The sequence below is a fragment of the Peromyscus eremicus genome, chromosome 11 (genome assembly GCF_949786415.1).
Source record: "Peromyscus eremicus chromosome 11, PerEre_H2_v1, whole genome shotgun sequence".
NCBI classification, from domain to species: Eukaryota; Metazoa; Chordata; class Mammalia; order Rodentia; family Cricetidae; genus Peromyscus; species Peromyscus eremicus.
In genome coordinates, this window is record NC_081427.1 from 8,181,320 (window position 1) to 8,324,821 (window position 143,502).

Sequence of the window (143,502 nt, forward strand, 5' to 3'; positions counted from 1 at the left end):
CAGATATCAGGCTGAAAGCTGAAAGATCAGAGAAGCAGAACAGCCAGTCACTAGTTCTTACCTCTACGAAATCCTCAGGAGAATGAGGTCCTCTTTCCTCACACCTTATATACTTTTCTCTGCCCTGCCATACATATTACTTCCTAGTATTAAAGGCATGTGTGCTTCCCAAGCAAAGGCATGAGATCTCAAGTGCTGGGATTAAAGATGTGTGCAGCCACTGCCTGACCTCTATGTCTAATCTAGTGGCTGGCTCTGTCCTCTGATCCTCAGGCAAGTTTATTAGGGTACACAATATATTACCACAGAGACCTTGTCTCAGAAAACAAAAACAAAATCCAATGGAAACCCATGAAAGAAACACTGCCTGACTATGTGTTTCTGTGGTTTTTTTGTTTGTTTTTGGTTTTTTGAGACAGGGTCTCACTATGTAGCTTGGCTGTCCTGGAACTCATGCTGTAGACCAGGCTGGCCTTGAACTCACAGAGCTCTGCCTACCTCTGCCTGCCGAGTGCTGAGATTCAAAGCATGGGCCACTGTGCCTGGCTATGTGTTTCTTTTTCCATAAAGCAGCAAAGTTTATCCTGCAGTATAGACTAGGAAGAAGAGTTTTAATTTAAATTCCTGCAAGAATGTCAAGCTATCAGGGAGGGAGAAGGGGAAAAGGAGAACTGCTCCCCTTAGGGAAACAGCCTTGTCTACCAGTGTGCAGGCAGCTGCTGAGGGGGGAGTGCTCCCACCCGAAAAGAAGAGCAGGAAGGAAGGGTCCAGCTCTCCTAACGCAGAAAGCCAAGATTAAAGAGGGCTCGGCCACACTGCCTGGAGTACAGGTGAGAGCAGAAACGAAGAGCAGGCACGCAGTCCCTTTCGCTGCTTCCTCTCACCCCGTTTTGCTCAGTGATAAAATTCCACATGGCACACATTGTTATATTTGGGGCTGAAAGGTGAATCTGTAGGATTTCTCAGTCACTTCAATGGTGGGAACCTTACTTCATTGTACTGAGAGGTCGGGGAAACATTTTGTTGTTGTTGTTTGAGGGTTTGGTTTTTGGAGCTGGGATCTGCAGATTGGACCCAGGCCTCACACACACCCAACAAGTGCTCTACTACTGAACACTGTCCTAAGTCCATAAGGTCTTCCATGGGCAAAGGACTCCATTGTGGCATCGGCAGGATACCAGTTGTATTAGTCACTTATTGCTGAAGTCCCAGAGTCCTAAAACAACACTATATGGTGTCTGAGGTTTCTGTTCTGTCAGCCATGGGATAGCTCGAGTTGGAGAGTTTTTTTGAGACAGGATTTCTCTATGTAGCTTTGGAGCCTGTGCTGGAACTCACTCTGTAGACCAGGCTATTTTTGTGTGTGTGCATGGGTGTACATAGGTCTGTGTGTGTGTGTGTGTGTGTGTGTGTGTGTGTGCATGTGGAGATCAGAGGACAGCTTTCTGAAGCCAAGACTCTCCTTCCAGCAAGTTGAGGCTTTTCTCCCTTCCGCAGCCCCACCTTTTCCCAGCTGGCTGGCCCCTGCTGGGTCACATGTGCAACAGTATCTGGCTTCTTATCTTGTTTCTGGGGATAAACTCGGACTGAGCCCTCTCCTTAGCCCCACCTCCATTTTTGTTTGGTTGCTGTTTTAGATTGGCGTGGAAAATAACACATTTCCTCACAGCCTTTCACACATTTTCTTTGGGTTTTGTTGACTCCTCCCTCATTCCCCATCTCTGTACCCCCATTCCGTCCCCTTCGTCCCCGTACTTCCTTTTCCATCTTCTGGTCACGTGGTCTGTTACCCTCCCTCCCGGCTCCCTTAAAGCCTTTTTCTTTCCCCCTCTCAGGCTGCTTCCTGCTTTCCTGACATCTGTCCACACTCACTCCCACATAAATACACACATATAATGAGAGCCATACATGAGGGAGCATATTGATGTCTTCCCAAGTTACCCTACCTAACATAATACTTCCAATTATATTCATTTTCCTGCACATTACTTGTTTCTTTACAGCTGAATAAAATTCCATGGTCACTATGCACCACATTTTCATTGGCTGATGGACATCTAAGACTCCCTATTGTAAATGAGGTTTTTTTTTCATCATAACTAATAAAAACTACCACAGAATCCATTCGATACTTTTAAATGTACTATTATTATGTAATTGTGGGTCAACTCTCTTTGGTTTCCTGATATCTAAACATTGCCCAATGTTGTAGAACAAATGAAAGGATCCAATTCCAAGAAGGATGTGGTCAAACTCGAACTTCCTCGTGCGCTGGAGCAGCATGGAGAAAGACCGGCATGATCTTTCCACACTGTGTTCAGACTTATCCTCACACACACCCCTATGCCCTGCCAAGCCTTGCCAAACCAGAGCTCTAGCAATAGGAAGGCATGCTTGGATGGAGACCAGCTCCACACTGACATCCAACTACCTCTGCAGCCTGGGCTCATCCCAAGAAAACCCTGGAAGAGGGTACAGTGCAGAAATGCCACAGTTAGGAAATCAAAGGCCAGACTGTGCAATGCTTCACCCTTGACAACCTCTTCCTTTCAAAGCCTTTGTACTCACAGTTCTCTTTGGCCATGAACTTGGCCCTCAAAAACATTTAATGAAAATCAAGAACATAATCAAGGGTTTGGAATTTTGTACTCTCTGGCCTGCCATTCTATAGCCCAAATTTTAGCCACATCCATCCCATCCATGGGATTTTTTTTTATTATTATTATTATTTTCCCCTCTGACTTTGCATTAGGACTCCACTCTAGAACCCGAATCCTTAGCTGCAGCCCACAGCCTGAATGTTAGAGCAGACATGGTGCCACCCTGAGATGCCAGTCTCTCAGGAGCTTTGGGCAGGTGGAGAGTGGCTGTTTTTTACTGACAAGCAGACAGACAGAGCAAAGGAACATGGAAGAGAAAGGAGGAAAGGAGGAAGAAAAAGACACAGGAGGCACAGGGCTCCTGTCCCCACGGCAGCTGAAGCTGAGGTGCCGTTGGCTGGCTGTGCAGAGCCTGGAGGGGTTGGCAGGTACACTGGTGGGCATGGGGTCGGGGTGAGGGGCAAGTTGTAGAAGGAGCTCTCTTGGGCAGCTCCCAGCAAGGCAGATGGTAAAGGTTCTTCCCCAAATTGAGAAGGTTGTGACGTCCCTCCCAACTCCAAGTCTCCTCCTGAAGCTAACTTCTTGGCGCTCAAACTCACTGATGCTCTTAAAGCTGTATATGCATGACTCCTCCTCACCAACATAAAGTCACCTGACGAAGAAGCAACCTGACGAAGGAAGGGTCTGCTTTGGCTCACAGTCTGGGTCTGGAGTTCTTTACGGAGGGAGGCACAGCAGCAGCCCGACCTGTGGCAGGAGGCACAGACGGTAATCAGGACGAGGGGACAGCAGGCAGAAGCAGGGCACGGTTACACCTCTCAAGGCGTGTAACTTCCTCCCAAAGTTCCCACAACCTCCCAAAAGAGTGCCATCAGCTAGAGACCAAGTTTTCAAACACACAATCCCATGGGGACTTTTTACACTGCAAACGTAACAAGCAGTTAGGGACGACACATGCCCCATGAGCTGAGAATGTCAGACCAAGTTGTTCTTTCTCTGGAAAATGTAAATGAAAGCTTATAGAAGCAATGTGACTCTCCTCACTCACTACCCGCTACTGTTAAGCATTTACCTCCTCCCCTTCACTGTCTCCCAGACAGCAGCCCCGTGAGACTTCCACCCTCAGGCTCCCTGGCTCTCCACCTCCAAGACCACCTGGATATGAGCCGACCACCTGCCCAGGGAAAGTACGTAGTACCAGGGCCTCTAGGTTCCCATCTAAACTTCCTGGTGTGTCACTGACTTAATGCCTCAGTTTATCTTCTCTCTTCTCACTACTGCTATAAGCATAAAATACTCAGACATGACTTAGTTTTAATGCAATCTGGTCTTCCTTCCCAGAAGCCTCTTTTCTGAGTTGCTGCCAACACACAGACTCTTTGGGAGGTAGAGGCAAATATTATCTCAGCTGCTGAGCTCCTCCCCAGACCTGGCAGATCCCCCTGCAGAGCTGGCCTCTCTTGGGCGCCCCTGTGGATTTCCCACTTCTAGCTAAAACATCTGGGATGGGTTACGGCTACAAGGTGGGGTGCCTGTCTCTCTCCTTCCCTGGGGGAGGAGGACGTACTTATTCCCCTGGTGTTCTTCTGCTCCATCCCCTCTTTCCAGAACATCTCTTCTTTCTTGCATTCTGGGATATCCTTAGAGAGGCTCTCCTTAAATCCCCAGTGGGGGAGTGATCAGTGCTGTGCAGTCTGTTGTCTCCTCTTAGGTTACATTTAATTTCATTCTGTGTGTGTGTGTGTGTGTGTGTGTGTGTGTGTGTGTGTGTGTACGTGCATGGCATGGCATGGAAGAACTTGTGGGAGGTAGTTTTCTCTTCCACCTCATGGACCTGGGGATCAAACTTAGGTCATCAGATCTGGCAGCAAGCACTCTTACTGTTGAGTCATCTCCCACCCTTGTTTGCTTTTTAAATTGCTCCTTCTTACCCCAACATCTAATATTAGGTTTGGACAGTCCCTCAAAGTCACTTACCACTTGACCTCAGCAATTTTGCTTCAAAGTGTAAAGTCAAAAGTACATACATCCACACAATATGACTACGATTGTTATGATTATTCGTAACAGCAAAAAAGCAGAAACAATCTGAGTGTTCAGTACCTGAGGATGATACACACAAAACGGGGCATATTAATACAATGGGCTGTGGTAGTACATTGTATACCCTAATAAAATTTTCTTGAAGATCAGAAAACAGAACAAGCCATTAGATTAAACATAGAGGCCAGGCAGTGGTAGCATACACTTTTAATCCTAGCAGTCAGGAGGCAGAGATCCATCTGGATCTCCATGAGTTCAAAGCCACCCTGGATGGCTTTGATGGACTGAATGGACTCAGTCTAGGAGAGAAACAGAGCCAGGCAGTGGTGGCACACACCTTTAATTCCAGCACTTCAGATCTCGTGCCTTTGCTTGGGAGGCATACATACCTTTAATCCCAGCACTAAGAAGGAAGTGATATGGCTGGGCAGAGAAAGGTATATAAGGCTTAAGGAGACAGGAACTGAAGGCTTTTCAGGCTGAGGAATCCTAGAGGTAAGAGGTGGCTGTGGCTTGTTCCTTTGTCTCTCTGATCTTTCAGCATTTATCCCAATATCTGGCTCCGGGTTTTTTATTAAAAAGACCATTTAGGAATTTGCGCAACAATGGGCTATTATGTGGCAATAGAAAAGAATGAAGTGCTGATTCATGCTATACTATGAGTGGGCCTTGGAAGCATGTTACTTAAAGAGGTTAGATATGAAAGATCACACGTTATCTGTCTTAGTTACTTTTCTATTGCTGCGAAGACACCATGATAAAAAAAAAAAAACTTATAGAAGAAAGAGTTTATTGAGGTTTATGGTTTCAGATAGTGAGTCCATGGCCATCATGGCAGGCAGAACAGTAGCAGACAAGCAGGCATGGCACTGGAGCAGTAGCTGAGAGCTTACATCATGAGATATAATCACAAGGCTGACTGAGCTGAGAAAGCTGCGGGCTTTTGAAATCTCCAAGGCCACCTTCTACAACAAGGCCACGCCTCTTAATCCTTCCAAAACAGCTCCAAACTGTGGACCAAGCATTTAATATATGAGCCTATGGAGGCCATTCTCATTCAAACCAGCACACTCTCTGAAACAGTCCATTCTGTAGTCCAAAAGCAGATCAGCAGCTGTCACTGGCTAGAGAGGAGTGAGTGACTGCTAATGGGGACGGCTCTCTTCCTGCAGAGAGGAAAATGGAGAAGATGGATTATGCCAGGGCTGTGTGACTGTTTGAATAAACTAAACCACCAAACTGTATGCTTACAGGGAAAGAGTGAGTCAGACCCAATGGGGCCTTATGAGTGTTTGTAACTTATTGTCTCAGTCAGGAGAGCACCCAAGGAGACAGCTCCAGGCTCTTCCTCCATCACCTCCCCTTTACTCCATGCTGCCCCCTTTGTCTTCTCAGTGGTGGGGCAGCAGGGAGATTAGAGAAGGTTCCGGGACCACTGAAGGTCCTTGGGGTAGGGGGCAAAGCCTGTAGAGACCAGGATCAGCAACTCTGCCATGTTCCCAGGTCCACCGTCTCCAACATTTAAGGAGCTGTTTTCAAATTTTTAGTGCCAGCAAATCAGACTCTGGCACCTGGATTCTATCACTGCAGATCATGGTGGGAGTTCAAGGCTAGCCTGATCTATATATTGAGTTCTAAGCTAGTCAGGGCTACTTAGTGAGACTCTGCTAAAACAACAACAACAAAAAAAAAAACCCAAAAAACAAACAAACAAAAAAAACAAGCTGGTGAAATAGCTTACAGGTAAAGACCCTTGTCCCCAAGGCTGGTAACTAGAGTTTGATCTCGGGGACCTACATGGTGGAAGGAGAGAGAAAACTCCTACAATTGTCCTCTGATCTCCACCTGTGAGCTGTGGCATGGTCCTCCCCACCCACACATTCAAACAAAAGAAATAAAAATATAATAAAAACTATACATACACACACTAGGGGCTGGCTCAGCAGTTAAGTATTACTGTTGCAGAGGACCCAAGTTATGTTTCTAGTACTCACACCGGGCATCTCACAACCACCTATAACTCTAGCTCCAGGGGGACTTACACCTCTGGCCTCTGTACACACCTGCACTCACATGTACAAACCCCCACCACTACATACTTAAAAATAAAGTAATCCTTAAAATACATACACACACACACACACACACACACACACACACACACATGCATTGACATATCTAGGGGTAAGAATGTATATTTATAATCTCTTAAATGGTTTTTTAAATAAATTGATACATTATACAGACAATGAGAGAAACATTGGTAAAGAAAACGGCAAAATAGTAACATTTGGCAACTGTGGGTGAAATGTCTGTGAGAATTCGTACTACAGGCTTCAATGTTCTTGTTAAGCTGGGAATTATTTAGAAGAGGATCAACTACTCAATGGAGCAGTCTTGTTGCTGAGGTGAAGGGAACTGGGCTCAGCAGTGTGTATGTGTGAATACACACACACACACACACACACACACACACACCCCTTACTGCAAGCATATGGGGAATCTCTGTCATAGTGCCCATGAATTAAGTCAGATACAAAAGGTCTACAGTCTCATTCTAGCTACATAAGTTTCATACCAGGTGGAGCAGCAAGGTGTTAATGGAAATCATATCCATGTTGAAGAGGTGGACACTGAGGAAGGTAGGAGGAGCCTCCTTGGGGACCCTGGAGAAACGGAGATGTTCCATTTCTCTATCTGGAGCTGAATGCTGGTTGAAAATTATCAGTATGTGCACTCATGTGTGCACTTTCTCTGTTCTTGCTGTTAACCTTCCTTTGAGAAGGCTGAGACTGCCCTACCCCCATCTTAGCATGGGGCTCTTGGATTCACACCCTCTTGAAAAAATTGAGGTATTCATACACATTCAATGGAGGTTGCATTTATCTTGTTATTTCGTTGCTGAGCAACCATTTAAGCTGCACAACCCAGTGAGGGCAACCATTAAGAACCAATGAGGAGGGTATGCTAAACAAGGCTCTAAGAATGATAGACGTGGAAGATTCCCACTCTCTACCTCCCTTGTATTCTCAGAGGTGGGGGGATGGGTTGGGCACACTGAGCGACACAGACCGTGCAGAAGGCTTGGCCCCTCCTGGCATGGGCTGCCTGTAGCCAGCCACTCTGCAGAGAGCCTGCCTGCCGCATCTATCACCATGGCAACTACCTCCCTAGCACTGGGGCTAAAATGAGGCTCTGTGGGTGTCCAACAGTGATTGGATTCTCCTCTGACACAATGAACAAACTGATGAGTCACTGAAGGGAAGGGCTAATTCTCGGGCACCATCATTCCTGCTGAAATGAGGCAGACTGGAGGCTGGTGAAGAGCCCTTCCGCAGAGAGAGGGGAGGAGAGTATCGGAAGGTCGGGTGGGCAAGATTCCAGCCATAAGACCTCAGTGGTAGCCACTAAAATTAGGTGAAAATAAACAAAGGCTACCCAAATGAGAACAAGCAGAGATGATCTGCAGAAAGGAGTCCATCATTACTATTTGTGTTTGGTAGAGACTAAAGGCATGCAGAAAAGTGAAACCTTTGTAATGAAAAAAAGCAAGGCTGGGTGGGGTGGGTAGGGAGGAGACCTGGCTGGAGGCCAATGGTGTGAATGAGGTGCAGAGGAGCTAGAGTCCGGACATTCCATGTGTCTGGAATGGGAGCCTATTTACCTTTCTCTGGCTGGTCCTGAAATAGAAGCAGTAGTAAACACTTCGGGGTCCGTGCTATAGACTAAACCCTGACCTGGCTGTATCAGGCTCCCTGCTGCAGAGAATGGGACATGGCTCTCTGAACTGGCTCCTGCAGACTGTGGGACAGAGTTCTATTGTTACAAATGGTCTGGCCACCATTTGCTTATTACACAAGCAGTTTCTCCAGAGGTTGGAAAGCTCCAGAGAGGGGTGCTCACAATCCGGTTGACAAAGAAGTGGGGCATGAGGCAGGGTATAGAGAAACTTTGAGGGCTATCGTACTTGGAGACCCAGAGGAAAGCGACAGAAGGGGTGAGGTAGGGAGGAGGAAGGCTTTTCTAATCTTTGACAAGACAGGATGGACATGAACTAAATGTGGCCAGTTGGGCAGGACTTACAGGGCCTGGGTGCTCATGGCTCTGCCTCAAGCTCCTTCCTTTACTGCCCGCATGTTGCTGACAGTGGTGTGACTCTGTAAGAGTGAGAATAGTGTTAAGTATTGTGGTCTGAATGAGATGTCCTCAGAAGTCTCAGGCATCTGGTACTTGGTCCCCAGTTGGTGGCTGTCTGGGGAGGATTAGGAAGTGTGTGTGTGGCCTTGGTAGAGAAAGTATGTCACTGAGGGCAGGCTTTGAGGTTTCAAAGAAAACTGGTGCCATTTTGAGTTAGCTCTCTCTTCTTCCTGTTTGTGGATGGGGATGTGAGCTCTCAACTGCTGCTCCAGTGTCATGGCTGCCAGCCCGCTGCCAAGCTCCCCACCACAGTGGTGATGTGCTCCTATGGAACCCAACTGAACACTTCCTTCTGTTGCCTTGGCCATAGTGTTTTTATCACAGCAACCCCAACTAAGGCAGATAATTCTTAAGAGATTTTCGAGCTTCTGAACTACAAGTTAAAGAATTTAAAAGAGTACATATTGTTAAGATTATAAGCTAAGGAAGCTATCAGAGGTTTAGTCTCAGGGCAGGTAACTATACCAGGTGGTGGGTAACTGAAGAGACCACAGTATCTACTAACACTGTGTGCAGGGAGACATGAAGATTCGGTCTGGGTGAGACTGTGTGCCTCTCCAGGGATGGGAGGGAGGACCGTGGGGGTGATTTCTACTGTCTGTTGTGTGTTATTTCTTACTCTTGTAGTTTATATACATGTGCATGTATACACACACACACACACACACACATACACACACACACACACACACACACACACACACACACACACACACACACAAAATTAGTCCTGGATGGTCTGGAACTCACTGTATAGACCAGGCTGGCCTCAAACTCAGAGATCAGCTTGCCCCTGTCTTCCAAGATGTGTGCCATGATGCTTGAGCCCAAGCTCGTTTCTACCAAACTCATGGCCTGAGATTATTTCATCACCAATGGCTTAGTCTGAGCTGTGGTACATGTCAGGAGTGACGCATGTATTTAATTTTTCAGGAATATTTCTAGCCTTCCCTCTCTCTACATATGCATTTTCTCTATTACTGGGGAATCTGGCCATTTGACTCTTAACGTCTTTAGTTGTTCAGTGTAATAGATTGTCTAGCCACACCAGGCTTCTCTCTTTCCCCAGCATACCCTTCTTGCCCACCTTGCTTTTGGGTCCCATTTCCAGGAAGAGGAACGGGATGAGGAAGACAGAAAGGGAGGGGAGATAGGAACAAAGGGAGGTGAGAAGAGGAAAACAAGGAGAGTAAGCGAAGTGGGAAGGAAGGAGTTTAACACGGCACCATAAATGCCCTCTGATTTGTTACTGTCAATGTTACGGTCGTGGTAAAGCTCTTGGCTTAGTTACCGTACCTCTGTTTCTTCAGGAGAGTTCTGTGCGACTGTTGCAAGGTCACAGGTTGGAGACGCACTTAAGTTCACAGCAAAAAAGAAAGAGTTGAGGACGTAAGGACAGTGAGAAGTTGCTAACGCTAAATCGATGAGGTTTAAAATATGGAGCCCCAGAGTGAAGCAGAGCTGTGCCTTAATGCTGCTTCCTTTTCCCCTTCGTGCTAGTTTCCTGCTGTGAATCTGACAGCTCATCTGTGAAATGGGTGTATTTACTTTGCAGAATTGCTATTGATATTCATGGGACATAATAGGGACTTTGGCTAATTACTGTTATTATTCGTTTGCTATTGTCATAGTTCTTGCTCAAAGAATTATAGTGTGTCCTCCTACATGTCTTCCTGAGTCATTTTCTCATCGCATAACAAAATACCCGACACAAGTTGCTTACAAAGAAAAAGAGGCTCTAGGCTAGCCAAGGCTATACAGTGAGACCATGTCCCAGGGAGAGGCATGGGGAGAGGAAAAAGAGGCTTGCCTTGCTCAGTTTTGTAGGTTCAAGACCATGGTGTCCTTCATAATTTCATGTCTGGTGAGGATCCCATGATGACTGGTGTGTGGGGAGTGAGGAAGCCCTGAGTGAATATGTAAGGAGTGGATGAAGTCCTAAGGGAATGTGTATTATTGACATGAGCACAGCCATGTTAAGGACACCAATTGCCTCAGACCCGTGGGAACTGACAAAGCCTTCCTGTCAGTGAGGCTCAGAGGCATAACAAAGCCTTCTTCTGGTCCAAGTGTTTTTTAACAATTGACCAGTATGTGCAAAAACTAGTAACTGCAGCTTCTTCCTCCAGATGACTGCAAAGCAAGACAGCTCTGCTACGGAGACTCCCATTAAGACTAGCTCACTTGGGGCTGGAGAGATGGCTGTTCTTCCAGGGGACCTGGGTTCAACTCCCAGCACAAACATGGCAGCTCACAACTCTCTTTAACTCCAGTTCCAGGGGATCTGACACCTTCACACAGACATGTATGCAGGCGAAACACCAATGCAAAATAAAAGTAAGACTAGCTCACTCCTCCTCCCTGTGCTGCTCCTAGTAATCACATTGAGGTTCTGGGTTGTGGCCTAGTGATGGCAGTCCATGAGAATGAGCATGGCCCACAGGATCCCAGCTTTTCTGTCTGACACTTGTCCTTTCTTCATTCCCGTTGCCCCAAGCTGTGCAGGATGTGGGAAAGGAGGAAGGGGAAGTGCACACAGGAGTAAGTGATTGCATCTGGAATCAGGAGCAGAAAGCATGGCTGGGCTACACTTAGGCTTTTTTGGTGAAAACTCCCCAAGAACAAACCTACATGGACTATCTTCTTGTGGCACATCCCAGTTACTTAGGCACCTGACGTTAGACCCCCCACCTCCCAAAGTTTCCAGTGTTTTCCAAAAGTGACACTTTCAGGTCAAATTACAACATCCTCTTACACCATCAGTAAAGTACCCTCAGAGCACAGTAAACAGCATATTTCCACACACATGCGGCAGTACCTTGGACATGTTTGTGTCCATGTTGTTACAGGACAGTCATTAGGTTCAGGGATGGGCAATTTGCTGGATGAATTAGTTGCTCTTCCCTGGGAGTGTTAAACTTGGGAATAGAGAGCCTCATGTTCACCCTGTTTAATGGTAAGGCTGGAGCTTTAAAGCCAAGAACTATCAATGGCCTTGTATCCAGCCATATAGAAGAAGCAGGGTGGACAAGATGAACCCAATGTGCACAGAAAGACCAAGCTAGGGATGAGGCAGAGAGACTCGGGTTCTAGTAGCCCTGTGGCCCAGCAAGAGACTCGGGTTCTAGTAGCCCTGTGGCCCAGCAAAGTCCTATCCTTGAAGTTCACGTTAAGAGTGGTTTCCTCCTTTTAGCCTAACCATCGTTAAGTTTCTATCAGAGGCATCTGGGCAGGTCTGAGTGATTTTCACAATTCAACAGGTTGTTGTGCAGACTACCTGACACATAGTAGGGGCTAAAAAAATTGCCTAATTACTTATATTTTATCCAAAGTCTAAACCAGAAAAAGTAAGTAACTGCACAATGTATTGCTCTGTGGAAGGGAGACCTGGTGGAAAGTTCTTTCCCTTGAGTTCCTAAGAGAAAACAGAAAATCAAAAGGAGAAAGCCCTCCACTCCACCGCCCAATATCATCCGTGGCCAAGGTGTTTACATACCTGCCCTGAATAGTATTAATAGTGCTCCCTTCAGCAAAACTTTCTCTCCCAGAATCCTTCCTCCCATGCTGACAGGCTTGAGTTCTGGTTCTGTGTCCCTGGTCTCAGCTGGCTCGAAGTGTGCTGCTATAGACCTTACACTGATTTCTTATTGGAATCATGTGGGAAGGGCAGAGTTGGGGAAAGAGCTGCCTTCGAATATGATTTTGCTTTTTTTTTGAGATAGTCTTTACTCAATGGCAGCTCAATTCTCAAGGCCAGCCTTTGCAAAGTTATTGTTATCACTACCCACTATTATTATTATTATTATCCATTACCGCGGCAGTAAGTTTGCCCGGAGTAATACAGAAGGCACACATCAATGACTTTATTCAAGAGTGGTTGTTGTTGTTGTTGTTTTTGAAGGGCTCCTTTACATTATTTTAAGCCTTACTCAGATGTGGATCGAAAGGAAGGTCTTTCCAATTCCTACTCAGAAAGTTCGGTTTCTTGAATCTATTTTCTGTCACCTGAATATTTAAGCGTCGAGGTTGGAAAGACTTCTTTGCCTCTAACCTATACTATCTTATTTATTTAGAGGAAACTAAGGACTCTGTGAGGGAGGATGGCCAACTGATGCGAGCAGAGCACGGTCTTTCATCATTCTTTCATCAGCAATTTCGCTCTCGCCAGGTAAGCGTCCGTAATTGTGTCGCCATCCGGCCCAATTTCCCTGAGAAGTGGATTCCACGTCGGCTTTCAGCTGTGAAGCGTGCTTTCCAACCAATTGCATAAGCCTCCCCAGGAGAAATTTCGATAACCTGGGTGCTTATCTTTCTACATTTCAGGGATGCTTTTGTACGTCTTTAAACCGAGCGTCAGAGGCACGCTGGCGAGGAAACCGACATGCGCATGCTCGTTCCGGGGCCCAGGCTGAATGCCCGGGGAGTCACGGTCGAGTACCCGCAACGCCGGGGCCTTTGTCCCGCACGCCTGCCCGGCTCGCAGCGCTCGCTCCCGCTGCCCCGCGCTCCTTTGCCCCGGGAACACGCCGCAGCTCCGCGACACGCCGCCTCGGCTTTCTTTTCCGCCCCCATCCCGGGTAGCCTTCGCCCGCGGGGCCGCTCGCCTCCCCTGCGCCGCCCGGGCGGCCGGGCGCCCGGCGCGAGCGGGAGTGCGCGCCGGAAGTGACGCGCGGCGCCCCAGCGCCCCGCCTTTTCCGCCGCGCGCCCCGCCCAGGCCCGTCTCTCGGCCGCGCGCCCCTCCCCCTCCCCGGCGCTCTCTTTCTGTCAGCCGCTGTCCCTCTTCCCCTCTTGGGCCCGCGTCGGTGGCTTCCTCTCGCACCTGAGCGCACGCACCTGCCCGGGCCCGCGCCCTCTCTTCCTGCTCCCCTCTTTCCCTCCCGCCTTTCCCTTCGGGCCCTGAAGGCTCTGCCGGGTGGCGGGCGCCTGGCGGCTGCGTCACCGCCGCCCCCCTAGACAAGATGGACACCGCCGAGGAAGGTGAGGCGGCGGCGGCGGCGGCGCCCGCGCCCGCGCCCGCGCCCTTGCAGCGGCGCCCGCGCTCCCGTCGGGCCGAGGCGCTCGCGGCGGCGCTCCCCCTTACCCACCCCCGCCGCCGGGGGGTCAGTTTGCTCGCCGGGCCGGGAGGGCGCGCGGGTCCGGCGGGTCCTTCCCCCCCCACCCCCCACCCCCGACCGCCGCGGGCTCGGGTCGGAAGGTGACCCCTCTGCGCGCCCCCCGCCGGTTCCCGCGGGCGACGACCCCGCCGAGGCTGGGACCCTGGAGTGCCCGGACTTGGGGGTCCGAGACATGGGGTGGCCGTGACATGGTGGTGTCGGGACGTGGGGCGTCCGAGACGTGGGGCGTCCGAGACGTGGGGGTGCCGGGACGTGGGGTGCCGGGACGTGGGGTGCCCGAGACCCTAGGGTGCCCGCGATGTCGGGGTTGACGGGGCGGAGGACCGCGGTCCGCAGAGGAGGGGGGCGGCGGTGCGAAGGCCGGGGGCGTTTTCCACTCCCCTCCCCCACTCTCCCCCCACCCCCCACCCCGCTCTGTGTTCGAGTCTGTTTGCTGATTGTCCTGCGGGCCCTACCCCTTCGCCGCAAAACTTCTTTGTGGACTTGGAAACTTCGCGGAAAATACACGGTCAGGTGGTGCCTGCCGAGTGGACTGAACTGACCTGACCCCCCTGTTGTAAAACCTTGCCCTCTGCTTACCTTACCCCTAAGTGCGTTGACCTGACCCCGGGAGCGGAGGGCTCCGAGACACTAGTGGAAGGACAAAGGCTAATGTTGACGTTTCTTTTTTTTAAAAAACTTGACACCAGCGAGCGAGAATTGTGTGTTTTGTTTGTGAACGTGTGTTCTGGATGTGGTTGTTGGGAAGAATAGAAGGCAGATGCTTAGCTGATGGTGACGGGGTCTTTTAAAGCAGTTTGATGTTCTTAGAGTCGCTGATTTATTGTGAGTCTGTAGAAGAAGTTATTGATCATATACTTACCGGTGTGGATACTTACACTTCGGATATGTTTTTGTTAGAATGAGTGTCTTCTTCTGCCTAATGGTTTATTTTGGCGACTTTAAATGGCAATTGAATCAAGCACTATATTGAAGTCAGAGTAATAAAAAGTTTTATGTTAATGTGATGAGTTGATTAAACTTGAGTTTTTTGAAGTCTTGATAAAAGCGTATAGTTTACAAAACATGCTCAGGAGCGTCCACTTTAGTTCCGACTGCCCTAGGGGGCTGGTGTGGATGTGTGTGTTAACCATTTAGGCTTATTTTAATAGCTTGTTTAAGGCTCACACAGGTAGTAGGAGACAGTTGACCCTATTCTCATTGCTTGTCGCTGCCAGTTCATTAGGCTACAGTGTGGTTATTATATGCAGTGAGTGAGACTAGTTGCCATTGGAGACCACTTTTGGAAAGACAGTAAAATGAAACTGTTGAAGATTCACAGTCACACAGGTTGATCTTGTAAGTGTCCATCTCTGTAGGTTTCGCATCCTTTTAGTGAGTATTCAGTGTATGTCTTTCTGTATTGTTGGTCTTTTAAGAAAGAGTTTTCTCCCTGTTCGTCTGTTTCAGTTTCTTGCACTACCATGACAGACAGGCTTTGACTCAGATTTTTTGTTTTCTTGTTTTTAATAAGATTTATTTTGTTTTATGTATACAAGTGTTTTGTTCACATGTGTCGATGGTTGTAAGCTGCCATGTAGGTGCTGGGACTCAAACCCTGGTCCTCTGCAAGAACAAGCGCTCTTAACTGCCGAGCTGTCTGTCCTGCTCCTTTTACGTTTTAATGACTACATCTAGTAAGCCATGAGTGTGTTACTTGCTTTGTACTGGCATATTATATGAAATCCTGATTCTTTTCACCTGAGCACTTGGTGCTTGCAGAGACTGATGGTATGACCATAGCTATTAGTAACTCAGGGACTGAGAAACTAAGAGTGTCTGGTGTCATGAGGGAAATGATACTTCTCGTGTTTAAGGATATCTTTTTTAAAATAGCGGGATAAGATATAAATGATTTTTAAAATGGATTTGGATATTATTCTCAAAGTAATAGTAGTTACCAAGGAATTGCTGTGTGATTCCCCTTACTAAACACTTTATATTGCATATCAGTTCTGTTACCATGCTTAGGAAGGCTGCAACCTGCCATTGTACAGGTGAAGAAGGAACTAAAGTTTAGTTTGAGTAATTTTCCCAGGTTCACTCAGGTTGAAAATGGCAGGAGAAAGAGTCACACTCATGTCAGACCCAAACTTGGTTATTTATAAGTGAATATTAAGTGACTTGTTTTTGTCATTTTCTTTCTAGGATGAATCGTTGATGTAAATTAACAAGAACTATATTTTCAGCTGTTCTATGTAACTACTATTTGTGAAAGTGAATTTTGGTATTTTATTTACTTATTTGTATGTATGTGTCGGTCAGAGGACAACCAATAGGAGTCAGTTTTCTCCTTCTACCAAGTGGGTTCCAGGAGTTGAACATCAGGTCACTTTACCTGATGAGCCATCTCTCCAGGATATGAAAGTGAAATTAATAGTTCTAATGTCCACTTTTGTAAAGTTTTGAATTGGAAGTCTTTTTGAAATTTTCACAATTTAAATTTGACTTGAACTAACACTGGGAGGGAGGGATAGTTTCATGATAAATATTGTAAAGTGAAGGTGACAAAAAGCTTGTAAACAACTCTTCTACCTGCTTAGTTACTTCAGGATAGTTCCTTAACAAAAGATTTATTTTTGTGCATATGAATGTTTTGAGTGTATGCATGTATGTATGTGCGCCATGTGCATGCTGTGCCATGGAGGCCAGAGAGAGCATTGGATGGAACTGGAGTTAGGAATGGCTGTAAGCTTCCTTGTGGGTGCTGAGAACTGAACCTAGGTCCTCTGCCAGAACAGCCAAGTACTCTTTACTGAACCATCTGTCCGGTTCCTGTAGATTATTTCCTAAATTAAAGAAACGCAATTAATTTTTTTTATTACAAAGGAAACAAGCATTTGTTGTTGTTTTTTGGTGTGTGTGTGTGTGTGTGTGTGTGTGTGTGTGTGTGTGTGTAGGTAGGTAGGTAGGTGTGCCCATTTCATGGTGTAATTATGGAGGTCAGAGGACGGTTTGTGGGAGCTGGTTCTCTACTTTCAGTCTACTTCAACCATGTGAGTCTTGTGTACCAAACTCAGGTTGTTAGCTTTAGTAACAAGCACCTTTACCTGCTGAGCCAACCCCATGACTTCACAAATTGATATTTTAAGTATCCATTAATAAGATTGCATACTGTATGAATGGAGAGATAGTTCAGTTTTAAGAGTGCCTACTATAGGGCTGGAGAGATGACTCAATAGTTAAGGTCCTAGCTGCTCTTCCAGAGGACCTGAGATCTAGTCCCAGCACCACATGTCAGCTCACAACTGTTTGTAACTTCAGTTCTGGGGAATCCTTTGCTCTCTTCTGACCTCCAAGGGCACCAGGTATGCACATGTGCCACCACCGCCCGGCTTGTATTTAACTGAATATTGAACACCTACTATGTACTTTGAACCTTTGCTAACTAGGTAAATAAATTTCGTTTCTTCCTTCCTCAGACATTGCATAGTGCCTAGAGGCATTGTATTGAGTGGAACACTTTGAAGGTTGTCGCACTTGGTCTGTTTCAGGAATGTCCCTATGGGCTAATGTGTGTGATGGGAGTGCTGTTTGGGAGGGTGGGTCCTCACTGGAGAGAAGTGGGTTATGGGGCACTGGGCCTGGAGGGTCATCCTTTGGGTCTGAGATATAACAAGTCTTACTGCAGGCTGTCACAGAGAGCCCTACCGGCTACACTTCCCTGCCACTTTGGGCTCACTGTTCTCTTTAAACAGTGAGGCAGAATTAGGCTCCCTCCATTTCTTCTGTCAGGTATTCTGGCACTTTGGCAAGAGAAGTAGTCCAAAGGATGCTGGTACAGAGAGATGGTTCTCAGTTTACTCAGAACACTTTATACTCTTCGTGGTTCGTCTGTCTGTTTTGAGACTGGGTCCTTATTTGTCCCTGAACTTCCTGCGTCTCCTAGGCTGGCTTCACACCTGGAGTCCCGTGTCAGTCTGACATGCTGGAGACAGAACTAGCTTTCTTTGCACTCTTAAAATTGAAAAACCCGCCGGGCGGTGGTGGCGCACGCCTTTAATCCCAGCACTCGGGAGGCAGAGCCAGGCAGATCTCTGTGAGTTCGAGGCCAGCCTGGGCTACCAAGTGAGTTCCAGGAAAGGTGCAAAGCTACACAGAGAAACCCTGTCTCGAAAAAACCAAAAAAAAAAAAAAAAAAAAAAAAATTGAAAAACCCAAGCATTTATGTTTCTGTGGGTTGTATATATATAGATACCCTATTAGAAAGGAAAATCAGTCTTGTAAAACTTTGTTTTATGTTTATTCTGTGTTTGTGCACTCAAGGCTTGAGTATAGAGGTCAGAGGACAGTTTAGAGGAGTTAGTTGGTTATTCACTTCTACCATATGGGGTTCTGGTGTAACTCAGGAGTCAAGCTTGGTGGCAAATGCCTCTGCCTGTTGAGCTGTCTCACTAGCCTTGATAAGCAACCTTCAAAAGTTAGGTGTGTTTAAAGGTAACGATGAAGCTGGAGAGAAGGCTCAGCAGTTAGGAGCATGTACTGCTTTGTCAGATGACCCAGGTTCAATTCCCAGCACCCACACACTGCCTCACAACTTCCTGTAACTCCAATTGCAGGGAATCTAATGCCCTCTTCTTACCTACTCAGGTACCAGGCATGGAGGTGATGTACATATATATACATAAAATAAGTAAAATTTAAAAGTAATAAAATCAGTGCATTCTAACAAAAATAACTTTATGATAAATATATTTTCCCAAGGTGAAAATCTTGAATATGAAGTCTAGTATTATTTCACATCTTTAAAGATGTCTTATGTGTGGATTATTAGAAGACAAATATTCACTTGGCATTTGCATTCACTGTTTACATGTTTTAGTAAATGAAAACTTGGAATTGAAAAGGAAGGAGTATTTTCAGATAGTTTTGTGTGTTTGTTACTATGTCAAAACTTAACAAGTGTTAATACATCTGAAAATGTCGGTTTTTAAATTAAAATATTTAATGTTTGGCCTAGCGTTGGAGAGATGGATTAGCGATTAAAAGTACTTGTTCTTGCAGAGGGCCCCGATCATTTCCCAGCACACACATGGTGATGCACAACAATCCATAACTCCAATTCCAGGGGATCTGACTCCTTCTAGCCTCTGAGGGTACCAGACATACATGCAGGAAAACACCCATAAACATAAAGTTAGTAAATCTATTTTTTTTTCTTTTTTTAAGAATCTGTTGGTCTAATGATATGGGATGCTTTCATGTGTTGTAAAATGTACATGGGCAGTTGATTTTTGACAAAAGTGCAAAAGCAATTTCATAAAGTAAGTATAGGTGTTTTTTTTTTGTTTTTTTTTTTTTTGTTTTTTTTTTTTTTTTTTTAGCAAACAGTGTTGGAAAAACTGAATTTCCACAGGAAAATGAACTTGGAGCCATGGCCTTTTCAGTAAACCAAGGTTAATTCAGAAGAATGTTAGACTCAGTTGAGAAGCCCAAAACTAACTGTAGGAGTGTGTTTTGGTGTGTGTGTGTGTGTGTGTGTGTGGTCTTGGACTAGGTTGAAACTTCTGGAAGCTTGATTTCCCAAAGAAGGATGCTGGATGGTAGATGGCTTTGGTAGGTTTTTACCAACGTACTGAATAACCATATGATTCAGGCAGTTCTTTTCCTAAGTATATACCCAGTAGTATTCAAAGTAGATATTTACACAAAAAGTGGATCTTACGGGCAGCTTTAATCATGATAGGCAAACAGTGGAAATAAGAGTGTTATCATTTCGTCGATAAATGTGTCCTGTGTATGAATGGGCATTATTCACTAGCGCTTAGAAACAAGGGACTCCTGGAATGGACTTCATGAACATTATGCTAAGTGAAGAAAACCAGGGGCAGAAGACCATAGCTTACATGATTCAGTTTGTATGGAATATCTATTGTAGACAAATCTCTATAGAGAGAAGTAGATTGGTAGTTGCTTGAAGTGGGGAGGCCTGACAGAACTGCTGTTAGTTACAAGGTTTCTTCTTGGGGTGATGGTTTTCTAAAAGTAGTGATCATGGTGTAGAACTGTAAATAACTCAAACTGTTGACTTGCACACTTTTCCATTGAACTTCATGATAGATAAAGAATGCTATACTTTAAAAAGTTAAATTCTATTTCTGACATTCTAAGTAGGGTGGCTAACGTGATCTGATGAACTGACCAAACCAGATGTTCCCTTTGTGCCTGTAACAGGTCTGAAGTGGGTCAGGTCTTCATCAGTAGGACTATGGGGAAGTGATCATTAAACCACTGACAGCATAGCAGGAGTAAGAAAGCACCCTTCCTCTTACATGCTCGCCAGCACCCTTTACTGACAAAACTGGACTAAAAAAAGACAGAGGTGGTGGAGGAGCTTAAGTGTTGAAGAGGTGTCTTGATGCTGAGAGTAGCTATTGCTTCTGCTGCTGAATCCTTTTCCCCAAGCTGCTGGCAGAATCCCCACCTAACCTCTGATAACAGGTTGGAGCCCTGTACCTGGAAAGTAGTTGTCTCTACCAGTTGTTAGGACCAGACCTGTACAAAGTTTGTTTCTTTCCTTCATCCTGCTTTCTGAAGTGCTCCTTCTAGACAGAATCTTAACACAATTTTAGTCTTTAAGGAGGCCAGAAAATGTAGTTTTCAGGCTTCCAAGAATAACAGTAAAGGTTATTGGTTTGTAATGATAGTAATCTGGAAAGGTAATACATACATGGGGAATCAGAATTTTAATGTTTATTACTGTATGTGAGGTCTATGTATATGAATGTGGAGTCGCATTTGTAGACTAATTTATTGCCCTCCAACTTTATGTGGCTTTGGGGGTTGGACTCAGCTGGTCATGCTTATGCTTCAAATACAAATGCCCTTACCGGCTGAACTGCTTGCAGGCCCAGGGATTGGAATTTTCAACTTCCTTCCCAAATTCACATAAAAAAATAGATAAGATTTTCATGGACAAAGAATTTGGAGATCAGAGCAGGGGTTGAGACAGGATGTCATAGGCTTAGGTTGACCTTGAAGTTTCTATGGGGTTGAGGATGATTGTGGACTGTTGCCTCCACTTCCCAAATGCTAGGAGCACTTAAAGTTTTAAAAGAACTATATTCCATATGGTAAAAGTATACAATTTATATAGCTATGTACCTCTTTTTGCATATGTAGGATAGCTAAAGACATCCAGAGTAATATTTTCAATCATATGTTTTTAATATTTGCCTATTATGATTGAAGCTACTAATTGTAAACATTTTACTGACAGATAAGAAAAACTTATTTCCTCCAGATGAAACTGTTTGAATCATGTTGCTGCTGTATACTCAGAATAGAGTGTGATCAGAGTGGCAGTGTGCCTTTGTAGTCTGCTCCAAACCAGTGAGGAATGAGATAGTTCCAGTAAAGGGCATTGAATAGTAGCTTTTTAAGTCAAGGTCATCCGAACAGGAAAAGTGAGAAACTCCTGGAATCTAAGGAAACCCAAGGAGATAGGACTGCTAAGTGTGTATGGAGTATACAGGAAAGGAACATCGGGTAAAGACTAAGGGATTCTGAATAACAGTGGACTTCAGTGATAATGTATCAGTATTGGGTTATTAAATTTAAGAAGGCATAACAAATCCTAATAAGACATTAACAATAAGAGATACCATGTACTGAATTTTCTGCAATCTCTTCTCATAAGTTTTCTAAGTCTGTTTTATAAAATAGTCTTATTAGTAATAACAGTAAATTCTGAAATTACCACATTTATCATCAACAGAAGAACTGAGGCATCCTCAAATCATCTTACATAGAATAATTTTCAAAGAAAAAAACAGGTCTGGAGATGGCTCAGTAGGTAAAATGCTTGCCATGTACATGTGAGGAGGAGCTGAGTCCAGATCCCCAGAACCCAAGTAAAGCTGGGCACAGTAGCATGTCTAATCTTATTGCTTCTGTGGCAAGACAGGATGTGAGATGGGAGAATACACAGCTAGCCTGGTGTATGCAACATCTCTCCATCTTGAACAAGGTAAATGGACTAATACCTGAGGTATTCCTCTGGCCACTATTCTTGCACACACATACACCTTTTATACTCTTATTAAGACTCCAATAAAAAAGTGAAGCAAAGAATTCAGACATAATTCGCAGAGAATGAGAACTTGGTACAGTATTTGGAAATGTTCAGCTTGGCTATAAGTCTTTTTGATTAGCTACTGTACTATATAGTTATTTTTAAATCTGCATTCAGTAATGTGTTTCACTATAGGAAAATATGCTTTACAAATAAAAGAACATAATAAAGTTGAAGGAATAGATGGTAAAGATACCATTTTAGTATGTTCTGTCAAGTAGGAGTTAAAAGACATGACGGGGCTGAAGAGATGGCTTAGTGGTTAAGAGTGCTGCTGTTCTTTCAGAGGACTAGAGTTTGGTTCCTAGAACCCACTTAGAGTAGTTCACAATCACATGTTACTCCATCTCCAAGGGATACAATGCCCTCCTCTGGTCTCTGAGTACCTTTGCACAAATGTGCACGCATGCACGAACACAAATAGATAATATATAAAAAGGGGTACAAAGTACTCAGGAGGTGGAGGAGGCAGGAGGATCAACAATTCAGAGTCTCAACTAAGTAGTGAATTTGAGGCCAGCCTGGGTTGCATGATACTTTATCTCAAAACAATAGCAGCACTCCCCTGCTCTCCCCGAGAAGATATCTGAGATCGAAAGGCAGTTAATTTCTTAAGAGAGACTTTGAGAATAATAAAACATCTGTTTGGAGTTGTTTTTAGAAGTACTGTGACAAGGCAGTGAGATGACACGGTAGGTGAAGGAAGGCACTTGCGGCCAGAGCTGGGGACCTGCACCCGATTCCTGGGATCCATAAGATGGAGGGAGATGGCCTGTTGCAAGTTGTTCTCTGCCCTCCGCATGGGAGGTCCGTGGCTCATGCACACATGCTTGCATGCACAATAAGTAGATTCTTGAAATGTCTCTTGAACCTTGAGGGGTTTTTGTTTCGTTTTTTTAATACCATGACAGAGGGATTGGAGTGGTTCAGTAGTTAAGAGTACTTCTTGCTCTTCCAGAGGACATGTATTTGGTTCTCAGCACCCACAGGATGCTTACAGTCATCCTTAACTTTGTTCCAGGGGATTGGACTCCTCTGTTCTGATTCCCATGGCACCAGCACACATGTGATGCACATATACATGCAGGTAAAACATGCATAAACATAAAATAAATCTGAGAAAAAAAAAAACACCATGACAGTAGAAATTTAATTCTACTTTCTCCAAAGATCCAATTAAGGATGTGTATCAAACCCCACAATTAAAATTGTTTTTGCCTAGAGGGAGGGGAAACTGCAGTTGGGATGTGTTAAAAACAAACATTTTTTGTTTTCTTTTATCATGTCTCCATAGTATTAATGGAAATGTGATTGTTGAACACTCCTGGTGTGTTCATGTTTCTGTTCTTGTTCACATAGTTCGTAGCCAGTTATAAATTGAATATACACCAGAGGATAAATGGAGCTAGTGGAAAAGTCACTTACTTGGATTAAAGTGTGTATTTTTAGCAATAAAGAATAATGGCTAACTCTTGCATTAGAAGTTTTATACTGAATTATTTAACTGGTAAAGAGTTCTTAATTGCCAGTGGGAAACAGTGATATTTTAGAATCCCTTTACTGTTTTTTCCTGCTTGAGGCCTTGCCTGTCATTGTTTTTATACAATAAAAGTGACTTAAGGAAAGAAATGGGTAGGTTCAATTCTGTGTGTGTGTGTGTGTGTGTGTGTGTGTGTGTGTGTGGACACACATCAGTGTCTCGTGGTGAGGATTGGCCTAGAACTACTTGCTCTTCCTCTTGAGTAACTTGTGTCTAGGTCGAGTCACCCTGCATGTAGTGCTTCTGCACTGTTTCTGCTGCACACGCATTCCTCATTTAGTATCTGAGTTATCAGATCAACTGTGATGCTATCACAACACTCATGTGCAAAGATATCTCACTTTGCTTAACCATTATTGATGCTTGTGAGTCTGTTACCATTTATTAGAATTGCCTACTTATTATTGTTATTTATCCTTTCCTGCTACCTGTGTGTGTGTGTTTCAGTGCACCTACATTTATTTGTGCATGTAAGAAAGGCATAGTATATGTAGGGTTTGACACTGTTCTTAGTTTCAAGCACTCACTGTTTTTTATATTTGTTTCCTGTGGATAAGGAGAGTTTTGTTTGTGAACTTTGTTTACTCTACCTCCCTTCTCTCCCAATGCTCTGTTGACAAAATTGTTATATACTTTGTTATAGTTATTAAGGTCTTTTAAGTATTCTTGCTATTTAGATTGAGAAGTTTTTATTGTCAAAGTTTAAATTCACTATTTTCTCCAGTAAATGTTTTGGTTTTTGCTTATTTAATTCAAAAATTTACACTGGATTCTTCATCTTCTATGTTTCTGAAAACTTGATCTTCAATCTTTCAAATGTGTTTGTCATTGCTCACGGAATCATTTTTATGATGGTTGCGATGTGAACATCTATTGGTTATGGTTTTTCATTTAGGCTGGGGTTTTCCTTATGTTTGGTATGAGTGATTTTTCTGTTGTATTGTGGATATTTTTGCTTTTGTGCAGCCTCTGGTTCACATTAATATGTTTGGGGTTTTGTTTTAAACAGGTCGTTTTTTATGATGTGCAGGTAGAAGAGGCATGGCCTCATTACTACCAGCTGGACGTGAAAGCCCCTTCCTCCCCTTTGGCCCCTTTGATGTTAGTAGTGGGTGCTTTGTCGTTGCTCTTTAGGATTTTCGGATCCCTGGCAGGCCTTTCCTGATACCCACAGAGTGAGAAAAGTGGCTCCTTATTTGTAGAAATTATATTCACAGTAAGCCATTTCTTTCTTTCTTTCTTTCTTTCTTTCTTTCTTTCTTTCTTTCTTTCTTTCTTTCTTTCTTTCTTTTTTAAATCATCTTGGTGGGTTGTATACTTGGTATGTTAGGAGGTTGATGTCTTGTGGGCTTTCATTGGCAGGGGGAGGGCTAGGATCACATTCTTTTCATGTGGCATTTGTTTTGGGTGTAGTGGTAAAAGTTGAATTAGATTGTTGACTTTTGGGAATTTTGTTGAGGCAAATACTATTTAAGTTGTCTCCTTCTTTCTCTGCTGGAACAATTGCCAATACAGTGTATTGTTCATCATGCTAAAAAAAAACCTGAGTCAGTAAGATGAGAAAATTATTAATATGGATTTTCCTATTTTCTTGTATGCATTAAGTTTAGTTACATACTAGAGTCCTCTTTTAGCCTCTGTCCTATAAATTTTTAAATGACCACAAATATTATTTATATTCTGCTTTTTATTGTTTCTATTAACAGTTAGTAATTATGAATAGGATTTCTTTGCGTTTCCTCTTAGAGTGTAGTCTATTAGGGATGTATGAGTGTATTGATGGCTTCATTTTTTTTATTAAGATTTATCTATTTTTATTGTGTGTGTGTGTGTGTGTGTGTGTGTGTGTATGTCTGCTTGTGTATAAATGTACACCCGTGAGTGCCAGTACCCACAGAAGTGTCAGATGCCCTGGAACTGGAGTTAAGAGTTATGAGCTGTCTGATGTGAGTACTGGTAACCAAACCCACGTCCTTTACAAGAGTAGCAAATGCTATTAATGTCTGTGCTCTCTCTCCAGGCCTTGCTGTTTTGTCTGTCTGTCTGTCTTATTTAAACTGCATCTGTTTATTATTGTGTGTATCTGTGGGCATGGTTGTAGTGCACAGTGTATGTGGAGGTCAAAGGGCGACTATGTGGTTTATTCTCTTTCACATTGACATGGGGTACATCCAGCTTACATAGCAAGTACTTGAACTTGCTGAGCCATCTCACAGGCTCCATATTGTTGTCTTAAAGTGTCTTCATTTCTTTTTTGTGGTTAGTCATGACATATGCTTGGGTTTATTAATTTGTGCTTTCATTTAGGAGTTGCTTATTTCCCATTTTGATATAACTTTGTTTTATAATTATAAAAACGATTTCCATGGTTTTGAAACAAGATGAATGAGCAGTCTACAATGACCTTACTTTTTCTTCCATAAAATTGGTCTAAGTGTAGGAGGCCCTTAATAATTCTATGCATATTTGTTTGGAAAGGATCATTACCATCATCTGACACTCCCCACCTTCTTCAAAGATGTATCAGAACAATTACTAATGAACAGTGGTTCTCAAACTTAAAAAAAAAAATGCGTGTTGTTCCCCCCACACACACACACTGCAGTGAATGTGCTGAGGTTAGAGGATGAGTTTCAGTTGATTGTTGCCTTATCAACCTTATTAAAACAGGGTCTCATCTTGTTCCTGCTCTTGTGCTGTGTGCTCCAGGCTAGGTAGTCTGAGCTTTCAGGCAGTTCTCCTGTCTCCACTGCCCATCCTGCTATACAGGTGCTGGAATTGCAGGTGCAGGTGACTGCATGCAGCTTTTTTTCCTGAGTTCCAGAGGTCACATTCCAGTGTTCAGACTTGTGTGAGTCATGCTTTTACCTGCTGAGCTATCTATCCCCTGGCCCTGCCTGGTTCTCAAGCTTTTGAGGTTTTAACACAATGTTTACATTCTTTTTTGGTTTTTCGAGATAGGGTTTCTCTGTGTAGTTTTGCACCTTTCCTGGAACTCACTTGGTAGTCCAGGCTGGCCTCGAACTCACAGAGATCCACCTGGCTCTGCCTCCCGAGTGCTGGGATTAAAGGCGTGCACCACCACCGCCCGGCGATGTTTACATTCTTAAAGACCTGGAAGAATAAAACGGAACCATTTTTAATTTTACTTAAATAGTATATTCACTGTGGTAATATAATACTATTTTTCATAAAATCATATCTTCCAAATCCCCCAAACTGATGAGAAGAGTGGGTATTTTTTTATATTACACTTTTTGTTTTTTGAGATGGTCCCTTTATGTAGCCCTGGTTGTCCTGGAATTTGCTGTGTATGTATATCAGGTTGTCCTCAAATGCAGAGATCTGTCTGCCTCTGCTTCCTGAGTGCTGAGATTAAAGGAGTATGCCACTATTCCTGGTTTATCTTTACAATTGTCTTTAGTGTATAGTTTAATAGAACAACAGTTGGAATTTAAAAAAAAACTGTGGTAACATTCAATATCATGTGCCCTCTATAAACACCACTATAAGCTGGATGTAATGTTTTATGTCTATAATCCAAGCATTTGGAGACTATCACAGGAGAGCACTGAGTTTAAAGTCAACCTGGGCTATGAGATCCCATCTTAAAAGAAAAAAGAAAAGAAAGAAACCTTCTGCAAATTGGCTCAGCAGTGAATAAAAGAGACTCTTCAGGATTGCTAGAAGGTAGTTCTTACTTTCAGTCTCTGAGTAAGAAAGGGACTCTACAGAATTCCAAGGATCCAGCTTCTCTGCTACACATTAGCTCTGGCTTGAGTTGAATTTGGTTGTCTGTGCATGGCATTATGTTGTTGGTTTGTCTCTGAGAAGGATGAGACCTGAAAAATCACTGTCCTTTCCAGGTGTGTTGGGCCCCCTAAGGAGATCTCCCACCTCAGTCCTCCTTGTCCATAGGCTCCTCCTGCACTGGAGCACTCTGGAGTTTACCGCCACCTCGGTCCCAACACAGCTTTCTCAGCTCACAGAGTTGCATTGCCTTGAACCAGTCATCCATGTCCATATGTTTTATCACTTACTCTTGTCCTTGTCTCTTGCCGACTACAGTGTACCAGTAAGTTACATCCTTGCTCTTTCCCAAACCATACTTGGGAGCTGGCCAGTCACCATGTTCCTTCCTGGAGGGTGGGTGATGTGGCAATCCCCATTCACGTGAGCCTGGGTTTGTTACTGCTCTTTTCTTTGCATCATGTTCCCACGGAGCATTCTCAAAGGAGAGCTGTTGATACAGGATCCGTATGTAGTACTGACCCATCTGTATTAACTCACACTATCCTGCCCCCTTGGTTGATCTATAGTAATGAATGCCTGTGTCATTACTCAGTGTGGTGGTGATACGTAGGACCTTGGGCAGCATTCATCTCCTGCCTGGATAACTGGTAATTTTAAAGCTAATCTGCACCCACAGCACTAGTGGCTCTGGTACGTGTAGATAACATAGTTCAGCTATAAGCACCCATGGCCTTGTCACCTTTATGTGTTGGTTGCACTTTATGCTGTGGCAGTGACTAACCTGGAACTGAGGTGATGGGGAATCTTGGTTCCTTTTCACAGAGGGGGCTTGCTAAACTACTGTCTCTCGAAGGAAGGCAGGGGCATGCATATTACTAACTCCCAGCAGGACAGAGCAGTGATAGCAACCTCATTGAACCCTACCACAGAGACTGAGCTGTGAGATAGCTCTTCTGTGGGCAGGGAAGTGTCTTTTCCATATTGGTGAAGAGACTTGTCTGGTTGCTTGGTAACCAGGGAGAGTCGTAATAACCAAATAGGTTTTCCTGAGTGTTTAGTGTCCCTTGGCTTGGATAAGCAGCATTTTGTTACTCAAGAATGAGCAGCCAGGAAGTCTATAATGATCCCAAGTGGCCAGAACTGGTGTGCTGTGGTGCTCAGCTTGTGTGTCTTCTAATCCAAAGGGTACTACAGGCCCTCTAAGTTCATTAGTGAAGCAGAGATCAGAGCTGCAGCTCTTTTACATTGAGTGAGGAATTCCCTGTAGGAGAGGCAGTCAGAAGCAAACGGTATATCTTTGCCCCTTTGAACATTGACAGTTGCCCTTGGGATTATTTGGCACTTGGCTGTGAGGGATGGCTGAGAAGACTTAAGTAATAGCAATAGTGAAATTTCAGTATGTGGTACTGCAGAGGAGCTTTAGGGGAAATGAGCAAGAGAACACAAAAGATCTCCTGAGGTTTTCCTCCATGCTGCTTGCTAGCCACAGCGATGGGAGGGCAGGAGATGTGTGTGCCTAGAGCCCTTTGGTGCTAGGGTAGGGAATGCGCTCCCTGTGCTGACTCTTCAGCCCTGGGCTCCTATAGCTTCTGCTTCCCCTTTCTCTAGTAGGAGTCTGTGAGGTTCTGAGGTACCTTCCTTGGGTCCTGATTGTGTGTGTGCACACTATGTGTGCGTGTGCTCACCTGTTTCTAGTTTCCTTTCTTGTATGTGAGGCAAGGAAAGAGAATCTACTGTACATTCCTCTGCTGTTACTGTCTTAAGTCCTCAGACATGGTTTTTTAGAGGAGAAATTTATTTATTTATTTATTTATTTTGGTTTTTCGAGACAGGGTTTCTCTGTGTAGCTTTGCGCCTTTCCTGGACTCACTTGGTAGCCCAGATTGGCCTCGAACTCACAGAGGTCTGCCTGGCTCTGCCTCCCAAGTGCTGGGATTAAAGGCGTGTGCCACCACCGCCTGAAAATAAAATTTTTTAAAAAATGATTTTTCCTTTAATGTGTATGAGTATTTTATCTGCATGTACCATGCACATGCAGTGACTGCAGAGGCCAGAAGAGGGCGTTAGGTCCTGAAACTAGAGTTGTAGACAGTTGTGAGCCACCAAGTGGATGCTGGAAATCAAGGCGGAGTGAATCCTCTGGAGGAGCAACCAGTTTTTCTTTAACCACAGAGCCATCTCGCCTGCTCCCTGAAAAGTAATGTTAGAAATAATTTTATTTTAAAAATAATTTTGAGGTTGGCATACAAAGTGACGGGCTTCATTGTTGCATTTTCATGTATGTCATTATACATTTTCCCTTTCTTCTCAGATGTTTTTGTGGTGCTTAAACCCTTAGGACTGGATTTAGACTTATAAAAAGTTACACTGTTGCAACACTAATATTTGTGGCCAGGTGACCTGATTCTGCTTATTTGGTTGAGTGTTTGTTATAGGGTACTGCAAGTGTAGATAAATTAAACTGTTTTTGTTATTTTTAGCTTTATTTACAGAACATTCTAAGGAACAACTCACCTTTATGCATTTTGAAGGAACGTACTTAGATTCTGATATACCCTTAATGAAAGTTTCATCACAGTTTTCAGGTCTCCATCCTATTGATTGATATAATAAATTTTACCTTTAGCACAAAATATTTTTGTTTTGTTGGTCTCTTTGTATAAAAGTCATAACCAAAGGTAATTCCATTTTTCTCCTTTGTTATCAGACATATGTAGAGTGTGTCGGTCAGAAGGAACACCCGAGAAACCTCTTTATCATCCTTGTGTATGTACTGGCAGTATTAAGTTTATTCATCAAGAATGGTAAGTCATTTGGAAAATTGTATAATTCTTGAATTCAGTTTTATCATCTCTGTAATAAAATTGATCATTTCAGTGATCTTGACCCATAATTCATTATTTTTAAACTTTTGTTCTAAAAATTTATAACAATATTTAGTTTGACTAAGCAGTGACACATAGTTAATACCAGACATGCTATTTTGGTATATAGTGGATATGCTAACGATAGCCTATTGTTAATTTCTATCACTGAGAAGTTGTTTTGTTCATGGACAGAATTATGTTTTTCTGGTTTTGAGTGGCATAATTATAGCTTATATTTATTAAATATTCTGTGCCAAGAACTATCTTCTGTGCTTTACACATCTTAACTCATTTACTCTTTGCAAGAAAAGTCTGGAACATTATTATATGGATGTATGGATGAAGAAATGGAGCACAGACAGGTTGAAGAACTTGTGCTAAGCACATAACTTGCCAGGGGGAGAGTGGGAATTCAGCCTTGGTTACCAGCTATGAGCATTGAAAGGCTGCTGTGGGCCGCAGGAATATATTATAAGAACTCAGCTGGTTATGGCAAAGCCACTACCTGGAGGAATCAGGGAATTCCTCCAGAGGAAGCCAAATCCCAAAGAGTTTTTGGTGTTACTTGGCTTGTTATATATCAGCTGTATTCTGTTATGAAAGTCATGTGTGCCTTCATAGTTTTCCCAATTGACTTTTCCCTAAGAAGGGCTAATCGTGTGGACTGATCACTCTCTGGACATACACATTCCAGGTATTTGGAGAACAGCCTCAGGAAAGGCTTTTTCTGGAATCAGTTATCTCCCTTAGCCACTTTCAAGGACTAGCAGTAATAACAGTCCACATGCAAGTCTCCTGATTTAAGGTAAATTCCACAAGGAGACACCACCTAGGTCAGGTGGACGTTAAGTAATAGCTTTACACAATTCAGCTCAGACCCTCCTTTCTTACAGCCTTACTAACTTTATAGACTGCTAACTCCTTACCTAACCACTTCTAGGAATATTTGGATAACCTTCTGCGCTGACAGCTATGCTCAGCCAGAACCCCAGTTCAAGCCTCCCTGTAATTATCATCATTGGCAGCATCCGGCCAGGTCCATCCCCAGATGGAGGAAAGTACCTTATCAGAGATACCTCTGTACTCTCTAAGAACAGACTTAACCATCCAGGCTACCTGTTTGAGAAGGCCTGGCGGATGTGCCAATTAAGCCTTACTTCCTCCTTTCCCAAACCTTACCTCCAGTTCCAGATCTCCCTTTAACTATCACCAGAGGCATCCAGCTGTACACAGGTTGCCTATCGACTGAGCACACTTTCCCCCACCCTGCAGAAAAACGGCAGATAGCTTGGACAGATAGGAGCCACAGGAAAAAAGAAGACAGTTTTATTTTCTCCCATTAACCTAGCAACTTACAGATTCTTAACATTTTCTACTAATCACGTTTAAGACTATAGTTGAGCACATAAGAGCCCTCTTCTTAGATATTACCTGAATTCAGCCTTTAGTTAATTCATTTCCCCATTGGTCACTTCCCTTTGGGGTTGCAAATGATAATTAACAGTTATTGCCTCCCTATGTGATTCTTATCACCCTTCCATTTGACCGTGGAAGCCTGGCTTTATATACCAGGACTTCCAGGGCACGGAGGGTCAGAGAAGAGAAAAGAGAATGGAAGAACTAGATGGGTAAGAACTTGAGAGGAACAAACTGAGATGGGGAAGAACTAGATTGAAGGGCTAGAAGAGAGGACTAGAGGAACGAGATGGAAGATGAGGAAAAACAAGTTGAGGAAGAACGAGATGAGGAGAGAGAAGGAGATGGGAGAAAAGATGATATGGGAAGGAACAAGATGGATGAGAACCTAGAAGGGGCAGAACTAAGATGAAGGAATTAAGATAGAACCTAGAGGGGACCGCAGACAAGTGTAGAGAGAAATCAGGCTAGAAATGAGCTAAATACGAGAGCAGAATATAAGCTTGTAACTGACTCAGAAGAATAAAGTGTATGGACTAAGGAGTTTCGTGTACATAGATTCATTTCTTCTCATCAAAGATTAATTATCAGCTGGTTATAGATTCTTCCCGGACCCTGGGAGGGGACTATTGAGGGGCTGGACCCCAATAGACCCCAATAAAAGGCCAGTATCAAAACTGATGCTGACCCCTGGATTATTTACTAGTATTCATTTAGCTCTGAAAAGATTAGAATTTTGGCTAATTAAATCTTTTTATTAATATAATGTATATTGGTTTATATTTATCTGTTTTTAAGTTTTATACTCTTAGAAAGCACATAAAAAATTAAAATAGTCCACATTTGAAATTCTGAAAACTATAAAAGTTCTGTGACACAAAAATTTTAATAAAAAAACACGAGTTTTCAATGAAACCTTAATGCTGCTTTGTTTTAAATGTTGTATTCATGAATGTCTTTGTAATTACAGCTTAGTTCAGTGGTTGAAACACAGTCGAAAAGAATACTGTGAATTATGCAAGCACAGATTTGCTTTCACACCAAGTAAGTTCATTTGACATTTTCACTACAGTTTTCTTTTGTTATTTCTGGCAACAAAAGGTGTTTAGAGTTTGAAAGCAATAATTTTCAACTTCATTGTCTTTGATAGTAATAGAAAAAAACCTGTTCCACTTAGAAGGATATTTTTAAAACTGTCTTCTTTTAATTTAATATACCCATGCATGTTTTGTAGGTGGTTTTCTTTGTGTTTTTGCTTATTTACAGACAAGCTTAAACATACACAGTGGTAGAATGAGTGAAAACCCATCACTTAGTTGTACTTGTTTTTCAACTCACATGGCCTATCTCTCTTTATCTGTGCTCTCATTTCTTACTGTATTCTTTACTTTTTTGGGCTGTTCTTTTTAAAAAATATCCTGTCAGTTTTCATTTTATCTATACATTCTCAGTATGTGTCAACATTCCTTCCTTTTAAGAAACATTATTATCTCTGCCTTGATTTCATCAGAATCTAGTGCTGTTCAGCCTGAACTCCTTTTGAGGTAAAGCTGTGAGAGTGAATAATAACAGTAAAGAGTAAGTCTTAGAGCACTTTTTTCTTTTGGAAACCAACTTTTTAAAATGTCTGTATATGTGTTTGACTGTGTGGGTGCACATGTGTATGTAGGAGGGGTGTGTGTGTGTATGTGTGTGTGTGTACGTGTATGTATGTGTGTACATGAGTGTGTTTGAGTGAGCCAGAGATGGATATGGGGTTTCTTTTTTCTTTTTCTTTTTTTCCTTTTATTAGAGACGGGGTTCCTCTGTATAACAGCCCTGGCTGTCCTGAAACTCACTATGTGGAACATGCTGGGCTCAAACTCACCAAGTTTGGTCTGTTTCTGCCTCCTTAGTGCTAGGATTAAAGGCGTGCACCATCACACCTGGCTGGGAAGTCCTTGATTTTTTTGCCCTCTACCTTATATATTGTCATTTGAATCTTGAACTCCTCACTTCAAAAAGTCTAGCCAGTCAGATTGCCTTGGCATCTCCTGGCCCCACCTTTTAAGCACTGGATACAGGCAGGCCATGGTTCCCATGCTCGCCCAGCATAGCATGGATGTTGGAGGTTGTAACTCTGGTCTTCATGCTTGCATGCTATCTCCCCAGCCCTGGGAAACAAACTTTTAAGCTCATGTGTTGTAAGGCTTCAGTAACTATTTTTCAGATGTCTAAAATTTTAATGATAATACTTGTGTTATATCAAATAGATAGTACTGTACTGGCAAATTATTAAAAACTTGAAGCACAGTTTTTCATGTTGTGATCCTTATACATTGCACCTGATTTTTTGTATTTAACATTTTTTTTAAGACTCTTGTGCTTCTTAGTACAAATACTGTAACTTATCATTAGTTTTGCTTGCTATCTGACAGACATGTATAATTAAAGTTACTGTGTTTTATTTATTCATTGCCAGCAAAATGCCACTTGTGTTCTTTAATAGTCCTTATTTTCTCTGGTGTATAAACTCATTACTACTTGTAAAGATTTATAGCAAACTAGACTAAATGGTTGAATGTCTTCATGAAATTTGACTAATAGAAAATATCCTGTGGACTTTTACTTTGTGTGCTTGCTTTTCTCCTGACATTTGTGCAGTGTTTCCTGTAGACCTTCCTCAGGAAGCTCTCCTGTCCTTTACACCAAGTGTCCTGTTGGCTGGGTGATCTGTGGCATGTACAGACTTGCCATTTGTTAGGGCTTATTACTTATGTTCGTAGACTAGTGGTTTTGTGATACTGCTCTTGAATGTTTTGTTTTTACTATTTTTTGGCTGCTTAGGATTAAACCTACCATGTTATCCATGCTAAGCAAGCACTCTGCATCTGAAGTACTCGCCAGCATTGTCTTTTTGTTTAGTTTTGGTTATTTTTCCCCTCCCCCAGCTCTGTTTTATAGATTTTAGATCATTGATTTTATATAATAATTCCTTGTTTTGGGCCCTTTGGAGAAAGAGGTATTTGAAAGACAATGTGTATTATCTGGAGTAGAGCTTTTTAATAAATAGCAGTTTTTACTGGAACAATTCTTAGGAAGATATTTTCTAAAATGTGGGACTGTTCTTGAACCACATTTGAATTACATTTTGCAAAGATGTCTGAATTTATCATTTGAAAATTAAAGTAAGATGTTAGAATTGGGGGAGGGTTGGCTAAGTGACGTCAGTGGACTGTTGGTTCTTCATGAAATGATGGTCACAGTCTGTTGGGGTGCCATGGCCAATGCCTGCATTTGGGAAGTTCTCTGATAACATGCCTTCAGATTTGCTTTTGCCCTTGTTACCTTTTCTTGATCCTTTATAGTTTGAGAAGCCATGTCATTGTATGGCTTGCATGTTACACATGTAATAAACTGATACTGCTTGAGATTCAAGGCTGTAAGCAGAGGAGGTAGATTTCTTCCTCTCGATGCTTTTTCTCTGCTCTGTGATCTTTTACATATTTTAGTTGTGGTTTCTATAAATAAGAGACTTGTATAAATGTAGTATTATTATAATGATTTGACATTCAGTGGCATATAGGAAAAACACTTAAGCACAATATCTCTATTTTGTATTTATGAATTAAGTTATTTAAAAGTCCTCATGAAATCCTATGTATATTTTTCCTCTTACAGTTTATTCTCCAGATATGCCTTCACGGCTACCAATCCAAGACATATTTGCTGGACTGGTTACAAGTATTGGCACTGCAATACGATACTGGTTTCATTATACACTTGTGGCCTTTGCATGGTTGGGAGTTGTTCCTCTTACAGCATGTGAGTATTTATCCCTCTTCTGGAGTTATTTAATAACTGTTTTTTATTTTATAAATGATTTATATTTTAATTGTGTTGCCTAATACTACAAATGATGTTTAATTAGTTGATTTATGTTATCATATATTAGGAAAGCCTTGTTTAGAAAACGTCTTCACTGAGTTGTTTCTGGAGGAGGGAAGGGTGTTTTTCTTAAAGACATGGAGCGGTATTGATAATACATGAATGGCAGAGTATATAGATATGATTCTGTGGACTTTAAAACAAGCAAGGGTTTTAGATACATGTAATTTACATTCTCATGTCTCCTTAAGTAAAACTAGCTTGACTACCTACAGAGATGAAAACCATAAGCACTGGTGGAGAGAGACTTTAGTGAGCTAGATGGAGCTAGTTAATTCTCCTACGATATAATTCAGAGGGACAAAGTAGTTCGAGTGAGAGAAATAGGAGAGATGGAAGCTAGAGCTGGTACTTTTAGTAACTACCTAGCAAGTTGTTCTACAAGGTAAGGTTATTGGAGAGGAGGAGTTGATTATTTCTGTTATGAAGGAGACCACAAACCTAAACAAGACAGTGGCAAGTTCCAGATAGAACAGTTTTTTAATGTAAATTCCTCACCCTCCAGATATACTCAGTTGGAAGAACAAAATACACTTAGGTGTTCAGAATGTTTGCCACCTTAAACTTGTAAATGATACACACTGTAAATGATACACACCTTAATCTATCTGTATAGAGGCTGAAGCAGGAGGATCTCCAGTTGGAGGCCAGCTTGGTCTGCATGGGGCATAAGAACTGAAAAAGAAAAAAAATCATTTAGTTAAAGTAGAAGACAACATGCCTTTCTAAAATCAACAGATCATACAGTCCAGCATAAGTGAACGTTTGACTTCACTGTAACAAGCTTGATTTCTGTCCCGACTTTGCATATACACACGTGTGTCATATAATACATACTCTTACAGACCCTTCTTTTTTTTTCAATTTTTTTAAATTAATTAATTTATATATATAATGTGCTCTATTTGCATGTACAACTTTATGCTAGAAGAGGGCATCAGGTCCTGCTATAGATAGTTGTGAGCCACCATGTGATAGCTGGGAATTGAACTCAGGACCTCTAGAAGAGCAGCTAGTGCTCTTAACTGCTGAGCCATCTCTCTAGCCCCCAGACTCTCCTTTTTAGTTCTGTTCCCCATCCCTCTTTCCTAGTACATGCCAGAGTTCTGAGGAGCCCTAATGCTGTCAGTCCATTTGGGTATTGACTGATGGTTGGTTTGTTAGTTTTACTTATTATAAGCATGTTTGCTTCCTTTTATATAGGTATGTAAGTAATTTCCATTATGGACACTTTTACTCTTCTGCCCTTTTGAGTTGACCAGTAAAAGAAGCCATTGAACTCATTGAAAATGTCTGATACAAGACTAAGGACAATGCTTGAACTAATGTGCAAGAAGTGTTCTGAAGAAAAGCCTCAGCATTTCCTTAGTCCCTTTCTAAAGCCCTAGTCTTGTGCCTTCTCTCTAGAATTCTGCCTTTCTCACTAAAAAACATTCTACCTTTTCTGAATAAGGGGGTTAAGGATGACAGTGAATTCTTTTATGCTTGTGTTTTCCCTCCATGGCCATAATTTAAGATATTCTTTGTTTGAGACCTTTTGAAACTTTTTTTTTTTAAGGTCTTTTAAAAACAATTTTCTATGTGTGTGCTCTTATGCTATGGTATGTGTGGAGGTCAGAACAACTTTGTGGAATGTTTGTCTCCTCCAGCTTTCCATGGGTTTTCAGGGTTGAGCAGAGGTTGCTGGGGTCAGCCATCTCAGTGGTCCCTGAAGGTCATTGGATTATGCACTGTGCTGAAGAAGCTTCTCAGTTCAAAGATGCCTGGTTCCCAAACTGAAATCTTTTGTTTTTACAAATAGTTACTGAATTTTGTAGTTCTAGATTTAAAAACAATCTTCATGTTATGATTTAGATCATTAATCTAGCCCCCTCAACATCTAAACTCATGCAAGTCTAAGATACCTAGAACTAAGGATGTAGCTCAGTGTAGAACTCTTGTCTAACACGTGTGAGGCCCTAGTTTCAATATGGTTCTGCAGAGACCAGCCAACACTGCCATGGAGAATTTACTGTTTGCTCACTCTTTTTATGCTCTTAAAAAATAGGTTTTGGGTTTTTTTTTGCTTTTTTTTTTTTTTTCCCTCCTCCTGAGACAGTGTTTCTCTGTGTAGTCCTGGCTGTCTTGGAACTTGCTCTGTAGACCAGGCTGGCCTCGCACCCAGAGATCACCTGCCTCTGCCTCCCGAGCGCTGGTATTAAAGGTGCGCATTACCACTGCCTAGCTAAGAAGTAGTATATTGAGGCCAGTTAGCTACCTCGGCGGGTAAACACATTTTTCACACAAGCTTCTGAGTTTCATCCCTGGAACCCACGGTAGGTAGAAAGTTGTCTTCTGACTTCTACACACACACACACACACACACACACACACACACCATGGTATGTGGGTGCTCATACTCAGACAACCATGCACACAGGCCTGCAATTAAAAAAAAACAAAAACTAGAACCCAGTATGAGACTCAGGCCTACAAAGAACAAGAAAGCTTGTGTTCTTGGTGCCTGTGATGTTCCACTTTACCTCTGCTTCCTTGAGCCATCTGTGAGTTCATGGTGCTAGTTGTGACTATGCCCTTGTACCCTTGTTTGTAGGCCGCATCTACAAGTGCTTGTTTACTGGCTCCGTGAGCTCACTACTGACACTGCCACTAGATATGCTGTCAACGTGAGTATCAATGTGAGAATGGAGTTTGGGCAATGGGAAGGATGTTTTCACTCTTGTATTCCTTTGTTTGTTTGTTTGTTTTGGTTTTTGAGACAGGGTTTCTCTGTGGTGTAACAGCCCTGACTGTCCTGGAACTTGCTCTGTAGACCAGTCTGGCCTTGAATTCACCGAGGTCCACTTGCCTTTGCCTCCCAAGAGCTGGGATTAAAGGCATGTGTCACACTACACCTAGCCTATGTTTTTATTCTTACTATTTGAAAATTCATCTAAGAACAGCAATTCATTTTTTTCCTTCTAACAATTGTAGCTACAATAGAAATTGGTATGTGTAAGTTCTATTTCTTTAAAAAATAAAAAGAATTTAAGGAACTTTTTTGTATTGTTGGGAGGACGTGTAAAAATAACCATGCAGTTTGAGTTGTATGCTACTTGATTTGTGCATTAAAAAGTTGTTCACTGTGGCTTTTCTCTTCATGTGACATTAGCACTTTGCTGGGCCTGTGTTGGCATGTCAGTTGACTGGCTTGTGGGCTACACTTCCTTCTTTAGACTACTCACAGAAGAATGCTGGGGAAGAGAGAGAGTATTATATATTCTCTATAGTATACAACTTTTTCCTGAAAATTCTGCACATGTACCGTATGTGGCAGCAGTGTTGTGTGCAGATGAGTTGGGTTATCTCCAGGCAAACCATCTCATTTACACAAATGTGCAAAACACAGTTCTGAGACATCATGGTGTCAGACAGCTGCCATTTTACTTGTTCACAATTCTGGAGGTCAAACTTGGTGTGGCTTAGTTGTACTTAGTTGGGCAGTTCATCTCTGAGCTTGTCTGAGTCACATGTGTCTTTCCTGGAGCTGGATTGTCTAAGATGAGTCTGTCTGAGGTGCTGGAGTTATCCACACGGCCTTTCATCTTCAGAAGGCTAATGGAGGCTTCTCCACAAGAGGGCCTTGGTGCAGCATTCTGAAACTGGGATAGTGGGAGCCCATAAGTCCTTTTCTAGGCTCTGGAATGTGGACATCCTCACCTGAGGACTAGGCAAAAATGAAGCTAGTTCACATGGAAGCAGGCATTAGATAAAAGGGCTCTGAAGTGTGGTTCCATTTAAAATCTACAAGAAGTTAGTTGTTTGGCAAAGAAGAAATGGAGAAGGAATATTTCAGCCCCAACTCATCCTGATTTTGATGATATAGAAGGTCCTTTAGTAAGGGATGGTTTGGAGATATTATAGACAGGACCTCCTTTGGAGTGATAGCAGTTACAGTGTGGGGCTGTTAGGCTGAGGTCTCTCAGACTGACCTTTCCTTAAATTTACCAGGGACAAAAAAGTAGTCAATTTTCTAACATCTATTATTATTTTTGAGTTATGCTCGAATTATTCTGAAATCACAGACATAGATAGTGAAGGATAAGTTTCTTCAGGAAAAGAAGGAGCAAAGACTCCCAAGTGTTACAAATCTAACATTTCCATGTGTGGTTACTAAAGGAACCACACTCTGCCTCTTCCGATTTATTTTGGTATTTTTGCAGCTAGCATTAAAGCTAGGTTTACCATGTAAAGAGTTTCAGCACCATGCATTGTGAGTTTCTCCATCTGGTCCATGGTATACTAAGTGTCCTTCAACCTTCTTTATGTTGCCATTTTATCAGTCACTGAGGGAGCTTCCCACCTTTCTTATTGAGTGTGTTCATTTATGTGCTTCCCTGTCAGTTACCCCTGTCAGTTAAGCTTTAAAGTTCTGTTAGAAGGATCAAGCAGAGTTGCTCACCTAACTTAGTAAATTGTATAAATGCAGTGTTTGGGTTTGTTGAGTGTTTTGCTAGATTTTTTTTTTCCCTTACACTCCTGTTTCTTGGCTATGCTAAAAGGATAGGCTGGATAATTAATAGCTGTATATTCTGATGTTATTTTATATCTACTTAATATAAGTATACAATAATAAAAGTATATAAATGTACATATGAGCTAGCTTATAAGATAGAATTTCAATGTCATTATATATAATCCTTTAGAAGCAACTGAATTTTACTGAAAAGTTAAGATTTTTCTGTTTTTTTTTTTTTTTCAAGTGTTCTTTGGAGTTAATTGTGTCTAATTTTTTTTTTTTTTAAATAGGGAAAATTTGTTGGCAGATTGCTTACAGGGCTGTTTTGTGGTGACATGCACACTTTGTGCATTCATCAGCCTGGTGTGGTTACGAGAGCAGATAGTCCATGGGGGAGCACCAATTTGGCTGGAGCATGCTGCTCCAGCCTTCAATGCTGCTGGACACCACCAAAATGAGGTAAGCCCTCACGTGAAATGCAACTTCCTTGGGCAGTATCTGAAAGTTATTGTCAGCCTCTACAATCCAAACCCTTGACTTTCATGTGCCACATAAATGTGCTCATGTCATGGAAGAGGACAGTGGGAAAGTTTGGGGGATTGGAAGGACTGTGGAAGTGAAAAAGAATGTTTCTCCGACTATTCTTCCTAGATTGGAATAGTGTTAGTGGGAATACTAAAACACTCTTCCATTCTCTTTGTGTGGGTCAGCAGCTTAACTTGGGCCTGCAAGGTAAGAAACAATTTCCTATATATAGCTGAGTGGTGGCCGCACCTGCAATCCAGCACAGGAGGTGGAGGCAGGAGGAGCTCAGTGGTTCCAGGATAGCCAGGGCTACATAGTAGAGAGACCCTGACTCAAAACACGCACGCACGAACACACACATGCGTGAGAGACAACTTCCTAGATAGGTTTCTGACATGCTGCACAACATTTAGGAGTGTTCTACACCTATCCTAGCTTTTTTCTTCATATGTGAAATGCCTTTTCTATTATGTAGGAAGAACTTTATCAAAAGTAGCAAACTTGGTCAGTCAGATGGCACAGTAGGAAGATACGCTTGCCACCCAATCCTGATAACCTTATATGGAGTTCCCAGAAGCCACAGTGTACAGAGAAGAGTTGTCCTGTCACCTCCATACATGCAGTGTGGCATGTGCAGATCTCTCCGTGGGCATGTGCACACACAACACACAAAATGAAAGAAGAAAAGAATTGTGTGCGGTTTTCTTATGAGTGACGATGATGTGTTCACTTACAAGGATATTTGGCAGTCTGTTAACAGGAGGGCATAGCAAGAGGTTTTTAGTATCTTGCCTGCTGGGAAATTGTAGGGCCAAGAATGTCACACAGATACTGCTCAGTGAAGTGGAAAGTTCACATTTCATGTACTTTTTTCAGTGAAACAGTTGGTCACAAACTATTCAGTGGTAATTAATCTTTGTTCCTATGATCTGATTTTTTAATATGTAGATTGATTTCATTAAGTCTGAAATTCTTTTTTACTACAGAGTACACCTTTTCCTTTGAAAAGTATGCATAGATGAACCCAACACCACAAGCCCTGCCGCACACACCCCTTGTTCTGGGGATGGAACCCAGGGCCATGAGCACGCTGGCCAGCATTCTGTCACCGAGCCATACATACTCATAGTCGTTTTGTTAATTTTTAGACTGGGTCTCGATATGTAGCCAAAACTGGTCTCAAACTCACTTTCCTCCTCCTTCCCTAAGAGCAGTAGGGGTATACCCCATGCCTATGCAGGTCGTGCTACTAGAGAAGATTAAGAGAGGCACTGTTGTTATTCTGCCTTGTAGTTTGAAGCATTTAGTTTTGTTTCAGGATTTTCATTAAATCCAAGGGAATTGTTTTTTTCTAAATAATTTATTTAAATTTATTTTATGTGCATTGGTATGAAGGTGTCAGATCCTCTGGAACTGGAGTTACAGACAGTTGTGAGCTGCCATGTGGGTTCTGGGAATTGAACCCCGGGTCCTCTGGAAGAATAGCCAGTGCTCTTAATCGATGAGTCATCTCTCCAGCCCTGGGAATTGTGTTTTAACTTAACAATTAAATGGAATTATGTCTTTGCATTTGGTTGGTAGCAGAATTTTGATTTTTTAATAATTTTCTGGAATTGAGGATTGAGTCCAAGACTTCACATATGCTAGGTAACTACCCTCTCATTGAGTCACATCTTCAGCCCTTTTATTTTTGGTTTGAGATAAGAATCTGGCCAAGTCCAACAGTATGCTGCAGACTTATAATCCTCCTGCTTCAAATCCACCACTTTCCCTATAGTAGCTGTAATTACCACCCTGGGCCACCAGGCTTGGCTTGGTAGCCCAAAAGAGCCAGAAGAAAATGCATTTGGGAATCAATAAAGGCCATATATGGAAAATCCTAGTCTCTAAGTCAAACTAGAAATCAGTTACTCAAGTGTTAATAACAGCAAATTAAGGTGTATGTGTGTGTATACATATACATACATTTTTTAAAAATGTTTTCATCCCTAAGAGAATTAGACATACTTGTCATATTTATAAAAGATTATGGATGATGTGTTTAAGATAGCCAGATTTGCCCATATTTTATAATGCTGTGTGTGTGTGTGTGTGTGTGTGTGTGTATCTGTGTTCATGTGTATGTGTATAAGTAGTTGTGTATGTGCCACTGTGTGCATGTGTAGGCCATAGGACCACCTTTGGTGTAAGTCCTTGCCTTCTACCTTACTGAAGACAGACAGCATCTTGGGTTCTCTGTAGCTGGTCCATGAGCTTCCAGGGATTCTCCTGTCCTCATGTTGGAGCACAGAATTACAGATGCTTTACTGTGCCCAGTTTTATTTGAGTTCTGGGACTCCAAACCCAGGTCCTCACACTTGGGTGGCAAATGGTTTACCCACAGAAACCGTTTATTTCCCCAGCCCTCTAGTGCTTTCTGAAGTGTGTACATTGAAAAGTGAGTTCACATTCCTATGTACCAAGTTGGCTGTAAATGAGATACATTTAAAAGAGATGAGCCTGAAAGATACTTCTTCTTTTTTAACTTTAGTGGGGTTGTCTTTGCTGGTTTTGTTTTTCTTGCAGGGTAAGTATGATTTGGAACTAGAGTAAAACTGAGCCACGTGGGTGAATTCTTGGGCTTTTCTTTCATTTTAGGCTCCTGTAGGAGGAAATGGTGCAGAAAACGCTGCTGCTGATCAGCCAGCTAACCCAGTAGGTGAGAATGCAGTGCTGGGTGAGAACCCTGATGCCCAGGACGGTCAAGCAGAAGAGGAGGAGGAGGACAATGAGGAGGAAGATGATGCGGGTGTGGAAGATGCTGCTGACGCCAACAATGGAGCCCAAGGTAGTGTGTGCCCCGTCCCTTGCTCACTCTCCAGGACTGCCAGTCATTCTGAGCTTGCACCGAAGACAAAGGAGCAGTGCTTTCCTGTTTCGTGATGTGTCAGAGTTCTTGTTATGAAAGCTAGTGGTTAGGATATACAGGTACATGAGGTCCATGTTCTGAGGAAGGAACTTGGTATAGAATTTTCCGGGTTTTTGTTTTTGTTTCTCGTATTTTTCTCTTTGCTTCCATGGAGTTACTGCACTTTTCAAATAAAAAAAGAACCCCTCAAGTGTACAGTACAGCCCAGGTGCCAGCCACCTCTAGAAACCATCTTTTCGTTTTCTATCAGTGCAAACTCTGGCTCTGCCTTGCGTTGTCAGAGCTCATCGCCTGTCCTCTTGTGTTGTCATTGATCCACTTTGCTAGTGTCTGTGTTCATAGTGCCAGACACTTGTGAACAGAATGCCTGGCCTGCCTTCCTAGGAGGTGCTGGTAGAGGGAAGAAGTAGGAGATACACTGTGTTAAGTGTATATGGGTCGCTCTGAACATATTTGTTTTATATAAGGTTTCCCAGGAAACTCAGAGTAGGTGACTTTTGCACTGAGACCTGAAAGATAAGAAGAAACAAAATTGATAATGGGAGCAGTCGTCTTTCTCAGGGAAAGCTCAGAGGCTCCGAGAAAACCGCTTGGCTGCTTCTGCCCTAGTGCTTGGCGGTCACCTGTCTCTTGGTTAGTGCAGTAGCTCTTGAGTAGTCTTTGCTTCTGTTCTTGCCCCATCTGGTGTTCATAGTATTCTTCCACTTTTATTTAAGTCCTGAGTAAAGCACAGTCCAGACTGCACACTCCTCCTCATTTATTATTTAATCCCTGTCTGCTTTGCATATTTTTTTTTTAACTCTTTTTTTTTTTTTTTTTTTTTTGGTTTTTCGAGACAGGGTTTCTCTGTGTAGCTTTGCGCCTTTCCTGGAACTCACTTGGTAGCCCAGGCTGGCCTCGAACTCACAGAGATCCGCCTGGCTCTGCCTCCCGAGTGCTGGGATTAAAGGCGTGCGCCACCACCGCCCGGCTTAAACTCTTTTTTGAGACAGGATCTCACTGTGTAGTTCAGACTGGCCCAGAACTTGCAGTCCATCTGCCTCAACCTCCTGAGTGGTAGGATTACAGGCTTTGTACCACCTGATCCAACTCTTACATTTTAAATATATATATTTATTTCTAATTGTGTGTGTGTGTGTGTGTGTGTGTGTGTGTGTGTGTGTGTGTGTATCTATGTTTGTGTGGGTTTGTGTTTGTGTGTGCCATGTTCATGGAGGCCAGAAGAGGGTGTTCCCCTAGAACTGGAATTCTAGGCAGTTGTGAGCCACTTGACATAGTGATGCTAAGGACTAAATTGGGTCCATTAGAACAGTCTGAGTTCTTAACCACTAATGAGCCTGAGCTTTAAACTTTTATCTTTTGATAATTTACTAATTCATTAGAAAGTTAATCCCTTGACTTCCTTCTTTGTCCTCAAATCTACCAGATTCTTTTTTGACCCACATCGATTAGATTTGTCTTTGGCTTAATCCTATTTATTAACTTTCTAGTACTAACCACAATCTAGCATTGTCTTAAAACTAGGAAGTAAATTATGTTTGATAAAATTTTAAATGTGGTTTAACTTCTCAACAGATTATAATTAAAAGTGGCTCTTATTAGTTAGAGTTTCATATCCGTCAGTGATCTTGATTTGCAATTGTGTTTTCAGATGACATGAACTGGAACGCTCTGGAGTGGGACCGGGCTGCAGAAGAGCTTACTTGGGAAAGAGTAAGAACTTTCACTGTCCTATGTCCTTGTGTTTTAGTCCTGTGGTGGGTTTGGAAGTTTGGATATTTAGCTATAAACACAAATTTCATAGTTAAATTTGATGGAAACAGTTAATCAAGATTTAATTTCTACAAAAAACAAGTGGTGGACAGCTGTGGTGCAGATGGTGGCAGTGCGGTCTCTGTTCTGCCTTTCACACAAACCTCGCTCCCCATGCCGGAGGCAGTTTGACCTGAAATTGTGGACTTGGGAAAACTAAGTAAAAGTTTAAATAGGATTTCCACACTGTAATTGAAGAAAATAAAAGGAATTCTATAATGACTGCTGTAAGAAACTCAGAATGGGTATTTTTTTTCTTTTTTCAGTGTTGTGCATACAAACCCATGGCCTTGGGCATGCTGGGCAAGCACTCTTTCACTGAGCTCCACCTGTCAACCTTTTGATACTGGTTCACTCTCTGTCTCTGTAGCTGCCTTAGCTTCCCTAGGGTTGGGAGCACACTCAGGATGGAAATTTCTAGATGATATTTTCCGTATGACTTAGGGTAAAAGAAGACACAAAATATAATACTTAAAAACACAGAATTATTATTATTTTTTTTAACATTCTGGTAATGATAGGTTTAGAAAGTAGTGATTGGAAACCGTGTTTAATGATACTGATAGGAAAGCAATCTTTCTATAAGAAGGTCCTATGCATCTTAAATTAATGCTTATTGTTTTTATTTTAGATGCTTGGACTTGATGGATCATTAGTTTTTCTGGTAAGTGGAAGTATTACTTTTGATAGAAATTATCAGTTGTCTCTGTTATCCAGTAACTCCAAATTCTTGGAGTGTGCTCCTTTTTATACTAAAAGTCAAAATAACTCTTTGAATTTTGATTACTTGATACTTGAAAGTATTATTTTGTATGTTGACAGTACTAGAAATATTTAAAGGAATGTTATTTAACATTTAATAAAGTTACTAAATATTTGAGAAAAAGTCCAAAGTTAATAGTAGTTAAAAGAAGTTGATGTTTGAAGTTGGGTCTTACATGTTTAATGCCTGCACCATTGAGAACAAAACAGCCTTGTCCATGCCACAGGTGGGAACCACAGTCTTATCTGGAAGTCTGCTGTAGGAGTAAAGCTTACCTCATTTTTTATTTTACGGTTTTTAATTTTTAAGTTTTTTCTTTACTAGTGTGTGTAGAGGCCAGAGTCTGTTATCTGTTATCTCCTTCCACTGTGGGAGCTGGGATCAAACTCAGGTCGTCAGGTTTCACAATAAGCACTTTTACTTGGTGAACTATCTCAGTACCCCAAAAGCTACAACTTAAAAGTAGATGGCTAGAGCTGGAGACATGGCTCATCAGGTAAGAATACACACTGCTCTTTCTGAGGACCCGAGTTCTTTGGTTCTTATTGCCAATGTCAGGTAGCTCAACTTCCTGTAATCCCAGCTCTAGGGGATCTGACACTAACACTTTGGGACTCCATGGTACTACTTGTACTAATGGGCATATACTCCCACACAGACAGACAGACAGACAGACAGGCAGGCAGGCAGACAGACAGACACACACACACACACACACACAGATACAAGATAATAAAGGCGTGTCTTTAAATGAGGGGTAATTCTTTCAAGAGGTTTATTCTTTTTTTAAATTTTTTTTATTTTTTAAATTACACTCATTAATTACACTCATGATATTAATCACATTTGTTGTATTCATCGATTACATTTGCAGTATTCATTCAATTATATCTATCTATCTATCTATCTATCTATCTATCTATCTATCTATCTATTTTAATTTTAAATGCCGAATGTCATTTATTGAAGGAGGGAAGACGTCTTCAATACAGTCTTACAGCACAATGGGAGAACCCCAGAGGGCAGAAGTTCGCTACTGATGTTTTACAATCTTGCATCTAAGCTGTTAACGCCCATTATTCAGGATACACAGACAAGGAACTTCCCTTAAGCATTCAGGAGGGTGGAACCTGGCAGGGAATTAGCATAGGGAGGATATCAAGGTCAAGATCCACAACAGTTACCCAAAACAGGGACCAGGGATTTACAGGCCCCCCCTTTTATTAAATAATGAGCTTCTGACTTGGTTGCGTGGGACGTCAGCAGGTCACCTTACCCGTCATGGAGATGCCTGCCCAGGCAAGAAGTTTATTCTTTAAAGGAAAAAAATGGTGTTTTCAGGTCACGTAATGCAAACTTGCTTGTTATTTGGGATTTTTTAATAATTAGGGCTTGTCTGCAGTAGCAGAACTGCCGCAGACGGAGACATGGCAAGAACAGGAAGCCCAGAGGAAGTACAGGCTTGAGGGTTGCATGATCCAGTGCCCAGCACTGCTATAAAAATCCAGATAATATCTGTCTCTTGCTGTTTACTTAAATATATCCTTTACCTCATTGGTGTTTCATAAGAATGGCAGGAGTTGTTAAGGTCAAATAGGAAAGTCGTTTGCAGCTTGACTTCCTTCCTTATACAGTTTCAGAGGAATCAGAGGTAGGGGTGAATGTAATAGGATTCTGCTTTCAATAAATAACATTTTAAAGTTAATAGTTAAAGATAGAAAAATGTGCCAGGCATAGTGGCGTGTGCCTTTAACCCCAGCACTTGGGAGGCAGAAGCAGGTGGATCTCTGTGAGTTCAAAGCAAACCTGGTCTACACTACGGGTTCCAGGACAGCCAGGGCTACATCAAGAAACCTTGTCTCAGGGGAGGAAAATCAGTTCTAGTTATTTTCAGGATTTAACTATGACTAAGTGAAATTATTCAATTAAACATGAGATATCACTGACTCTAGTAATTGCTTTCTCCTATAGGAACACGTGTTCTGGGTGGTGTCTTTAAATACATTGTTCATTCTTGTTTTTGGTAAGTTGTACCTATGCTTTTAGTTTTTGTGGTATCGTGATAGAAGTTTGGCTTTCTAGGAGTTTTGTTGCAGATTTTTGTTTTATTTGTGCTTTAGGAATATAAAGGTACATATAATGTGGACTTAGACGCCAGATTCCTAGTACATTCTTTGAATTTTTACTCAGTGATTGAATCATCCTCTGCCCTATTTATCAGTCAGGATGTTTATTGTTACTATGGAGAAACGATAATTTATCAAGAACAAACTGAAATTTGGCTAGAAAAGCTTCAGGAGAAGAGAAGCATAAATTTTTTTAATGAGAAAAATGAAGTATGCTTTATGATTTAACTATAGTGTCATCTAAAACTTAGAATTCATTGTTTCCCAATAATCCATCATATTTACAAACTCAAAGTTGTTCCCTCAAATGTCATTTTCTAGTTGGTGTGTTTGAATAAAGATCCAAATAATGTGCTAATGTGCGCACATTACTGGGAGGTTGAAATAGTCTTCCCTGTGCTTCCTACTCCACTCTGTTAGGATGTGTGTGTTGATGTCCTCTACCCTCATCCTCTGTCTGCCATGTTTTCTAAACTGGAAGTCAAATTTAAGGGCCTGATCAGGTCAGGTTCAGTCATCTTTGACAAGGTTATTGGGCATGCATTTTGACTCAGAGTGGGACATAGGAAGAGGTATGTGATTTTTGTCATTTTCTGTTTACACCAAGAAAGAAATCTGTGGAATGATATTTTAGTGTTGCACCTAGTGTCAGTCCTCCTTAGGTGTTGAAAAGTGCCGACTGTTTCAAATTCTGGCATTTTAAAGGTCATTCTTAGCCAGCTTTTCTATAAAGAGTTCATTTTTATCAACAGCAACAATCCAGTTAGTGTGAGGCGGTGATTAGTCCAAAGTGAGGAGCTGGTGTGCGGGCCACTTCCCAGACGTGAAGTGTTTCTTTTCATGTTGCTGCCTTTTTCCTTTGTGGTTGATATTTGGAGCTTTGAGTATTAAGAAGAAGAGCTCATGGGTTTAGTTTCTATGTGTTCCCATCAATTTTGGTCATTGAATGGTTGTTATTAATTTTTAAAGCTCATATCACTTTAAAAATGCCAGTGACACCCTCTTCAGAATGATTCCTGTGTCCTTTTGACAGGGTCCTTTTAGACCTTGATGTTTTATTGTGCCAGGTACAGTTTGGTTGTTTTCTCTGAGAATCTACTGTTTCTCAAAGATGTCCTGGTTCCTTTAGTGGAGATTACGTTAAGAGTGCTCATTGCCGGGCGGTGGTGGCGCACGCCTTTAATCCCAGCACTCGGGAGGCAGAGCCAGGCGGATCTCTGTGAGTTCGAGGCCAGCCTGGGCTACCAAGTGAGTCCCAGGAAAGGTGCAAAGCTACACAGAGAAACCCTGTCTCGAAAAACCAAAAAAAAAAAAAAAAAAAAAAAAAAAAGAGTGCTCATTGTTCTAATGATAAATTTTCTCCTCTCTTTTAGCATTCTGTCCTTACCACATCGGTCATTTCTCCCTTGTTGGTTTGGGATTTGAGGAACATGTGAGTATAATACTTTCAGAACTTTACTTCTGCTAATTATTCCCAAGTTTGTTATTTTCTAAGGAATTTTCTTTTTTCTTTTTTTGTTTTCCAAGACAGGGTTTCTCTGAGTAGCCCTGGCTGTTTTGGAACTCACTTTGTAGACCAGGCTGGCCTTGAACTCAGAGATCGCCTGCTTCTGCCTCCCAAGTGCTGGGATTAAAAATGTGTGCCACCATTGCCTGGCTAGGAATATTTTATTTTTATTTTATGTGTATAAATGCTTTGCTGGCATGTATGTGTGCCATGAGTGTCTTGTTGGATACTGTGGAACTGAGATTATGAGAGCTTGTGAGCCACCGTACTAGTGCTGAGAAGTGGACTGGGTCTTCTGCAAGAGCAACAAATGCTCTTAATTCTGCTGAGCCATGTCTCCAGCCCACTAAGGAATATTTTGAAGAATCCATTTCTCAATGTATCTTGTGCAAAGGAACATTTTAGTCAGCACAGTCTTGTTCTTTTTGTTTGAAACTGAACAGTTGCTCAGGAAGTAGCATGTCACATGCCAGCCAATACAGGTGTGCTGCGGAACCTCGCAGTATGCTGGGCCTGAGGTTTCCCATAGGCTGCTTTTCCTTCACTTGATGAACGTGTGTGTACCTCTCTGTACTTTCCTGAGGTGGTCCAAAGTGAATTTTGAAAAGTATCAGTATATTTATCAGTTTTTAAAAAGGGAATAGAAGACTCTCTTGGGGGTAATGGACTATATATAGTGTTTTCTCAAGAAATTGCTTATATTTTACATTTTGTCATTTCCTAATGATGGATGAATAGTTGGAGAGATTCTTGCTGTTTTTTTTTTCTAAAACATTTTATTAGCTTAGCAAACACTCCAGTAACCTGGCATCCCGCAGCTCTTTAGCAGTAAAGAGTGTTAATGTGCGTGTCTGACTCTGATAGCTATTATATGGTGATGACATTGCCCATGACTAAGAGACTGTCTTTTGTACTAAGAAGGGACTACCACAGCTGGAGTTTTGAAAGATCCATGGAGTATGGCTACTTTGTGGACTCTGAGGATTTCTCTTTTAAGGAAGAGCTGACTCTGGGGTCTTTTGTTTCCTTTGTGTGTGTGAGTTCTTCAGTCACTTTTGGGAATGTTCCATTATCTTCTACTGCTCTGATGCCTTATTGGTTGCTTGTGAGAACCTACAGGACTGAGATAAATGGTTTCAGCAGACATTAACTTTCGGAACTGTTGCTGCTTATTACACATAACCCAGGAAATGACAAGATATGAATGAGAAATGTTTGTCATTCTCCAATTTTTTCTTTCTCCAAGTCTCTAGAAGAGTAATGGAGAGTTAGAGAAGCTTAAACAGTTACTTCTAAGGGTATGAGATGATGTGGTTAGATTGTTAGCAGGTCGGTGGGCAAGCTGGGCAGTATGCTAGCAGTCAGCTCTTAGCAAATGCACCTTTATGAGAATAAGGGCTGGCTGTTAAGATTGTGGTCTTATTGGGAAATTTCATTCACTCTCTTATTTTGACTCTTGATAAAATGTTATTCTTTACTATTCGTCAGTCTTCAGTAATATATAGCAGTCTATATATGAGAGGGTTTGGTTTCCAGATTCTTCATAAAGGAGATTTCAGTTTTTAAAATTATAAATATCTTGAAGGAGCAGTTTACTGTCTATCATTCAGATCACTTAGTATACTTAAAAACTGGGTTATCAACCATAAGAGAAAGTTTTATCTTACTTATTTGTTTTATTTTCAGGTCCAAGCATCTCATTTTGAAGGTCTAATCACGACAATTGTTGGATATATACTTTTAGCAATAACGCTGATAATTTGTCACGTATCCTTTAATGAGTCAGCTTGGAGGTACAGTGCCATTCATACCAAAGAGTTCTCATTAATAACAAAGCTGCTTTCACCTGTCTTCATAAAAGTTAGTGTTTGTGAAAGTATGTGTGTAGGAAGAATTCGAAATAAATGAAATTTGTTATTACATTTAGTATAACCTGAAGAGTTTCCTGTCTCCCATTCTCAAGTGTTCAGTGTCTCCTTGACTCGATGCTGCAGGCCTTGGCAACTCTTGTTAAGTTTCATAGGTCTCGACGCTTGCTGGGAGTCTGCTATATTGTGGTTAAGGTAATCCAAATGTAAATGAAAGCTCAAAGTGGTTTGTTCTCCATTTGGTTGATACTGATGACCTTTATTTTTATTTAATTAAGGTTTCTTTGTTAGTTGTGGTAGAAATTGGAGTGTTCCCTCTCATTTGTGGCTGGTGGCTGGATATTTGTTCTCTGGTGAGTTGAGCACCCACTGTCGTAATTTCATTTCAAAGCTTCAAAAAGTCTTTAGAAAACATTCCTTTTAAAGAAAAGTGATTTACTTATTCTTAGAATGTAACACTATTGAGTCTAAATGTCATTAATTTGTCTTGAGTATTATTTAATGTCATGTATGTGTTTGAATGTCAGGGTATTTTGATTGGAGCTTTTATAACTATTGGAGAATTTCGTTACTCATTCTTCCCTCCTAAATTTTATACTAGTGTTGGCCAGTTTTTAAAACTATGATACTAAATTTTAATGGTTTTTAGTTTTGATTTTTCAAAATACATGTAGAAAAGCTGTTCTTGGTTCTGAGATTGATGTTTACTCTTATTCTTTATTATTTAAAACCTTTTGTGAAAGAAGACCTGTAACTAAGAAACCAAGATCCTATGTAGTAGTTTTTACTAGTAAAGGCCTGAAAGCATAGGTCAGTTGGTAGCATGCATGAAGTCCTGAGTTCAGTCCCCAACACCACATAAACTAAGTGTGATAGCTAGGAGGGTCAGAACGTCCAGGTTTCCTTCAGCTGCATAGCAAGTTCTAGGCTGGCCTAAGATACATGAGACCATGTCACAGAAAAGAAATGAACTAGTGAAACTAATTATTTATCCTTCATGGTTTTTAATTGCAGTATTTATTTTGAGTATTTGCTCATGTGACAGTGAGAGCCCAACTTGCAGGAGTCCACTCTCTTTACCATGTCAATCCCAGGGATATCAAACTCAGGTTATCAGGCTTGGTAGCAAGTGCCTTTATCCACTGAGCCACATTGTCTGCCCATGCTTCAAGATTTTAAAGTACTATATACTCTTATATAGCCTGTGGCACTGTGAAATGGCATTAAGAGAACTGAAAACCGAAAACATTGACATTACGTGCATTTGGTGGGTGATCTTACTCTTAATGGTGGAAGTACTAGGCGTTGTGTAGGTGGCACAGATCTCTAACCTGTTCTGTTTTGGCTCAGGAAATGTTTGATGCTACTCTGAAAGATCGAGAACTGAGCTTTCAGTCAGCTCCAGGAACTACGATGTTTCTGCACTGGCTGGTGGGAATGGTGTATGTGTTCTACTTTGCCTCCTTCATTCTGTTACTGAGAGAGGTAGGTCATATAGTGAAGTTTTGGTGCTCTGAGTTTTTTAGAAGAGATTTGCTTTGACCTAATAAGCAAATCCACAAGAGTCTGTTAAAGGGTATCAAGGACTTATTAAGATATAAAATGGGAAGCTGGGCAGTGATGGCACACACCTTTAATCCCAGCACTTGGGAGGCAGAAGCAGGCAGATCTCTGTGAGTTTGAGGCCAGCCTGGGCTACAGAATGAGTTCCAGGAAAGGCGCAAAGCTACACAGAAAGACTCTGTCTCGAAAAACTGCCAAATAAATAAGTAAGTAACTAACTAACTAAATAAATAGATAGATAGATTTAAAAAAAAAATGGGGAGGATACAGAACAAAGTAAACAGCTGTTGTCCTCCTCCATTCTGCCTGGCGATCAACGGGACCAGCCGTCCAGTTTCTGACCACCCTAAGAGAGGATGAGCAGTCTCCGCCTCCTCAGTTTTAAGCAGTCACATACCCAGAAAAAAAAATCATGCTTTTGGGGCTGGAGAGATGGCTCAGAGGTTAAGAGCACTGACTGCTCTTCCAGAGGTCCTGAGTTCAATTCCCAGCAACCACATGGTGGCTCACAACCATCTGTAATGAGATCTGGTGCCCTCTTCTGGACTGAAGTCATACATGCTGTATACATAATAAATAAATAAATCTTTAAAAAAAAAAAAAAAAAAAATCATGCTTTTATTGGGCCAGATACCCCAAGGTCATGGTTGGAGTGAATTCCCACAGCACTGACACCCAGTCATCCCTTGAAGGTTAGGTAGGGTATTTTCCTAACTAAACCATATTCTCTACTATTCTAAGAGGAAATAACTAACAGAGTTTGGTTTGATTACTTTAAATTCATTTTTATGTCAAAAAAGGGCATGTTATAGTTTTAAAAATGATCAAGGCTAATTAAAAACTAAAGTTCTTACTTGATATACATCATACTTATCCTCTGTTGTAAACTCCTAAAAGTGGTATGTAATAAACTGGTCTTAGACTTCATCCCAAGAGAAGTTTCATAGAATTGAAAATATTGAAATATTTAGGAACTGACATTTGAAATACAAAATTACAGTGAGGATCCTTTATGATCCCAGTTTACTTGCCAGGTGGGTACCTTCCCAGATCCTGTTCTAACTGGTTTAAAAATGAGGGAAGATTAGTGTTTACTTAATGTGCATCTCAAGTTCCAGATTCTGTGCTGGGGTAATAATGAGAAACAAAGGCACAATTCCTGTTCTCCTTTGTTTTTGGAAATGAATAAATCTTTTGCACAAATTAGCTTACCTTACTTACTAAGACTGGTGATGGAAGAGAAAGCCTACAAAGCCACTGGCATTGAAATGTGAAATCACAGAGGCTGAATGTCATTTGTGCTTTACTCTGTGAAAAATTTGAGGAGGATAGGGAGTGGGTCTGGATCCTTCCCCTAAATACTATACATCATATAGTATGTAGTAATGTTTATATATTTTTACCTCAGTGATCCAGATTTCTTAACAAATTGTTCTCAGTGAGTATTTTCCAGTTTTCGATTAAAAGCATCAAAAGTCATTAAAAGCACAGTAGTTTGATAGAATTTCTGGCTAAGGAACTTCTTTTTCCATTGACAGTTGTGAATTCTTTAGGACCTTATTTTTCTGGGTATCTATCACACTTTAAATATATTTGCAGGTACTTCGACCTGGTGTCTTATGGTTTTTAAGGAATTTGAATGATCCAGATTTTAATCCAGTACAGGAAATGATCCACTTGCCCATTTATAGGCATCTCCGAAGATTTATTTTGTCAGTGGTGAGCAGACTTTTTTTTTTAATCCAATGCTATCTTAATTTCATATAGTGTTTTTGTTGTTTGTATCCTTTTAGATTGGGAGGGCTGGGGGAGCATACTGACTGTAGTTACCTCAGCCAGTGGAATGTACTTACCAAGTAGTTTGCTGGACTCACAGTGGGGTTGTGCTTGTTTGTTACTGCAGATTGTCTTTGGCTCCATTGTACTTCTGATGCTCTGGCTTCCTATACGTATAATTAAGAGTCTCTTGCCTAATTTTCTTCCCTACAATGTCATGCTCTACAGGTAAGAATTTTGTTGTTATTTTGGTGGTTTGGGGGCTTAAACTCAGTGCTAGTATGGTAAACAAGTACCTTACGACAGTGGCATCCCCAACCCTATAGATACATTTTTAAAACTTAGAAAAACTATAATGATATGTCACTATTGGAAATTTAATATTCAAATTACATTAAACATTTTATGTGATAGTTCCATTTTGCCATACTCTCAGTCATATACATGCTAATAGTTACATTTTTCAAAGGAATATTTATTTTTGCATTTGTTTAGAAAGTTTTACCACGCTTAATTAGAATTAGTAGCATTGTTTTTTCTTTGTGTACATCTTTAACTATTAACTAAAAATAAAACTCAAGGCTTTCATCCTTTTGGGTTTAAACTCTTCAGTGACTTCATTACCCCAGAGTTCTCCTCAAGCTATGGGGAATGAGATTGCTTCCTTAAGTTTACTTCTGTCCTTTTAAGTTTTGTGGGTTCCAAATCCTTAAGACCTTGCACTAAACCAACTTGTTACCACTTAGTAGCTTAGTTTCCTTCTCCTTTGCTCTCCATTTATATTCCACCCTCATCCCTGCTGTCTAGATTTTCTGAAAGTTTGGGTGTATTATTCCTGTCTTAAAAAGTTGTTGGTAGTTCCTCCATAGTAGATGTTACATTTTGGGGCAAGGAGAAAGGCTTTTAAATAGATAAAAATGTGTTATGCTTAATAATCATTACTGCTCTAGGGAAAAGGAGAGAAAAGACTAGAGAATGCCCAGAATAGGGTTTTAATTTAGAAGGAGTAACTGATAGACTGAGGTGACAGTTGAGGAAAGCCCTGAAGGGAGGTGAGGAAGGGGTGCTGAGCCATGTGCATCCCTTGAGAGTGACTCGGGTGGGCACAATAGCACCCAGATCTGTTTGACAGGCTAGTTTGGCTAAGAAGGAGAGAGCACAATAGTTGGGTATGAGGTCAGAGAAGTCCTTGAAAGCCAGCTTTTTGAGTCTTGGAGGCTGTAATTAGCACTTTGACTATCAGGCTCACTCTGGCTCCTCAGTGGTAAGAGAGAGAGTGAGAGTGATGAGGTTAGAAGCAGGAGGGTAGCCAGAAGAGAATGTGATGATCCTAGTGGAGATGGGAAGGGCACAGGTGAAGGAGGTAGCAGTGGAAGCTAAGAGTCAATGAGTCCAGCAGTGTGGATGTGAGGTGTAAAGAAGGAAGTCAGAAATCAGAAGTTCTTTCTTAGCATGGGAAGTATGCGCTTAATGTATTGAGGTGACAGTGGGAAGAGATTAATGGTTTGGTTGGATGCTTGTTCTAAGTGCACATCAATGTGGCGCACTGAGTTCCAAGGTGGATATACAAGTTAGGAGTCAGGGAAGAAGTATCAGTAGTAGATGAAGGAGGTATGCAAGTCACAGTCACACAAGGAATAAGCTTAGTTGAGAAAGAGGACAGAACGGGGCCTCATATTTCTAGACTGGGGAAGCAGCTAATTAGGAGGATGAGTGAGCAGCTCTAACATGCTGCTCTCACAGTGCAAGTGAGCACAGTGGCATGGACACCAAGGGACCAGGAACAGCTTCAGTGGAGTCTGGGAGGATAGCCTCACTGACTTGAAGAGCGAGTGGGAGAAAAGCAATAAAGACAATGGGTTCATTTGGCTTGGATATTTGTTTAATCTGATTAGATGTTTTATAAATTACAATAGAAATAGGACTCATGTTGTAAACCTGTAACTGTTGTAGTGATGCTCCAGTGAGTGAGCTGTCCCTTGAGCTGCTCCTGCTGCAGGTCGTCTTGCCAGCATTGCTGGAACAGGGACACACGAGGCAGTGGCTGAAGGGGCTTGTGCGTGCCTGGACTGTTACTGCTGGATACTTGCTGTGAGTATGGCAGCTGACTCCCTGGGCTTCCGTGTTGTCTATTTCTATAACATACTATACAAATGCTATACCACTGAGTGACATCTCTAGCCCTATATTTTATTTTTAATTTTGAGACAGTCTTACCTAAGCTATAACCATAGAGTCCTCATGCCCCAGTCTTCTTGATGCTGAGAGTGCAGGCATGTGCCACCATGGCCTATCTTGTTTTATAACCTTCCTGAAAGAAGTGCGTTCTGCATTCCAGTCAATAAAAAGTAGTTTTAGAGTCCGGAGAGATGGCTCAGCAGTAAGGGTTCTTGCTGTTCTTCCAGAGGACTCAGTTCATTCTTAGAACTAATGTCAGGCTCCCCCAACTGTCTGTGAGTCCAACTCTGGGGATCTGACACCTTTTCTGGCTCTGTGGGCACCTCCACACATATGACATATATACACACATGCACACATGTAAATAAAAAACGCTTAGAAAACCCTAGGTTTAATAACAGCTGAGTGCTGTCCACAGGTTACCCTTTCAAGGAGGGTGTGTGTACTCTGCCCCCTCTGGTGCAGGCTCACTGCTGCACCTTTTGTGCTGTTAGATGTGGCAAACAGAGGGTATTGGGGCCAGCAGCACAGTTAGACTACATGGTGTGCTTATATAGGAATGTGACAGTTCCATCAATACAAATTAACTTAAAAGTTAAAAAATGTGATGCATTTAAAGACAAGCTAACTTACCTTTATTTTATTATTTACTTTATTAGGGATTCTAACCAGGTAAAGAAAGTTTTCTAAGGTTTTATTTCTTGTTTGTTACTTAGTTACTTTTTGTGTTGCCGTGATAAATACCCAACAGAAGCAGATTAAGGGAGCATGTTTGTTTTGGCTTACATTTTGAGGGTAGAGTTCATTGTGGTGGGGAAGTCTTGGCAGTAGGAGCTTGAGGCATCTACTCACATAACATTTGCATTCAGGAAGCAGAGAGAAAGAAATGCTAGTCCATGGCTAGCTTTCTTAATTTATTCTGTTCAGGACCCTTGGCCTGCCCAGTGAATGGTATCACCCACTTTTAGGATGGTTCTTTCCACCTAGACATTCTCTCACTGGCATTCCAGAGGCCTGTCTCCTAGGTTTTGTCTTAAGTAGGATTTCCATTGCTATAATAAAACACCATGACCAAAAGCAACTTTGGGAGGAGAGGGTTTATTTCATCTTACACTTCGAGGTAGCAGTCCATCACCAAAGGAAGTCAGGGTGAGAATTCAAGGCAAGAACCTGTAGGCAGGATGGATGCAGAGGTCATAAAAGAATGCTGTTTACTGGCTTGGTTCTTAGGGCTTTATCATCCTACTTCTTATACTCACCCCATCCCCAAACCACTCACCCAGGGATGGCACCCACCCTCTGTGGGATAGGCCCTCCCTCATGAATCGCTAATCAAGAAAATGCACTATAGGCTTATTCACAGGCCAGTCTCGTGGGGGCATATTCTTAATTTATTATGTTCCTTCTTCCCAGATGACTGTAGCCTGTGTCAAGTTGACCCATAAAACTGGCCAACACTATGACTAGATGTTGTCAGGTTGATGATCAGGGTTAATCCCCACAACGATTTGTATTTATTGAGCTAAATTTATTTATTGAGTCTATGAGATAGGGGAGTTTCTGTGAAATATTTGGCCAACTGTGGTAAATTACTGTGTGGTGTAGACTTGGTTATATTTGATTAAACACCATCCTTTTCTCCAGTGCTACTCTTGTCTGAATTGATTTGTAGCTTGGGAAGAAAAAAAGATTTTCACTCTGGAGCCTAATGCCAGCTGTCTATGTTTTCCTCTAAATCACTGACTTCTTCCCAGATGTTGGGTGAGGAGACAAAATAGGTTGAATTTGTGGAGTGTCCCATGAGCTAGCTAACATAGTTGGAAGAGTTTAATTTGAAGCAGACACTAGCATTTAGTCTAGATAGCAGGAGCAATGCTCTCTATAGAATCCACCTACACATTTTCTATCCTTTAAGGAAATACACTATGCTTGTCATTGTCACTCTGACCTGAAATGAGACTCACTGGTGTAACTTCTATGTAGGGACCTTCATTCCTACTTACTGGGAGACCAGGAAGAAAATGAGAACAGTGCAAATCAGCAGGTCAACAATAACCAGCCTGCTCGAAACAACAATGCTGTTCCTGCTGGGGAGGGTCTGCATGCAGCCCACCAAGCCATACTCCAGCAGGGAGGACCTGTCGGCTTTCAGCCTTACCGCCGGCCTTTTAATTTCCCACTCAGGGTAAGTCTATATAGCCTGATTTCTGTAAATTAGTCTTTTCTTTCAATTTTTTTTTGAGAGTTAATGCTGTTAAATTGGTGCTGTGTAGTTATGCTTTATGGTTCCTGGAAACAAACCTGTTTTTATTACTCATGCAGCTTTAATGTTCAAAATAAGTTACCAGATTTTAGAGATGGATACTGTGTGGAATTAGGATTCTATGGACTTTAGCTCTTGTTTGAGAAAAAAAGATTGTAAATTAGAAGCCAGCATGATGGATAACATTTCAGGTGTGTATCAGGAACTGTAATGACATGTTAGTGTTTGCCTCTGATTTAAACCCCACTCGCAGCTATTGGATTGGAACAGAACTGTGTTCCTCAGTAGGGCAAAGGCCCACGAAGCACAATGCAGTGAGTGTGGAGTGGTGTATGTATGGTCTTCAAGACTTTTCTCTGGCTCCTGCCCATCCCAGACCTCTCCTCTGCATATACCATCTTCTAAATATATTCAGTTATCTGTAATTCCAAGCTTACCATGTCCAGTATATACTTAAGGACCTGGCATGTGCCAGATGTGGGTGGTCATCTCATGTTGATATCTAATGAAACTGAAGACCAGCTTGGCTGAAAATATGCCTGTTTCATCGTCTTGAAGCTAGCAGTCATTCTGTGATCACAATCCTGTCAGACATTTATCTTGATGATTAGTGCCATTTACATGCAATTTGTTGTATTTCAAATCCCTGTTTATAATAGTTTGAGGTTATGAGTCTGATTATTTTGAAATTTGGGTAGATTTTTTTTGTTTTGTTTTGTTTTTCAAGACAGGGTTTCTCTGTGTAGCTTTGCGCCTTTTCCTGGAACTCACTCTGTAGCCCAGGCTGGCCTCGAACTCACAGAGATCCGCCTGGCTCTGCCTCCCAAGTGCTGGGATTAAAGGCGTGAGCCACCACCGCCCGGCAACGGTAGATTTTTTTAAACCTCTTATCATCAGTTCTTTTTTTGTAAAAATGGTCATCTTATTTTTCGATTACCTGTGGGTCATATGTAGCCATTGTCTAAGCACACCTTGAGTGTCTGTGGTATTTTTGATGAGTGTTAGTGTTATAGAGATCATGCATGCAGTCTTTGCCCTGAAACCACTTTCAGAGAACTTTGGGAGATTAAAAAGCAAAACCAAATAACAGCAGATTGGGGTTGTCAGAGTAGATGTTTACTGAGGGCACTGTGACTACTTTTGGGCAGGGGCCACTGATTTGTAATACAAGTGCTTAGAAATCTTCATGGAGAAGGTGATACCCAAGCTGTCTTTAGTGCTGAAAGGGCAAGCAGATTAAGAACTGGAAAGTAGGAAGGGCATTCCAGGCATATGCCAGGAAAGGGCACCTGGGACATGGTAAGCTTGGAACTAGGGATAACTGATTGTAATTTAGAGAATGGGGGTGTATGCAGAGGAAAGATGAGGGACAAAGGAAACTGGCAGACAGGACTCTTGGATGGGCTGCAGCCAAGTGGAAAGTCTTGAACATCGTGTGTACACTAGTTGGCACTCATGATTTTGTGCTTCCTGCCCCACTGAGAAACACATCTATTTTGATGTAACAACTTATTCTAGAAAATGTTGCTTACAGTGGGGAAGGAAACAAGAAGGTCTTCTTCAGTTCCTTTTTCTGTGGATCCTAAAAGCAGACCTCATAGTGAACACCTGTTTCATTATTCCCTGGTCTTCACTCAGCCCTCTTGCTGAATTAGGGGACAAAAAGGCCATCAGAGACAGAATCATGAAGGCTGTTCAGGCAGGCAAAGTTAGAGTGTTAATGAGCTTTTTCTCAAGAACTCTGCCCTCTGGTCTTGGGGAAGGTGTACCTGGTAAGGTAGAAAATGAACTACAGTGCAGCCTTTCAGCCCAGGAGAGGGGGCTCCTCTTCCCTGTGTGCGCTGTTGTTCCATCGTTACTTCCCAAGACAGTAGCCACTGGCTACATGTGTTTATTTATAGTTAAGAGTAATGAAAATAAAATTTAAAATCATTGCACAACACTATTCACATGTCAGGAGCTCAATAGCCACATGTGGCCAGTGGCTGCTGTGTTAGACAGTGCAGAACTAGATGTCTGTATCACCACACAGAACATCTAATTGAATAGCACTGTTTAGAAGGATGGATAGTTTAAATTTGTTAATACCAAATTTTGGTTGAGTTTGTTTTACTGAGTATAAATACGTTTGCTTCTTTATTGTGGGTCGATCTGATGGTGTGAAAACACTTACTTTCCATAGGCCGTCTCCCTCCCCCGAGAGCACAGGTGCAGGCCGCCTCCCTCCCCCGAGAGCACAGGTGCAGGCTGTCTCCCCCCCCCCCAGAGCACAGGTGCAGGCCGCCTCCCTCCCCCGAGAGCACAGGTGCAGGCCGCCTCCCTCCCCGAGAGCACAGGTGCAGGCCGCCTCCCTCCCCCGAGAGCACAGGTGCAGGCCGCCTCCCTCCCCCGAGAGCACAGGTGCAGGCCGCCTCCCTCCCCCGAGAGCACAGGTGCAGGCCGCCTCCCTCCCCCGAGAGCACAGGTGCAGGCCGTCTCCCCCCCCCCAGAGCACAGGTGCAGGCCGCCTCCCTCCCCCGAGAGCACAGGTGCAGGCCGCCTCCCTCCCCGAGAGCACAGGTGCAGGCCGCCTCCCTCCCCCGAGAGCACAGGTGCAGGCCGCCTCCCTCCCCCGAGAGCACAGGTGCAGGCCGCCTCCCTCCCCCGAGAGCACAGGTGCAGGCCGCCTCCCTCCCCCGAGAGCACAGGTGCAGGCCGCCTCCCTCCCCCGAGAGCACAGGTGCAGGCCGCCTCCCTCCCCCGAGAGCACAGGTGCAGGCCGCCTCCCTCCCCCGAGAGCACAGGTGCAGGCCGTCTCCCTCCCCCGAGAGCACAGGTGCAGGCCGAGAGCACAGGTGCAGGCCGCCTCCCTCCCCCAAGAGCACAGGTGCAGGCCATCTCCCTCCCCCGAGAGCACAGGTGCAGGCCGTCTCCCTCCCCCGAGAGCACAGGTGCAGGCCGCCTCCCTCCTCGAGAGCACAGGTGCAGGCCGCCTCCCTCCCCCGAGAGCACAGGTGCAGGCCGTCTCCCTCCCCCGAGAGCACAGGTGCAGGCCGAGAGCACAGGTGCAGGCCGCCTCCCTCCCCCAAGAGCACAGGTGCAGGCCGCCTCCCTCCCCCGAGAGCACAGGTGCAGGCCGTCTCCCTCCCCCGAGAGCACAGGTGCAGGCCTTCTCCTCTTCTCTTTCTTCCTCATCAGTTCTGGGATTACAGGCATGTGTCCCTGTCCCAGTGGCAGGCTTTTATAGTGGGAGTGTTAGTGCATTCTTTGAGCAGTAGCAGAATACATTGAGGACATGTGAACTCTTACGAACTCTGTTTTTTTCTTGCAGATATTTCTGCTGATTGTCTTCATGTGCATAACATTACTAATTGCCAGCCTCATTTGCCTTACCTTACCAGGTATGAGTTTATCCTAGCATTCAGCTGTTAAATGTTAAGATTCTTTTCTCAAAGCAGGTTATATCTTATGGAGAAGAGATTTGTCATCAAATAGAAAATGGAAATAGTCCTAATGTTTGGTTCACATGCTATTGATCCCTTAGGGGTACTTCATCCTCTTGGACTCCACAGTGCATAGGTTCACCAGTTCCAAAAACAGTTGTGGGTTTATTCTAGAGCATGGCACTACAGCCTCTCAGTTTTCATGGTGCATCATACTGTGGGTTTTCAAAGATATTTGTAAGACTTAAGACATTTTCTCAGTCAGTATGTAAAGAACTTTATAAAGTTAGACTGTTTCCTCAGCTCTGGGATTCACAAATGTTGTTCTTCTCTGGCCTTGGCTTTGCTAAAAATTTCAACCAAACGGGATTTCTTCATCTAACAAGTAAACCTCTTTGGTTGGATGTAGTAGCTTGCCGTCCTCTCCAGAGGTCAGCTCTCAGTGGGAAGGAGTGTACAAAGCCAGTGACAAGTCACAGAATAACTTGTCCTGTTGTTTATGTCCAGTCAAGACTTTCCAAATCATACTGATAGTTATTAACCACTAAATGGTATAGTGAGTAATTCTTGATTATAATACTAACTCAATAATTTTTCTTTTTTTTTTCTTTTTTTGGTTTTTTGAGACAGGGTTTCTCTGTGTAGCTTTGCGCCTTTCCTGGGACTCACTTGGTAGCCCAGGCTGGCCTCAAACTCACAGAGATCCGCCTGGCTCTGCCTCCCGAGTGCTGGGATTAAAGGCGTGCGCCACCACCGCCCGGCTCTAACTCAATAATTTTATGCATCAAATTTGTATTAAAATTTGTCCTATGAGTAGTCATAAGGCTGGGAAAGGATAACTAGGGACATTAAAATTAATTTAAAGTGATGTTTCTAAAAATTAAAAAAAATATTAATTTGGAGAAATTATGATTTTTACTTTCATTTGGTTAAAAGTGAAGTTTTACTGTTTCTACATGGAGACTTTTAAAAGATTTTTATTGATTCTTTGAGAATTTTATTTTATTTTGATTTTTCGAGACAGGGTTTCTCTGTATAGCTCTAGCTGTCCTGGAACTTGCTCTGTAGACCAGACTGGCCTCAGCCTCCCAAGTGCTGGGATTAAAGGCATGTGCCACCACCACTGCCCAGCACTTGGGAGTGGTCGACCTGTCAGGAGCCCCTACCCTTAAAGAAAACCGATTCTTCCCTAGTAGATATCAGCTGTTCCCCAGTTAGGGGTAGGGCTCATGAACTCCTTCCTACTCCGTGCTTAGAAGTCGATTGGCTTGATCCTGTTGAGATCGTGTGCCAGCAAACACAGCTGCTGTGAGTTTGTGAGTGCAGTGGGCCTGTTCTGCTGTATTTGACCTTTTCTGTTCCCTCTTCCTCAATGGTCTCTGAGCCGTGGGGAATGGGGGTATGTGTGATGCAAACATCCTCTTGGCTGAACACTCTGTGGGAAGACTTCTGACCTTGTAAGACTTGAAGCTTCCTTGTCCTTCTTCCAACCCAGCTGGCTAACTACCTAGCTACAATGTGAACATCCTCAGAGTTTTTATGTTCCATTCCCATGGTTTTACCAGTATTTAAAAAATAAATAAAAGAAACTAGTTTTTATGTTTGAATTTAGTAATATGAAAGTAATTCAGCATCATTGAATATGGTTATTTAAACATTTTCCTTTAATCTAGTCCTACATGGTAGAAAGAGTAGTTTTAGTTCATTACAGAAGAGCTCTGACGAGGTGCACATTTGAGGCTAATGGAGCCTTGCTTCTTCCCATAGGTTACCTCCCTTAGCTACATCTTAACTGATTGGCCGAAAGCTACCCCTGTCTTCTCAGAAGCAGAGGGGAGGGAGAGGAGAACAGAAGGAAGAGAGAGAGAATAGAAATTGGCTATTAAATGTCAAACTAACAGAGACATTTCAGAGACAAACCCTAGAGTGGACACTTACATAGAGCACTAAACACTTTGGCAGGGTGTCAGTGGTGATTTTTGGTGTCTTAGGGTTAATATGCACATTTACTTATTTCATGGAACAAATGTATCCATCCTCTTTTTTTGCTGGTTGGACCTCAGGCTTATGAATGTCTGACTGTACTCCCAGTGCAGTGTGTGTCTGTAAAAGAGCTATTTCCATGTTCAGACTGGTTTGTGAGATGATAAGTCTGTGCTTACTATGGTATGGCTTGTAATGTTTGACTGTTGAGCTAGCTTAGTTTGACTAGAGATAGTATACAGTTTACCAGGCAAAAACATGAGCTTTATCATGTAGACATGCATTCAGATCTATCTTCTACTCTGTAACTGATGGGTCAAGGCCTGTGGCTGAGCCTTGCTTCTTCACTTTGAGTGTAGGTCACGTCTGTGTGGGATGAAGGGTTGACCATCGGAGCATGAATGAGAGGATAGGTGAAAATGCTCATGCACTGACCAGCTCTGTGTAGGTATTCAGACACAGTACTGGGAAGGAAGGCAGTCCACAGGAGAACACTAGAGACTTTAGTCAGATTATTGAGAGTCAGTTATGTACAGAAAGTTAAACAATTCTATAAATGGTATGCTTCAGCAGTTTACTGGGTAGCTACACCATAGAGTTTATTCCCAACCAGTCTTTGCTGTCCCTGTGACTCACACTTGAGATCCCAGCACTCAGGAAGCTGAGGCAGGAAGATTGCATTTGAGTTTCAGACCACCTTCGACTATAGTGTCAAGCCCTGTCTCAAAACAGAAGACAAAGCACACAAGTAACAACCTTTAGGAAGATTTCAAACCTGTCTTGTTGTTCTGTTTTGGTGTTGATTTTTTAAAAGAAGGTTTATACAGTATTCTTTGATACTGTGTTTTGAAATGTTATTGTGCCCACTCCTTTATTTTATAAAACTGAGTTTTCTGTGCAACTGACAGGATCATTTGGAAGAAAACCTAAATTGTTTGTAAGGTTCCTAGATAAAGTGTTGACAGTACAAACAATAGAAAATTTCTATCTTTATCCTATTAGCATAATAATTTTAGTTGGCAGTAAAAATAATGTAAGCACCAATGCTCCTAACTTCCCAGGATAGGAGAAATTAGTAAATGGCATGGCACGCCAGCGTTCATATTCTGGGAGAATCGGCTCATTGATTCCCTGTGTTCAGGTATTTCTTAATGAAGTAATTCTGTTTTCTAGAGAATTGTTTTTGTTTATTCTGATGTGAAAGTATTTATAGAATGTCAAGATTACAGTTCTCTTTACCTAGCCACATGTCTCATTTGTCAGCCTTTCTATTTTCAGTATTTGCTGGCCGTTGGTTAATGTCATTTTGGACGGGGACCGCCAAAATCCACGAGCTGTACACGGCTGCTTGTGGTCTCTATGTATGTTGGCTAACCATAAGGGCGGTGACGGTGCTGGTGGCCTGGATGCCCCAGGGACGCAGAGTGATTTTCCAGAAGGTTAAAGAGTGGTCCCTCATGGTAGGTTTCTGTAATAAGAGATTGGTCCTGTCTGATGGTAGTAAATACTGTAACAGCTATTTCCCACTTATCTTCTCTCTGTCACTATCTTTCAGGAGAGTTTATCTTTTTATCAGAATGACTATTCCTTTAAGGTAGTAACCTTCCGTTTCACTTGAAAGCCACAGTTCTGTACCTAGATGCACTTGAGTTAACAGAAGAATGCTGCTAAGTGATCTTGTGAAATAATTAAGAATTATAGAAAATGCCTTTGGAGATGTGAATGCACAAGTAATGAACAACTAATCTCAAAACTCTGATTTCACACAGAGTCAAAGACAGTTAGATCCTTATCTGAGTGTGGGGATGCATACCTGTACACACTGTTGGCTGGGCTGGTGAACACGGTAGGGCACTTCTTTATCTAGTCATTTGGGTAATTAGCTCTAAATTCTGTATCTGAGTTTATATTTTGCTTTCTCTTAGAGTTTATATATTTATATTTATGCTGAAACCATTTTTAATTTTTATAATTTTTATTTGCACCTACATGTTAACTCATTAATACCTGTGTATACGAGGTGTGTTCTAATCAGACTAGCATGTTTCATTTTTCCACCATTGTATCATTACTGTGTATTGATAAAATCCATGTGTGTAGTGAGAGATTTATTGTAGATTATGAGTAGAGGGAGTTCATTGCTACTTAGTCCTTAGGATAATGAGCAACTTAACAATGTTTAATACAGAAACAAGCTAATTTTAGTTTTATTTGGTAGTCTTTCATATTGTCACAAATGCCATGTAAAGAGGTAGTATGTATTCCTCCACCAATCCCATGTTTGGTCATATGTTAGAATAGTTGTGTTCACTGAAACCACCTTGTAAAGAGGTCACCAGAACCAGAGTCACTGTAAGACTGATTTCATTGTAAGTATTTGTAGTTCCTTTTATCAGTTTGTTCTTACTTTGCTACTTAATCCAAATTCTAAAGCTGCATAGTGAATACACTAGCTCTAGTCGCTAATGTATTGATCAGATTATTTCTTCATCAGAAAACCAGACTGTTCTAATGTGGTCAGTCTGATTGGCTTCATTAATTTCTTTAAATAGAGTAAGGATGAACCATCTGAGGGCCCACAGATCAGTTTATGAGTTAGGTAGCTGTTGGGTCAGTGTTCTGGCGCATCAGTAGATTTTTTGCAGGCAGATAAAAGTCAAGTACTGAGAAGGATATTTTGAGGAAAACAGCAAAGTCATCTTGTTAATTGTATATAACAGTAAATGAAATTTTTGGAAAAATTTTGTTTTATAGCAATATTCCATAGTAGTAATAGGTTTTGTTGCAGATAGAGCTCTGCATTCATGCATTCTAGCAAGTTCACTTCATGGGTTTGGGGATGACTAGTCTGATAAAACTCTTGCCTAACAATCTGGAAGGACCCAGATTCAGTCTCCAGGACCCACATAACATCCTGGGTATGGTGATGTGTTCTTGTAATTTCAGTTATGAAGAGGCAGAAACAGGAGTACTTGCTGCCTGGGTTCGCTGGCTGACCAGCCTAGCCTAATTGATGAGTTCTGGGCCAGTGAGACTCTCCTTCTTAAAGGAGGGGGTGACATTTGAGATGGTCCTTTGTCCCCCATTTGCATATGTTCCAGGACATGTACATCTATGCATTAAAAAAAGAAACTCCACTGAAGTATCTAACATAAAAGTGTATGTAGATGTTGTTTAAAATAGCATGGTTGCCCCGTGGGCATCAGGCCTGATGGTGGACTAGAGCTTGTTATAATGGAGTCTCCTCTGTAATGATAAGGTGTCCTGTTTCCTCCTAGATCATGAAGACTTTGATAGTTGCTGTGCTGCTGGCCGGAGTTGTCCCACTGCTACTGGGGCTCCTGTTTGAGCTGGTTATTGTTGCTCCTCTGAGGGTCCCTCTTGACCAGACTCCCCTTTTCTACCCTTGGCAGGTATGTGTGTCTTATCCTTGTGATTGTTGCTAATGGTTTGAGATCAGAAAAAATAGCTTTGAATATTTTAGTTTACTTTTTGCAGTTGGTTTAGGAAGATAGTTTTTCAGTTCTGGGAACCCTTGTAAAGATGTTAAAGTAATGACTTTGCTCTTGCTTTTAAAATATAAAGGCTATATAAACCCCTCCTCAGAATACTTTTGGGTTGAAATGTTGCTCTTCACTGAGCTTGCTGTCCAGGACTCACATATATGGACTCACAGATTCGTGGGAGAACTGATGCACACATGAGCCATGGGATGCACTTGTTCCCTGTCTCCCCAAAATAAATAATGAAATTAAGAAAAAAATGTAAGGGAGTATTTCGTGTCGTCGTGAGGATTTATGTTTCTAAGCAAGGACTAATGCTTGTAGGGTCTGATGTACATTGTTTAAAGTGTCTCGATGGGATGGGAGGGGTGGGGTAGTCACTGGCTAGCTGAAGGGGAGAGGTTGGAGGCAGGGTACCATGAGGACCCTGGTTTCAGTGTACTGGGAGTGGAAAATAGTCTTGATCTGGTAACAGTTCAGGAACACCACAAATACCTGAGCTTGCGAGCCTTTGGAGTAAGTTCTTAGGCCCCAAATGTCTTATTACATCATAACTTGGCTCAGTCCTTACCAATAACACAGGACAAGCAACAAGCATGGTTGATAAAATAATAGCATTCGTTTTATTTGCTTGTTGGGGTCTCCCTTAATGCCCAGACTTCTCTATATTCTCTTGAGAGAATAATGTAGGTTTCTAAAAGATTTATCTTCATCTTGAGCTTTTTATATTAATCCCCGCCCTTTGTTTTTGAGTTTTGTACACTTTATTTTGGTCATTTGATCATATTCATTCCCCCTTCCCTCACTGGCTCCTGACTTTGTTCCTTTGGGAAGAAAGGTGTTTTCAGTCCATCAGATATGTGCTACCCAAATATACTTGTGGGTGTGTGGCCTTTACACACCAGCAAAGAACTCTTCTTTTTTTTTTCTCCCTAAGACAGGGTTTCTCTGTGTAACAGCTCTGGCTGTCCTGGAACTCACTCTGTAGACCAGGCTGGCCTTGAACTCATAGAGATCTGCCTGCCTCCCTCCTGGTCAGCGTAGAACTCTTAAAGAAAACTGACTCTCTCCCCCTCTCCCAGAAGCTGTCAGAATTCCCAGTCCTGTGCAGCTTCCGTTCTGAAACTGAACAGCATTGTGTAGACTTTGGTCAAAGTCAGTGAAGATGTGTTAAGTGTTGTTGATTTTCTCTAACCATAGGACTGGGCACTAGGAGTGCTGCATGCCAAAATTATCGCAGCTATCACTCTGATGGGTCCTCAGTGGTGGTTGAAAACTGTCATTGAACAGGTAAGAAGCCAGTTTCAGAGAAAGTTATTGGGAAATGGGTCCTGGTTGTATTTAGCTAATGGAATTTTAGTTTTCATGTTTCTGCTTTTCTGAGTTCTCTATTTTCATTAATGTGCACATAGTTTTTTTTTTCTCTCTCTCTCTCTGTGCGTGTGTGTGTGTGTGTGTGTGTGTGTGTGTGTGTGTGTTGGGAGTCAGTTTTCTCCTTCCACTGTGGGGTTCGAGGATTAAACTTTAGTCATTAGGGTTGCATAGCAAGTATTTTTACCCACGTGGCCAGCTTGCCATCCTCTTTTTCCTTTTTTAAGGAAGAGGCTCTTTTGTTTTCTCATATAATGGCTGTTAAAATAATTTATGCCTTGAAAATAAGTAATTATTAAAGAAGTAGCTTTGAATTGTAGCTGATAACATTGTTTTTTAAGAAAGACTAACAAAATTTTAGATAAACCAAAGAAAAGGAATTTTGAAACTGTAAGCAGCTTCTTGGGAGAAGAGGAGAAATGATAAAGAAGTGGTTCATAGCCACGTGTGCTGCTGCATTCCTGAGTTACAACATTTGAGATGTGAAAGGAGGATCATGTGTTCAAGGTCATCCTCAGTTATATAGCAAGTTCAGGAACAGCCTGGGCCACATGAGACTCTGTTGAAAAAGCCAGGAGAGTGCATAGTGAGGTTCATCAGCGTTGTTTCCTGTGGTCCTTTCTAGGCCTATAAAGGTTCACATTGTCTCTGCCTTACACTTGCCCTTCTTAGTAGGCTCAGGAGGGTGAACCACCCTTTGTACCTTGCTTTTATGTAAAGAGAGAAAGGGAGGATTTCCTACAAGTGCTGCTTCCAGGTGCCGCTTGGCCATACTTATGCTGAGGATGTCAAGGCACTTCAGTGCTCATTCTGATTTCACACACCATGGTGGGTTTTTGTCAGTCACCCGTAACTCACCCAGAGGTTAGCCAGTAAGTTAAAATACCTACGGGTTTGTCTAAAGTGAAGGAAAACTGATCCTAGTCATTTTTTCACTGTAGACATTCTGATGAAACTTAGTATTCCTACTTCTACACCTGTACTAGACAAAACTCAAATACCAGATAGAGGCAAGCTTGCTTAGGGATACGCTGGTTACATAGTGTCTAAGACGGTTGCTCTATTAGGGAACTATCAGGTAACTTGGTTATTATGGTGCTAACCTTGAAAAAAGTAGATTGTGCTTTTGAATGCTAACCAATAGGATGTACAGTAATTCATTTCAGAAAGATGTCTTCTATCCAAATAGCTCATGAAGAGATTTTAGTACTTGCTTTTTTAAACTTTAGTTATCTAGAAAATGTGCTCCAGAGTAGCTCAGCTTTTTTATTCTTAAGAAATTGCTAGATAGATAGTCTTACAGGTCTGCAGCAGTTTTAAGACCCACCTCTTCCTGATGTATAGAAATTAAAGTCAGTAGTTCTCTCTGGCCAGCATACATGAGAAAATCATTGAAGGTAGTCCTGGACCCTCAAGCTGTTGATTCTTAGACCAAGAGTGGAACCAGGAAATAGTACATCAGAAGGCCACCATGTGTGTGCCTGTGGCAGCATAGCCCTTCTAGTAGAAGTAGGAGCCTGTACACTAGAATGTCTCCCAATTGAAACTCTCTGACCTTTGCAAAGACATCTGGAAATAGGGTGTATTTGTAGCTGGGAACTACGAAAGGTTGTTGTTTGTGGGATCCCTTTGTTGCATTTTAGAGTTGGGGGGTGGGACAAGGGGACACAAGATGAGGAAAATAATGAGGGCTGACTGAGAAGCACGGGGATGCCTGCTCCTTAGTGATGGTACATGCAGGTTGCTTTACTGGGAGGGGGACCATGTCTTTAGAGGCTTAAGCCTGCTTGTTCTTCAGATCTTGGAATAAGGGCTTGGGTTGGGCCACACACTGGCTTCTAAGAAGCCGTGAAGCCAAGAGAAGAGAATAAAGACAGTTCTATCTTATCCCTTTGTCTACAACAGTGCTTTTCATTTTCAAGGTTTCCCACTTTCATCCATTTTTTTTTCCCCTGCAGAACTACATAGTAGCATTTTTCTAAGATGATTAGGGTTTCCTGGGTACCCCAGCACTCATGTGATGGTTAGAGGACAAGTTGGGAGAGTTAGTTCTCTCCGGCTGTTCTTTGGGTCCCAGAGATCAAACTTAATGACAGTCACCTTTATCCTCTGAACATTTCAATGACCTACACCCTAACCATTGCTTTTTAACATTTCAGGTTTATGCAAATGGCATTCGGAACATCGACCTTCATTATATCATTCGTAAGCTGGCGGCTCCGGTGATCTCCGTGCTCTTACTTTCCCTGTGTGTACCTTATGTCATAGCTTCTGGTGTGGTTCCTTTACTAGGTAGGTAATTCAAAGAGTACGTTTATTAGAAGAACAAAAAAAACCAACAACAACAACAACAAGTTAAACCAAAGTTAGTTTGTTGCCATTTTGGCTGTTCGGAATATCCTATTGGCTTTTTTTATTATTATTATTATTATTATGTTTATTGCAGTATATTACAGTTTCCCCATTGATAGTATGTAGATTTAAGAATCACTATTTGGGGGCTGGAGAGATGGCTCAGTGGTTAAGAACACTGGCTATTCTTCCAGAGGTCCTGAGTTCAATTCCCAGCAACCATATGGTGGCTCACAACCATCTGTAATGAGATCCGGTGCCCTCTTCTGGCCTGCAGGCATACATGCAGGCAGAACACTGTATACACAAGAACCACTATTTGAAGCTGGGCAGTGGTGGTGCACGCCTTTAATCCCAGCACTCAGGAGGCAGAGGCAGGTGGATCTCTGTAAGTTTGATGCCAGCTTGGTCTATAGAGGGAGCTCCAGGACTGCCAAAGCTACACAGAGAAACCCTGTCTCAAAACACACACACACACACACACACACACACACACACACACACACACACACAAATTCCTGTCATAGGAAAGGATTAGAAATTTCCTTTTGTGGATTAGAAATTTAATCTTGAAGACATAGGGTTGGTGCCTAATAATCCAAGTACTTGACGATCTTAAGTTTGAGGCCAGTTTGTGCTACACAGCAAGATCCTGTCTCAATGAAAAGGAGAAAAGTAAATTTTATTATACCTCTTGGGAAACTCTTAGTAAAAGGGGTAACAGTAGTAAATGAATAATAAAGCACTTACTGGCACTGTCTTGGTGCTTTACGTAGTTACTGTTGTTATTCTTCACCGTGTGTTTGTGTGTTGGGGGAAGCCAGAGAGCAGCTTTGGATATTGTTACTTAGGTAACAATAAGGAACAATCTATCTTATTTTGAAACAGGGTCTTTCATTGGTCTGGAGCTCACTTAATAGGCAACATTGGCTAGCCATTGAATGCCAAGGATCTGTCTGTTTCTGCCTCTGCGGCAATGTTGTTACAAGTGTCACCGTCATACCAAAATTTCCCCTGGGTCAGGGGTCAGATCCAGGTCCTCTGCTGTCTAGCCCATCTCCGCACCTCTGTCTCTTGTTCTTAGAAGACCTCTTGAAGGTCTTTTATCAACTTCAGTTTAGAGGTTGAGGAAATTGAAGTTCATAGCGATTGAACATCTTCCCCAAATTATAAATTTTAAGAAGAGGAGAGGGAGATTCTAGCTGCGCTGGGCTCCAGAGTGCATGATCTTTTACCACAGTAGATGAATGATGTTTAAGGTAAACCAGTTGTGAGACTTCCTTCAGAATACTTACTCTGGTTCTAAAGCCTCCCCTATTCCAAAGGAGAGTTAAAATTCTCAAGCTGGAAGTTGAAAAGGAAGTATTTGAGTGTTATAAAAACGAATACATGTTTGATTATATACTGTGTTTGGAATTGTGGGAAGGTGGGGTCTCAGGTAGTTTAGGCTGCCTTTGAGCTTGCTGTGTAGGTGAAGAGGACCTGGGATTTCTGTTCTCCTGCTTCTGTCTCCCTTTCACTGGGATTATATGTGTGTTCCACTGACTGGTTTTATGCAGTGCTGCTAGGTATCGAACCCAGCTGGCCAACCAACCACTGTACCAATTCATCCCTAGTCAGATCTCCTGTCTTTTAGGCACAGTTTTGTTTGTTTTTTTTTCAGTGCTTGCAATTGAACTTAAGGCCACACTCAGGCTAGGCAAGTAACTCTACAGTATTTTCAGTTTTTAAATGGTGATACAGCTGAAATACATAAATGACACCACCAACTGCTTGTGGAGTCCAAGTTGTTTGCATTTGATGGAACTTGTGAAGCACCTACCTGCACTCAAGTTATTTCACAGAAGAGAAGCAGATGTTAGTGTGAGACTCACTGCCTGTGTGTAGTCCTCGAGTCTATGAGAGCATTTGTGAAGTTTCTCTGCTGTCCTAGGGCAAGGCCAGACCTCACCATAGTCCACAGGCCTATTAGTCCATTTTCTTTTGCTTTAATAAGACTGTCTTTGTTTGGTTGACCAGGTGTTACTGCGGAGATGCAGAACTTAGTCCACCGGCGGATTTACCCGTTTTTATTGATGGTCGTTGTGTTGATGGGGATCCTGTCCTTCCAGGTCCGCCAGTTTAAGCGCCTTTATGAACACATTAAAAATGACAAGTAAGTCCAGAATTCTGTTCATCTAGCTGCTCTTAAGGTGATGTCATTTTGTGGGTTTTGTGCTCAATATGATAAACCATGAGAAAAATGAAGAGGACGTACTTTGTATGTAGCATTAACAGGGTTTGCTAACAGATTGAATGCATGGAGTGTTTGTGGCTGGAGAGGAGGGCATCCTGGGAAGGATCAAACTAGGGAACTTCCATGGCTTCAGATCAGTCTGAGTCCTGTGCTATCATGTGTCTTACAAAGAAAGCAAGTTTATAACTGCCTGAGCCTGATGGCCTGGGAGCCATCACATCAGTGTTAACAGTGCTGCCCTTCATTGTACATGCCTGTCTGAGACAGAGTCCATAGCCACCTTCCTTATTCTGAGGATACCTAAGAGAAATGTTTTCAAGAAGAAAATTTAAATCGTTCAAGGTGTCTTTGAAAACTGTAATGACATAAAAATACAAGTACTGACAGACGGAGTATAAACGGCAGTCCCCCTGCAGGATCGAAGAGCATGGCTTTCAGTGTGGTCTGTTTTGAAGTACTGCTCTGATAGGAGTACTGCAGTTTCCTACCTCTTTCCTTCTTCATTCTGGAGACCCCATCCTCATGTTTACCCTTTTCAGTCTTCTCCAGCTTGGGGCTCACCTCTCTCTCAATGTGGGCATTATTTTTTTTTTTTTTGGTTTTTCGAGACAGGGTTTCTCTGTGTAGCTTTGCGCCTTTTCCTGGAACTCACTTGGTAGCCCAGGCTGGCCTTGAACTCACAGAGATCCGCCTGGCTCTGCCTCCCGAGTGCTGGGATTAAAGGCGTGCGCCACCACTGCCCGGCCAGCATTATTTTTTAATTAGCAGACAGAATACTGCTTCATTATAGTATTTTCAAGCATCATTTTCATTTCTTTCCCCTCTTCCCTCTCAGTCATCCCTTTTCCCTCCCGTCACCACCTTCCTTCTTCCGTGTCACCGAGAGGAGAAGATTTGGGTTCCAGTGTCCATGCTTTATTTCCCATTCCGTGGCCCCGTGCACTCTTTAGCATGTGCTCTTTGTGTATGTACAGTTTGGCATAGCTTGATCTATAGGAGGTGCAGAGAGAAGGGGACGTGGACTTCCAGGAGGGAGGGAGGTTGAAAGAATGGAACATGAGTTCAGAATCTTGTTTCTGTCATTGAATGAGTTTGGGTCTTAGACAAATCACCATCATTTAGTGTATATATACTTGTATTTCTTTGCTTTTTCATTGTCATGGCACTGCCCGCATTCTTGACATATCCTGATGATGTGACATACATGTGATGATGTGTGCTGGATAGGGCTCCATGTATTCTGCCAGATAGCACCAGAGTTTAGGACATTTATAAAATCCTCAGTTTCAAAAAACACTGCTTTGTTGGGGAGCAGTGGGGTAAAGAATGATTAACTTCAGGAAAAGAACTAGTCATGAAAAAAGGAATTAAGATACTGAGATCATGGAAACAGAAGCAGTAAGACTTGTGAGCTTTATAAACAGCAGGAGCTGAGTGATGTCTTGAGGATTGTGTGCATTGACAGAAAAGAGATGCATGAAATGGTTAGAAGATGATCGTGAGAATCCAGAGCTGGCCGTATTGAGCCTCTTAACATGTGCCAAGCCTTTGTCGTGGGCTTTGTATGCTTTCCTATCCTCAAAGTAATCATGTGGCACGACACTACCATTCCTGTGTCACTGAAAAATCAACTGGGGTCCCAGCCCTCTGTTCGTGACAGCTCAGTACATGCAGGCTCCACTTTGCACTAGTCTGAGCACGCACCTGCATGGCTTTCCTGGCCCACCCTGGGTCTGCCGCAGAGCCTGCAGTGGGTGCCTCCACATACACGTGCCCAGCTCTGACAGCTGACTGCCCTTGGCTTTGTCTCCTGCCACCTTCAGGCATCTGCTTACTCAGTGAGCGCTCTTTGCAGCTCTTCCTCTGTCCTGCTGGGGGTGGGCGGATGTTCCTCTCCTTGTGGAGGTTCTCCAGCCTCCCCACTGTGTACCTCACGATTAGAGCCCACCCTGTTGGCCATCGCCTTTCCCTCTTCACAGCGTGTAAGTTAGCAGACTCCTCTGTTCGCTCACATGATCCAGTCTCACCAGCTGCCTCCATTGCTCCTTTGCTCTAGAACCAAAGTATTTCAGGTCCTGCGTTTTTCACATCCCAGCCCTTTGCCCGTCATGTCTGTAGTCTGCTTCCTAAACTCTGTGAACACTAAGGTGGCTTATGTAGTGTGAGCCCTAACCAATGGAAACAAGAAAATGCTCTTCATCTGTTTGCTGCACCCACTCTGGACCTCATCTCCCACTGCAGTAAAGGCTCCAGCACTGCATATCTGTGCAGTCTCCACCCTCTGACACTTTCCACAAACCACACCCGACGTAAGACCTTGCTCTACCTTGCTCCTCTCTGGCCTGCCTTTTGAAAGAGTGCTAGTAAGTGGATCAGAGTACATTTAACAAGGTGTCACTGGCTGCTCCCTGGAAGAATGGTGTGTGTGTGAGTCACACAGGAAAGTAACCACCCTGTCTTTGCACTCTAGGTACCTTGTGGGGCAGCGCCTGGTGAACTATGAGCGCAAATCTGGCAAGCAAGGCCCGTCCACACCACCTCCACAGTCGTCCCAAGAATAAAGTGCTTATCTCAGCTCCTTGACCTTCTCCTTGCCTTTCCGTGTCCTTTTTTGTGGACTTCTCACTTTGGAGAATCTCCCCGTGATCTCAGCGTTGTTTCTAAGTTACTGTACTTGACTTGTGTCCTCAGCGTTCCAAGAGCAGCACGTCCGGCACCGCTGCTCCTCCCTGCATCTGCCGACACCACTGCTGTCTGACATCTGTACATGTGTAAATAGGAGTTCCCTGATGCCCCAAAACCTTGGATTAAACAGAATGTGCATTGTACATCCTTAACAAATGTATATTAATTTATTAAATCTAGTTGTCACTTTATTTTGGACCTGCTGTGATCTCGACAGGAAATGTGCCACAGAGCAGTAGTTTATAGGCGAGACTTTGAGTGACATCTTGTGGAGCACAGTTGATGGTGTTGCCAGCAATTCTCACCAGGTAACTGCATCCTGTCCTTGGCTGGTCAGTCCTTACCAGGAGCCGAATGAGCAGTGGAGTCTGGGAAGGGACATGGACAGAGTGCCTCACAGACAGTCATGTTTGGAAGTTATTCCGTGTGACACCAAAGCTGTTGTACATTTTCTACTGCCTGATTGTTTTCATGTGTCTGTGTTTGTAATATTGTATAGTATGTTGTGCTAGATGAGGAAATTATTTTTAATTTTGATAATTTAATATTCCTAGTGATCAGCATTGGGAGTTGGGGTTTTGTGCTTGTTAGGGGCATGTCTATACTTAGATAAACTACCAATGAAGATTTTCATTAGTCTCCTCCCCTTCCATACAGCTCTTTCTTTCTGTCAGCAGTGGCCAAAAGTGTCATGCCAGGTGAGGAATCTTAGGGGATAACATCAACAGCCCACATTGTGGCAGCTGGGAGGCTAATGTTAGGCTGTGGTGTGGGGCTTGGAACACCTGACATGCTGTCAGTGTGCTACAGCTGAGACTCAGTGAAAACGCCAGGAAATCTCAGTTTCCAGAGTTTTTTGTTTATGGAAAACTGCAAATAAAACTAAGTTTTGTTTGTAGGAAGGAAGCAGCCTGAGCTGGTCTTTTACATAGGAAGGAGTTGCATTGGAGAAGTGCTGTGAGATCATGGAGAACTGAATACTCAAGCCGTGAAGTTTAAAAGACTAGGATGGTTGGTCCATCATCCCAGTGTTTAATGGTGAAGGTGTACTGTAAGGGTAGTGTTAGAAGCTGTCATAGACTGTAAAAGAATTCCATGGAGTATTAAACCCATAGGTGGGAAGGTCTAAGGTTTGGTTTTTTCCCCCTCTTTTTAAGTACAAAAGCCAAACATAAGCTATCAATATTCAGAGCGATGTGTTCTGCTTTTGTTTATTGTTTTTTTATTCACTAAGTAATAAGCAAATATTTTGTTTTAAAACTGCAGTATATTTGAAACAGAAACAGTGCTTGCCATGGGATCCAGTGTTAACACTGTTTGTCACTTTGTAACAGTTCTTTCTCCTGTGTGTAAAGTAAGGTCCTTCCAGCACCCCCCTTCACTCACAGACTTAGCATTTTAAGATGCCGTGCCACCTGCCCTGGATATGTCTATAAAAAAAAAAAAAACAATCTTTTGGGGAGAAAGATGTCAGTGAATTGGGCATATAACATTGTTTACGATCCATTTTTAATTTTAAAGAATTTATAGATCTACCACAAAAATGTTTAAAATTATTAATCCTCCGAAATTTTAAATGAACCTTGTTTTGTTGAAAAACAAACACAAACGGTACAGGTTACCAAAATTGGCCCCCATTTTACTGGCAGGAGACTCTGTGCTCTCTTACTGTGGAATTCCTCCAGGGTTTTCAGCTCTGTTTTGTCCTGGGGCTTTTAGTTAGATATGTCCTCATAAGGGTTTATTGTGCATAATATTTGCTGGGGTGGCATACAAGTTTTATTCACCAATGTCATAAACATTTAAAACGCTCAGTTCAGAAACTGTTCCTATTTGCTGCCTGTTTTTACAGGGAATTTAAAGACTTCTGCTTCATTTTGAATTGGGCTAATCCAGTCTTCAAGGAAGTTTACTAGGAAAGACCTTTGTGCTTTCTTATTTGTAATTTGAAGACAAATCACCATTTGGGATTAGTTTTACATGACCAGTGATCAGATGGTCAGTTTGAAATGTATAGTTGTTCACTATTAACAAATTATGGATTGATTTTTAAACTACAAAGTACTAATAGTTTAGATGAAAGCTGAAGAAAATGCCAGTATAAAATTTGTGTGTAGCTAGCCTTAAAGTTCTATGTTTATAGTCGTGGCCTCCCCCCACCCCCCACTCCCATGCTCTGGGGGAAAGGAGGAGATCGGACATCTCTATTGCAGATGTGAACAAGTGATTTTTATTTCAACATTTGGTTTAATACTGTGAAGTCTTAGATCGTCCTTCCCCTCACACAAGTAACAGTAACTTTCCACCGATGAATTTATCTATTAGGTATGTTGCCTGTGTTGCACAGATGCGCCATTAAAGTATGTTCTTAAGTTTAGGTTGAACAGATGAATTTTTAAGACAAACACAGAAGATGCATTTGGATGTTTCTACACTGTTGTGTTTACAGACACAGGAGCTGGTGCCCTTAAGCAAGAACTCTGGCACTTGTCAGCACGGTGCTGCGAAGTAGGTCGCACCTTTCCTCTCCGGGATGGAGGGTATCAGGCTAGTCTGTGATGCCTGGCTTTTACATTGTGACATTCAAAGTTCTTGTTTAAAACAAGCCTAGAATCTTAACTGTTCAGTCATTATCAAGGGAAAAGACGAAGCAGAGTACCACTGAAGTGTTACTAAAGACCTCTTTTGTGAAGGGTCTCTAAGTTCTTTGCTTAAGCTGCCCTGTATCCACACACTTAATTTGCCCTGCCAATCAGATGTTATGTTTTCAGCGTATCGCTGCTGTGTCAAATCTTCAAACAGCTGTCATGAGTAAGGGCTTTTTTCAAATACTCTCCAGCAGTAGCTTTGGCATTAGTATAAAGGTAGACAGTATCCGTGGTTATGTGTGTTTCCATTCCTGTCTGTATGAGTGCCTCATTTTGTAATCATGACAGTCCTGTTGTACCTTAGATGGAAGTGAACGGCTAAAGCCTCGGCGCGTCTGTTGTAGGAGTGAAATAGAACACTTAGTGATGTGGGACGTCAGTTTTCTATCACCGTGAACACCTGTACCCAGACCAATTCTATGTATATATATTCAAAAATGCTCCCTTTTTTATGTGGTCATTTGTTGCCTTCTGAGTTAAGAGAACAGAATTGAATAAAGTGAATGTTAGTTGTAGCCTCGTTTTCTTTTTGGTTGTGTGTTTTTACTTTGAACCTAAGTGGAGAGCGCACTACTGGATTGAGTGAAGCCTCTTTGCCTGTACCACAGGCTGAAGCTGCCCCCTTCCTACGTCTTCATGCCATGAGCCTTCTCTTTGTGATGGAGACTGCTAAGTGCATGTCAGAAACCATTTTATGTCATTGTCCAAATACCAGAGAAGGAAAGCTTTTCTCCTTTAGAGTGAAGACATCTTAATTTTAGGGGCCGTTTCTAATTTTTCTAAGTTCAATTTTTTTTCTCAAAAGCATTCAACATTTTTCTTATCTCCACCTAATTAAATACATTGTTACTTAAAGTTGGAGTGGTGAGAAAACGCTCTCTGAATCACACATCTTTAATCTGTGAAGTTGTAAGTCTCCATCAAAAGAAATCAATACTCAAAAAAATTGGCCATTAATTCTCCTTATCCACTCATTGCACACACAGTGATTAGGAGACTCAGTGTGTCAAGGAACTGAGGAATTAGTCTCTCAGGGAAGATGGCTGCCTTCAGGACCACAGTGACCCCAAGATGGGAGGGGCAAGTCAGACACCTGGGCCAGCACACAAGACCTAGCTGCTTCCTCCGTGGTATCTAGTTCCTCACGAATGCAGGCCTAGTTCCTCCATCAGCCTGCTGCTGCCCACTGCCCCTTGGTGCTCACCTCTAAACCCTAAACCCACAGGTACACAGTCACCACGGCACCTTTGCATTGTTTACATTGTGTAGCCATTTATGAATTTTTTTCTTCCTTTGCCTATATAACAGAGCCTAAGTTTCTGCTCACCATTCATTTGTTGTTTAGGACACCCTTGGAGCAGGAGCTTCTTGCTCAGGAACCACACGCTTGTTCTTTGCTTAGGAGGCCAGTTCCTTTCAACTGTCCGTGGGTCAGGTAAAGCAGACCCTCCATTAGGTAGACAGTGGGTTCTTCACCGCTGAAAAACTGAAGTAATTGGATATTGGTTACAGAATGAAAAGCAAAGGGATTAATACCATAGATAAATATTAATTAAAGGCAAAGTGATTCAGTCCTAAGTAAAGTCCAAAACAGTGACTTTTGGAGGAAAACATTTTTTTTGAAGGTCAATAGTAGGCACACTTTTTTTTTTTAGATATAATTAAGGAAAAAACATTACCAAAATTAAAACCTCCAAGAGACTTCTCTAAGAATAAAAAGAATAAGTGCCTTGGTACCCCAATTGTTCTACAGTATCTCCAGCTTTACCCGTCATGTGCCTAATTTTTTGTGGTAGTGGGGTGGGGTGGGGACAGACCTGGTTACTTCTTGAAACACTAAATGTTGCCCAGGCCGCTCTCCCAACTCTTGAGCCCAGATGAACCCCAGCCTTGCCCCAGCCTGGGTTACTGAAACTGCTATGTGCCAGTCCCCTCATCCAGCTTGAACTATGTCGGATTTTACCTAAAGTATGTTGCGTTCCTTTGAATGGAGACCATGATTTAGGTGTTAATGAGAGTTAACCTACTTAACTAAATAGTGGGCATTTCTATTTACTCTTTAAACCCCAGCTTAAGTTCTTGCATAGGATATATAATTTATATTAATAGCTATATGCTAAGGCATCAGAAAATTCTGTAGTCCCCAGATACGTGAGCACTTCGGTCAACACTGTCTGAGAGTTCTTAACGATTCTATCAACTTAAATGGTTTTTTGCCAAAGCTGCTTTGGTTTGGAAACGTGTATTCATAAGGGGGGCGGGGTGTGTGTTTGGACCAAATAGAGCCTAGTCCACAGCTTGAGGCGCCAAGCAAAGACCCTGGTCTCATCAGTAGACAGCTGGCGACCTCCTGGGGTCCAGACTAGCTCAACCTCTGTGTTTTAGGAAAACAGCGCTCTCCCCTCTGCAGGGAGGGGGGTGGGGCGGGTAACACACTCGGTACTTTGACTAGGCCCAGCATCCACCAGTCGCTCGCCAAGGCCGTGCGCCTGCGCAGCTCGGTTGCCTGGATACCTACCGCACGCCACAATCGCGCGCTCCTGGGCGTTGGGCGGTTGAGCCTCAGTTCCCCTGGAGCGGGCGGAGGAGCCGGTAGAGAAGCGGAGACCGGCCGCTGCGCTGACCCCTGCCTCTCCTCCCCGCAGCACACCGGATCGTCCCTGGCCGCCGCGGTCTGCCCAGAACGATGCCGCTGCCCGACACCATGTTCTGCGCGCAGCAGATCCACATCCCCCCGGAGCTGCCCGACATTCTGAAGCAGTTCACCAAGGCTGCCATCCGCACGCAGCCGGTGGACGTGCTGCAGTGGTCGGCGGGGTAAGCGCCGCCCGGAACCCCGCCCAGTTACCGAGTCCAGACGCCTCAGTTGTGGGTGTAGACAGACCAGCCGCTGGGCCAAAAGTGGCCCCACTGAGTTAAAAAAAAATCAGTTAGAGGGACGTTTATAAGTGAAACCGCCTAGAACAATGTGCTTATGCTAGGCGGTCATCCACGAAAATTGGACAGCTCACAGCTAGCAAAACAAACCAACCACGAACCGTCTCCGGGACCAGATCATTATAATCTTACTACTCATTCTTTCGGTTTTACAAGACAGCTCTTTGCTACATTTAACGAGAATAAGTATTTTTAGCTAGATTTTGCTGTCTCTGAACCATATAGCAAAGAGTGGATTCGTTTCTTTTTCTTTCTTTTTTTTTTTTTTTTTTGGTTTTTCGAGACAAGGTTTCTCTGCGTAGTTTTCTGCCCTCGATCTCGCTCTGTAGACTAGGCTGGCCTCGAACTCACAGAGATCCACCTGTGTCTGCCTCCCAACCTCCTCCCCCGAGTGCGGGGATTAAAGGCCTGCGCCACCACTACCCGGCATATCGGATTCATTTCTTTTAGCTGTTTTAACAACTTGACTTGCTTTAAAACAACAGAGGTGAAGAGCCCCTCATCAGCTGAAGCAGGCAACAGGTGATTGGGATGGCTTTGGGGAGGCTGCCTGCTTCCGTATCGGAACTGTGTTCTAATGACCCTTTTATGTCCATGGGTCCTCTCTCTGCCTTCCTCTCCCGAGGATCCCTTTGGGAGGCATCCAGTTTATTCAGGACAATTTCCCCATCTAAAGTCCTTCATTGTGCAAAGACTTGTGGAGCACCATGTACAGGTTCCAAGGGCTGGGGCCTGGACATATTGAACTCCATCAGGGTCACCTGTGAACCCAGCACCTGCCAGTTCTCTCAACGTCCCGTACAATATCATGGTCCCTGGCTCTAACCATTGTTCAAGCCTTAGGAAAGACAAGGGTTTTATAAAAGTTTGTTTATAGCACTCCAAGACCCTGCCCCCACCCTGGCCCTTTGAGAACACTTCACAGTTACTTTGAAGGGCTTTCTCAAGGACTTCACGATTCCTTTGATTGGTGCTAAGGAACAACTATGAAATAGGTGTGAATCCTGCTGAGCCACAGTATTGCAAATGCCCCCCCCCCCCACCTATTTAGCCTTTAGCCATTGAGGTCTACATTCCGCACTTCTCTCATCCCTGTCCTCACACCCCTCAGAGGAACACAAGTCTTAGCCGCATAGGCAGAGTTGACCTTAAGGGGCCAGAAGAGAGAGAGAGTTGAATTTGGTCTACTGTCTCCACTGTCCACATCCACCTATGTTACAGATTTAGACGGTTTCTGGTGACTCATACATACCTATTGGAGGATGTATTAAGGCAACTCCACGTAGTTAAAAGAGAGGTTTATTTGGGGGTAACTTACAGCCGGTAAAGGGGTTGGTTACAGGATCCAGGAGAGGTGAAGTGCAGTCCAGCGGTGTTCTCTGGAGAACTCCGCTCAGTCTACATCCAGCATCCAGGATTCAGGAACCAAGAGAGCGGCCCTATGAGCCGGGCAGTGGTGGCGCACGCCTTTAATCCCAGCACTTGGGAGGCAGAGCCAGGTGGATCTCTGTGAGTTCAAGGCCAGCCTGGGCTACCAAGTGAGTCCCAGGAAAGGCGCAAAGCTACACAGAGAAACCCTGTCTCGAAAAACCAAAAAAAAAAAAAAGAGAGAGCGGCCCTTTCGGGTCTTAAGGGCTCCCGTGTAGCCCCGCCTCAGGGGCAGGCCATAGGTAGACATGGCAGTTATCAGAAGCCTCAATGGGGGTAGTACTTCCAGGTCAAAGCTGGAACAGCTACCCACTACACATACCTGTTGCCCTGGTGCTTAATTTCATAGTTTTTTCCCTGGCTACAAGTTCTTTGGTTAATAACTGTAGCCCAAGACCCTGCCTGGCACACCTCCCTCTTCTGGCCAAACCTGAGTCCACTCTTCAGTTTGCCATTTCTGAGTTTGCCTCTAGCCTAAGCATTTTCAGCGTCCTTGAAGGGACAATTGAGAGAAGTACCTGGCAACATGAGGAAAAATGGAAAATGGAAAGTAGGTGACCTTTGTATGCCTAGGTGTTTAATGTCAAATACCTCAGAAAGCAGCTGTCAAAGAAAATGAACAGCCTTAGGCGTGGGGCCTGGGGAGGAGTCAACCTGAAGAGTATTTGCTTGTGCCAGCACTTGGGAGGCAGAAGCAGGTGGATCTCAGTGAGTTTGAGGCCAGCCTGGCCTACGAAGTGAGTTCCAGGACAGCCAGGACTGTTAGACAGAGAAACACTGTCTCAAAATGCACTCCCCCCCCCCCAAAAAAAAAGTATTTGCTTGCTTTTCTAAAGGACCTGAGTTAAACCCCTAGCGTCACACAGCTCCAGGGCATCTGGTACCTCTGCCAAGGACATCTGCACTCACATTCACTTACCCACATGCAGACACTGTATTTAATAAAAATAAAGATCTTTTTTAAAAAAGTGAAGTAGCACAACATTGGATTCTGGTCCCTTTGTCCACATCTTCAAAGCTCTTGGAGGAAGGGGGTCAATGAGACCAACAATGAGATGAGCACAGTTCAGTGCATGTCCCCCCCCCCTTCTCTCCCCCCCTGCCTCCCACCCCAGTTCTCGGTCACTTGGTGCCTCCAGGAACCTCAGACACCAATCATGGTGTCTGAGAAACCAGAGTGCACAGTGAAGGTCCAGGGGATTGCTCAGCCGAGGGACCAGGGCTTCGGTGTCTGCAGCTGGCCTTGGGGGCTCCCCCGACATTTGCTGGGCTGTCAGACCCTGCGTGCCTGGGGCACTGCCTGTGTGTGGATGCTCTTCAGTGATGTCTCTCGTTCCAGGTATTTTTCAGCCCTGTCCAGAGGAGACCCACTTCCTGTAAAGGACAGAATTGAAATGCCTGTGGCCACCCAGAAGACCGACACAGGCCTGACCCAGGGACTCCTGAAGGTCCTGCACAAGCAGGTGGGTGAACCGCTAAACTGTCTGGGCTTCTGTTGCCATTCCGTGCCCCTCGAAACATTAGGACAGCTGCCCCTTGTCCCCAGGCCTGCCCTGCCACATTTGAAGGTGACTTTGATTCTTGGAAAGAACCCAAGAGCTGGCTTTTCATGTATAGATATTACTTTTCATTCTGTGAATGTGTGTTGGATGTGTGTATATGGATACGTCTGTGTGTATGCTTTTTCTGCTTACACTTAGCATGTCATGTTGTGTTTTCTAAACAGTGTAGCCACAAACAATACGTGGAATTACCAGACCTTGAGAAGAAGTGGAAAAACTTGTGTCTGCCAGTAGAAAAATTCAGAGCTATCCTGGAACTGGATCCATGTGAAGAAAAAGTGGAGTGGATAAAATTTTTAGCTCTTGGATGTAGCTCCCTGGGTGGGGTATGTATCTACCAATAGCATAATCTGTGTAATTATGTACCTGACTTAAAAATAATTTGGGTTTAAGTAGCTACAGAAAACACTTTGATTACTTTATTAACTTGCTCTTGGAAAGGAGTTATTTTTTTCTGGAGATCAGACTAGTTATGTGATGAAAACCCCAATTTAAAAGATGTTAAGGGCCGGGCGGTGGTGGCGCACGCCTTTAATCCCAGCACTCGGGAGGCAGAGCCAGGCGGATCTCTGTGAGTTCGAGGCCAGCCTGGGCTACCAAGTGAGTCCCAGGAAAGGCGCAAAGCTACACAGAGAAACCCTGTCTCGAAAAACCAAAAAAAAAAAAAAAAAAAAAAAATGTTAAGAGCAGAGCAAACACATGGATACTCTTGGAATATGTTTAGGTTTTCAAGGGGATGTACCAGTGAGTTCTTTTATTTGAACAATATAATTTTGAAAACTGGTAACATTTTCTTCTGTGGGAAGAGACATAAAATTCCGTTGCGTTTGACTTACTATGCAGTATTAATAAGTAGTAGATACAGTGTAACTTTCCTGTCCTTACAATGTAACTCCAATAATTTAGGAATAAGACAGCAGGATGATTGATTGGGATGGTCCTCAGTTGAGGAGCTTGGGGACTTAGGCATGAGGTGGGTGGGGGCTGGAGTGGGAGGGAGTGGGTGGAGCTTCCTTGGGAGGCCCAAGGAGTGTAATGAGCCTGTGGTTAAGTGAAGGGAGCCATGGTGTTTGTGAAGAAAGGAGAAGCAGCCTCCTGCTGTCCAGATGAGCACTTTCTTTTGCTCCTTCAGTCTTTACACTCCTGAGTATATAACTGTACATAATTCATAATCCTTGCTTAATGTCCCACTCATCTTCTAAAAAAGGGTTTTATTTAATGCTTTATCAGTTTTTAAATTTGTATGTGGGGGGTTGGGGATTGTAAACATGAATGAATGCCTGTGGAGGCCAGAATAGGATGCTGGATCCCTTTTTAGCTCCTGACATGGGTGCTGGGAACTGAGCTCAGGTCCTCTGGAAGGGCAGTACGTGCTCTTAACCACTGAGACTCTGTCCCCTCCTTCCCCCAGATTTGGTCCATGTGCACGTTCTTCTTCAGTTTTACTTCAAATAAAAGCCATTCTTGTTTTCCCTTTCCGATGGGATAGTTAGTATACAGGTGTCTCCCAGAACTTCCCTTCATTCCCAGTAGCGTAGCTGTGTGCCTTTGTCTCCTGTAGTCCATGGTTGGCCAGGTGCATGGATATGCTGCAGCTCGGGCTCCAGGAGGAAGCTCTGTCCCTTGAGAGAAGGCAGGTAGCGAGCTGGCGGCCTCAGGTCCAGCAGTGGTTGGGTATGTGGTTTCCGGTCAGCTGTTGACATCATTGTGCAGAGGCATGGACACTGACAAAGCAGGTGTCCTCACAGGGCTGTGCTGCCCAGTGGGCTATTCTCTGGAGAGACAAAGTCAAATGGGATTAGTTATTAGAGAAACTGCGGCACTGTGCTCATCAGGGGCTCTGAAATTAACATTTTCATAGCATGGAATTCATATCTAACATTTGAGGTTAATGTTGATGGCTTATGCCTCTAAAAATAGGCATGAAAGTTTAATATTAACAATGAGAAAGAACAGGATAATTCATGATTTAGGGATTATTCTGTCCCACCTCTCCAGTCATGAAAATAAATCCGAGCTGTATATACAGTGAGTGACACTAGGTGGCACCATTTTGTAAAGAATGGAGCTTTCATCTTCTACCATGACTATGTCAAAACAATCAAGTTCCCGTTTTCTTCTATGCTGCTTTGTCGTTAGGAAATAAATTTACATCAAAAAGCTACTGGTCACAGAGGGTTCCTTCCTGCCCCCTAACCTAGGTCATTTTTTGTGGCTTGCCTTTAATTCCCTTAGGTGATAGATGCCATAGAATCTCTGGAGTGTAACTTGGGTCAAGTGCAGCTGGGCGTGCGGAGCGTTTTCTTCCATCATCCCTGTACAGGGGTCTGCTCGGCCCTGTCTCACCCACCCCACAGTGTGTGGAGAGAGAGCTCTGTCTCAGTGTGGGCTGTGCTTGAAGGGAGGTACCCAAGCCCCCACGTGGTCACTAGCACACTGATAGTACCACAGCTGCCTGTGCAGGCTCCTCTGTGGCCGGGACATGCACTAAGAACACATCAGGGATTGCAAGGGAGTACATCTCATTTTCTGCTTTTTAAACACTACATTCCAAAAGGAGAAATGAAGAAGTGAGCTGGTAGGTGTGTTGGGTGCGATTATTGCTATACCAGTGCCTGTCAAGAAGCAACTAAAGGGAGCAAAGACAGATGCTGGCTCCTGGCTTGAGATGCTCTTCCACTGTGGTAGGGGAGACATGGTGGCTCCAGTGGCTGGCTCCATGGTCCAAGGATCAGAAAGCTGAGACGTCAGCCTCAGACTGAGCCCTCTCAGAAACCCACTTCCTCTACCTCAGTCCCACCTCCTAAAGGTCCCACAAGCTCCCGAAATGGTACCCCCAGCTGGGGGTCCAGTGCCATACAAGAAGTCAGGAATCATGGCTTACTGCCTGCTCACGTGTGTCCCTTCGGGTGCTGCGGAACTGGCACTGAGACCCTTCTAAGTTCTGTATTTGCTGACTTCTGCCCGGCATACACTCTGTGCCCTTAAGCTTCTCTTGGGAGCCATTATAGCCCAACTTAGTGAGGTTCTATGAAGGAGCAGAGACCTGAAGCCTTCTGTGTGAGTGAGGTCGAAAACTGAGCAGCGGGGGTGTTGATAGATGCACAGGGCCATCTGCCCTGCCGGTCATGCCCTTCAGAGTTAACTCTGGTGGGCACTAGTTCTCTGTGTACCGTGGCATGGTGCAGAGTATGTTTCTGGATCTGGTGGGGCTACAGCACTAAAGTTCATGGTTACATGGTGCTGGACTCCAAACCCAGAACCACATGGAGGAGGTTCATGGTTAAAAATGATATGCTTATTGCCTTAGGGTTCTTGCTGAGAGGAAACACCATGACCAAAAAGCAAGTTGGGGAGGAAAGGGTTTATTTGGCTTACACTTCCATAATTGCTGTTCATTATTGATGGTTGTCAGGATAGGAACTCAAACAGGGCAGGAACATGGAGACAGGAGCTGATGCAGAGGCCATGGAGGGGTGCTGTTTACTGGCTTGCTTCCCATGACTTACTCAGTCTACTTTTTGTTTTGTTTTTTGTTTGTTTTGTTTTTTTGAGACAAGGTTTCTCTGTGTAGTTTTGGTGCCTGTCCTGGATCTCACTCTGTAGACCAGGGTGGCCTCGAACTCACAGAGATCCACCTGGCTCTGCCTCCCAAGTGCTGGGATTAAAGGCATGCGCCATCACTGCCCTGCTCAGTCTACTTTCTTATAGAACCCAGGACCATCAGCTCAGGGATGGCACCACCTACCATGGACTCTGGACCCTCCCCCATTGATCACTTACAGCCTGATCTCATGGAGGCATTTCCTCAACTGAGTCTCCTTCCTCTCTGATGACTCTAGCTGGTGTCAAGTTGACACACAAAACTAGCCAGTGCACTTATCTTGTCTATGGCAGTCATTCCCATTTGGGTATAAAATCCATGAATTCACCATGTCTGGTCAGTTGTGTCCTGGTCAACCCTTCCTTCTCACTTTATGTTGTGGAAGCTATGCATCCACCTGGATCTTCACTAAGATGGAGAACACACTCTGAAGAATGTCTACAACACACACTTGCGTTTCTGTCACTGTTGTTGTCTTTAAATCTCAGACTCCAAGAGTGACTGTGTCCCATCCTTGTCCCGTTCCCTGCCTAGACACTGAATACCGCCATGAAGAACGTCTGTGAGATCCTCACTACTGACCCAGAGGGTGGGCCTGCTCGGATCCCGTTTGATACTTACGCTTATATCTACCAGTACTTGTCTGAACTGGACCCAGAACTCCCGGCCTCAGAGACGGAGACCTATCTTGCCACTTTAAGAGAGAAGTCGTAAGTAGAGCTCTCTGTGGGTTTCCTGTGGACTGAGTTGGAGAGTCTCCTCTGTCCACCTCTCTTAGCTGAGAACTGGCCCTGGCGGAAGGCAAAGGTGCTTGCCTTGATTCCAGCAGTGACGAAGGGGAGCTGCCTGTCAGAGACCATCAGCAGAAGAGCAGCAGCCCCTAAGCCTGTCTTCTCAGTGTCAGACAGTGGGAGTCCATCTTCCTAGACTTTAGATGGAGAAAATGTGTCCTATCACAGGAAACGCTTAATTCCAGCATGTACTGTCAGATAGTTTAAACGATAGCTTGTTAAAAAGTCACATTGATAAAATTAACCTCACCGACACATGAAACGTAGAGATGAATTGCCACCAGTGGGCAGCCTGGCTGCAGCCCACAGGTGCCGAGTTACCCACAGACTGTCATTGATGTCACTCACACGGCTCTTGAGTGAGGAGCTGGCACGTGACACCTGCGCAGTGTATCTTCATGCTGTTGGCATCGAGAGAATGTCAAGGTGCTCGGGGGCTTTTAACTTTTCACTCCCGGCTGCCTGGGGCTGGTGTCTTCTCTCTGTAGTAAGTGGCCTGAGGTGTCCACATCTGGGAGGTTCTCTATGGATGCGGGAGCACTGTCATCTTGGTCTAGAAGGCTGTGGGAAGCTGATGGGTTCTTTGCTGGTATCTCAGGGTTATCCCTGGGAGTGACTCCATGAGAGTGTGTGGGTGTGTGGGGAAGGGGGCCTGACAGCAAAGCCAAACATGGCAGCTGAGGAGAGAGCTGGCTGAAGCCAGACTGCAGTGCTGGCCGGGAGATAAAAGGATGGTCTGTGGCTTGCCACGTGTGGCTGGAGGGCAAGGGCAGAGAGGTGGGCGGAGTGCATGAGTAGGGAGAGGTTCTGAAGATGGGCACTGCATGCCAAGGGGAGCTCAGCTCGGGGAGAGCTCAGCTCGGCTCTCTAGGTCCTCAATTGCACCCACCCTGGAAAATCCTGACTGTACCGGCTCAGGGAAGCCTGAAGGACCCAGCTGCCTAAGCAACCATTCGGGGGGGCGGGGGGCAAGCAAGGCATGGGTTGGGCTTGTTGGGATCTCCCAGCCAGCGCTCTTTGTGTGCTTAGAATGCACCAATATCGGGCGGCATAACATGTGAGCATCCTGAAGCCGAGGCCAGGCTCCCTGGGCTGCCCTGCCTCTTCCTCCCTCATCAACTTGTTAATTAGGCTTCTTTCCCACAGAGGGAGCTGTTGCTTGTATGTCTGCCTACTAGAGATTCATTTCTCTGCCCCACGGCCCATCTGTCCACTCATTTGCTGTCTGCTTGGTTCTGACAGCGTTTGATAGCCCTTGATATCTGTACCTCCGTGGACGGTGATGCTGCACGTGGTCTGTCTTAGCTGTTGAGGCACAGCAAGCCATGTGGGCTCTGCAGTCCTGGTTCCCTCTGGCCCATGTGCAAGAGAGGGGGCTGGGCCGGGGTGGGTGACAAAGAGCACTGTGGAGGTCGTGGGCAGGTTAGAGTGGTCCCTGGCTGTCATGAGAACCGTGGTGTGGTGTGTTCTGGGCAACCTTTGCCCACTTGCTGATGTAAGAGCACTGATGTTTGACCTGGAAATAAGCAGCCATTGTTGCACAGGAAAACAGAGCTCAGAACTGTTGCTGACTGGCAGGAGTCTGGGGTGGGGCATCCCACGTGCCCAGTGTTTGAGATAACCTTGTCCGTTAAGTGACATCCTAAAAAAAAAAAAAAAAAATTACATTTCTAATTGCATCTCCTTCTGTTTTCCGTCCAGAGAATCTAAAAAGAATGGCATGATAGGACTTTCGGACTTCTACGTTGGACGGAAGTCAATATAGGAAGCCTTGAAAAGAAAGCTCTGAAGAATTGAAGAATAGACCATTAATACAGAGAGGAACACATTTAATGTGGTGCTTTTGAAAACCTTGGCGCCAAATACAGCTTGTCATTAACCCCTCGTGTGACCCGTGTTTGTCAGTGGCGCTGTGGTGTGGCAGGTGCTCACGGCCCACTTAGCAACTGCGTCTCGGAAGGGCCATAAGGGGGGCAACCGCAGAGCGGCACTATGATCCATCTCGGTGAACTTATCTGGAGAGTGTGGGAAAGGAAGTGAGGCGGGAGCTTGTAAGTACCCAGCCCTGCTGCCTAGAACAGGAGTCACAGACACTTGGCTCCCCAGTGCCCAGGCTTCCCTGGAGGTGGGCCTTCTGTGACAAGTGTATTCACAGCTGGAAACATTTTCTAACATGGATGAAATGTGCACATTTTAAAAACTATAACTTATGAAGAACTGGCTCAAGAACTAACAGCGTTGGAATGGGGCTGGGGTAGAAACAAGAGAGAAACAGTTTTGTTTGGGGATGTAACTCGGTGGTAGAATGCTAAAGCACCAAGAACAGGTCCCATCCTGCCACCAAGAAGGCCAACACCGGAAGTGTTGAGTCTGCCTCTTGTCAAAGGTCACACAAAGAATTCTAGCTCACAGTCAAAGGCAAGTCTTCTCAGTTGATACAAGGTTGTCTTGAAAACGCGCATGTGTGTCTCTGTCCATGCGTGAGAGAGTGTTCTCTGAGGCCAGGAGGGGGCATCAGATCCCTTGGAGCTGGAGTCACGGGTGACTGTGACCTACCCACTGTGGTGCTGGGAACTGCACCCGAGTCCTCTGCAGGAGCAGCGGTTGCTCTTGGCCTCTGAGCCATGTCTCCAGCCTAACATGATTTTTTTTTTATCAAGCTCTCACAGGATAGAGCCATCCCTCCCTGCTTATTATGTACAACCAACAGATCTTCTCAAAGCCAAAGACTGGGCTTATTTGTCTGTGTTTGAGTCAGGGTCAAATGCATCTCGGACTCCCTCAAGCTCACTATGTAGCCAAGGATGACCTTGAACTTTGGCTCCTCCCATCCCCCACCTAACAAATAACCATTTAACATTAAATGTAAGGCAAATATTTGATAGAATATCAGAAGGCGAGCATCTTCCTGAGTTTGTTCTTCAGACCCTACCATGGTGGTTGAGTCCCTCCCTCATGGCTACCCTCCGACACCGCTCTTCAGAGGTGAGACAGGATGTTAACAGTTGTGTTATTTTCAGTGTCTGTACTGGCTTTGTCCCTTCTGCCTGTCCAGATGCCACTTCCCTGACCCATGCTGTGCCTCTCAGGCTGACTTCATGACCTACGTGTCATGAGCTCAGTTCTGTGTCCCAGGCCTTCCAGCAAGGCTGCCCAGTTCAAGTCATGGCTTGCATTTCCAAACTGACTCAGCTGGGCTCCAGTCCTAGCTCGAACTGGTTTCCTAGCACATGACCGTGAGACCTGGCCCTGGAGCTTCTGGGATCCAGTGCTTGTGTGGGTCTCCTCAGGTTGACTTGTCCCTTGGCCATGACACAGGAGGAGGTACCACAACCTCTGTCACCACAGTGTCTAATTCAATGCCAGTGTCACGGTTGGCCTAGTTCTGTGGGCCACCAACCCCTGACCTGGAGGACGGCTACATACATGCACAGGCCTGGTCAGTCACTAGGTACTTCGTAAATATCAGTTTGGAAAACAGCTGTGAGACCTGAGACTAGACAACTCATGTTCCAGAGAGAAAGCCACGGGGCCTGGTCCCTTAAGAGCACAACTTCCAAGGCCTGTTTGCTCATACTGCACAATGAGCCATCACCACAGGGAAGCTAAGCCCTGGGTGTCAGAAGTGCAGTGCTCAAAGTGATTTCCAGGGGGGAACTCCAGGGGCTGAAACAGGACACCCTGATGGAAACCAGTGTAAGGCAGTGTGTTTCTGTTTTTAAGCCAAGAAAGTGGGGTCCTGAGAGCTACTGGTTTTTTGTTTTTTTTTTCAGACACAGGATCTATATCTCTGTGTGGCCTGGAACTCTGTATGTAGACCAGGCTAGCCTTGAACTTGCTTTCATCCCCCTGCCTCTGCCTCCCGTGTGCATCTCATCGTGTCTGGCAAGTTCATTTAAAAAGTTTCTTTTTTAAGAACTGGGCTTTGTTCTGCTTTCTAGATGGTTCTAGTGTGTGGATTCTGGAAGGCTCAGGTGCTGGGGCTGGGTGCCATGTCACGTTAAGGTAACAGGAATCTGAAGCAGCTAGTCACATCTACCAAGCAGACAGGGAATGGTGTAGCTTGCCCAGCTACCTTCCCCTTTTCCATGCAGTCCACAACCCAAACCCAGGGAGCGGCGCCTCCCACTCTGGGGCTGGATTTTCTCACAGCAGTTAATGTAATCAAGACATTCCCCTACAGACGTTGCCACAGACTAACGTGGACTAGATCATTCCTCGTGGAGACTCTTCCCAGATGATGCTTGCTTGTGTCAGGTTGAGAGAACTAACTGACCATCACAGATGGCTTCACAGAGTTAGTCTGCAGAATACTGGGGCTACTGCAATGGTCATTTCTTGTATTGTTTTGGTCAGAAGGTCTAGGTACATCCCGGCACAGGCTGGCCACAAATTGTGATCCTTTTGTGTCAGCTACCCTGGGGCTGGGAGAGTTGCCATCAAATGAAGCTGCCATATATGCTTCTTTTCTGCTTCATCACGCTGTGACGCAGCCAGGGGACCCTTGGTCCAGAACCAGAAACCAAACAAACCTTTCCTCTAGTAAAGGACTAGCTTGGGGCATTTTGTGACAGTAACAGAGGGTGGCGAAGCTGGAGTTAGCGATCGAACAGAAGCTGCATGTCAGCCAGCAGTGAGTGGAAAGCCTCTGCTGTTGGGGAGCACGCCATCAGCAGGACAGAAAGGCGGCCTGCGTGCTTGGGTATCTCCTCCTTCAGGGTTCCTCTTCTGGCCACTGGTTTCCTGTGGCTACTGCAACAAAATAACACTTCAACACTTGGGTTGGAGATTGTTTTTTATTACATGTGTGTGTGTGTGTGTGTGTGTGTGTGTGTGTGCGTGTGTGTGTGTGTGTGCATGCATATGTGGACATCAAAGGACAAGCAGCATGAGTCCGTTCTCTCCTTCCACCATGTGGGTCCTGGGGATGGAACTCAGGCACCAGACTTGGCAGCAAGAGCCATTACCCACTGACTCACCTCTCTGTCCCTCATCTCTTGATCACCCCTTTTTAAAGACCACAATCATAGGGTCTGGGGTCAGGTTCTACACATATCTCTGTGGGGGATACTCTTCAATACACTCTGTTCCTCTTTAACTGTATCTAAACCTTTAAAACAGCTAGCTTCCTCTTTTCCGCCAGGCCAGAAGCCCTGGGCCTCTCCTAAGCCCTGCCTGTTGGAGATCCCTTTGACAGCATGGCAATAGATGTGCTGTCTGGGCGCACCAGGTCACTCCATCTTCTCCCTTCCCTCTCTGAAGGACTCTGCTTCAGGGGATGTGCTAAAAATATAGCCAGGATTAACTTTAGTCAGGTATAGTAAGATAGCAAAAGAAATGATTGCATGAAGAGACAAGTTTCTAGATACAGGAGGAACATTGCCCACACAGGTCCACAAGGATCTGAAGCAGAGGAGAGGAGAAGAGAGCTGTGGGCTGGACCAGTAGGTCATTCCTCAGTGAAAGGTCAGAGAGAGAGAGAGAGAGGAGAGAGAGATGGCCAGGGGGTGAGAAGATGGAGAAGACTGGAAAGTTTTGGGTCAGGAGGTCTTGCATAAGTGGATGGCTCATGCGAGCAAGTTTGTTAAGAAATGCAGCATCTTGTGTACTGTTCTTCTGAAAGAAATGGGACAGTGTCAGCAAAAGCGATTATACAAAGGGACAAAGTCAGCAAGAAGCTAATCAAACAGTGTTGCGCAAAGAGAACACAGGATACCGCAAGGGCGTAGAGACCAAACACACAGCAGCCTTGGACTGATAACCATAGCACCTTAGGATGAGAAGGGTTGGATGCTCAGGATTCAAAGCCACAGCTCCCCCAGGCCCCAAGGCCACTACTGGCCTTACCAAGCATATTCCTGGTCTTAGACAAGGAGCTTAGTTCCTTCTCCCTGCATCAGGGCCTCAGGAAAAGCCGCAGACCACCCTAGACCTCAACAGACTGAGCCAGATCCAGCCTTGAAGGAAGGGGGAGGCAAGACAGAGACACCATGGAGGTTTGGGGATGGGGTGTTGGGATGATTTCGGTGGGCTCTGGGATTCAAGCGTGGTCCCCGGATTGACCACGGGGCGGTAGAAGACCACGGACTGGTCTCCAAATGCCTGATCAGCCAAGTACAGAAGATAGATGGACTGTGGCACACGCCTGTGATCATACCACTTGGAGGCAGAGGCTGGAGGACCCTGAGCTCCAGGCCTGCTGGGCTATATATTGAGACCTGGGTGAGGAGAAAGAGGTATCAGAAAATGAGAAAGTAGAGTCCGTGCAGGGAGGAGATAGCCCTCCTGTGTAGTGGCTTCCTAGGTGCCTGGAACTCCTTCTTGCTGGCTCTGATCAGGCCTGTGAGATCCTGAAACTGGGCCCACTAGAGGTCTGCTATTCTGGTCATGAGAAGTCAGCAGAGATGACCTCACTCAGTGGCTGTCAGGAGCTGGAGGTCCTAATGGATGCCTCCTGAGCCAGGAGCACAGGTTACACAGTGACCACAGGACCTGCTTGTGAATTCTGTTGGGCAGAATTTGGAATGATACTTGATTCCCTCTGTCTTGTCCAGAGCTGACAGTGTGGGTAACAGAAACCCACTTCCTCTCCTCCTTGGGGCTAACCACAGGGCTCAGAACTGCTGGCCTGCCAGGCTGGCTCAGGTCAACTGGTAGCACAGTATCTCTGGGCTGGGGAGGCAGATTTGGATAGGAGCTTTGTAGACCCAAGTGCATACCGGCCAATAGCCTCCAAGATGAAATTCTGGACAAGGAGGTACTTGCATTCTATTTAAAACAAACAAACAAACAAACAAACAAACAACCCCCACCCACCCCAAAACTATGGCAGGGCTTGGTGGTGCATGCATTTAATTCCAGCAGATCTCTGTAAGTTTGAGGCCAGCCTAGTTGACATAGTAAGACTCTGTCTCAAACATAAAGAAATAAAGAAAAGAAGAGAGTGACATTGTATAATAAGACACACCTATCCATGCCAGAACTTGGCATGGTTAAGTCAGCACCTGGTGGTTGTATCTCTTAAAGGCTTTTGCCTGTGAGGGTGGATCTTAGCAATGACATCCTCAGAAATCACATCCTGTGACCATTTGCTTGGGCATCCATAGAAAAGTACCAGAGCCTGGGTGGCGCAGACACCAGAAATGTGTTTCTCATTTCTAGAGGCCAGGAAGTTCCTGAAGTTGGGCAGGTCTAGTTTTCATGGTGCTTTGACTTTTCTTGGGGAGATTTGAACAAATGTCTGCCCCCATCCCCCAGATAGGACATGAACTGACAAGGAGCATGAGTGATGAGCCACAAAAGCACCTCCCTGGAGCTCCCTTTCAGTCAGCTTGGTCAGTTGGAGTCTCCTATCCCCAGCAATTATTATTACTTTACATAACTCTGAGAAGCGGCCTCCTAAGTCCTGTATATTTCAGGAACTCTGTACCTTGTAAGACTCTCTTACTTCCTGGGAGTCTCAGGAGCCTCTCTCATGTTTTAATTCCACCACCTTCGCTTCTCCTCCTCTGCACACTCTGTCCTGATTTTCTCTTAACAAGAGTCATGCTGAATCAAGGATCTATCCTGATGACTTCTTCTGAATGTCACAACTTTTAAAGCCCTTTTATGCACATTTGGTCACATTCTAAGGTATTGGGGGTTAAGACTTTCAACACATGAATTTGGAAAGAAACACAAATGAACCAATATCACATTCCTTTGTTTTTAACTCCCCCAAATTGTTTTGGCCTAATTTAGCAAGTTAGGTAATGAAATGCTAACAGAAAAAGACACCAACACTGGTGTCTTAAGGTTTCTATTGCTGTGAAGAGACACCATGACATTGGCAACTCTTATAAAGGAAAACATTTAATTGGGGTGGTTTACATTATCAGAGGTTTAGTCCATTATCATCATGGCGGGACATGACAGCATGCAGGCAAATATGGTGCTGGAGAAGGAGCTGAGAGTTAATACATCTTGATCTCAGGCAACAGGAAGTGGTCTGAGACACTGGGCATGGTTTGAGCATTATATGAGACCTCAAAGCCCACTTCCACAGTAATAATTAACTCAATCCTATGTGTACAATAAAGCTTAGACATGACTCTGTAGAAACTTTGTAAAGTACATGTGACATCTTCCATAAAGATGGGTTCTATAGATTGACAAGCTCATTTTAAGGGTCTGGGGGAAGATCTGGTATGGTCTCAGTCACACAGTGACCAAGGTGGAAAGCTCACCAGGATATTAACTACGTCAGCTCCCAGCCTCCTGGGCAGAAAAATAAAGGCTATACCTCTCTCTCCCTTTGAGGAGACAGCCCTGTGTGTTTGGCATTCCTAGTTTCCTCGCGCTTATCTGTGAGTACAAGGACCGCTGTGTCTCCTGCTCTCTGGCTCATCTGGTGATGTGATCTCTCCCTCTCCCGCATACTCCTACATCTACATCCTTACCAGAGCCAGAGCTGTGCCAGAGTTACCATGTCCTTGGACTTTCAAGCTTGTGAACTAAAGAGATCTTTCTTTCTAAAAGTCATCCCACTTCAGATATTTTACTGTAGCAACAACAACAACAGCAAAAATGGACAAATACATGTAGCTTTGAAAAATATGTGGTTAATATCACAATAATTAATTAATTGTAGTTGCAGATGGGGAATTGGAAAAGCCAGAAGTGACGTGTGTGTGTGTGTGTGTGTGTGTGTGTGTGTGTGTGTGTGTGTATGTGCTTGCCTTTGCAGGCACATGTTGAGGCCACAAGTTGGTGTAAACTACAAAATTTTGAGGAGAAAAGAAGCACCAGGAAGGTGGAGTGAAGCTAAGTCCTGTGTTCAAGGAGACAAACAGATTAAGAAATGGAATAAAGGGAGTGGTGACCTCAGGGCAAGATCCCACCCAGCTAAGTTTCCAACTTGTGAAAAGGAATTAAAGAAAAGCTTAGAGCCAGTGTGGTTATGCACGCCTTTAATCCCAGCACTCCAGAGACAGAGGCTGGCAGATCTCTGAGTTTGAGGCCAGCCTGGCCTGTAGAGACAGTGAAGGACAGAAAGCTGGTGAAGATGTAACTGAATGAGGGGTCCATGTTCCATCTCCAGTAAGCAGCAGAACTTGGTGGCTTCAGTCATGTGGTTCTGGAGTTAAGGACAGAAGGAAGGAGCTATGAGATTTGCCTCTGAGACCAAGGAAAGCTGCTGAGGTCAGGCACATGTCAGGGGTGTCTATACTGCGAATTCTAATTGGTCTTAATAATAAAACCCGAAGTCAGGTATTAGAGTAAGCGCTGAAAGATCAGAGAAGTAAAGGAGCCAGCCCCTAGAGAGACTTCTTAGCTCTACTGAATCTGAATGCTCAGACCAAAAGGGCTGAGCTTCTGTCTCTACCCCACCTTCATCATTTCCTCTCTCCGCCCAGCCATATCACTTCCTGTTTCCTCCTTCCAAGTGCTGGGATTAAAGGCAGGAGATCCCAAGTGCTGGGATTAAAGGTGTGTGCCATCACTGCCTGGCCTCTATGGTTAACTAGAGGCTAGCTCTGACCTCTGATCTCCAGGCAAGCTTTATTTGTTAGAGCGGAAACAAAATATCACCACAGGTGTCCCTGAATGGAGGCCTAGAGAGGCCATTGCATGAAGCTATGAAGTTGAAGCCTGGATTGCCTTGGAGGTTCCAAGATGTTAGAGATGCCAGAGCCACGAGATACCTGCTGAAGAAAGCTGCTAACAGAGAATGGAACCAGAGCAAGAAGAGGAAGTGTGTTGCAGTCAACAAAGCTGAAGGGAACTGGAGATCTGGAGAGCCTTTTGACATCACACCTGGGGATACAGAGTTTGGAGTTTGTCCAGATGGTTTTCAGTCTTGCTTTGGTCCAGTATTTCCTCACTATGCTCCCTTTCCTGTGCTTTGGGATGATAATGTGTATCCCATACCATTATATGTTGGAAGTGTGTGATCTGTTTTTATTTTGATTTTATGGGGATTACAGTTAAGAGATTGTATGAATCTCAAAAGAGACTTTGAACTTTGGACTTTCAAACATTGTTGAGACTGTGATAGACTATGGGAATTTTTGAAGTTGAACTAAATGCATTTTGGTATTGTTGTTACAAGATATGGGGGTGGAATGTAGTAGTTTGAATGTAATCGGCCCCCATAAGCTCATAGGGAGTGGCACTATTGGGAGGTGTGACCTACTGGAGTAGGTGCAGTCTTGTTGGAGGAAATGTGTCACTGTGGAGGTGGGCTTTGAGGTCTCATATATATACTTAAGCCATGCCCAGTGAGACAGTTGCCTTCTGAATAAGATGTAGCAACTCATTCTCCAGCACCATGTCTGCCTGCATTCGGCCATGCTCCCTGCCATGATGATAATGGACTAAACCTCTGGAACTATAAACTACCACCTCAATTAAATGTTTTCCTTTATAAGAGTTGCTGTGGTCATGGAGTCTCTTCACAGCAATAGAAACCCTACCTAAGACAGAAGAGGTGATAAGGAGGGGCAGACACAAGATAACCTGGTGTGAAGGAGCACTGAGGAGTTATGGCAGACACAAGATGACCTTGTGTGAAGGAGGGCTGAGGAGGGGCAGACACAAGATCACCTGGTGTGAAGGAGGGTTGAGGAGGGGGGCAGACACAAGATCACCTGGTGTGAAGGAGGGCTGAGGAGGGGGCCAGGCCCAAGCATTTGCTACTGCAATGATTTACCTACAATCACTCATTTAATTCCTGATCAGCTGTTATTTCCTGCCACTTGCTAGTACACTTGTGATTTCTTGTAAAGTGAGAAAATCTGACTTACAAATGGTTTTCAAATGTACTCGGATTTTTATCTCAATTTGGCAATTAATGGAGATGAATATATAAATTAATCATTTGAGCAGAGTGACTCCGCTTCTTCAGTGATTCGCAGTCATTCTTTTCTAGAGTCTAATCATTTCCACAAGTCGTTGAGGCACTTGCAGGTCTGAATCTCTGCCCTAGTGTCTGGAAACTGAACCGGGCTCAGAGACCCAGGTTATCATCTGCTCTAGACAGCTGGCTCTCCTTGGTTGTGAAGGGATTCCTCACAGATCTCCCTGGGGCAAGCCACCAAAGAGTTTAACATCTTTCCAGGAAAGAGCAGGGACACTCGGGCTTCCTGCCCCAGATTCAGGCCCACCCACCTACCCCCACATGTCTGTCCCTCTCTAGTCTCTCTACGCTAGCCAGTGTTCCTGGTATCTGCCCCCCCCCATTGCCTTTCCATGAAATCAGAAGATCCAACAGGTAAAATACATTGAGCAATGTGACATGTTGATGCCGGTCTTCCTAGGGATCTCTAAAGGGTGGCTGTGCCCAGCCGTCAGGAGGGAGCAGGGGTCCTGTGCTATTCTGTGCTGATTTGGAACCAACTGACCTCATATGGAGAAGGAGCTTCTTCTGGGCTCATGCCCCAGTCAGCCACCGCTGCAGCCCTAACCTTGTATTCAGATCAACATAGAGTGGAGAAGCAGGGACATGATCAGGGGTGGGGGGCAAGAGAGCGCATAGCAAGGGCCTGGAAGATGCTCTTGAGGAAGGTCTGGAGGCTGGAAAGACATCTGGGACAGAGTAGCACCTGGGCTTGGGTGAAAATGCATTTCCCTAGCACCCGTTATGGGCTAGATCCTGTGTCAAGTAAGAGCCTTGCATTCCACTGAGTTCTCACACTCAGAAAGAGGCTCCTGCCATCCACATTTTATGGATAAAGACCCAGCCCCTTGCCCAAGGTCATTTAGTTAAAATGGGGACGAGGGTAGTGTGACTATAAATCTGGGGAGCCTGCTTTCAAAATCAAAGGTGAAGAGAATGTGGCTCCTGGGCAGCGGGAAATGACAGGATGGGGTAGGGGTTAATTTCTTGGTTCCCAATTGGAAGTGTGTATAGAGCAGGCTGCCTGTGAGGAATACTTGAATAGAACTGAGAGGAAGGTTTCATGGGAGACTGTTCACCAAGTGTGGGGGAGGTGTTGGTCCGTTTTCATTGCTATAACAATCCCACAGACCAGATTGCTCACAAAGCATGCAGATTTATCCCTCTGGTGATTCTGGGGTCCAAGGTAGGGCGTGCCTTACTGAGGGGTGCCTCTCCAGGGTCCCAAGGCTGCACAAGAGCTTTACCCAGCAAAGGGCCTCCTATGGGCCCCCCAGCCCCCCCAGTTTCCAGCTGCTGAGCTGGGCCCTGGACTCTGCTTTTTCCCCTGTCTTGTTTTCATGATCCGTGTTATGGATGGGTTTGCGCTTTGAATAGAATCACACATTAGTCTAAAAAAAAGTTCGAAAGCCTCTAAAGAAAATATAGGCAGAGGAACAAAAGTTAATCATTGGTTATACAAAACTGTGTTTGAGATGTCTGCAGAAATGGCATGCTCGGACCTGTGTGGACAGAGGCCGCCCAGCGAACATCACAAGGGATTTGCAGAAGACTTTACAAAGAGGTCTGCTCATGAGTAGCTTTCTCTGGCGTCCTAGAGGGCTGATTTCTAGCAAGACTTTCCACATGACCTGGGCTGTAGGCTCCGCCCTCCCAGCCTCCAGGACCTCCATTCTGAGCCCTTCTTCCAGTCCTTGGGGCAAAGGCTCTTCCTTGCATCTTTTCATAGATGCTGTAGGATTCCTTCTCTTCTACCAGCCAAACGTTCATGCTCCAGTCCTGTTATAGTTACTGAGTCTGTATTAAATGTACCTTGTTCAAATCACTGTGCAACCTCTTTCTCCTCTCTGGGTTCAGACTGCCTACTGGCATACCATGGACAAGCTGCAGAGACACTACTCGGTCTCCAGACAATACCGAAGGTGCGTGGGGACAGTGCAGGGCTTCAAGGTGGGATTCTAGCTTTACAACTAAGTATGGACTTTAGGAAATGGGAACCTCTCAATCTTTGCCCTCGTCTGTAGTCTGCAGAGGATAAGGGAACACATGGCCTTTGTGTAGACAGAGCAAACAAGCTATATCAAAGTCACGCTGTGCCTTAAAACACATAGCTGATTCTCTCTCTAGGGACTCTTGGACGAGGGCCTCTTCATGATAGAGCCCCTGTGCTCCACGGGTCCTTCAGGGAAGCACGTACCTCCACCCTCTTGCTTTGCCTCCCCAAGACCGTCTTCTCTCTGCATGGTTGCAGTCTACAGGAAGAGGGAGCAGCCGGAAGAGGAAGAACACACGCTCACGTCTTGAGACCCAGACTCAGAAATGCTACCTGTCACCTTCATTTGCCTTCCAGTGGGGGCTGAGGCAGGGTGCACTCAGTCATGTGACCATGCTGACATGCCCAGCCTGCTGGGCAATGGGATCTCCAGCAGAGCAGCCCTGGGCCAGCCCTGCTGTATCCTGTGGCTGGCAGCTGCCAACATCCTCCATCCCATTCCATCTCTTCCTCCCCGATCACAGAGCTAGGGTCCAGGTGCACACCCCCACAAACAGTTCAGTAACAGCGTTGGCTTGGTAGGAAACCCAGGCCCCATCACCTTGTTTTAACATTTCAGAATGAAGACCAACAGAGCTTGAAAAAAACCTTTCCATGCTGAAGAGTCGGAAGTGGTGGTAAGATGAATAACAGCCCCTGTGCATCTGCGAGGGAATACAGAGTTTTCCTCCCACGTAACAAATTAGAAGCCATCTGAGACTTGAGAAATCCGAGCTCAGGTTTCCTGAGTCTGCTTGCATATGGAGCAATGGTGGGAAGTTCAGAAAACGATGAGTCAGTTTTGAAGAACTTCTGTGCATGAAGTGGGGAGGCGGCTGGAGGTTTCCGGTACTGATCTGGAAGACCAGCATGGGGTGTTAAGGATTTCAGGAGAATGAGGACCCAGATCATGCCTGGAGAGTCATATAGTCCGTCAGCTGTACTCTGGATCCATGTTAATGTCTGTCCACAGGTGCTGCTGAGAGATGATAAAACCTGGAAGAGGTGGGGCCTATGGGAGTGTCGTCCTTAGGTTATTGGGGTTGAAGCCCCATCCTTGATATCTTATACTTCCTAGCTATGAATTAAGCATTTTTCTCTGCCTCATGCTCTTCTAATGTCTTCTGCCCCTAGCAGAAGCTTAAAAAGAAAAGGTCTGCTCAGTCATGGAGTAGAACCCCCAAACTGTGAGCCGAAACAAACCTTCTCACTCTATACGTTTGTTATTTCCGGCGTTTTGTCATAGTTACAAGGAAGCTGACGTAGAAGCTGACGCCATCTATGATAAGTCAGTGCTTCAGGCACCATGGGAAGAGTTTGAAAATACTAATCTCCCTAAACCTCGTTAACATATCTTGGCAGGAGACTATCTTGGCCATTCGGAGCTGGGGAAATGGAGGCAGAATGTGAGGGATGACTGACCTATAGCTACAAAGCCAGTCAGAGAGGATTTAAGACTCAAAGTCAGACACTTTGGCTGCTGGAGTCCAGCAAGTTTTCTCTGTAGATCACCAATCAGAAAACAGTTTAGGCTTTGCAGGTCACATGTCCCCTATCATGACTATTCAGCCACCAACAGTGTGAAAATGAAAAGTGTACCTGTGTCCCCATGAAACTTTATTGTCGGGGCTGGAGAGATGAGTCAGTGGTTAAGAATGTACACTGCGCCAGGCGGTGGTGGCGCACGCCTTTAATCCCAGCACTCGGGAGGCAGAGACAGGCGGATCTCTGTGAGTTCGAGGCCAGCCTGGGCTACCAAGTGAGTCCCAGGAAAGGCGCAAAGCTACACAGAGAAACCCTGTCTCGAAAAACCAAAAAAAAAAAAAAAAAAAAAAAAGAATGTACACTGCTCTTGCAAAGGACCAGGGTTCAGTTCCCACTACCTACATGGTGACTCACAGCCATCTATTCCTTCAGTTCCAGATGGCCCAAGGTCCTCTTCTGGCCTCCAGGGTCAGCCGGTACCCATGTGGTGGACATACATATATGCAGGCAAAACATTTAAACACATACTATGAAAATAAGTCTAAGAAATCTTTTATTGTTCAACACCAAAATTACAAGTTCATGTAAGTTTGCAGCATTAAGCATTATGCTTCACCCTTTCGGTTATTTAAATATGTATGAAATCATTCTTAGTTCACTGTTTACACTTCCCTCCCACCCTGTGAATTTTATGTAATTGACCCGGATGCTCTTTAATTTTCTTAGTGATGTCTCCCAACATGATAACATCTGAGCGCAGCTGGTCCCAGGTGCCATACTTGGGGGCTCTGCACCTTCCCCTGGGAGTTAGGGTCTGTTCCTGTCATCCACACCAAATAACACAACTGTGCATAACATAAAGTGGGGACAAGGTCATGCAGACATCAGGAAGGGAAGGTAGGTTTGGGCTTGGCTGGGCACTCACAGGGCCTGAGGGTGTGGGATGATGCTCCACTGATCCCACTGTCAGTAGAAGTGAATGACTGAGGGCATCCACCACTCTGCCCAGTGCTTATCCTGGTAGTCTTGGTACCAGCCCTGAGAGTGACCTCACTGTGGAGGAAGCCCTGGTCAGACAGGAGCTAGCAGCTTGTCTCCTCACTGGGGCCCTCTGTCGTCCCACTCAGGTGATTCTCCTTCCAGAGCATGGCCAGGAGCGTGCGTCTGCCTGGCCATCCAGGCTGGGGATGAACACAGAAGCCTGGGTTATGCCAGCCTCATGACTGTGCCTTGCTGCTCCCCGGAATTCATATTCCTGAGATGGAACAGGTGAAAGCGAGCAGAGGGGACCTGGATGCTTCCAGGAACCTGCATCTTCTGTAAATTGAATATTTTTGTGTCTCACAGACTCTGCCGTGACTGTGCATCTGCTGCTGTGGTGAAGAGAAAGCAGCTGTCGGCTCCAGGAAGAAGAACAGTAGGGCTATGAGTGTGACTGCTCAGTCACAGCCTCTGGAGCTCCCTCGGAGCCCCCTGACCTCATTTCCTGTCCCACATTATCCTCTCTGGTGATAGGGCTCAACTTTGAGACAGCATTGATGCTAGGAATCCAGACCTGGTGTTGATCGAGTCCTCTTCTCCCAAGGCCCCAAGGAAGATTCCTTCCCTGCTTCTCCTAGATGCTGCTGGTCTCTGGCAGTCCTTAGTGGTCCTTGGTTTATAGATGCACCACTTAAATCCCTGCCTCCCTCTTCATCTTTATCCAGCAGCTTTCATAAGGATGCTCACCTTACCCATATAGCGTCATCTTAACCACACCAGCAAAGACTCTATTTGCAAATAGGGTCTTGTGCAGGGGTTCTGGCTGCGTACAAATTTGCAGAAGCCAAAGGAACACAGTGTAATCCAATGCTCACCTCTGCATACATGTTGGACATCTCTCCCCCACCCCCATTTTGACAGAGTCTCACTATATAGCCCTGGCTGGCCTGAAACTCACCATGTAGACCAGGATGGCCTTGAACACACAGAGCTCCACATGCCTCTGCCTCTCAAGGGCTGGGATTAAAGGCATACACTACCATGTCCTATTGGATTGCTGGATTTCTTTTCTTTTTTTTTTTTTTTTTCCGAGATAGGGTTTCTCTGTGTAGCTTTGGAGCCTGTCCTGGAACTCACTCTGTAGACCAGGCTGGCCTCTAACTCACAGAGATCCACCTGGCTCTGCCAGCCTGGTCTACAGAACGAGATCCAGGAAAGGCGCAAAGCTACACAGAGAAACCCTGTCTCGAAAAACCAAAAAAAAAAAAAAAAAATTATTTATGTGTGGGTGTAGGTGAGGGACCACATTTTGGGAGATGGTTCTCTCCTGCCACCATGTGGGTGCTGGAAATTGAATCCGGGGTACCAGCAAGCCCTCTTCCCAGCTGGGCCACCTCCCCCGCCCACAGTGTTGGATTCCTGAGGCCGAATGGTCATATAAATTAGAGACAATGGAGCAGCTTCATATTCACCTCAGGAGAGAAAAGAGGGAGAGAGAGCAGCATGCTCAGTTCCGGGAAGAGCACGGTGCAGAGCGTGTCCTCAGCACCAAGGACAGCGTGGGATTTTGCTGTGTTTCCTGTTCTTCCTGTTTCTGAGGTGGTTAGGATAATGATGGCAACAGCTGTGAGTGCACACTGACATGCCCCTTAGCTATGGGTGTGAACAGCATCGCTAGGCAGATTTGTCATTGTGCAGACATTAGAGTGTAAGTCTGCAAAGCTGGATGATGTACCGGGCCCACAGTGTAGTTGCCTCCCTCTACACACTGCCCAGTACTTTGCTGTCGTGACTACCGAGTATAGTCATTGTGCAGTGGTATTTGTGTGCCCAAATGTAGAAAAAGCCCAGTGAAAGTAGTGGGTGATAGGAGTTCTCAGCTCCACGGTCCTGTGTTGGGCCCACCACCTTATAGATGGTGTGTTGACAGAAATGTCATTACGCGGTGAATAACTATGTTAACAGACATTCATGGCATGGCTGAGGGTGTAGCTTACTTGGTAGAGTGTTGGCCTAGCATGCATGAAGTTCTGGGTTCAGTCCCCAGCATGCATGAGCCAGGCGAGGTGCACGCCTATAGCACCAGCTTCAGAAGATAAAGGCAGGAGGATCAGAGGCTGAAGGTCACCTCAGCTACATAGCAAGTTCTAGCTTAACCCAGGCTACACAGTCTGTCTCAAAAACAAAACAATAACTCACCCTAAACTGGGAATCCCGCAGGGTCTCATCCTTAGACAAAGACTATGAGTAAGTAATGACTGCTGAAGACGGAAAATTAGTCTTTCCTGGGGAGGCGCTCTCAATGCCAAGTGGTGAGCCCTGAAATAATATACATACATACAAATAATACTAAGCATATATGTATATATGTATGTATCTATGTATGTAGATCTATAAACCACATAATAAAGAATATATGCATATAGTTATATATTATGCATACATACAAGCAACACAAAACACACACACACACACACACACACATGAAATAAAAAGAGGTCATGAATTTGAGAGGGAGCAAGGCGGGCATGGGGAAGTTTGGAGGGAGGAGAGGAATGGGGAAATAATGTAATTATATTTTAATTTTTTAGAAATTGCCATCTGTGACAAGAAACCAAAGTGTAGGTGATGGGCCCAAAACATTGCTGCCAAGCTGGGCACCAGGGAGACGGCTGAGATGACCCCAAGACCACACCGGACATCACCTTGGTGGTGGAGATGCTCTTGCAGCAGGTGCGAGACACGTTTCAGATCATGTTGGAGATCATTGGAAGGATCGAAGACATGAGCAGTCTCACTGGTGATCTAGAGAAAAATATCTCGGACCTCATGACCCAGGCTGGAGTGGAGAACTGGTAGGTGAAAACAGGATTCCCACCACACATGTAGGCTGCTGATGTTCACGCTGAACCCAGAACGTCGTTTTCCCAAGACATGAGAAAACCAAGTGGCTTTCTGCAACTAACTATGTGTTGATAGGTTTATAAAGCGTCATTCCTATCACAGTCTGCTATCACAGGACACTATAGAGTGTCCCCCCATCCCTTCACCCTCCCAGTTTCTCAAACTTGGTATTTTCACATCTTGATCAGTTGTCTTAATTATTAAACACTAAGACTTTTTAAAAATTGCAGCAGCCACTGCTGCTACTGTTTCTGGGATTGCCACTTCATAATTACTTACTACAGCTAGCACAGTGGAGACTCTGGCAGCAAAAGTAGCTACCACAGTTAGTTAATTTTTCATTCTATTGGGCATGATAAATTTAATTCAATAGTTATATACATTTTGATTGGCTTTGAAAGTTATAAATCTATAAACTCAAGTTCCATTTGCCTTTGGGATACCATCTTACAAGGACTCCAGTTTGCAATAAGGCTCATTAAGGAAGGGAATGGTTCAGTTGCCTTTAGCCTACTGGATATGGGTGGGATAGGACTTCTGTTGGTCTTTTCTGTGTCGAACACACAGATTGCAAGCCCAGCGCCACTTTGAGATCTTTGGCAGCAGTTAACTCTGCAGCTCACACACGATTGAGCCTGTATGATAATGAATATTCAGAGACGGGTAATACCTGGGGGGCACTCACCAATCTAAGACAGAGCACCTGTGGGGCCTGGGCAGGCGTCTCCATGACGGGTAAGGTGACCTGCTGATGTCCCACACAACCTAAGTCAGAAGCTCATTTATTAGTAAAAGGGGGACCTGTAGGGCCCTGGCCCCCGTTTGGGTTGCCTTGCTTGCCGACCTTGACCTTGATATCCTCCCTATGCTAATTCCCTGCCAGGTTCCACCCTCCTGAATGCTTAAGGGAAGTTCCTTGTCTGTGTATCCTGAATAATGGGCGTTAACAGCTTAGATGCAAGATTGTAAAACATTGGTAGCGAACTTCTGCCCTCTGGGGTTCTCCCATTGCGCTGTAAGCCTGTATTTAAGACCTCTTCCCTCCTTCAATAAACAGCATTCAGCATTAAGAAAAGAAAGAAAGAAAGAAAGAAAGAAAGAAAGAAAGAAAGAAAGAAAGAAAGAAAGAAAAGAAAAAAAAAAGAGCCTCCAGGAGATGAACAAAAGTCCCTGTCCTGTCCTAAAGGATTGATTGCCCTTAGGAACTACAATATAGCTGGGTGGTGGTGGCATATGCCTTTGATCTCAGCACTTAGGAGGCAGAGGCAGGTGAACCTCTGTGAGTTCCTGGCCAGCCCGGTCTACAAAGTGAATTCCAGGACAGGCTCCAAAAGCTACACAAAGAAACCTTGTCTTGGAAAACAAACAAACAAACAAAAAGCAAAACAAACAAAAATAAAGAACTATAATATAAATATAAATGTTCAAATGTGAACTGTCACAAGGCTACACAGAGAAAACCTGTCTCGAAAAATCAAAACAAAAACAAAAACAAAAAAAAAATGTGAACTGTCTTATTGTGCTAATGAGTCCCAAAGCCTAGTCTCCTGGGTTTTACCTTTCTCCCCTGGGTAAGCAGATAGCAATAAAGACTTTTGAACCATTTCCAAAAAAAAAAAAATTGCAAAAAATTTAATTAATCAAAAGTTTTTAAAATAAGTATTTAAAAAAAATCCCAAATGACAAATTCAAAACAAAACAAAGAAACTAAACAACCAACTGAATAAATAAATGGGCTTCATGAAAGACTAAAGCCATGAACCAGTCATTTTTAGTGTGTAATAATAGCTCTTTCAGCTTCTGGGAATACAAGTCAAGGTGGGGAATGGTCTGCAGAGATGAAGGCATTTCCAGGCAGACCCTTCAGAGTCCAGCCCATCCTCCTGGAGTCAGAACAACCTTGTGCCAGGCCCTGGTCATATGTGCCGTGACTATCCTTGGCCAAATGCATCTCCAGGATTAAGATGGGGTTTGCGCTCCATTTGGATTGCCCCTCGGTTTCCAGCGAGCATTATCAACTGCTATTTGGACAGGATGGTTTGGCAGAGCTGTGAATGGAGGTGGGAGGAAGGGACTGTGGCAACAACACCCACAGGCTTTCTCTTTGCAAGCGGAAGAATATTCCGGGAGGCATCCGCCTCTCAGGAAACCTCATGGAGAGTAGAACAGAGGTGGCCAAGGTGGGGAGCTGGGACAACTACGGCCTCTATGGCCACCGTGTCTGCCTCTCTTGCCTTAAGAATCCTTGGTACGTGGGGAGAGGAGGCTCCTGCCTCACTAATTCCTCTTGGTGGAGAGGCTAGGAATTATCTACTAGATAAAGACATTCTAGCCAGAGCAGGGGAGGTGCTAAGAATAGAGCTTCCCAAATCCCTCCAAGAGAAAACAAATGAATAAATTGGCCACAATTGGCCATAAACAAATGTAACTACTTCTGCTGAGTTTTCTTTTCCTTTGATTGTTCCCTAGAGCTGCAAAGTACACAAACATGTATCTTGATAGACAGTCTCTTTCATTAATTAAAAAAAAAAATCAGTTTCTAGACCCCAACTGTGTGTGAAGTAATTGATACCGCACCATTATGGAGGCTGGAGGTAACTTCTGATAAAATCATCTAGGGCAACCTTTCTGTTCTAGAATAATCTCTAGACTCTGCTGGGAGCACAGCCTGTGATAGTTAACTTTTGATTAACTTGACACAATCTAGAATCACCTAGAAAGACAGTTTTGAGGAAGGATTCTCTAAATCAGGTTAGTCTGTGGGATTTTCTGGGGTAGGGGGCATCTTGATTTCAAACCACCACCCCTGACCCCAGCTCACTAGAAATGTAGAATTTGCCTGTCCCAGGATGCCTCCATGAGTCATGTATGCACTGAAGCCAGAGGAAGTCTCCCCTGACTCCTCATTGCTAAAACAAAGTAGCTAACACACTAGAACCAAGATTTATTAGGGCTTATGGCTTCAGGGGTCATTCAAGCCACCATGACAGGAGGTCATGGTGGACAGGAAAGAGCTGCAGAGAGCAGAGGAGAAATGGGAGTGAGGGGTGGGGGTGGGGGCATAAGCATCCCCCCCCCAAGGACCTACTTCCTCCTCCTGTCTACACCAGTACCTTTGGGGGCACAAATCACATCAGAACCGTAGCACTGGGCTAGTGGACTCAGCTCACTTCAGTGGACTTTGCAATAATATGGCAGGTCCCTCTTAGAGTATCCTCTTGGATTCTGATCCCTTCCCCCCCCCCTCTCTGATTCAGTGAGGACTAGGGGATCCTCAAGGAAAGTAAAGGTGCTGTCACAGAGTAAAGGACAGGCAGAGGGAAGCAGCCTGTGCCCAGGGACATATTCTTTTCTCTGTCACTGTGTCTATGGATGGATAGCTCTGTCACCCAGGAGCCCAGTGAGGGCCAGTGAGATGGTTCAGTGGGTCAAGCACTTGCTACCAAGCCTGACAGTCTGAGTTTGACCCCCGGGAAGCCACGTGGTAGATGGAGAGGAGGTTGTCCTCTGACCCCCACACACCTGCTGTTGTATGGAGCATACACTCACACAATGAATAAATAAATATAGCGTTTAAAAACTGTTTAAATCAGGGTGGGGTTCATCACAAGTCCCCTTGCATGGTTGAATGGGTTCTTCTCAGTAGCCTGTCTGGGAAGCCTAGGGCTGCCCACTCAGATGGCAGTAACAGAAAAACCTACTAAAACCCAGCGGACCTGTCAGAGAGTGTGGTGGTGTGAATGAGATGTCCCCCCGAGTCTTGGGCATTTGAACACTAGGTCCCCAGCTGATGGCACCATTTGGGTAGGTTTATGAGGTGTGGCCTTGCTGGAGGAAACATGCCATTGGGGGCAGACTTTGCAGTTTCAGAGATCTGTGCCTTTCCCAGTTTGTTCTCCGATCTTGCTAGCAGTTCAAGATGTGGGCCCTCACATGTTTACCATGGAGGAGACTCAGTATGATGGAGTAGAAACCAGAAAATATTAACTTCTTATCCTCACTCAGGAGTCATGTATCCTATAGTGCAATCCTACTTACCATCTAACAATGCCACTCTTGGTCTCCTTTCTAAGTATTTAGACTTTATCCACACTCATATCTGTTTTCATAGCTGCATGTATGCATTATAGGCTAGGATCTGTATACCATGGTGAACATGGGATTCTTGTCTTTATGATTTTAGGTCACCTTGCTTACTTTTTTTTTTTTTAATGGGTGCTGGGAATTGAACCCAGGTCTTCTGGAAGGGCAGCCAGTGCTCTTAACCAATGAGGCATCTCTCCAGCCCCATTACCTTGCTTACTTATACTTTCTAGGTCCATTCATTTTTCCTAGAAGGTTCATGATTTCATTATTCTTTATAGCTAGATGCGTATAGCTGAACGATATTCCAAAGTGTATACATACCACATTTTCATTATCTATTCATCTGCTGATGGATATCTTGGCTGGTTCCATCTCCTTGCTATCATGACTGGAGCAGGAATAGACATGAATGTGCAAATATCTCTATGGTGGGGTATGGAGTTCTCTGGGTACATGCCCAGGGGTGGAATGGCTGGGTCATATGGTGTAGCTAGAGTTTTCCTGCCTGGCCCACGGTCAGAGCAAATCTCTCTCACCCGCCAGTCCCACAGCCGCTTAGACCCGACCAAGTAAACACAGAGACTTATATTGGTTACAAACTGTATGGCCGTGGCAGGCTTCTTGCTAACTGTTCTTACAGCTTAAATTAATCCATTTCTATAAATCTATACCTTGCCACGTGGCTTGTGGCTTACCGGGATCTTCACATGCGGCTTGTCATGGCGGTGGCTGGCAGTGTCTTCCTCACCCAGCTTCCTGTTCTCTCAATTCTCTTCTCTGTTAGTCCCGCCTATACTTCCTGCCTGGCCACTGACCAATCAGTGATTTATTTATTGACCAATCAACAACACATTTGACATACAGACCATCCCACAGCAATATGGTAGGTAGTTCTATTTTTAATTTTTTTGAGCAATCTCCAAACTGATTTCCATATTGGCTGTAGTAATGTGCACTCCCACCAGCAGGGAATAAAGGTTCATTCCCTCTCCATGTCCTCTTTGTTATTTGTTGCTAGATTCCTTGATGACAGCCGTTTTGGCTGGGGTTAGGTGAGGCGGTATCTCATCATAGCTTTAATTCGCATCGCCCTGACAATTAAGAATGTTGAACGCTTCTGAAAATACTTACTGGCTACTTGCATTTCTTCATTTACGGCATTAGCCCATTTGTGGACTGGCAGCTTTGTTTCTTGGGGGTTTGGGCTAGGTTTCTAAGTTCCATGTTAGCCCTCTGTCTGAGGCATAGCTGCTCCAGACTCCCCCGTCCCGTGGGCTGCGGGCTCTGCTGTTTCTCGCGCTGTGCAGAAATCCTTGAAGGTAAGGCAGCCTCATCTACCACTTCTCGGTGGTGGTCCCAGTGCTGTGAGGGTCACGCCAAGTTCTTACTGACCCAGCACATTGAAGTTCATCTTTGTTTTTTCCTAGTAGCTTCAGACTTTAAATTGAGGTCCTTGATCCACTTCAGATTCAGGACCCCCACCCCCGCCACGTGCACCCCCTTTTTTGTCTGTCTCTTCTTTTGAGACCAGTTCTCATCAGGTATATCTGACTGGTCTGGACCTTGCTATGTGGAGCAGGCTAGCCCTTGAACCCAGAGATCAACCCGCCTCTGTCTCCCGAGTTCTGTTACCAATGGCACGTGCCACCACACCTGGCTTCTGAGTTGATTTTTGTGTAAGATGAAAAATAAAGATCTGATTTCCTTCTTCTGCATGGGGATTTCCAGCTTTGCCAGCAGGACTTGTCGGATGGTTTCCCACTGTGTGTTTTTGTTACCGCTGTCGAAAGTTAGATGGTCATAGCTTTCAAATGTCCACCCTTCCATTCCATCCGTCAATCTGGTTTTGTTTGTTTGTTTGTTGTTTTGATTTTTCGAGACAAGGTTTCTCTGTGTAACATTCCTGGCTGTCCTGGAACTTGCTTTGTAGACCAGGCTAGACTCGAACTCACTGAGATCCACCTGCCTCTGCCTCCCAAGTGCTGGGATTAAAGGTGTGTGCCACCATCACCACCTCGCTAGTCAACCTGGTTTTAATGCCATAACGGTCCACCTTTGTCCCAAAGCACTGTGATATAATGTGAAGTCAGGTCTTAGACACCTCCAGCTGTGACCTTTCTCTTTAGGATTGCTTTGACTATTCGGGATTTTTTCTTTACAATAAGCAGTGGAATTAATACTTTTATTTTGTTCTCCCAAACTGGTATAACCTACTTCACAGCAGTTCACTTACATTTTTATAAAAATTAAGCTTTTAAGGAGTAAATATAGTGAAGAAAATTTTGAAAATGGAACTTAAAAGTTGTTTTGGAAAAAAAAAAAACTTTGCCAGATTATACTAACGTCTTAGTAATACTAGTGTCTGCTCTATGTAAAGAAGCAAATTTCGCAGAGATTGAAACCTTGAAGTTCAGTGCTGCCTCCGTTACAGATGAAGATATGTAGCCCAGTGTCCTTCTGCTTATGAAAACATCTGCTTTAGATTTTTACTTTTGAATTGTGTGTGGATGTGTGGGCTTCTATGGGTGCAGTTACCCGTGGAGGCCAGAAGAGGGCGCCATATCCCATGGAGCTGGAGTTACAGGCCGCTGTGACCTGCCCGCTGTGGGTGCAGGAGCTAAACTCTGGGCCTCTGCAGGAGGAGCAGGTGTTCTTCACCACTGAGCCGTCTCCAGCCACCACTTTCTGAAAACATTAAAAAAAATAATAAATTGTGTAGTAGAGCATGGCTCTTCTTGAAGTACACGTCCACAAACATTTAGTACAACACGGTTTTTTTCACAGACACTGAGTTTAAACGCCTCAAGGTGAGTTTGGATGCTCTGTGTCTAGTACGTTAGAGACGTCCTGGGATTCCGAAACTGCTATGACTTCAGGCTCTCGGGTGCACAGGGAAGCAAAGGAAACACAGATGTAGCCGAGAGAACGGTGCAGCTGCCCGGGTGCAGGGGCTGTGGCATCCAGAGGGAAGGGGGGACCAGAAGAGCTCACACCTTTGCAGATCAAGGGCAGAAGCTGTATTCCCGCGGGAGGAAACACAGGGCACGAGCCGCATGGGGAGCTAAGGTCCTGTCTCTGCCAGGGCAGCCGCGGAAAGACTTCCACGGTGGGAGTGTGTTAGAGCATCAAGTTCAAAGCCGTTCTGACAGAAAGGGCAATGATTTGAGGCTCTGGGGAGCTCCGAGCCCGGGGGTCCGGGGCCTTCAGGACTGGGACAGGCTTCAGAAGAAAGTGAAGACTTCCTCAGGGTCCGACTTTGATCTGGGGCCCGTCTGAGATGAGCCCAGCCCCCGTGGGTGTCCAGGAAACTGCTGAATAGGAGAAAACGGGGGGGTGCACCTTGAAGTGGGGTGCACTCACTGATGTCATTGCAGTTTACAAATCCCTCGGACAGACTCCGTTCAGCATCAGTGCGAGCAGCTCCACAGGCCACGGAGGGGCTAGTTCCAGTCACGTGTCAACGCTGGGCCAACCACCGTGGTCAGGAACGCATAGCCCGAACCACGTGACTGCCACGTGACTGGCACCGAGTGCTGGAGGGAGGCATGGCATGCTGTGGGGAGAAGCCCTGCTCCACCCAGAAGAGAACTTTTCTAAAGGAAAGGGCAGCGCTGTCTTTCTGTTCTGAGAACAACAGATACGGCCATGGGAAGGGCCTGACCCAGATGGTCCGCATCGATTACTGGGCAGGCAGCCAGGTGGAGACTGGGCCTGCTGCTGGGCAAGCCTACAACGGCGATGAGCGGCCACAGGAATGCTAACTTTCTCTCCAGCACTCGTACCCCACCCTGGGCAAGTATAAAACAGCCCAAGCCTTTTCCGAATGGCTGAGACCCAAAATAGACGAAGCTCCAAGATGATAAATAAAACCAAATGAGCACCGCTTGGCTTCCAAACCACATGCTGGTTCCTAGGCAGCCTGCGCTCTCCTGCTGGGAGAGAAAAGAGCAGAGCTTGTGTGGAGGGGTGGAGGGGCAGACCCTGCAGCTGTTTTCTGCAAGCTCCTCTCTACCTGTGGTGGGCCTTAGGGGGAGATGGAGACTACTTCTGCAGGTCTGGAGCAGGCTTAGAATCTGCTTCCAACTCTAGGTGATGCTGATGGTCCTGGTGCCCAACAGAATGAAGATCAGCATTTAAACTCATCCAGACTCGGGGACAGATGAGATGAAAAGCTGTGAGCCGGGAGCAGGGAAGTCACCAAGATGGCCAGCCCTCACGGTTACCAGTGAGACCCGCAGAGAGGGGGTGGTGAGCCAGCCTGACAGGGAGATCTGCTGGAGCCGTGGCCAGGCTGAGCTCTCTGAGCTCACACCCCGGACACACAGAGAACTTGTATCGGAGTCAAAGAGGGTGAGAGGAGACCACTCAATTCGTTCTGGAATCAGAGCACAATTATCTCAATGGGGTCCTCCTCGGGGAGCTGAGAGGATGGAGGACCCACAGGCCAGCTTGATCTAGCAGTGATGACAGACAGTAGTCTCTAGGCTCTCCCGATATGCAGGCTTACTTCCTAGATACTGTAGCTGGTCTTTAGATGACGACAAGAGTCTGCAGACTGTCGCGGAGATTTTGCCCTGGACTCCCCAGGGCTCTCTGGTCTTTATGATCTCCACTGAAAGAATTCAGATGAGATCCACAGACTGTAGCATAGCAAAGGGCTAGGGCTTATTACAAAGCAAAGCGCTGTCATAGATAACAGCAGACCACTGGGTAAGAACTGAGATGGAGGTGGGAGACAGTGGAAATGTGATAACTGGGGACCAGCAACTGTCCTCACTCAAGAAGGTGACAACCTGCAGGAAGACACAGAGATGTTATGTTTTTGCTGCATTTCAGATTTATCTCTGAGCATGGAGCTTAGTTCGCTCACCCACCTCAACCAGCTGGCATGATTCTAAATAACTTCTGGCCGTTTCCAAGAACTGGGGTCCTGATCAGGGAAGTAAAGGCTCACTGTTGTGCCTTGAAAAGGAGAGGAATAAGTTTCATTCCTTGGTGGCTGCCCTCAGGGCCACCAGCTTCTGGCTGACCCAAGTCATTCCAGTCCTGCAGTCTCAGAAACGGGAAGAGGCATGGCTTTTGGCCGAGGCGGTATCTTCTGGATTTTGTCATCTCACAGGACGCTGAAAGCAGCCGGCACTGAATCGAAGGACGCTCACATCTCTCCCCACGCTGGGCTGCATTGCGGCTGATGCTCCTGACAGCAAGTGGTCCATATTTCCCCACAGAGCATCCTTTTCTTTTCTCCGTACTTCTCCCGTCACCAGCCCTGAGCCTTGCTCATGGTCAGAAAGTGCTCTATCATTAGCTACACCCAGGTCTCTATGCTTCTTCAGTCACTGTACCTGCTGCCCTGGAGTTAATTTTTTCCTCTCTCTCTCTCTCTCAATGATGTTAGGAGCCAAACCCAGGAGCTTTGTGCGGACTAAGCGAGTGCGCTCTGCTCCTGAGTCCCCCTCACCCCTCCATCTAGGTATTTTTTAATCAAAGGGATGAGAAGAGAACACCATTTGGTTGTATTTTGTAGCTTCTTAATCCCCGTGTCTGCTCTTTCCTTTCCATGTTTTTCTGGACTTTGTGCCTGGATTACATGTCCCGGGGTGAGGGACCTTTGCACACAGCAGCCTGAAGTCATCAGTTTTTGGAGACACAGGGAGTCTTTCTCGGGAAGATGAGCAAGTGGCAGCAAGAATGTATTTGCATGGCTGGCCAGCACATTTCCTAGAACGTTTGAATTAAGTTCAATTAAGAGGCTTTGACTGGAGCAGGTTGCTCAAGCTTGCCCGTGTGTCCATCCTGCAGATCCTGGGTGGGAAGTGAGATTCTGGGGATCTCACAAGTTCCCAGGTGACAGCCACCCAAGGATCCCATTTTGCCCAGTCTCTAGAACCTCAGGCCAGCCTACCTTCTGAGCTAGGGCCTGTGTTCTCATGGACCTTTGAGTCATTTCAGCGTATTGGAATGTGGGAGACTTATCTGTGTTACCCAGTGGGGTCCAGCTGCACCCAGGCAACCCCTAGGGAGTGTCCTACATGAGTGAGCTTGGAGGCTTCTAGAGCCCCAGATCCTAATCTGACAGCACTGACTTCATTGCGGTGATTCTCACAGCCATGTTAGGTCAGAGCCTTTGCTACTTTTTTTATTGCCATGACAAAATGCCATGACCAGGGCAACTTGTAGAAGAGTTTATTTGAAGCTCACAGTTTCAGAAGGTGAGTCCATGGCCATCATGGTAGGGAGCATGGCAGCAGGCAGGTATGCTGCTGGAGCAGTAGCTGAGAGCTCGTATCTGATCCACAAGCAAGAGCCAGAGGGAGGGAGAGGGAGAGAGATAAAGACAGAGACAGGGGGCTAGAGAGCATGACTAACTGGGCATGACATGGGCTTCTAAAACCTCAAAGCCCACCCCTAAAGATACATCTCCTCCAATAAGGGCACACGTCTTTCTCAAACAGTCCACCAACTGGGAACCGAGCATTGAAGCATATGAGTCTGTGGGGGCCATTCTCATTCAAACCGCCACCATCAGGAAAGACATCTGGACATCTGGGAAGTGTCTACGGAGTCTCTTCTCGAATTGCACCTGAACCCTCCTCCATCAGGACCGGGTTGGTAGCAAATACAGGGCGATGTCACGGACTGCAGTCTTCTCTCATTTCCTTTTCCTGTCTGTAACTGCCCAGGTGGGAGAGAAGACCCCCCGCCAGCACTTCCTAACTGTACAGAATGAGACAGCGCTCCAGGAACAGAGACCAGCACACTCTTGCCTCTCCCACAGGCCTCTCCTTCAGGAGGCAGTCCTGTGTGGATGGTCTGGGAGGAGATGTCACTGGTGCAGGCAGCCAAGTGCAGACCAGGAGTGGTTTGACCAATGAATAAGGAGCAGGGTGGGTGTAGCAGAGATGGTCTTTGTACAGATGCCCCTATAACTGGGCGGCAATATCTACACCAGGAAGAGCGAGGCAGGATGGAACTGGGAAAATTAAGGGCACATGAGAGTCTGAGCAAACCCTTTTGCTGGTTGAGTCAAGAATACTGGCCCAACTAATGCACTGTGATGACTGTCTACATCGAGGCAGTACTGGTCACACAGAGACACTTCAGTAAGAACGTTAAAATAGCAGCAACCTTGCTTAAGACTCAGCATGCACAATGAGTGAGCTTAACCTCGTTCTTTCCCAGCTCTAAAGCTGTGACTTCCTGAGAATCTCCCCGACAAGCTTAGCACTTTGTTTCTGGTTCAAGCCTGCCTTCATGTCCTTGTGTACTACATGTTGTGAGGGTCCCTATGGCCCTTGACCTCTGCTTTATCCTATTAGCCCGTACTCTTATCCAGTATATGCCAGAAGTCACCCGGGATCTCATGTACACACACACACACACACACACACACACACACACACACACACACACCCCTTAGCAACCCCCTGAGCAATGTAACTTCAGAAGCCACCAAGTTCGCGCTGCTGAGACACTCCGAGCAGCACCCATGCTCTGGATGTACAGCGTCCTTTCTCTAAGCTCCGCCCTCACTCACCTCATGCCTCTACTTTAATTGATGTTGAAATCTTTTCCTCAAGGCTGGGGAGATGGTTCAGTGGTTAAGAGCATGTACTGCTCTTGCGGAGGACTTGAGTTCAGTTCCCAGCACTCACATTGGGCAGCTCAGTTCGCCCTGGCCTCCGGAGGCACTGCATTCTTGTGCACACCCACACACAGATAAACAGACAGACAGACAGGCAATTAAACACAGATAATAAAAGTAAATCTTTAAACCCCTTTTATTTTTCTTTGCATTATTATTATTATTATTATTATTTTTACAGTCTTGGACTAGCCTCAAACTATGTGGCTGTAAATACCTCCTGACCCTTCTGCCTCCGCCCCCTGGGGTGACAGGAGTACATCACCACTCCCATCTTAGAAACTTTACTCAATAAATCCTAAGTCTGCTTTGCAGGAACTCACCCTGCAATACCACCTGGCCTTGTGGGGGCGAGCAGGCAAACCCGCCTCTGAAATGAACAGGCAGGAGGAAGCCTGAAGCTAAGCTTCCTACCTCCCCTTCTTCCCATTGCCACTGACAGGAGGGAGGAGGGGCCTGGAGACAAGCAGGGTGTGGGGGAGGAGAGGGGGAGATATAAAGGGGGAGGGGAGGGGGAGGGAGAGAGGGAACACAGGAGGAAGTTGGCACTGCTGTTAGGGGGTCTGCTTCCTGGTGCATCCTGCCCATGTCCAGAGGCCTTCACTTCCCCATCCTTTCTCCTTTCTTTATCCAAGCACAGGGGCCTGTGTATTGGCCCATTTGGACCACCATAGCCAGCTCACAGGCTGGGCATCGCAAGCCACAGAAAGACACTTTCTGATAGGGCCAGAGGCTGACGGTTTGAGATGATCACGTGTCAGCAGGTGCAAGGCTCCTGGGCCATCTCTCCTTGACTTGCAGATGTCTGACTTCCTACTGACTCCTCTTCTGGGTCGTCCTCTTAGGACAGCAGCCATATACAGGATTAGGGCTCACCCCAACCCCTACCCTAAGCCCCCATTTTAGCATAACTACCTCCCTGAAGACCTGACCCACTCACACTTTGAGGTTCCAGGACTTGGAGCCTCAGTATACAAATGTGGAGGGAACGTGGTCCATCCCACAGTGGTGCAGCATGGGTCACTGTTTTTCACCTCACCAGTTGTGGAAACGTGTGGAAGGGTTGCCAGACACAATGTCGTCCATCTAGTTAAATTTGAGCCCCACACACATAACCTTTTTGTGTATCTTAAATATATATACTGACACACACAAATTTTGTTGTTGATCTGCAATTTGCATTTAACCAGCACACTGTGTTTTTGGCTCTTGCATGGTACCTCATCTTCCCATGAGCCTCTTCGCTCGTCTGCACAGGTATGGGATAGACACCATGAGAAGGGGAAGAACTGGAAACAGGAGCATCTGGGATCTGGGAGGGCCTCCAGCAGTCTCTGAAGTCATCAAGATACTCACAGGTAGGGTAGTCTGGAGGTCAGAGCATCTGTTAAGGGAGTCCTAGGAAGTACCTTCTGCTCCTCCTCAGTCTCAAGTCTTTGTCAGATGGGAAACATTACATAACACTAAAAGGGATTCTGAGCATCCCTGGGTGATCCGACTTCCAGTTGTACAAACACATTACATCAGCCGTGAGTGTAACCCAGCACTCAGGATGCTGAGGTGGAGGATGACTGCAAATCTGAGGCCAGCCTGATCTGCACAGCAAATTCCAGACCAGCCAGGACTACACAGTGGGACTCCAAAACCCCAAAAAATCCCCCAGAAAAACAAAATGACCTCTCTAAACAACAAAAGAACCAACATCCTCCAAAACATCACATCATCCCTGTCAGGAGGATGAGAATCTAGTGCCCAGTTCTGTAACTGCAGTTCTATAACCCAAATAACTCAGGAAAAGTTTAAGGGGGAATTTGGAGATAAGACCCACTTGGGGGCAAAACAGATCTGAACTGATTTGTGTCTACTTACATTCTTTCTTTATTCACAACTGTGGATTGGTCTACCTTAAGGCCGGAGAGCCATCAACAAGAAAGGGGGCGTGGCCTCGTTGTTGTGACTCAGCCAACCCTCACCTGCACCCTTCCCACACCTGCCTCCTCCAGAGGCTTCCCAGCTGTGCTCAGGCAAGCCACTTCCAGTGCTGGGCTCCCTCTGTGAGCTCTGTCACCACAGCGCAGAGCAACAGGCCTCTTGCCTGTGAGCTGAAATCTCTGAAACCATGACCAACCAGACCTTCCTCTTTTTAAGATGAGCGTCTGGGGTATGTTGCTACAGTGATGGAAAGCGGCATTGGCATTCTCATGTCAACGTTCTTACCTCCGTTTAGACTCACAACTAACCGACCCTAAATCGTTCTACTGGGAATCAGCAGAGATGAGATGGTGCTGTTGTTCACTTTCCCTGCAGCATAACACAATTATGCACAAGTAATTATAGATTCAGAACAGCAAGTTTTCACAAACCGAATACACACTCTCGACTAACATCCAAAGAAATAGAACCCCAATCTCATAATCCCTAGCCTCCAGATCCCGAAGGACCCTTTGGGACTGCTCCATCCCAGAGGTCAAGAGGTCACCACTGCTGTGTCTGCCCTGGCATCTCTTGCCTACTCCTGCACAGCATGTCACTGGGATGAGAGATGTGATCTCTCGGGTGTCTGGTTGTCTCAGTGTGGCGTTCCTCAGCTGCTGCTGCACTGCCTTGCAAAGCCGGGGTTCGCTCTGCTTTACTGTGGGGTAGAACTCCACTATTCTAGCACTCCATGGTTGACTCACCCACCTCCTGCAGGGATCACAGGGCAGCAGCCGCAGGTAGAGCTGATCTCTGATGTCTGGCTGCATCGTCCAGTGAGTACACACACACACACATACACACTTCCTGCTGACAGTTCTGGAGTGGATGTGAGGCCGTGTGTGGTGTGGGGAGTGGATGTGAGGCCGTGTGTGGTGTGGGGAGTGGATGTGAGGCCGTGTGTGGTGTGGGAGTGGATGTGAGGCCGTGTGTGGTGTGGGGAGTGGATGTGAGGCCGTGTGTGGTGTGGGAGTGGATGTGAGGCCGTGTGTGGTGTGGGGAGTGGATGTGAGGCCGTGTGTGGTGTGGGAGTGGATGTGAGGCCGTGTGTGGTGTGGGAGTGGATGTGAGGCCGTGTGTGGTGTGGGGAGTGGAGTGGATGTGAGGCCGTGTGTGGTGTGGGGAGTGGAGTGGATGTGAGGCCGTGTGTGGTGTGGGAGTGGATGTGAGGCCGTGTGTGGTGTGGGGAGTGGATGTGAGGCCGTGTGTGGTGTGGGAGTGGATGTGAGGCCGTGTGTGGTGTGGGAGTGGATGTGAGGCCGTGTGTGGTGTGGGAGTGGATGTGAGGCCGTGTGTGGTGTGGGAGTGGATGTGAGGCCGTGTGTGGTGTGGGGAGTGGATGTGAGGCCGTGTGTGGTGTGGGGAGTGGATGTGAGGCCGTGTGTGGTGTGGGGAGTGGATGTGAGGCCGTGTGTGGTGTGGGGAGTGGAGTGGATGTGAAGCTGTGTGTGGTGTGGGGAGTGGAGTGGATGTGAGGCCGTGTGTGGTGTGGGGAGTGGATGTGAGGCCGTGTGTGGTGTGGTGTGGGAGTGGATGTGAGGCCGTGTGTGGTGTGGGAGTGGATGTGAGGCCGTGTGTGGTGTGGGAGTGGATGTGAGGCCGTGTGTGGTGTGGGAGTGGATGTGAGGCCGTGTGTGGTGTGGGAGTGGATGTGAGGCCGTGTGTGGTGTGGGAGTGGATGTGAGGCCGTGTGTGGTGTGGGAGTGGATGTGAGGCCGTGTGTGGTGTGGGAGTGGATGTGAGGCCGTGTGTGGTGTGGGGAGTGGATGTGAGGCCGTGTGTGGTGTGGGTATGCACAGCTTTTGGAAAACTTGCAGTATTTGAAGGTAATTCTGTCACTCAGATATTTCCACAGCCCTCACTGTGACACAGATGAAACCCACTTAAGGCTACACAAATACTAAGATGCAGCTTTGTTGCTGTTGGTGGTGGTGGTGATGTTTTGAAACGATGCAGCCCAGACTGGCCTTAAACTGATGATTTCCCCTGTTTTAGACTCAGAATGCTGAGATTTGTGCCACCGCGGAGTTTATGGGTTGAGTTGTGTCCCCTCCAAACTTGTGTGTTCACACCCCAGGCTCAGAGACCTCAGAGTGACCTTATTTGGAAATAGGGTTACTGGACCAGGGCACCAATTCTTTAAGTTGGGAAGAGGCCATCCTGGAGAAGGTACCCCTTCCTGAAGGAAGGGGCAGAAAGCTGCACAAAGTGGAAACCACACCATGCCTCTACAAGCAAAGGAATGCCAAACATCATCTCCAAACCGCCTGGAGCCAGCAGAAAGGCCTGGAGCAGACCCCTGGGACACAGAACTCTAACTTCAGCGAATGACACTCAGTCAGGGCAGCCCTGTGAGCAGTGCTCAGGGTGACGGTTCCTGCAGAAAGACGTCTGTTGACTAGATGCTCCTTCCCGCAGGACTGGGGGAGCCTGATTAGACATTGTGCTTTCGGGAGTTTTCCTTTTAAATCTCATTCCGGAAGCCATCTCCTGCATAATTTGTCATCTTTCTAAACGCTTGCGGAGAAGGTAAACACATGACTCAGAGGACAGTCAAAAGCTTGTTGGTGGTGGTCAGTCCATCGCTACCCACCCCGTCGGACAAGTGAGGGCCTAGGCTGATCACAGGCATCCACACTGGCAGACTGGACCTCCCCACTTATCTTACCACACACACACACACACACACACACACACACACACACACACGGCCGAGAGGAATGAAATCAGGCTAGGTTGGAGGGGCCACAGCACAACTGAGGCTGTGACAATTTTATTGAGAACAATCAGATTTTTTTTTATACTTTCATCAGAAACAGACTATAATGGCAATTTCCAGGATCAGTACAGCTGTAGTTGCCAGGATACAATGTTTGCAAGCACACAGGTACACCAGATTAGCGCCTAAGACCACTGGTCCTGTCAAGCCTTCATGCTTCCTTGACTATTAAGGGAACATACAGAGAAACACAAAACAGCCTGAGTGCTTCACTGCCTGAGAGAGTGCATTGGTCTCTCAGGAACTGGAAAGCACATGCCTCTCATGGCAGCTAGGCCAAGCCAACTCCACGGTTCCCAGGAAAAAATCCGTAGTTGTCCAGCATTAAATATTTTTGCAGTCTTCCCTGGAGCTTTGATTATTTCATCCCAGACTCCTCACCAGTATAAAGACCATTGTGCTGGGCAGGGTTTTGTCAACTGTACACAAGCCAGGAGCCTTGAGTGAGAAATTGCCTCCATTAGATTGACCTGTAGGCAAGCCTATGGGAGATTTTCTATTTATCTGTTTGTTTGTTTATTTATTCATTTATTCTTTTTGTCTTCCACATCATACATCTCATTCATTTCCCCTATCCCTCCATATCCATCCTCTGTCCTTGCAACCTCCTCCCCTGAAATAAAATAATATTTAAGAGAAAAAAAAAGAGAGAGAAGGGAAAAATCAATCTCATCATGGAAGCTGTAGTGTGACACTGTGAGTCACTCAGTAAACACTTTTATCCACACATCTTTACTTGCAAGTGTTCATCACAGAGTCATTAGTCCGGTTGGAGGCCTCTGGTTTCTGCTACACTATTGCTGCTGGGCCCTCACTGGGACTCCCCTTGGTTATCCTGCTGTTACCCTGTGTCATGGAGATCCTGCAGCTTTGGGTCTTCAGGACCTGTCCCTTCATGTGCTCCAGCAGATCACAGATGGGGTGGATGTTGGGGTGGGCCCACACATTACCCTGGTTTTGGCTGGGCCTGGGTAGTTGCAGAGTTGGTCAGCCTGTCAGCTGTCCCCTGTCCTCACCCCCAGGGTGAGCTCTCCTGCATTGTCCTGGCGAGTCCATCCCTTGCAGTAATGAGCAAGGGGTGGAACCAGTTCTCCTGCTTCCAGGTCCTCAGGGTCCGATCCCCCACGCCCACACCTTCAGGGTCAGCTCTATTGTGCTGCCCAGCTGAGGTATAGGGGCCACTCTCCTGAGTGCTGCAGCTGATGAGGGGCAGGACCAGCTCTCCCACCGGCCTCAGGTGTTGATGGTGCGGGGTAGGGTGGGCGGGGGTGGGGGGGTGGAGAGTGGGGTTGGGGGTCAGGGGGAAGAATCTCTCCCTTGCCCATGCCGCCACATGACAGGTGAGGAATGGGGACAGCTCCCCCATGCTCACAAACTTTGGGGCTGGCTCACCCACACCTCTGCCAACAGGATCGGCTCTATTGTGCTCTCCAGGTGAGGTGCAGGAACAGCTAGCTGGTGGTGGCCATGGACACTTCCTTAAAAGTGATTGGTGTGGGAGGACCCAGCCCACCGTGGACAGTACCACCCCTAGGCGGGTGGTCCTGAGGTGTTTAAGAAAGGCTGGGCCAACCGTAAGGAATAAGCCAGGAAGCAGTGTTCTTCCATGGCCTCCGTTTGGGTTCCTGCCCCTTTCATGATAGACTGTGGCCTGTGAGGCAAATAAACTCTTTCCTCCTCACACTGCTGCTGCTTTTGGTCATAGCGTCTTTCACAACAGAGAGCGAACTAAAGCAACCGCATTCCTTTCTTCTTGGGCCCCTGATGGCTGACAGCAGGCTAGGCGCTCACCGTAGTCACATGGTTGTTGAGCAGTTGACACACTTGATGGGCGTCCACACTTTCCCCTGGGCTACCCCTGACTTCCTGTTATACAGCTGGACTGGAGAACGTTTGCTGGCCATCTCAAACCGGTTGAGTGACATTGATTTTAATGGGCATCTTAAGAGATTCGATGTGATTAGCGAAAGCCATCTGTCTAGTGGAATCAGCCCAGTGACGCCAGAACAGCCCATCTAGGTCCTCAACTCTGAGATTAAGGGGGAATCTGGGTCAGCAGGACACAGCGAAGCACAGCTGTGGAGGCCACCAGGGAGCAGATCCCTGGGCTCAGCTGAACTCTGCTGCAGTCAGGAAGTATCAGAGGACACAGTCCCAGTAACGAGAAGGAATGGAGGGAAGGAGGAAGAGAGGGAGGAAAGGGAGGAGAGGAAGTAGAGGGAAGAGGGAAGTAGCAGGAAGAAAAGGAAGGAAGGGAGGAAGGGAATGAGGGAAGAAGAGGGAGGGAGGAAAGAGGAGGAAGGGAGGGGAGAAGAGGAAGGGAGGGAGGGAAGAGGAAGGGAGGGAGGGAAGAGGAAGGGAGGGAGAGAGAGAAGAGGAAGGGAGGGAGAGAGAGAAGAGGAAGGGAGGGAGGGAAGAGGAAGGGAGGGAGAGAGAGAAGAGGAAGGGAGGGAGGGAAGAGGAAGGGAGGGAGAGAGAGAAGAGGAAGGGAGGGAGGGAAGAGGAAGGGAGGGAGAGAGAGAAGAGGAAGGGAGGGAGAGAGAGAAGAGGAAGGGAGGAAAGACTAGGTTTTTCTTGCCAGTCTAAAAGAAACAGAACAGTTTGGAGCTGCGTGCTCCGTGTCTATCGGATGCTGGGAGCAGAACTAGGGAGCAGGTGTGTGTTTTGCTAAGAGATACTCTGCTCACTTAAACCTTCCCTTCTGAGTAGAAAACCCACACAGCCTTCCATGGAAACATCTCAGAGTGAGAGGAGCCATTGCAGCAGAGAGCAGAGGCACTTATGGAGGGCCGCAGGCCAGGCAGTGCTGACACCCATCTGGTCCCTGTGAGGCACCGGCCAGCAGCTTGGCTCTGGGGAGTGGACCTGGAGCTGGATCCTCCACAGCCCATCGGCTCTGGAGCAGCAGACTACCTCCCTAGAGATGTAGACCCTTCCCGGGGCTGTTGTGACAAAAGACCGAGACCCAGGGTGGCTTGATGTGACAGAAACATACTCTTTTAGTTTTGGAGGCCAGGAGTTCAAAGCCAAGGTTTTTGCAGGGGCTTGCTCTTTGAAGGTTCCAGAAAAGAAAAGGGCCACCAACTTGTTTCGTTTGCCCAAGATCAGTTTCTGTAGTGACACTCCCACGCGGCAGGACAGGTGGCCTCCCTCCTCAGCAGACAGATGGAAGTCGACAAGAGCCGTGTCTACCTAATCTGCTTCTTGTCTCCTTGTTCGTATTTCGTGCCTCACTGAGTATATACATCCAACAGATAGTTGCTGAATGAATGTCCCTCATCCATAAGTGAATAATTGCTGTTAATATTACCAATATTGCTAATACATAGGACAAATTGGACTTGCAGCTTGGTCCCAGGCATAGTAGAAACTTTGTGCTAGTACACTGAGCCTAGCAGTTGAGCAGAGTGCCTGGAGCACTTCCTGCATGCTTCAGACAGCTTGCACAAATGTCTGGATCCGTCAAGTACTCGTGGTCTCATGGCCGGGTCCTGAGATACAGGAGCCATGGCCAGCAGCTGAGCAGGATGTGTTCACCAGGCTAACCCTCACAGAAAGAAGCCTTGACCCCTGGGCAGAGGTCTTTTGCATATGCCTCTGGAATTATCTGACAGTATCTGACAGAGAGAAAGCTCTCCTCAGTGAGAGACTCAAAGGAGCCTGTCCTGGGATCCCCCAGATGCATCCTGTGAGTGGAAGCTTCCTGGGAAAGCCACACTTGTGCTGAAGAGCTTTCAGACTGATTAGTTAGAACTCTGTGATTGTAGAGTTGGAATGTGGCAAGTCCAGAGCCAAATTATCCTGGGACATCTTTAGTCTCTTGACAGTCACTTCTGTGTCTGAGCTGACATTCCTGGGACTATCAGTGAAGCCTCTGAAATGAATTAACTTAGTGGGCCTGGAGCTTTCCCCAACCCCTAAGCTAAGAGGCCATGAGGGGCCTGCAGCAGGGATCTCTGCTCCCTGCTGTAACTTGCCTACCTGTCATTAGCACTGATGTATCTGGTGAATCTGCTCAGCTGTGCCTTTCTTTGGTCCTGTAACTTAAAAGGCTCATGCAACTGCTTCCAGAGGGGGTGTGTCATTCTGGGGCACTTGGATCCATGTTCCTGTGGTCACTCATATTCAGATATATAATAAGACATTTAAAAAAATTTTTTTGGAACAGAACGCTTTGCATCAACAGTCACTGTACATCTTTTTCTCTGAATAAGTCTTAGCCAGGAGTGTGACCCACAAATATGTCTGGTCAATCCTTTCAGAGACTCACCAAGCCCAGAACTCCAACACACAGTCAGTAGAGATGCCTGGCTCTGCTTTCTGCTCCTGGACACTGCCACCCTTGGGGCTCAGCCCTCCATGCTCTTGCACTCCTTATCGCTGACTCCAGAGCTAGCCTCCGGGAGAGTGCATCAGAAAGCATGGTGCCTAAGGTGGCCCGGGGAGGGAGGGGAGCAGATCTCAGGGCTGACTGCTCTTTGGAATCTCTGGGATGTGTGGACTCAGACCAACTTATGTAAGGAGTCAAGGCCCCAGGGCCTCCCTGGGCCTTTGTTACATATTGGGGGGTTGGCCAACCAACTGCCTGGGTTAGAGTCCCCTGCAGTTAGGAAGTCTCTCATAGGTGGCCAGAGTTTGTTCCATAGTCCAGAGGTGCATTATAAACCCCTCTTTTTCACTATCATTAGTATTTTTCTATGTATAAATTGATGAATATAATCATGAGCAGAAATGTCAATAAAATGGTCACGAAGTAGGAGGTCTAAAGAAATCCCAACTTGTTGCAAATTTAAAAAGTGATCTGTTTCACCTGCCTGGTCTACAGAGTGAGTTCCAGGACAGCCATGGCTATCCAGAGAAACCCTGTTTTGAAAAACCAAAAAAAGAAAAAGAAAAAAAGTCGTCTGTTTCAACAGATAGACTCAACATCGAATTCATCTATGTCACATCAAAAGCTGATGGAAGCAGAGAGATGGGTCCGTGGGTAAGAGTAAGCTTGAGTCCCTGAGTTCAAATCCCAAGCACCCCTGTAAACCGCTGCATGTGGCTGAGCATAATTGTCACCTGAGTGTTGGGAAGCACTGGATGGAACACAGGACGCAGAGCAGAGACAGGAGGATTGCTGGGATTTGCTGGCCAGCCAATCTAGCAGGTAACCTGAAAGCCGTAGGCTCAGTGAAATTCTCTCTCAAGGGGATAAGACGATAGAGCAGAACACCCAGTAGGTCTTCATCTGGCCTCCACATGTGCGCACACAGGAATTTGCACACACACTCCAGGTGCACACACTCATACACCGCACACAACACATACATATGCCTCTCCCTCCCCTACACAAAATGGAGGGATTGTCCAGTATGCTAAAATGATCCAGAAGAAGGGTCAGGCGGGGTCGGGCAGTCCTCATTCCTGGATTCTGACCACATTCCACAGCGATGAAATCAGGCAGTGTGGGATGGGTGTCAGGTGGATATGCAATCCAGAGGAACAGAGCTGAGGGCCTCCAAGAAGGGCTGCAGGCCTGTGCTCTGGTGAGTCAACAACAGTACCAGAGCAGTCATGGGAAAAGAACAGCTTTTCAACAAATACAGGAGTTCTAGTTCCACTGAAGTTGGATCAAGATCTAAATGTAAAATTCATGAAGTTACATTTGGCTTCTAAGATAAGGCACCCGAAAGCCCAAACACAGGATAGGAAGATTCGGTAAAACTGCAATTACAACTTAATCTTCAGCAACCCACAGAACGGAGGGGTTGTAAATCATTTATCAGGGAAGAGTCTGATGCCTAGAAAAATAATACAGATGCAGAACTTGCTCAACTCAACAATAATCAGAACTCAATTTAAAAATGAGCAAAGGAAAAAACAAACGGAGCTGAGCATGGGTGGGTCTTGTGCGTAAAATCCCAGCACTTGGTTGGCTGAGATAGGAATACAGGAGGGCAAGCCTGGGCTACATAGTTTAAGAGTAGACAGAGCTACAGAGCCAAATTCTGTCACAAGGAGGGGAGGTGGCAAAGAGGAAGAGGAGGAGAGAAGGAAAGAGAAAAGAAAAAGGTAGGGAAATGTGGGCAAAGGACTTGTGTAAACATTTTTTAAAACAGTATTTGAGAGTCTTCTTCCATATTGAAAGTAAAAAAAAAAAAAAAAAAAAAAAAAAAAAAAAAAAAAAAAAAAAAAAAGATGCCCCAGCCAATTGGCATTTCAGGAGGGCCCAAATTCAGATTCAAGGGGCTGGAACGATGGCTCATCAATGAAAAGAACTTGTCGCTCTCCCTGAGGACCCTGGTTTGATTCTTGACACTCACATGGTGGCTCATGAGCCTCTGTAACTCCAGTTCCTGGGGATCCTATGCCCTCTTCCGGTATTTGTGGGCTGCAGGCACCTGAGTGGTTTATAGACATACATGCAGGCAAATCACTCATACACATAACATAAAAATAAATTAGTCTGTAAAAAAAATTACTTGTTTAAGTGTGTGGGTTTCTGTGGGCAGGTTGCCGCCAGACTCACTTGCAGTAGCGTTTCTGAGGACACACACCATTTCCACGCTCCTGAGGATGGAGGAGGGTGTGCCAGAGACATGGACCTTTTCCACACTGCTTGAGCACTGTGAGGAGGAGGGAGCCTTAGAACAGAGAGGCTCCTTCCTTCGCCTCTGGGGACCAGCTGATTGTAAGCTGCCCTTGGAGTAGGACATGGTTCTTGACCCTCGACCTTGCTGCTGGGCTGCTGTATACAGCAGTTGTGTTAAAGCACACAACCAGCTCAGTGTGTCTTCACACTGCGTCTGCCGCTCACCACAGAGGAGCTCGGGCCCTAAGGAAGAGAATCCACACCGCTTTCTTTTCATGTGGCTGAGGATGACCCTGTGTTCCCTACATTTTACAATTTACTTATGTGTATGTGTGAGGGAGGAGGAGAGGGACTAACATGCCACAGCAGAAACGTTGGGGTCAGAGGACGACTTATAGGAGTTTGTTCTTTCCATCTTGTGGGTCTGGGGCATTGAACTCTGGTCATGGGGTCTTGGCAGCCTTCATTCACTCCCAACCCCCTCCTGTAGCTGAACTTTTCTCCAGTCCTGCCCAGCCCCACGGATCCTGCAGCCACTTTTTAAATAATCACTCAGAAGCTTATATTAATTAAAACTACTTGGCCATTAGCTCAGGCCTACCACTGACTAGCTCTTACACTTAAATTAACCCATAATTCTTATTTATGTTTAGCCACGTGGCTTGCTACCTTTTCTGAGTTCTGCCTTGTCACCTTGCTTCCTCTGTGTCTGGTTAGCGACTCCTGACTCAGCCTTTCTCTTCCCAGAATTCTCCTTGTCTGCTTATCCTGCCCATACTTCCTGCCTGGCTACTGGCCAATCAGCTTTTTATTTATCAACCATTCAGAGAAACACATTCACAGCATATGGACCGATATCACCCATCACCCTCCACCCTCCTCTACCTCCTTAGCATTGACAGTGGCTTGTCTTTGGCCAATGGGAAAGTGACAATTCAGACGCCCCAGTTTTCAAAAAAGACAATGCTGTCACTGACTGGGAGCTGGCCTGAGCAACGGTCACCTACATAGCTTCTGGAGACAAACGGTGACCCATCTAGTGGGTAGTGAAGGCCTTTACCTGCCTTAGACTGTTTTCTGATGCTGTAACAAATACCACAGGCCCAGCAGTTTATAAAGAATGAAGATTTATTTAGTTCAGGGCTCTGGGGGCTGAGAATCCAAGGACCTGGCGCCAGCATCTGCTGAGGCCTTCAGGAATCACATGACACGGGGCCTCACTTGGGAGACAGTTTCGTGTGTTGGCTCCGGTCTCCTGTCCTGTATTTATTGGAGGCATTAAGTTTGTGTTGGATAACCCTGATGACACCCCCATGACTGTCTGCCACTTTAATTGTTCCCATAGGACCCAAATCTAAGTGCCATCAGGACATGAGCTTGGGGACACTTCAGATTACAGCATCATCCGGCCAGGCATTCTCAGGCTCAGGTGTTGCAGAGTCAGAGAATTCCTGAAGCCGTCTGACCCAGGAGAAAACAGCTGGGAAGTTCAAGTGCAGCTTAGCTAGCTTTGAATCCAACTGCAGGGCAGACTCAGGAGCAGCAGCGTGGGGAGGGAGCCCCTGCTGGGAGTGATGTGGTTTCCCTGTAGTGGGTAGCCATTCCAGCTTTGAACTGGAAGTTCCAACCCCCATTGAGACTTCGGCAACTGTCACTCCTACAAGGCGGGGCCAAGGGAGGCGCCTGGAGACCCGAGATCTGGATCGGCGGGCGCTCTCTCTGTTCCGGGACCCTGGATGGTGGAGGTGGGCCAAGCAGAGCTCCAGAGAACACCGCTGGACTGCGATACACCTTCCCCAGACCCCGCGACCTACCTATCCCTCAATTTGTAAGTTACGCCATTAAATAAATCTCCTTTTAACTACGTGGAGTGGCCTTAATAATTTCACCAATATTTCCCCTTGTTTCAAGAGACCACCAGGAGTTTGCCCCATTGAGATGACTGAAGTGAGCAGTTGATGGCTTTAGCCCCTCAGGTGGTGCTGGTCAGATGGCTGGTGAGGTTCAGGTGCCTTCTGCCCAAGCCTGATAACTTAAGTTCAATGCCAGTACCCGCACGGTCTGACTCCAAGTTGTCTTTTAACCTCTGCATGTGGGTGGTGCCCTGTGTGAGCTTGCCCCCTCAGAATAAATGAATAAAATGTAATAAAAATTAAAAAGCAAATGTTGTTCAGCTGCTGAAGTGTTTGCCTAGCATGCACAAGACCCAGCACTGCATCACCCGTGTGTTGTGGCATCCATCTGCAATCAGTACTTGAGAGGGCGAGGCTAGAAGACCAGATGTTCAGGGTCATCTTTGGTTAATTTGAAGTCAGCCTGGGCTACATGAGTCCTTGTCTAAGAAAGATAGAAAGAAAGAAAGAAAGAAAGAAAGAAAGAAAGAAAGAAAGAAAGAAAGAAAGAAAGAAAGAAGGAAGGAAGGAAGGAAGGAAGGAAGGAAGGAAGGAAGGAAAGGAAGGAAGGAAGGAAGAGGAAGAAAGGAAGAGGAAGAAAGGAAGAGGAAGAAAGGGAGGAAGGAAGGAAGGGAGGAAGAAAGGAAGAGAGGAAGGAAGGGAGAGAGGAAGGAAGGGAGAGAGGAAGGAAAGGCACTGTCTCTTCTCTTTCTCTGGAACTCAGGCTGGCAATGGGGCAGAAGTGATGCTCCGTGGCTCCCAAGGTCAGAACAGTTCTGGAACTTCTGTTGCCTCCCGAGATGTGTCCATCAGGATGCTCCCGTGTGGAACCTTCTGCTTTCCGAGCTGTGGAAACCCCAGTCATGGGAGGAAAGCGGGTGCCATATTTCACACAGGAGCTCAGCCAAACCCCACCTCTGGTTCACCCCCACCCACTCAGGTGCTGAGAGTAAAGGAGTCTGCTGTGCTCCAGCCCTAGTGACCCTCACCTTTTCTGCTGGGACTCAGGGAACCTCACTGTGCCTCACCCAAAGACTGCACTCATGACCCCCCGGAACCCGTGGACTTGTGATCTCATTCTTGTCTCTGGGAGTTAAGTTAGGCATGGCTGTTATGCATCACAGGGAGACAGGGCACACATTGTTGGCTGAGGGAACTCAGGGAATAGAACCTGGGTGAGCTGGGGTCCCACTGAAGACAACGAGCTGTAGAGTCCCACTACCCAGCTTCAGCCCCCAGCTCTGTGGCCTCAGGAAAGTAACCTAACCTCTCCGTGCCTTGGATGTATCCCTCTGTGCAGGAAGGCCAATAGTCGCCTCCAGCTGTGGAGCTGAGGGTATCCATGCACAAACAGCTCACTGGAAGTGCAGTGAATGTTTTCTGCCATTGGTGGCCTGTAGATGTAACCAACCTTCTTATTAAATAAGAAACACAGAACCAATGCAAAGAAGAAAGCCAAGAGGTCAGAGCTAAGAGCTAAAACCTTACCCTTCCTCCTGCAGTGGTCCTACCTCTCTGAACCAGAGCTACTCCTGTGTTAAAGTCTTTATATAGAGTTCCTGTTCTGCCTTCTCATTGGTTGTAAACCCAACCACATGACCGCCTCGTCACGGCCTGTCTGTATAGGCCTCCAGGTTTTCTATGATTGGTATTGAAATTAAAGGCATGTGTATCCAATACTGGCTGTATCCCTGAACACACAGAGACTTACCCAGCTCTGCATACCAAGTGCTGGGATTACAAGTGTACGCCACCACTGCCCTGCTTTCCTATGGCTTGCTAATAGCTCTGACCCCCGGGCAACTTTATTTATTAATATACAAATAACATTTTAATACAAATAAAATATCACCATAGTGGCCAGCACAGACTAGCCAGGGACTGACCGCAGGAGGAGGATTTAATAATGCCGCATTCAGGGCTCTTGTAATTTTTTTTTTTTTTTTTTTTTTGTCTCACAGGGGATAGCTGAGAAAGACAGGCTATGTTCCTCTGCTTCTCATTGACTCAGTGTTCAGAAAGTGGGACATAAAAGCCTGCTTCCCCATAGAAAGAGCTGCAGGCCTTCTGCCAAGGGGTCTGGTGGAGTTGGGTAGAATGCCTCAGCAGAGGGAGGGAAGTCAGGGATTGAGGAGACGGCGGGGTTGGCTTGGGCGCACATTCATCTAGTCATTTGTATACATGTGTGCACACACGTACGTACGTACGTACGTACGTGTGCTTAGAGAGACATGTGGCCCTAGGAAACAGAGGTGAGGCCTCTGCTAGGCAGTGGAGAGTCTGCAGTGTAGGCTGGGTGTCGGGGTGTGCACTGATGACCACCAGGCTCTGGTCAAAGGCTCGTCCTAGACAGTGGGTGGGGACTTATGTGGTGGGCACCGAACAATCTGTACTGTTCTCAGGGCCCTGGCGCCCCTCAGATCACCTGCTAGGGCAGGGACCCTCTCCCATCTCCCCCAACTACAGGGCAGGTAACAGAGGTGTGGGACCTCACGTCCCCAGCGCAGACGCACGTGTGTGTGTCTCTTAGGGTCTGTTAACTCTCTCTGTTGACTGATCTCGAGTGTCCTGGGCAGGTGAGTGGCCTCCAGCCTTCATCCTTACTTTTTCTGGTCCCCACATGGCAACAGTTCTCTCCCATGGCCAGGCTCCCTTCAGCAGCAGAGCCTGAAGAGGCGATCCTCAACCATACAAGACAGCCGAACCGGGGGAGGCGATGAGCCGAGTTTTAAGAACCTTGAAATTACTTTGATGAAAACCCTACTTATGATAAACTCCTATTGCGCCGCAAATCTGTGTGAACCATCTGTCTTTATTAAAGACCGTGATTTGATGGCTGTCCCATAAAAGACGCTTGCGGCAGCCGCTGCGGCCCCAGAAAGGAGATTATATGATAATCACTCTGGGTTCCCAAACGGTTAGGCCTCATTGTGCCCATCATTGCACATAGTGGGTTCTTAATAAGGGGGTGAAAGAATAACTGGATAAAGGCACTGGCAGTTATGAGGACCTAATTAAAATCTTTCCAATTTAAACCTCCCAGCTGGAGGCAGCTGGGATTTCAGACACCACCCCTTGCACGGCTGCGCTGGCTCAGTCCCTGGTTTTGTAGATTGGAAGGGAAGGCAGCGAGGAGCAGAGCAACAGCTGGCTGGCCCGTCAGCCTTTGCCCTGCAGGATGAGGCTGGCACCTGCCCCCAAGAACCCCTCCCCGAAGAGCCTCAGGGACATGATTGGCAGTTGTCACACCTGGTGGGGACTGTGAAGACCCTGGAATTGGCCTCTGACGTTACAGACAACTAAGACAACTAAGCAGCCTTGTGTCTGTGGCAGCTTGTCCTGGGAATGCCACCATTGTTGACCCTTTTGATCATCGACCCCATGTGTGGCAGCCCTGGACTTAGCAGGTATCTTCCATTCTGGCCTAATTGAGGGTACAGTCAAGCACTATGACTCATTTCTGACTCTTGGGATTTCTTGGAGGACTCAATCTGCCGAGAGGGCACTGCTTTAACTCTGCTTTCATTTGGGAATTCTCTTCAGTCCTAAGGCACAGGCACTTGGTTTGAAAGAAAAAGGCCCCCAAAGGGAATGGCACTGTTAGGTGTGGCTTTGTTGGGGTGGGGGTGGTCTTGTTGGAGGAAGTGTGTCACTGTGGGGGTGAGTTTTGCATTCTCATATGTGCTTAAGTCACACCCAGTTGTCTCAGTTCATTTCCTGTTGCCTGCTGATCAAGATGGAGGACTCAGTTCCAGCTCCATGTCTGCCTGCATCCTACCATGTCACACCATGATGACAATGGACTAAACCTCTTAAAATGTAAGCCACCCCACTAAATGTTTTCCTTTATAAGAGTTGCCGTGGTTATGGTGTCTCTTCCCAGCAATAGAAACCCTGACTAACACAGGCTCCTTCATCTGTTTTCAACTGTGGGACTGTGGACTTGATATGTGGGTCTGCTGCCGCCCCCAGATGATTCTCCAGGAACAGGGCTCAGTGGCACAGACCTCAGACTGGATCTGCCTCGAGAACCCAGAACTCGGGGAGCACATGTGTATTAGGGCTGCTCTCAGTCTGTACGCCACTTTCAAACCTTGTGGCACACTGCTTCCAGTATCTTCCCATTAAAAAAACAAACCAAAACTAAAAAAAATGAGTGCCATTCTCTGAGGGTTGATTTGAGTTCTGGAAAGAGCCGAGTCTGGGGAACCAGGCTGGAGGTCAACTTTGGAACACGCATTTTTAGTGGGAATTGAGGAATGCCTTTGTAGCCATCAAAATGGTTTTCCTAAGCGACTCCCAACCTGATTTCCTGGGTCTAATGCAGATTCCCTCGACAGAGGCAGCGTGTTTGCCGAAAGCACATTTCCAGGGCAGTGAAATTGTTCAGTGTAGGCCATCCCGGGGCAGTGAGATGGCTCAGTGGGTAAAGGCCCTTGTGGTTCTGTCTGACACCCTAAGTTCGAGCCCCAGCTCCTGCGTAGTGGAAGGAGAGAACCAGCTCCCACAAACTGACCTCTGACCTCCACACACGCTCTATGGTATGATGCCTCCTCCCAATAAATAAATAACTAAATGTGGTTTTTAAGTGTATTTCTCCAGATAGCTGGAGACAACATCTGTCTATGTGGGGAAGAAATGTAGTCATGTTCTTTGAGGGCTTGCCCAGGCTCCCCTTGAGAGACAATGGGCCACCCCATAAGGCATTTTAGCTTCAGAAAGCAGTAAGTTTTGGTGTCTCCTGATGAGCCCCATTTCCTGTTCTCTGTCTTCAGAGGGAGCTGCTGCTGAACCACTAGCCCTGGCCCCGCCACATGACAAAGCAGGATTTATTTACTGGGATGAAGCATTTGCTAGATTAAAGTTGTGATTTATTTCCTAGACTCTCTCCTAAATAATGACATTCAGGTCACCTTGAGTTTCTGCGCAAACTAATTATCAGTCCACCCAAGTCCATGTCTCCCTCTGCCTTCTGAGGGGGCCCTCTAGCTATTACAGTGAAATGTAGTCCCCTTGCAGCCAGAGGCATATTAAGTGGAAGCAGATGCCAACAGATTTCTGCAAAATCTGGGTTTTTGGTTAGGAGTCACAAAAATGGATGCCTCTTCCTATCATTTCTTGCTTTTCAAAGGTGCACACAATGTCTGCAGCTATATGGTAGTCCTTATGCAAACAAGAAACAAGCCGTAAAACAGAGTCCAACCGACAAGGGGGAAGATGAAGGTGGGTCCTTGGTGACAGCATACAAGACCAGGAGATCCCATGCTGGCCTCTTCTCTGTGCACTGACTTAGTGCACAGACTAGTCCTCCATTCAGTAGATGCTAAGTGGAGCCTTGGGGCGATGGAAGCACCCCAAAGCACTCAGAGGAGGGGTGAGAAGAACCAGAGATTCCTGAGGCTGGCAGATCTTGTTAAAGAATTTTGGAATTGGTGGCTCTAATATAGTGTTAGTCTCTGACTTTAAAACGCACCAAAGCAACTCCACATCTCAGTGTTGAGCTGGCCATGGCAATGATGACATCATCATCTCCACATCTCAGTGCTGAGCTGGCCATGGCAATGATGAGATCATCATCTCCACATCTCAGTGCTGAGCTGGCCATGGTAATGATGACATTATCATCTCCACATCTTGGTGTTGAGCTGGCCATGGTAATGAGGACACTGGCAATCCCAGCACTTGGGAAGCTGAGGCAGGAGAAACTCCAGTTTGAAGCTAGCCTGGAGTTTGTACGTGCCTTGTGTGCTGGAGTCAGGAACTGGACAGTGCTGGTCAAGGCCCCGTCAGGGGAGTGAGGAGTCTTTCTGTTTGTTATGTACCAGTGCTGTGCAAGGGGCTCCGCCTGCATCACCTCATTCCATTGCCACGGCCACCTTGACAGCAAGGTCTTAATCTCCCTCATTCATTCGTCAGAACCCCAAATTTCAGAGTGGGTGAGGAATTTTTCCAAAGTCTCACAGCAGGTGGGACAGAGAGATTGGCCTCCCAGCATTCCCATTGCCCATTGCCCATTGGCTACACCCAACCCACAAGTTCTTAATGGACATCCATCAGTGAAGAGCTTCAGGTCACTAGGCAGGTTGATCCCCTCCCTCTTTGCCTCCTCCTCTGTCTCCTCCCTCCATCTTCCTTCCTTTGTTCTTTTCTTCCTGTGGGGTTAACTTTATAATCTTGCCTTTGCTATGTGAATTTAGGGCGCTGCTCTGGACTGTTTAGAGAACTCATCAGTTAGGAGCTGTTGAAAGAGACAGTAATAGATGCGAAGCTATGATGATTCCACTAATCCCGTGTTCACGAGAAACCCACCCAGAGCCATCTGTCTAATTCTCTTGTCAAAAAAGAAAATAGGAGTTATGATTAAGCCACTCTGAGGACAGGTACAGGATTGCCTTTCTCGTAGGCAGTGTGCAGAGACCATCCCAAGGTCAGAGTTTTGGATATGGCACAGGCGTGAATATTCTCTCCACCTGAAACACATTTTAATGAGCTTCATTTCCACCCAAAGCATCCCAAAGGCTGTGCTGTGGCCAAGTGAATGAGTCTGTAGGATGTGTGTAGGAAGGCTGAGAACACATCAGAGCTTCACAGGTCCAAACCTGCGCCTCCTTATGTCACCATCTCACGTGGCATCCACCAGCAAGCAGCGGCAGAGACTAGCTCATGCTGTGGGTATGGGTGACTTGTGCCCACCAGTCACTGCCGAAGTAAGTCCTCACCCCATCAGTCCGCACAGGGTTGATCTGTAGGTAATTAACATGAGATCGTCCTGGAATAGGGTGGGCCTGATGCAGTCTGCCTGCTGCCCTGATAGAAAGGGGATGCTTGCACACACACACACACACACACACACACACACACACACACACACGATCCAGTGTAAAGGTAGAGACAGAGAGGTTGGAGAGGACAAAGTAACGAAATCAAGTGAAAAAGTAACACGGTTCTAATCTCATCGTGGGGTGGATGACAGTGGGATTAATCCAGTTTGAGGTCCAAAAAACGGTTTCAAAGTTTGTATATGGATAATGAATTCATTAAAGAGCTGAGAGTGGCAGAATGATGCCCCCTCACGAGCTTGAGAAATCTTCCAGGTAGTGCACTATGCATCCTATAATGACACAGTCATTCAGTTTAAACCACGGTAGCACAGGCTTGCTTATTTGTTTAGACAGGCAAATACTTTTTATCAGGGGAATGGGCCTCAGGGGGTGGACCTAGGCCTCACCACACAGCTTGTCCACTGGCACAGCCTCCGAACCCCATGGCTTCATCACATCTGGAAGCTCTGGAGGGCTGGAGAAGGTCTCAGTGTGCAGGGCTTGAGCATCATCTGCTCAGAACCCAGGTGTACTGTGGCTGGGGGCTGCTGCTGTGCCGGCTGGCTGGTGAAGTCACGCTCCCCAGGGTTTTTCTGTCATCCAGGAGCTGGTCATCCTTGGACAGCCACTGCTCATCAGTGGCCACTTGAGGATGGCCTTGATGGTGTGCTTCAGCTCGAACAGGATGCTGGAATCCGTGGTGTCTGTGAAGATGGTGGTCTTGTGTGCTGGATCATGAGAGACACATCCATCCTGGTGGCTACTCCTGGCTCCAAGCACCTGGTGGTACAGACTTATAATCCCAGCACTCATGAGGCTGAGGCAGGAGCATCATGAACCAAGAACAATTGGAACTACATGAAATACATAAATGGAAACGATGAATAAAGACACGCACTCCAGAAGGGAAGCTGTCTCCTGGTTAGGCAGGGACAGGAGATCCCATGGGGGGAGGCAGGTAGCATCCCTAGAGGACGCTGTGAAGGGCCTTGTTGCTCTTCACATTTATGTGGCTCAGTTTCACTCACCTTCTCTTCTTGCTGCCATTAGGGAGGTGCTGCCTGGGCTTATGCTGCCCAGACACAGGGGGAGGAAATCTGGTAGATCTTTTGTCTGGGCCCGGGATGCGACTGTCACTGTTTCTATGACATTGAGTAACTTTCCCTGACTTTCTGGCTACTTATAACTGAGCAAGTCCTTATTTGGAATAGGGTCTTTGGTTTAAAATGAGATTGTACTGGACGAGGGTGGCCTCTAACACAATATGACTAATGACCTTAAGACATGTCTTGAAGACATCCAGGGGAAGCCACCAATAAATAGAAAGAAAGGGCCCGTGATGGCAGAGGCAGGAATGGCAATGACCCAGTTGGTGTGTCCACAGGGAACACAGAGGTGTGCCACCGAGGCCGGCCTTGGGGAAGGAGGCTAGGGATGGGGTCTTCCCACTACAATTCTACAGGGTCCAGTGTCACTGACATTTGGAATTCTGGTGTCCACTACCCAGCTTGTGATATTGTGTTCTGGCATCTGCAGGACAGGAATACACTAGTCAGGGCCAGGAACCTCTGCTTGGTGCCCCCAGCTCAAATAGGCGTGTGGGGATGCCATGCTAAAAGAAGCAACCCCCTGCCTCGCACTTGGAGAATGATTCTGTTCTGGCTGCGTTTTGCTAGCTGTTTGTTTTAAAACAGACTCTTCCAACTCACCCCACAGGGACCCAGAACAGAAACCATGGCTGAAGGGTCCAAGCCAACTCAGCAGCCTCTTCCTGGGGCAGCGGAGGATAGGGCCACAGAGCCACAACATGGTTAGTTCCAGTGCCTGGGTGCGGAGCACAGTCCCCATGGCAGTCAATCCCCAGTCCCACCTGCTTGCCAGCCTCCACCCTTCTCACTGGACACCAGCCTCCCCTGCAGCTCACCCCTTGTGCGGTTCCCACACGAGCAGCCTCCCACCCTGGCCAGATGATCTCAATGTGCCGAGGAGAGGCCTCCTCTCTGGCTGCTTAGTGTCCCCTCAGAACTAGAGCGGAGGGAGATTAGGGGTTGCTAATTTGGGACCAGGACTGATGTGCTATAAAAAGCAAGGAGGCTTTGGGATCTGCAAGCCATTTTAGAAATGCATCCCACACACAGAAAGGATGAAGTCAGTGGGATTTGTCTCTCTCCTCACCTTTTCCTCTTTAAAGATCCTCCCAGCATCTTCCCTGAACCCTTCATGCCTTCACTGAGGGCCCTGCCACAGAAGCTCTGGTCAGAGGTGACACACACTCAGGCCTCTCAATCCAAGGCCAACCAGCACCTTACCTGTCCTTCTGGGAATCTGGGGACCCAGAACCATGGGAGGAAATTGGAAAGGGCTTGAATGGAGGTGGCAAGGAAGTGACAGGCGGAAGGGGGCTGGCCCTAGTGTGATGTCCCCACCCGGAAGAGACACAGTCAGCAGGGCTCTCTAGTGGGACCCCAAGAAAATCACCCTGAGTTCTCACCAAGGGCGTTTTACCAAGCTATGACTTTCAATGCCCCCAGAGAGAGAGGGTGGGGCTGGGACATCATAGATGTCCTCTCAGTGTCAGAGAAGAGACGTGTAAAGCTGACTTGGCAGGGAACTTCTCTCTGTCCATCAGAGCATCACATGGACTTTGGAGGGACACGAACATCAGACTTTCTGGGGAAGTCTTTTTGTTTCAGCTCCAGGGCTAGCAGCTTGGGCCCTGGCCTTAACAGAGCCAGTTCCAGGTCTTCTGAAGAAAAGCACGTAACATAGTTTTGTTTTTTTTTTCTTTTTTCTTTTTTTTTTTCCATTTTGTATTTTTTAAATTAACCCCCAAACTGTGTTTTCTTTTTTCCTGTCCATCATAGGCTACTTGGAATGGATGGTAAACATTCCTCTCTGGAAGGCTACTAGCTTTAAAGAGACCCCTGTGAGCTCAGTAATAAATCCCAGGAAGTTTGTTTGGGGACATAATATCTGCTGTGTGGCTACTGAGAACCGTTATGAAACACACCCAGGATGGCAGGAAAAGAAGTCAGCACTCAGAAGAGACACAACGCTGATCATATGTTACCACTTGACTCGGCAGGGAGCCCCTGGGCTGGGGACCTCGGTGTGGTAGGACCAACAGCCTCTGATGGCCCTCCTGAGACCTGAGGCTGCTCCTGTTCCTCTCTGACATACACCCAGGAGGATCCTGGTTACAGGGTTGGAGCCGGAAGTTGTAGCACCAGGGACACTCCAGCACAGGCAGATGCTGTGGGGATGTGCTTATCTAATGCTGTTTTATCTTAGGGATAAAGGTAGTATCAGGCTGCCCATTAGCAAACCCAGTCTTAATGGGGAGTGGCGGGCATGACCAGGGTGAGATGCTTGACTCTGTGGAAAGGCTGTCCTATGGCAGCCTACTCTCCTGGTCTCTTATACTGAAGTACTTTTGTGCTTTACATACTTTGTAGTATCACACAATACTATACTGTGACAATAAAATATGGGTAAGATGTAGTTCAGTGATAGAGCATTTCCTCGGTATGTGTGAGGCTCTGGGTTCAATTCTCTGCAACATAGAAATGAA

The 143,502-nt window shown here is 45.3% G+C and overlaps 2 protein-coding genes across 4 annotated transcripts; both read left to right on the top strand.

The window, feature by feature from the left end:
• The first annotated feature begins 13,546 nt into the window (after nt 1-13,546).
• On the top strand, nt 13,547-77,052 carry Marchf6 (membrane associated ring-CH-type finger 6). Of its 3 annotated transcripts, XM_059276522.1 has the most exons (27): nt 14,034-14,117; nt 29,841-29,945; nt 30,068-30,164; nt 32,614-32,687; nt 35,304-35,447; nt 38,164-38,236; nt 40,359-40,527; nt 43,231-43,420; nt 45,153-45,214; nt 45,945-45,977; nt 48,048-48,099; nt 49,576-49,634; nt 51,396-51,476; nt 51,704-51,772; nt 51,856-51,930; nt 52,928-53,062; nt 54,740-54,859; nt 55,044-55,144; nt 56,870-57,007; nt 59,078-59,279; nt 62,668-62,737; nt 66,041-66,222; nt 68,041-68,175; nt 69,466-69,555; nt 71,796-71,928; nt 74,008-74,143; nt 76,695-77,052. In XM_059276522.1, the coding sequence occupies exons 2-27, from the start codon at nt 29,879-29,881 to the stop codon at nt 76,783-76,785; spliced, it is 2,778 nt and encodes a 925-aa protein (XP_059132505.1). In that variant the 5' UTR covers nt 14,034-14,117; nt 29,841-29,878; the 3' UTR covers nt 76,786-77,052. The 3 variants fall into 3 exon arrangements, with proteins under 3 accessions (XP_059132506.1, XP_059132505.1, XP_059132507.1); XM_059276523.1 differs by lacking the exons at nt 14,034-14,117; nt 29,841-29,945 and adding an exon at nt 13,547-13,817; XM_059276524.1 differs by lacking the exons at nt 14,034-14,117; nt 29,841-29,945 and adding an exon at nt 14,451-14,544.
• A 5,029-nt stretch (nt 77,053-82,081) lies between these two features.
• Ropn1l (rhophilin associated tail protein 1 like) lies at nt 82,082-91,760 on the top strand. Its single transcript, XM_059276354.1, has 5 exons — nt 82,082-82,374; nt 85,262-85,385; nt 85,649-85,810; nt 89,623-89,798; nt 91,581-91,760. Exons 1-5 carry the CDS (start codon nt 82,244-82,246, stop codon nt 91,642-91,644), a joined length of 657 nt encoding a protein of 218 aa, XP_059132337.1. The 5' UTR covers nt 82,082-82,243; the 3' UTR covers nt 91,645-91,760.
• The last annotated feature ends 51,742 nt before the right edge of the window (nt 91,761-143,502 follow it).

Bases quoted from the DNA above. Each gene is read 5' to 3' on its own strand.
- Marchf6 (XM_059276522.1), top strand. From the start codon at position 29,879: ATGCATTTTGAAGGAACGTACTTAGATTCTGATATACCCTTAATGAAA. The intron at 38,237-40,358 runs GTGAGTATCAAT...TTTTTTAAATAG, and splicing joins CCACTAGATATGCTGTCAAC to GGAAAATTTGTTGGCAGATT. The intron at 68,176-69,465 runs GTATGTGTGTCT...CTCTAACCATAG, and splicing joins CCCTTTTCTACCCTTGGCAG to GACTGGGCACTAGGAGTGCT.
- Ropn1l (XM_059276354.1), top strand. From the start codon at position 82,244: ATGCCGCTGCCCGACACCATGTTCTGCGCGCAGCAGATCCACATCCCC. The intron at 85,386-85,648 runs GTGGGTGAACCG...TTTTCTAAACAG, and splicing joins TGAAGGTCCTGCACAAGCAG to TGTAGCCACAAACAATACGT. The intron at 89,799-91,580 runs GTAAGTAGAGCT...TTTTCCGTCCAG, and splicing joins GCCACTTTAAGAGAGAAGTC to AGAATCTAAAAAGAATGGCA.